The following is a 144,179-nucleotide window of genomic DNA, read 5'->3' on the forward strand; positions in this document are numbered from 1 at the left end:
AGAGTTATGCCGACAGGAAGGTTCATGATGTTGTTCACATGTTTGGGGAGATGGGCAAATCAATCCGGAATAACTTCAAATTTTGCACACAAGTCACATTTCACATTACGAACCTATTCCAATTTCCAGAATCGTATTCTGACCCCGATATCAAAAAGTCAAATCCCCGGTCAAACTTCCCAAAAATTCAACTTTCGGCAATTCAAGCTAAATTCCACTACGGACCTCCAAATAATTTTTCTGACACGCTTCTAAGTCCAAAATCACCATACGGATCTATTGGAATCATCAAAATTCGAATCCGAGGTCGTTTACACATAAGTCCGCATACAGTCACTATTTTAACTTAAGTTATAAACCTTGGAACTAAGTGTTTCAATTCCTTTAAAAACCTCACTGGACCCGAACCAATTACCCCAGCAATTCACACAACAATTGTAAATGAGGAAATGGGGCTGTAATACTCAAAACGACCGGCCGGGTCGTTACATTCTCCCCTACTTAAACATACGTTCGTCCTCGATCGGGCCAAAAGTTGTTTCCAATCCATCAAATCATTGTTCCATCTTACCACACACGTACCCGGAGGTGAACCCAAGTCACCCTATTCCACATAGGCTTGACTACATAATACAACTGAAAATCATTAATTTAACCTTAGCCCATAAAACTTGGAATTTAATTTCCAACCTTTAGAATTTCTTTCAAGACACGAATCTTACATTTACGCCCTGTATGAGTTTGAACAAGTTGTATCAAGCTATAACCATAACCATAACCATGGACATAATCACCTAATATATTACACAACTTGCATGCTCATAGCACCATTCCTGATCACATTGACTACTCCAAAACCAACCAAATACTAGTATTAAACCCATATCGAACCAAACCTTATTCTAAAACCTTCATACACTGTTGATAATAAAATAAACATGCAAAATTTCATGACCACTTACTAGATCAACAAGTCACGGAGCTCTCTTGCTCCAACCAGAATCATAATTAAAAGTATGTCGGGGATCCATCTCACATTTTGGATTTCAGTACAGTACAGTTGGACGGTAATTTGACTTATGATGTGGAGCCGGTGGCTATTTTAGACCGGCAGGTTCGAAAGCTGAGGTCAAAGAACATAGCATCATTGAAGGTGCAGTGGAGAGGCCAGCCAGTCGGAGAAGCTACTTGGGAGATGGAGCAGGAGATGTGGAATAAATATCCACACTTATTTAAGACTCCAGGTATTATTCTAAACTCGTTCGAGGACGAATGTTTGTTTAAGAAGGGGAGAATGTAATGATCCGGCCGGTCGTTTTGAATATTATAACCTCGTTCCCCCATTTACTACTCAATTTATATCTTTCAATTGATTTATGACTTATCGGGTTAGTTGGTTCGGGTCCGGAAGAAATTCGGAATGAAATGAGACACTTAGACTCATAATTAAAAATTTAAGTTAGAAAAGTGGACCGGATATGGACCTATGTGTAAACGATCTCGTATTTAAATTTTGATGATTCCAAAAGCTCCGTATGGTGATTTTGGACTTAGGAGATACGGAAAATATTTTGGAGGTCCGTAGAGTAATTAGACTTGAAATGCCGAAAGTTGAATTTTTGGGAAGTTTGTCCGAGGGGTTGATTTTTTGATATCGGGGTCCAAATCCGATTCTGAAAATTTTAATAGGTATGTTATATCATTTATAACTTGTGTGCAAAATTTGAGGTCAATCGGACGTGATTTGATAGATTTCGGCGTTATTTGTAGAAATTAAAAATTTAAAAGTTCAATAGGCTTGAATTGGGACGTAATTCATGGTTTTAGCATTGTTTGAGGTGATTTGAGGATTCGACTAAATTCGTATGATATTTTAGGACTTGTTGGTATATTTAGTTGAGGTCTCGAGAGCCTTGGGTGAGTTTCGGATGGTTAACAGATCAAAATTTAACTACAACAGCTGCTGTAATTTCCTTCTATTGGAAATTTCTTCTACCAGATTCGAGCCCAGAAATCTCTCAGAATCGAGCCCAAAAATCGAGCCCAGATTTGAAACCAGATCGAGCCCAGGGTCGAGGGCCACGGTCGAAGACATGATCGAAGGCCAGGGTCGAGGGCCACGATCGAAGCCATGATCGAGCCCGGGGTTGAGGGCCACGGTCGAAGGCAGGGTCGAAGACATGATCGAAGGCCAGGGTCGAGGGACATGATCGAGGATCAGGATCGAGGCCTAGGATCGAGGCCTAGGATCGAGGCCCAGGATCGAGGCCTAGGATCAAGGACCTCGATCGAAGGCCAAGATCGAAGCAAGATCGAGGTAGAACCGAGGTTGTCTGGGCAGAATTATAAAAATAGGGACTTCGTCTCATTCGTCATTTTTGATAAATTGGAGCTTGAGGAGAGGCGATTTTTGATATATTTTCAAGGAAAACTTGAGGTAAGTCCCTTGTGATCATTTCTACTCCATAATATTGAATTATCATCGAATAATCCGACTAAATTACATGATTTTGAGGTGTAAATCGGAGATTGGAACTTAGAAATTTGGAAATAAGATTTGTAGACTTGAGGGTCGAGTTGAAGTCAGAATTTGATAAAATTGGTATAGTAGACTCGTGGTTGAATGGGCTTTCAGATTTTATAACTTTTGTCGAGTTCTGATACGTGGGCCCCACGGGCGATTTTTGAGCTAAAATTCGATTTTTTATGAAAAATTAACATTTTCTTATGGAATTAATTCCAATAAATTTTATTGATTGAAACGAATTATTTGTGACTAGATTCGAGGCATTCAGAGGTCGATTTGCGAAGCAAAGGCATAGCAGAGTAAAGAATTTCACGCTCTCAGGTAAGTAACAGTTTTAAATCTGGTCCTGAGGGTATTAAACCCCGAATTGGTATCATGTGATTATTTTGGAGGTGACGCACATGCTAGGTGACTGGCGTGTGGGCATGCACCGAGGGGATTATGACTTGGTCCGTCCCGAAAAACTGTAAAGTTGAATAATTTATTGTTAGCTATATGCTCTCTGCGTGTTGATAAAATTTGACTGTAAATCATGTTAGAAATCATGCGTAGGCTATGTGATAGTACTGTTGGGACCCACAGAGGTCGTGTACTTGTTGAATTGCCTGCTAAATGCTATATGTACTCAGTCTCAATTTTTAGTTGCACATTTTATCTCAGTCTCTGTTATTATTATTGATACATCATATCATTGTTGTTGGGCTGATTTCATGATTAATGAGAGTCGGAGAGACTGGAGAGATTTATGACTGAGAGAGGTCGAGGGCCTGATTGTGAGATATTTATATCATAGCACGTGAGTTGTCCGTGCAGCACGTGAGTTAGCCGTGCAGATCCTTATATTATACTATAGCACGTGAGTTGGTCGTGCAGCACGTGAGTTGGCCGTGCAGCACGTGAGTTGGCCGTGCGGATCCAGATATTTATACTATAGCACGTGAGTTGGCCGTGCGGATCCAGATATTTGTATTATAGCACGTGAGTTATCCGTGCAGATTATAGCGCTTGGGCTGTAGGAGCCCCTCCGGAGTCTGTACACCCCCAGTTAGCGCGGGTACCCATTGAGAGTGAGTGATGAGGGTTGGGAGCCCAGGGAGTAATGAGGGTTGAGAGCCTAGTGAGTGATTGTTGTCCTAAGAGGTTGTACTTGATTTTCATTTGTTGTTGTACTTAGTTGCTATCTGTCATTGTTGTGAAATCTCTAAAAGATTTTGATATACGGATTACATGAACTGTATAAAAATTGATTTGACATTAAACTGCCAGATTTGATAGCATGTCTATTCTTTGCTGGAATTACTGGAAATGAACCATAACTGTGTAGCTCGTTACTATCTTTAGTTCCTTATTTATTTTTGTTACTTGCTGAGTTGGTTGTACTCATACTACACCCTGCACTTCGTGTGCAGATCCAGATATTCCCGGACATAGCGGGTGTTGATTCTTTCACAAAGTTGATTTTTCGGAGATTCTGAGGTAGCTGTCGTGTTTCGCAGACCTTGCCTCTCCTTCCTTCCCTATCTCCTTATTTACTATATTTGGTCTCAGACTGTTACGGACCGTATTTTTCAGACTTGTATTATTAATTAGATGCTCATGTACTCAATGACACCAGGTTTTGGGAGTGGTTATATCGATAATTGTAAGATTTGTGGATGTTATTTAAATATTATATTTTCAGACTTGAAAGAAGTTATGGTTCATTGAGATTTCGGCTTTTCTAGTATTGAGATAGGCGCCATCACGACTGGTTAAAATTTTGGGTCGTGACACGAAATAAGAGTTTAAGTAGTAGTAAAAGAGGCAAGTCATATCCAAAGAGCCATTCATAGTCTCAATATTTGATTGTTTTGCCATAAATATGAGTTATTATTTTGCTTCTTGACTATTTTTAGGATCCAATGACACCGGCGAGAATGGTATCAAAAAAGAAAAATAGAAGAAATGGTTAATTTTTTTTATGTAGTGTTTATTATTAATATCCAATGATTATCTATATTTACTGAGAAAGTTTAAATTTTAAGATTATTTACATATAATCCAAATAACTTAAATATTTGACATGATTAGTGTTCGCGCATCCGCGCGGTACTAATACTAGTTTGTATATAATAGAATAGATTTTTCAATTCGTATATCCATCAAAATCATTAAATGTGAGATTGACATTAGATTAGAATAATAAGATTGTTCGTTGTCACAATTGTCCAGGCAAGAACATAACAGAACTTCTCCTCCCATCTCTGAAATACATAACAAGCTCTCACGACATATGATTTCTTTAGAAACACTATACCAGATTACTTTACTGGAGTTAATTGTAATAGAGCATGAACCATTCTGTCAAATTCCTTTATTGTATGTCTTATCACCAAACTTCTCCTCCCACAATTACTATATATAATATATAATTATATATAATATATTATATACTATATGACAAGAGTGGGTTGCTCTAATGGTGAGTACCCTCCACTTCCAACCAAGAGGGTGTGAGTTCGAGTCACCCCAAGAGCAAAGTGGGAGTTCTTGGAGGGAGGGAGCCGAGGGTCTATCGGAAACAGCCTCTCTACCCCAGGGTAGGGGTAAGGTCTACGTACACACTACCCTCACCAGACCCCACTAATGAGATTATACTGGGTTGTTGTTGTTGTTGTTGTATATTATATACTATATACATGATGTTATATACTTATATATGTGTATATAGTATATTATAAGTTAAAGGTAGATTGGATTTTAGCAAAATGTTAATTAATGTTTGTACATATTGTATATACGTACTATATATATATATATATATATATATATATATATATATATATATATAGCATTGTGAAGATGGTGATGGATATGAGTGTTGGAAAAAGCATCAGCAAGAAGTTGCAAAATGTGAAAAATTATCTATGAACAAACAACAGCAGAAAGCTCTAACGAGGAGATCTACAAAGTGATTTGTGCAAAAATGACATATGATATCTCTTAATAATTGGTTAATTAATATCTAACTAAATGGAGATTTTTTAGGTTTGAATTGATTTGACAATTAGTCAGTTTCCTTAATTGTAGGGATTCTGCCATATTTTGAATACTAATTGTAGATATTTAATTTTATGAAATGAATACAATTATTGTACAAAACGTGATTTCAATTGTAGTTGTATATTATGAAATTTACTCTTATAACATCTCTTTCATATCTTTGGTTTCAAAAAAAAAGGCAAACATGTGAAAGGCGACACGTACTCTCTGAAATAGTTAAGATGCATGCATGCGAGAGTTTGACTTGAACATCATCATTATAAAAAATAACAAATAACAATAGACTAGAAAAATTCGAACCGTGAATTACACCAGTCATCCAAACTTAAGTCTTATTATGCATTCAAGGCTCAAAAACAAATGTTTATTTTAATAATGGTGGATGTGTTCATCTAATCCAAGACACTGAATGAAGATAGAACAGAAATAGCCGACTAGCAAACAAGGGCAGCAACAACATGCCACTAAGGGACCATCTCTTCTTGTTTCACCTGAATGATACACAAAACTATTGATTGCTCATTGTTCGACATGTAAAATATAACGGGTTTAAGTTATATACACCATCAACATAAGGAATTTTTACACCATTAAGGGTGTGTTTAGTACGAAGAAAAATATTTTTCATGGAAAATGAGTCTTGTTTGGTTGATAGGTGAAAAACTTTTTCCGAAAAATATTTTTTTGTGTTTGTTTAGAGAGTAGAAAATAATTTTTTATGCTACTTTACTCCCCCTCCCCCAAAAAAATAAACAAATACCCAATGTTTTGAGGACTCTATTTTCTTTAATAGTTTAATTATTCTTTTAAAAATTCACACAAACCCAAAGTGACTAATGTGATGTTTTACTTTTTCAAGCAAAAATAACGTTGAAATTTGTGCTACGTAACTAAAAAGAAAATACTATTTTTTTGGTTGAAAAAAGGTCTCTTTCTACAACATGAAAAAGTACTCATTTTGTTAAAATTAGAAAAATTCTTTTTCTACATTATAAAAAGAAAATACTCATTTTGTTGAAATGAAGTAAACTTTTTACTACATTTTGTTGAAATGAAAGAAAATACTTTTTTCTACGTCATAAAAAGAAAGTACTTTTTTTGTTGAAATGAAATAAATATTTTTCTATATCATGAAAAGAAAATATTTTTTTTGTTGAAATGAATGAAATTTTTTTTTACATTATGAAAAAAACAATCATTTTGTTGAAATTGAAAAGAAAGTACTCTATCTACAACATGAAAAGAAAATACTCTTAATAATATTTGGGTGGGGTGGGGTGTGGAGGGGGGATTGGTGGGGATGGGGAATAGGGTGGGGAAGGTTGAAAAGAATTTTGGGTGGGGATGGGGAATAGGGTGGGGAAGGTTGAAAAGAAAATACCAAAGTTTATGGGGAAGAATTTTGAAAAATATTTTTCCTTCTTTTGATAGGAAAAACATTTTCCTCCGAAAAAAATATTTTCCAAAATATTTAATCCAACCAAATATGGGAAAATTAGAAAATATTTTCCTACATACCAAACACACCCTAAGTCATTTTTACTTGTTGTAAAATATAACATGTCTTGTTTTCAAGATATCAAACCCCATATTATATAACTTAAATGAGCAAAGATCAAGAAATCAACAAAAGAGCATATAACATACCTTGTTATATGAGCTTCCTCTTTCTTTGTCTAATTCTTTGGAGATCTTACTCTATTTAAAGAAAGCAAAGATTGAGAATTACCTATAAAAGGGGAGAGTGCTTAGCTGGTAGGAGTATTGTTCCTAGTTGAACTGGAAAAGAGTTATATAAAATTTGAGACTTGTTCTGACCTATTTTAACATTTTGCAATATTGGCTAGCCTGGTCTTTTTTTATCCGTTAAAAACAGCTATTCCAATTGGACTAAATAATAAGAATAGCATTCACATGGGTGGTTGAGTTGGAATTGGAAATTAAAAATTGCAATAAACTTTGGTTAGTAGAAGCAGCCATTTATTTTAAGTTGCAATTGACAAAAACAATATGTAGATGTTGACACATTGTTTACACCATTTTCTTCCCCTGTTCTTGGAATTTTTGTAATTAAGGGTGATTAGTATGGACGAATTTTTCTTTTTCTTTTTTTTTTCAATTTTTCCATGTTTGATTGCCAAGATCCATGAATGCCCACCCCCCCCCCCCCCCTCCCAAAAAAAAAAATCCTCCATTACCCCCACCCCCCCCCCCCCCCAACTCCCCCCCCCCCCCCCCCCAAAAAAAAAAAAAACTCCCACACCCAACCCATCTACTATCTTTCCAAAGAATAGGGTAATAAATTACTTTTTTGATTGAGCAAATGTCAATCTTATAAATCCGATTATCTCATATTAAAAGCAACTGGTAATACCAAAGTTCGTATTTCCTGAATATCCAATGAGCACCCCAATTTAAGGTACTTTAACATTTAGTTGATAACTTGATATTGTTCGAGTATTGTTAATACACTCTTGCTGTACGTTGCAACTGATAAAAAATAATACAAAAATTTGCTAATTCAAGTTGAAATCGCATGTAATGACTTCCGTGAACTACAAAGAATTGCAACAATGAATTTGCGCAAAGAATACAGTGTTCAGACTAAGGGAATATAGATACAACTCTCAATTATATTTCAGTTAGAACTTTTACTGACATGATGAGGGGAAAATTTTACAAGACTAGTGAAATCTTATTTCACTGTTGAGCCTAGTTTTGATTTTGTAATCTACATTCCAGATGATGTTCGGTTTATTCTTTGGGCACCCAATTTAGGAACCGTAGGTTTGTTTCCTCGGCCTCTGCCAACTGAAGGTCTGGCTTTAGCAGTTGGTACAGGAGCTGCAATAGCAGCCCAAGGATCATTATCATCAAGTGCTCCGCCTTTTTTCACGTTCAAAGGCTTCGATGAAGAAGCTGGGGCAGCTATGGCACCCCACGGGTCATCATCGTCAACTGGTCTACTTGCTCTAGAGCTTGATGGCTGAGAACTGGTTCTTGGAGCAGGAGCAGAAGCAGGTACAGATCCCCACAGGTCATCGTCTTCATTTTTGGTTACCTTTGGTGTGATGCTTCCTCGCAAACCTGTAACTGAAGCAAATATCGTAAGACTCAGGAAAAGAAAAACAATATAGAAATTAGCCTGATCTAATAGCCACACAAGTAATCTGCTTCCAGTTTTTTCCTGGTTTTCTTTGTCTAAGTTTGTTACTTGTAATGGATTTCCATTTTCCTTTAAGGGGAAAAGAGGATTTCGAGATTTAGTTAAATCTGAGTTTCTGATGGGCAATATCACTGAAGATACAATCAAGAGTTCCAGCAGTGATAGAATCTCCTTGTTCATCACCCTCGTCTAATTTTGATATTTTTTTTTTTGTGTGTGCGCGTGTGTGTGTGTGTCTTTCAGCTATACATGTAACTGAACTGACTTCCCTGCTTACTGTCCAAGAACGTAAGCCTCTACTGGATCACATAGTTTAATAGACATCATCATTACCTTGCAGTTTTGGTTGAGAGACCGGACGTCTTTGAGCAGCTTGGATATTTGCTAGAGCGGGAGATGGTTTTGGCTCTTCGTGGGGCTCGATGTCATCCCAACCATCTTTATCATTGTCATGACCTTCATGAATTCCATTTTCAAGTTCTCCCCATCCATCATTTGATGTTGGGGATACTGGCAAAGGCTGATCTGTCATATCGTTGCTAGAACTTACATGAATTTGTGTTATACCCGAACTATCTGCAAATGTTTATAATTTGGAGAAACCAGTATCAAGTTGGAGATGAATTCATCCTCATAGGCATATGATCAATATTTGAACAAAGCAACACGAAGATAATCTTTCATTATCAACCAACTCCTGAAGCAAAATGCAAAATAAATGAACTTGTAAGATGCATACTTGAGCTAGCATCGGGGACTGCAGAAGTAGGAGGCACAGTTGAACAAGCTGGAGCATTTGGACTCTGCTCAGAGGATTTACCGCCTTTAAGAGTCAATGAGCTCATAGCCCAACTGCAATATGAGATTCAGGCCATATTATTGAAAACTTAAAGGAATTTGAAAAACTGATGAATGAAAAGGGTAAATGATATAGCTCCCATAATCACAACGCATACATACTTCAACAATTCTTCAAAATATTCTTTAGTATTAGTTCAAAGGTGGCAATATTTTAATGCTTTGTTAACACCCTCTAAATTTTCACATCATGACAAGTTAACAGAAGTTCTGAGATAACTATAGTCAAATTCGGATAAAGCTTAGCGGACGAATTTTAAATGGAACTGATGATAAAAATGATTATGTTGCTGCTGTTTGCCGAAATGCAACGTATAGCAATTATTTTACAATAGCAGCAAAATGACCACATAAAAATTGCTCAAATCTTTACATACCCTAGCAAACTCGCATTTCCAGGCATTGAAGAAGTTCCCATGCTTGCAGTGCTGGTATCTCCAGTGCTAGTCTAGAGAGGACAAAACACAAATGAGGGCACAAAATTCACAGGGGAAGGGCAAGAGAGCACAACTGAGAGCACATGTCATACTTACATGACATGCTGAAAACCACAAAATTGTAAGGAAACATTTGGTATGTAAATATATTTTATCTGTTTCAAGAATCTTTCTTTTATATATATATATATATATATATATATATATATATAAGAGGGTGTGCACCCAGTTGTGAACTATGAACAGAAAAAAGTGCATACTCCCTCCGGCATACGTTCCATTTTATATGAAACTTTCATTTTTGGTCTGTTCTGAAAAGATTGACACATTTCCACAATTGGGTACTCTAATTTTTTATGTTTCATTTTACCATTAAAGGCATGCTCTTATAAGAATGACATGGCATGTTGAAAGCCAGAAAATCGTATGGAAACTTTTGAATGTTAAATATTTATGCGACAAAAGCATTTCCTTCATTCTTAATGGCTCCAAATCAGTCCATCACAACATATATACAAACTAAAGCGAAGGACGTAAATGTTCATTTCTAATCCGAAACAAAAATGTGTGTTGAGTATTCCGAAATACGGAAAAATTCATGAGAAGCTACTTAATTTTAAAGTTAATAAGCTGGGAAGGGCACCCAAGAAGTGGCAGAACTCTACTTCCCGCTCATCAGTTTACGGTAACATGAATTAACAAGAAAGAAAGACACAGCTTCTTTTAACAGGACTAGAGTATAGTCATGCCACATATCATCCAAGTTTTATAATGTCAAAGTGGAAAAGAAGCTTTCTTTCCTTCTTTTCAGTTATGCCAAATAATCCCCAAGTTGTATGAAGAGGTGAAAACAATTCTTCTCAAGCTCCGACACAGCTTCAGAAAAAGCAAGCTTTTCAACCCAAGGCTAAAGTTGGGACATCTAATGTGCAAGTGATTTTTTTTTAAAAAAAAATACATTAATACCTTCTCATGGTGCTGCTTGACTAATTGCAAAAACTGATCAACTGCTTGGAATGCGTTTGATTGAACATCACTGTTCATTGAAAAGAAACAAGTGATGATAGAGTATATATGCGCAGAAAATAATCAGAACAACTTTTCCAACTAAGCATAACATCTAATCCGACAAAGCAACTCAAACACAAAAAAGCATTCAGAAACTAAGAACAAAGCCCCGACAAACAAACAAAATGCACTATCTTGGATTCCAGTTTTGGAAGGGAAAAGATTCCAAACAAACGGTACAAATGGCAGATATTTGGATTACCACAGTCTTCAGTCTTCTATCTGTAAATTGAGTTTGACATTTGCACTATGACGAGCAATAGGCTCCACAAAGTAATAAAACCTAAAGTTTCTAACAACTACAAGCATTTCTTACTTTTTGAAAGATTTTAAAATATAGAAATGCACATAAATTATCCAGACAGCAATGGAACTAATCATGTTTGAAACCATTAACATGCAATGCTTGATAGCTGAATCTGTCAGCCTAAGCATCCATCGAACTATCAACCATGAGGATTCCGGCAATCACAGCGGTCCAATAGCCTAAACCGAGGCCTACTATTACCAATCAGAAAAAAATGAGGCCTACTACAAACACGAAAGTTCAATTCACCTAAACCACAGAGGACCAACGCCATGGAGTTCAAGTGCATTGACACTGATCTATTTGCTAATGCAAGCTCCTTAACTGTGATTGTATCAGTAACAGCAAAGGTTAAAAACTTCTTAATTTTTATGAGAGCAAAAGTAATCCCAGAAAGTGGCACTTTCTGAATATTGGAAAGAAACGAGTTCAAACACAACAAAATGGATAGTGATGATTCATATAGCTGACCCCAACTAGAGATTGAGGCATAGCTGTAAAGTAATCCCGGAAAGAAATGTTCTTAAAATTAGCATAAACAGATTCCATGTGAAATCAGATATCTTACGTCCTTATCAAGGACAAGTTTCCACAAAGCAGTAAATGCAACTATTTAAGAAAAGAATACCTGTCGGGATCAATGGTAAGTACAACTATATTAGGTAAAATGCGGGTTGCAATCTCAGTCACGTCATAGTAAGAGCTGGTAGCGCACAAAGCCATGACACCTGCCACCATATTAAAATTTAACATCCATTATTACAGAGAGAGGAACAAGGATAAAAAAGGGAAGAGAAAGCAGCGACAAACAAAGGAATCTGGAAAAGAACAATAAAGAATCTCTGGAAAAATTAAACTCAAGAATATTATCATTAGCTTGTCAAAGAAAAAGGTTGAATGCAAAGCATATATGGTGCTACCTGCTGCTCGGGCAGGTGAAAATGTATCACGCAAGGCACGAACAGTGAATGCATTTATTAGCACCCTTTTCCTTGTCTACAGGCAGAAAATTCCATTAATTATCATGTTAGAAGTAAAACACATCTTGGGAAGGATAGGATCTATTTTAAACTCTTTCATTAGTAAAAAGCCAGCAGGCATTTGAAACGTTATCACGTTTTTTAATTCTGGAGCAGTATGAGAATCAAGACACAGTTCCTTACTCCCTCATTAAGGTAACTGGCAATATTTCCAAGCAATATAGTGGTGTTTGTTCTAATTGCTGGTTCTTCATCAACCTACACACGCCACAAATAGAAGAGCAAAAACTAAGAAGCAAAGAAATAAGCCTAGACAAGAAGGATAAGTTTTGCAGTATGACACATGCCTGTAGCTTCAACAGATATTTCAAACACTATGAAGCAAAGAATTAAAGCATAGAAACGAAGAGTAGTAGTTTTCCCTGTACACTTCACACCTGTAGTTTAGAGAGATATTTCAACAAAGATCCCGATATCGTGCGATGTGAGAGCTGCAATAAATTTTGGAAATACATTAGTTAGCGTGATACTAGGAATTAACAGTAACACTATATGGTACTACTCAACCACTATGAAGCACGATATTCTTCATAGATGTCCAATCTAAGAAACTATAAGCACTATAGCATAACATGCAAATGCTAAGAAATATACCAGTGCATATAAAACATCAGTAATCAGACTTCCATAAGGAAAGTCAAACATAAGTACAGTGGCATGTTCCAGTTCAAGTATAGATTTAAGCGCCGCACAGCTATGTCAACTTACTGGATATTTGTGCTTATATGTTAGAACAAAAGTGCAGGACCAATATGCAGGATGTACGCACCTTAGGAGCCAATACAAGCATAGATTTAAGTGTCAACTCCCGAAGAAAAGCAGACGTGTCAGAGAACCCAGTAGCCACATGAGCATAAACCTGATCAAAAAACTGTGTCAGGCAATTTGACCATCAAAGTGATAAGAAATTCTTACTTATTAAGGGTGTCCCTTCAAGTAAGAACAATTGTGCTCTCGGAAAAAAAAATAGCCACAATTCATCTCATATTTTCACACCTGCTCAACAACTTGTGCAGATAATGACTCCCCATATTGATCAATGTGCTGCAGAAGACCAACTCGGATAGCCCGATCATTGGAGGAAAAAAGTCTTATGATCGTAGGCAGTACCTATTATAGATGCACACAGTTCAAATTATAAGTTAAAACAGAAACTAAACTCCAAAAAGAAGATGTGATCACTGCGCTGGATGTAAAAAGTACGTAATGTTGGGAAAAGGGAAGAGCGAGAAAAAAGTTCAACCTTGACACTGAACTCATCTGTTGAAAGCCAAGAACCCACTTTCAACAGCGCCGTTAAAGCAGGAGCAGCAGCTGAACCAAATTCTAATGCAGAAGCCAGCAGAGGAAGTAACTGCAAAGAGAAGTTTTATATTTGCTCCATTAATTATTTATTTATTATGAGTAAATTTTTCTATTTGCTTTATTTAACACACTCAAATTTTTCATGGAAGAAAAAAGGTTTACCTTCTTCAGCACGATTTCTCGAGGAAGTTGCTCTGCAAGATTTGGAAGCTTACGGAAGAAAGTGTCCTTTTCTACACTGTCCTTAAGATTAAGTATTTCCATGAATTGAATGGTCTCCACCAACTTATTGTGGAAATATTCTGCCAATGGATGATTAGCACCTTTAGTGAGATCCAGCAAGTGAATCATATCTCGGACAGAGTAGAAATACTACTGCTTCAAGTCAGGCAAAAAGAGAAGAAACGAGACTAGATAATCCAGGGTGACAAACTGATAATTAGAAAATCCTAGAAGAAGAGTAAAAGCAAGAATGTGCCATGAAAAATGAGCAACGAAAGCACCATCAGATAATAAGAGGGACTCAAGCATTAGCTCCACATAATGAATTCCACAAAGATGAGCCAAAATGGCTTGATCTGATTCAGATAGATTTAAGTTCATAGAAGACATACAACCCTAAGGAGGGTACAGAAAATTTGGGAACGTAAGATATACACAAGGAAATATATATATATATACACACACACACACACTATATTAAAAGCACGAAGGCCCTTAGCGAAAGGTCGTTCGCCTTTTTTACCCTTTTAAAATAGAGTTCACATTAGACAAAATAGTCATTTAATTATTTTTCGAATATTTAAGACTTTAAAACAAAATCAACTACAAATCTTAATTGTTAAATATTTCCTTATAAAAATAGTTTTCTTGTTTGAAATTTGCAACATATAAAATTTTATAAATTTTACCTTAAAACACCCGTTCCTTGTTTGAAGTTTGAGCCATGTGAGGCTTTGGGGTCTAAAGTAGAGTTGCAATTTCACATGAAATTGGCTACGGTTACTATAAATTTACATGTTTCCATATTGATTATCAATAATCGACAAGAACTAAATTATTTAGAACAGATAATTAAGTCCTTGATTTAGATAATTAGCAAAAAAAATCAATTTAGTTTTTTTTATTCAAATTCATCATATAAGTAAAATTATTTTTTCAAGTTGATAGATTCTTAGGGTTTATAAATTTATTTCCATAAGCACAATGTTGCCGGTAAAGGATATCCAAAATAGAGTAAAATAAGTTATAATATAGTATTACAAGTTAAATTGGTTGAAACGCAACCTTGAAGAGTTAGTATATAATGCAACAGTAGAAGACGACATGTATTTTAAATAATTTGTATATATATATATATATATATATATATATATATAGAGAGAGAGAGAGATGCTTTTGGAATAGATGAATATTAATTAATTTTAGACTTTATATTGTCATTGTCCGCTTTTTTAAAATAAAAAAAAATTAAAAAAAAAAATTTAAAAAAAAAAAATATATATATATATATATATATAGGACAAATCTATTCATTCTCAAATCCTAAATAAAATAGCTATAACTATTAACATCAACACAACATTCTCATAAAATAAAATAGCTATAATTATTAATATAATTAACTTAACTAAATTGTTCGTTGTTGCAAGTTTAAAAGATATTTAATTATTTTAAATTCAATAAACGAGTCAATATAACAACATTATTGTTGTCGTTTTTAAAATACAATAAAATGAATATCGCATCAATTTTAATGCCCATTTTTATTTTACATAATTTATTCTTCTTGTATGTAATTTTTAGTTTATTAGCACGTGCAACACACTTACTCTAAAGCTAGTATATATAAACACGAATGTCTAAGTTGTAATTCAGCTTTCATTTAGTTCTGCCAAGAGGCTACCTGTTTGACTCATCCTGATTCACCAAGCAAGAGGGGCATCAATATAAATTAATAAACTAGCATGCAACCAGGTGTAAGATAAAGTTATAGAAGGCAAAGCCATTGTGAGGGGTAAATATACCAAATTAGACTAAACCAACAATGACAAAAGCAAAATACAGAAAATTGACATGATTATCTTCGATGGAGTAGAGATCAATTGGAGGCTAAGACTGTCATGATTGGCGTGTTACAGAATCCCGCAATCATTCTTTTACTCGAATATGTCACAACAACAAAAACTGGTTCATAAAAGAAACAAGAGAAAATGACCTGTTCTTGTTCATGGGTTGTAGGAAGATAAGGAAGAATAAGAAAATCGTAAAATAGTGCAAAAACCACATTAATAGATCAGCTTTAAAAAGCTGTCTGAATTATCCTAGATGAGTAATGGTTAGCTATATGTGGAGAGTAAAACCAAATCAGCATTGAGTCCTTGGATTGAAACATGGACCACAGGCAGATGGTGATAAATGCATTTTCAAACATACATTGAGCTCATACCTGCTACTAGATGAGTAATGACTTAGAACTTATTGAAATTAATACCCGCAATCACTAAATTCAATGAGAAAACAACAGTTTAACAGTAGAATAGGAGAAAAGTATTAGTCATATGATGTACGGAGCTTGGACAGCTTGAGAACATAAATAAGATACAAAAAATAAAATCGAAGAAAAAATATTACCATTATTTTCGAGAAGCTTTGATGAATTCAACCTGCGAGCAGGCATAGAGCTCAAGAGACGCTGATAATCTGGAAGTAGAGACTGTGAGACAGGAAAATAAGCCAATAGCAAATGAAATGAATTTTTCAAAACGCACTGGACGAAAAGAAGAGTATAACCGGACAGGTTATAAAGAGAAGCAAATCAATCAATGAATTTGCAGTATACCTTTGGAATAGAAGCAGTGTTGCGCAGCTCCTCTGTTTTGCTCAACTTGGTACCAGAAAACAGTTCATAGATAAGACAGCCTAGCAATTCCACAGCATCAAAAGATTAATTTGCAGGTGAAAAAGAACATTTAAGAACTCTAGAGCATTTGATAGATAAGCAAAAAGCTCTCATGTCCATTTTGCATCCAGAAAATGGTGACTCCATAATAAATAGTCAAGCATCATAACAATGACTATATCTAAGAAAGGAGGTACAGCAGAAGCAATCATTTCATTAGCCGAGGAAATGTTGAACGTTAAAGCATTGTAGTTTTTTCTACACTCTTGGTAACATGGTAAGGTCCATAACTGATTAACTGCAACCTATATTCCAATATCAGAAAAGTAAAACCTCAGAAAATAGAGAGCCAAAACTTTTTAGTCTTATCATTCTATTACCATTCAATAATAATGACAATTAATCAGAAAATACTTACCTAAACCCCAAGAATCTGTAGCCCAAGGTGGAGATTTTCTGATTGTCGTCCAGTCAGACTTCAGCAGTTCCTGGGATTTGTATTGTGCACCAATAAGCCAATCATATTGCTGCACACAAATAAACACAAACAATGAACTTGTATTGCTGTGTGACGAAGGAAAAAATGAAAACAACAGTGAAGCATGAGATACTGGAGAATAGCATCAACCAATCAATCAACTGCACTTCTATCCCAAATCTGTTGACTCGACTATATAAATCCTCTGAAGGAAAATACAGTTCTTCTGCTAAAAGAGGAATTAAAAGAAAAACTTTCAAGGATAATTAGTTCATCATGTTGTACGCTCGAAGAAACAGATATTACGTTTCTATTTTTCCTATCTTTTCTTTGAATGCTATCTACAAAGATCAAATAAAAAATCTGTAGCTACCCACCCTGTGATTCAGAGTTAAAGACGAGGTTTGGTATGGCATAAAAAGTGAAAAGAATGTTTAATTCAGAATCATAGTTTACCAGCATTGGTCCAACAGAAGATTCATTTTGTCCATCAAACTCAGAAAGTACATCAAAGGCGTGCAACTTCCAATCCAGAGTTTGCGTAACAACAACACTAGCCAGACAAACATTTCCATGAACCTGCACTAGTAAAAATGCAACTCAAAATAATCCATCAAATATTCGAGTGATCCGGTAAAGTTTGCAAGAAGAAGATTAATTAAATGAGCTCAAAAGCTACCAGTACGAAAAAAGTAACAACTACATCATATATATACAATTAATTACTCCTAATCACTATGTCCAGAGGATCAGATCCAAGTCAACCTCTAGTTTAATTAGATGAAGCTTTCACCACGGATGAAAGAATAATATTTCAGACTTCATGAGGTATGCTTGGCCCAAGCTTGAAGAGCTCTTCAGCATTTGGATGCATCAAGGAATGTATAATGAAGCTAATAATCCAACTTATGAGTCATAACCTCTATGTACAACGTGAATAATCAATATAGCTCAACCATTTAGATATTCATAAGAAGCATCAATAAACAAATCTCTGCTACAAAATTCTATTTTTATCCTAATATCAGAACTTTCACTTCCTCGGGAAGTAGCTCCCATAGATGCACTCCTTCAACAAGGGGAACAAATGAAATTTAATCAAAAGCATACTTACAAGTTTGCAATCGTTATTTAAGAAGCTCACAGCTTTGGCTATTCGATGCAAACCCCAGGCATAATACTCGTCCCTGCCATCATCAAATAAGGTAGAGATTAAAACACAAGTTCTGAAAACTACAGCATAGCTTCAGATACAGGACGCTAATGTAATATCTAGATACACCAAGGAATTGCCAAGTTGAAAAGGAACGTGTGCCCAGTAATTCAATTTGAGATAGAGGGAATGACATTTATTGGAACTTTTAATGAATATTTAATTTGTCATTGCCTCATCGTATCTTGTCTCTTCTACCATATTACTATTATGCCATGCCCAGGCCCAATATCTCCCTTACTCATGCTACATAGTTCACAAAGTGGATAGTAAATAATGGATGGTTTTCTGGGGAAAGGGATAGTTCTTGTGGAGTAAGTCGGTGGAAGGGAGAGGTTAATCATAGAATTCTGGCTCAAAAAACTCTTTCTAGTCCTCGAATTGCAAGGTTCTTCTGAAGCTTTTTTTTAATATATTTTAGCTTGCAATTTTGCATCGGTTTTTTCCTGATGACCAGGTAATGTTAAGCTCAATTTTCTTAGTTGTCTAGTAGCTTCAGCCTTCAAGAGCTGAAATTTTGCAACAATGGTTTAATTATTTGGCAAGATTCTGGTCGTGAAATACTAGAATTATGTTTTTCAAAACCAACATTGTGTACCCACCCTTTCAAAGTGTCCCTTCAAAGGAAAATAAGCAGAACAAGAACAAGATAGATCAACTCATCAACATGATATGACATGGTAAAGAGATGCCCTTTCCTGAAAGAAGCAATTTTGGGGGGAGTGAGGAGAACTAAATAACTACGTCAAATCTCCAATTTTATATTGAAACAATCCTTCTATGCCTGAAAGAGAGTTGATTCCAGGATACACGACTTCTAGCGAACAACCACAATGACAGAAATTAGGCAGACGGGAGTGGAAACATTCTACCAGGTACTCCCTGCGGTCCATAATAAGTGAACCTTTTGTCTCTTTATTTTGGTCCAAAATAAGTATCCTTTTACATAATCAAGAAGGAATTAATTCTATTTTTCCAAAATTTGTCCTTATTTACATATCCCAATGTGTCAAGGTAACAATTAATTAAAGGTAATTTAGTGAATACGTCTTTTTTTCTCTAGGAGTTCGTATTTTCTTAAGGGGTGTGCCAAAGGCTAAAAAGTCACTTATTATGGACCGGAGGGAGTAACAATTTTGCTCTTCTTACCTGATTGTGCTTAAACTTATCAAAAAAAATTACATTGGTGATTTAAAAAAGTCCTCATTTGGGTGCAGTTAATTTTTAAATTTAAGATAAAGAAACTCGGCTGGTAATTAATGCTTGAGTGGCCAAGTGAGGTTTGCGAATTTGTTGGTTAATATGTTGGTCAATTCCCCTTTATGCTTAGCTACATGTTATTTTCTCTAACAGCTTGACTTGAAATCACCAAATGCAAGTACTATGGTTGACAAAAAGTTTGTCATCCTACTGAATTTGATTTTTGATTTATGCAGCCAAGTTGTATTTCAGGTCAAGTGTTAATCATTTGTTTAGTATGTAAGTTGTTAATTTTGGATTTCTAAAGTATACATTACAAAGTCTTTATTTGGAAGAAAGCTCCATATGAGTTCTAGCAAAGGGGGCTTTTATTAAGATGTTGTTGATTCAAGTCAATGAGTTAGCAATGTTGGATTTGCAGGAACTAGTCGTCCTGCACACTATCATTTTTTGGGATAAGAACAATTTGAGTTCTGACAAGATGCAGTGTTTGACAAACAGCATTTATTATACGTGAGGAATCTTAGATCTCAGCTAATGGCCTTTCCAAAAGTTGTTTTCTATTTGTTTTAATCTATGAGAGTTCTTTAGTGATGGTCGGATTTATTGCAGGTCTGCTTGTTGCACCCTAATCCACACATCACGTGATGCGCTCTTACTGCTAAACTGAAGTCTTGGGGCTGTTCTTCAGAAAATAAAATTGATGCCTTATAATGGACTATAGATACCAAATTCTGGAAAATAAATAGGAAAGCACATTAATTCCAGGTTGAACCTCTGGAAGCTTATGAAATATTATAGGCAATAAAAGTTGAAGATTATACATTTTGACACAGCAGCTGCTCAAAAATTACATCATGCTACCATTATTGTAATTCAAGTAAGTCACGTAATCAATCTTCTTAAGAATAGAATGTTAAGAAGTCAATGAGCCTTGGTAAATTCATACCTTTGGGTACCTTTTAATCCTAATTCCTTAAGCTTTTCCGAGAGTGGCATGACAGGTTCAGTAACAATATAGATGATAACCTTAGTAGTAGAACCATCAAAATTTTCAGCTTCAGTGCTGTGAAGAAATGACAAAATATTTGGATGCCTAACCTGAAATATCGAAAGAAGAAAAAGTTAGCATGAAGGACTCCAATAATTAGTTCGAACTATGTCCTTAAGCTAAAAAATGAGAAGCAATACTCTGACTACAACCTCTTGATTTACAAACAATGATTAGCTTACCGTACGAAGTCTCTTTACTCCGTTTCGTCCAGCAGCTAGATGTCCATCATTTGTGTTACTTCCTGAGAGAGCAAATATTGACACAGGAGTCCCATCATCCTGTTTGAAGAGAGAAGCCAAAATGAATTACTTGATGTCAACCAACTAATTTGCATACTGGAAAACTGAAGGGAAAAAAAGGCCAAAATGGCACATAGCTAGTGGTAAGATGTCTACATTAAATAAGTGTATGATACATCTTACAGTTTATCGATTTTAATGTTTAAGATGGAATCCCGCAAATTACAGTCACAATCCCGTTCATATAAGGATTAATTTTGTGGTTCCATGGCAAGGATTCTACTGCATAAACCACATCATTCAATTATTTATGATAGGAAATTTATGAAAATTTAAGTAAGCATGAAATGGGCCATAAGGAAATCAAGGAATTGAGAAATTTTGTATGAAATGTGCAATATTTATATGACATGCCTAGCGACAAGTTTAGCTCAGTCATAGGAAGTGACCTACTGCAATTGAACAGTTGTGCTATGCAGCCTATGCTTAATGTTGTGAGTCTCTCCCACCTGGATAATTTCACACTTATTTAAATTGATCTTTAGTCTGCAAAGTGCAAACTATTTGCAAACGCAGTAGCACTTGTCTCAAATATGTTAATTGAGATTCATTATCAAAAAAACACTAGACTATCATTTGCAAATAGTAAGTGTGAGACTTGAACTTCTTCATCAAAAAAGTGTGAGACTTGAACTATCCTGCCTGCTACTGACTGTAAAGCCCTTCAAATAGTCTTCTACAGTTGTACTACAACTCTATCCATCATCTTGAGCCTCTATCACCAAGACGAATAGTATATGAGAGTAGGGGCTTCTTGAATGGGATGGCTTCTCTGGATGTCCCAAAAAGGCCTCCAACTCTATGTTATAGCCTTCACACCCCGATCCGATGGTCCTCATTCTACCACTTGGCAAACTGCTACTGTGTACAACGAAGTAAAGGATGCTTCAAGAAACCATCTAAGTTCTTCCTACGAGAATTCTTTCTTTCAATCCTATTGAGAGGATGATCCCTTGGTATCCTTATCATAGCTTCCTTTCTCATGAACTTTTTCTATACTTGGACCACTTCATTTCTCGATTCCCTCGATTGGCTGCTTTCTTCACGAAGGGCATTCCTCTTTATGGCAAAGACACAGGAAGTGGGTTTTTTTTTTATTCGACAGAACCATATCTACCTGAAGTGGAAGAAGATCCATGCAAATGGTCCGAGACGAAAGAGCTTTGGATCTGTTAGGAAGAACAAGCACTACAAATGCACGGTAAAGATAGCAACGAAAAAAATTCCCAGCCTAAACTTCGCCAATCTATTTGAATCACGAGGAGCAAGCAAACTCAAGCACTAACGGGTATGGGCAGCCATAATACATGTCAAAGTCCCAAATCGGACTCTCATGGGATGGGAGATATCTTTATATGGCTTGAGCAATCTTCACCTCTTGAGTTAGCTTTTGCGGTTGAGTTAGGCTCGAGGTCCATTTCTTTATTGTATCAAAGCCAGACACATTCCAATTCATCATTATTTTGCCATATGATGGGCCCCCATTTTATATTATCCATGCTACAGATGTGGTGTCAGAGTCTAACGGGATGGGCTTGAGCTAGCTTTTGGGGTTCAGTTACTCCGAAAGTTCATTTATTTATCAGTACACACACCAACAATAAATATAGCATGGCAAAGATCAATCGCACAAGAGACACCAAATTTTTACGTGAAAATCTCTTCAATGTGAAGAGTTAAAAAACATGAGATCAAAACTCCACTACTTAAAAGATCTCTTACAATGTAGTAAAATTGAACTAGTAGTAAGCTTCCATGTACTACTTAAAAGATCTCTTACAATGTAGCAAAATTTAAATCCCAGTGCATTTACGAGTCCTCATCACACGCTCCAATATATAAAGATATTGTCAAACCTCTCTATAACAACCATCTTGACATCAACATTTCACTATAACAACTAAGTTATTTTTGGATCCGATTTTTAATGTTAATGTTTATATTATGTGTTTTCTATAACAACATTTCGCTATAGCAGCCAAAAAATGTCCGGAAAATGATATCATTTTAGACAGGTTTGACTGTACTATCAACAATAAACAACACATATCATCGTAGCAAATTGAAAACATAAAAGCTAAACCATTATTTCAACTTGGAGCAGAAAATAAATCAAAACTACGTCGAAATGATGTCTGTGTATCCGACCTTGGAGGTGCCACGGTAGTGAACCCAAGAGCCCCAAGCAGAGGAATAAGGTTCGCCGATACTATAAGGCAGATCTTTGAGGCCTGTTCCAGATCCGCTGACGACGCCTTTCAGGAAATTAAACATTGTAGAATCTCACCGATCTCCGATCTCCGATCACCGACGAGGAGACGGAACCAGAAAAATAACGACTCTGTTACACACACACACACACACACAATACGCGGCATAAATGGGAACTGTAGTGATAACTTGATATTTTAGTGCTTCGCGGTCTACGACAGCCTTTTGTCCCTTGCCCGTACTGTGAAGAAGGAGACCATTTAACCCGTACTGTGAAAAAAATAACGGAAAAATAATGTGATGCATTTTTAAAAAACAAATCAATAAAAATAATATTTTTATATATTAAAAAATAATTTAACTTAAAAAATTTTATTTTACCATTAATAAGATGATTTATAATCAAACAAATATTTATGACTTGTTTTAAACCATAAGTTTTAAAAAGGGCAAAATACATAGTTTGTCCCCAAAACTTAGTGTCAAATCCATATGACACACTTTCTGATCACGCACAACATTTTACACACCCAACCTATTTGAAGTTTATCTAATACATACCTTCTTGCCGACGTGGCCAGTGCGTGTTTTACCAATAAAATAAGGCGCGTGAACAATAAAAAATTATTTTCTTTCTTTATTTTTTATTTTTTTTCATTTTCCAAAACCAATTCAATGCCTATACTCCGCCAAATCCAACACCCACCTTCCACCGTCGTTTCTCCGCAATTTCTCCACCATCCTAACTAACACCCACCTGCCAAGAAACACCATACATTCACCATTGAAGCCTGTCTTTTTTTTCTTCTCAAATTAACCTAGTTGTTGATAGTAGCCATGAAAGCCTTTACCTTCTCTATACAAAATAGTGTAGTTTGAGTTAAACACAGAACTAAGATCTTCAGGACATGCCATTTATGTCTTCAATCTTTGAGTTTAAACAAATATTACGCAGTTTGATGTTCTTGAGTTATAATAAAGTTTTGTAATTTCTTCATCTGAAAGTATTTGTTGAATTCTTGTTACTAGCTATTGCTCGTGTTTTTAAAGTATACAAGGGGGAGGGCTTAAAGCCTTAGAGGTGGAAATCGATGGAAAGGGGGCTTGGAGAAGAGGGTAGACGGTGGAGGAGGAGGAAGTTGATGGGAGGGGGGCGAAGGTAACATAATCTTTTGTTGGAAAAAGTTTAATCAATTAAGGTTTATTTTAGATATATATTTATTTAAAGTTGAGTGATGACATGTGTCGCAATTTGATTGGCATGTGGATGCAGTCTCCAAATAAAAAATTGTTCAAGAAAAAAATTGGTGTGTGTTAAACACATTTTGAAAAGGTTAGGTGTGTAAAAGATTGCCCGTGCTCAGAAGGTGTGTCGTAGAGATTTGATTCTAAGTTCCGGGGATAAGCTATATATTTTGCCTTTTAAAAAGTATTTATTTCTTAAATTTCGTGGTCGTACATTAGATAAAATAGAAGAAAGAAAACATTTATTTTATAATTCAATATTGATAATTTGTTATTATAGTGAAAATGTATGTAGATATAAGTATTGTTATTTGTTTTTGTTTTTTGGTGAACTGGATACTCCTCTTCGTGTGTGTATATATACACGAAGAGGTTCAAAATGGTTACAACATCGTTTGAGAGTCTAAGGTCTCATTAGTTTCATTGTTATTGTTTGACACTACATTAGGATTACAATCCTTAACATTTCTTGCAAATACAGTTCCTAGGATGTTTGCCCACATTGTCTTGTTTACAAACATCGGAGGAATTGCCAAAAATTATGTTATTCCCAAAACTCCCTTTCTTGCTTCTTCTTTTGCAAGGAGGTCCGCTACCTGGTTTTGCACCCTGAAACTATGTCCTAGTACTGGATTTCTCAGTTGCTCCTTGATGACCTGCAATAAAAAATAATAGAATTATAATGAAGATTTTCCTCTTTTATCATATTAGTAATTTGTACATAATCAATGTTAATCTCTAGGGGGTATGAATTTTTGTTCAAGAGCTATTTTTAGGCCCTACCAACAGGCATGTAGTTCTGCCCCAACACTGGTGGTATGTGAGATGCTCTTCATGTAACCTAATACCCAGTCCCCTCTATTGTTTCTGAAAACTCCCCCAAACCCCATTACTCCTACTTTTGGACATGCAGCTCAGTCAGTGTTGAGTTTGTATGAGCCACTTGGTGGGGGATCCCATTTGATATAGATTGTAGTTGTGTTTTTTCTATCACTGTGATGCACTGCAATATGGTAGTATTATGTAGCTCTAGCAATTATTTTGTCAATAGGGATGTAGTTTCTCTTATTTTTTTTCCCCAAAAAAATGTTGTTCCTAGTGAGCCAGATGCTCCAGAAGAAGAAATTTCCAGTCAATTGAGTCATTGAAAGATATGCTTTTAACCTTATTCCAGGTTTGTTCCCAAGTTTCAACCAGAAAGTTTTGCATTGATGCATTCAAAGAAAATGTGGGACTGACATTTAAGCCAATGTTGCTTAGATATTTTCCAGTTGGCAGCTTGTTGTGTTACACTAGCCATGTAAACATTTTAATTTTATTTGAAACTTTGAGTTTCCAAATCCAACTAAAGTGGTCATCGTGACCATTATTATGGTCCAATTGAGAGTTAATGAGGTAGTAGGCTGATTTTGTGCTGAAAATCCCATTATTAGTGAGGTTCCAGATTTTCATCAGTGTTGATAGTAGTAGGGATGAAGGTCGACTAAATAACATTGGTTATATCCATGGGAATGGGGTATTGTATGGCATTGAGGTTCCATTCCCCATTTGAGTGAATGGATTTAATCTTTAAAGTTAGATCATTGTTATGCCAAGGGCCATGTAGAATGTAGCTTAGTGGTTGCATATTGGGGATCCAATTTATCAACTAGGAAGTTGACTTTGGCCTCATTTATTTGCATTTAATGTAGGTCTGAATCTTAATCATTCAGATCTTAGACATTAAGTGCGTTTCTTTTTAAAGTATGAATCTTAATTTTGTGTTTGTTTTTTTACTTCACAGCCACTTAATGGGTCTGAATAGGTATGTATCATTACGATCTATAACAAATACTTAATTTCATTAAGATGCTATTATCCATATTCATTATTAAGTGTCGTCACTGCCTACCATTATCAACCACCACCATACTCAACCATCACCACCATAATCCTCAAGCATAACCACCACCATTGTCGACTACCACCACCCACCATCCCCACCACTCCCACCACCATCATTCTCAACGACAACCAATACTCATCCACCTCAACTACCACAACTAATCATCCCATCTTCATCAATAACCATAGCTGGCACTGCCCATCATTATAAATTACCACCCCCACCACCATCTTCCTCTATCACAACTACCACCATCACCACCCACCATTATTAACTATCACCACCCACCACCACCATCCTCAATCATAATAGCGACCACTACCAATCACCACTAGCTACTACCCTAAACTATCACCATCAACCAAATATACCACCAAACACCGCTTTTAGTCGGCATTTACAAGCACTACTGTTAGCCATCACTACCAAGAACTATCATATTTTAAAAAGCTATATATTTTAGTGATGGAATATTAGATTAATTAGTATTTTATTTGAATTTTATGTTTATTAATTTTCAAATAAACGTAAATTTTATATATTTAGATGTTAAAAAATAAATAATCTTAATCATTTAGTATTCAGATCTTAATACACATCTTAACTTTAAGATGTGTATTCAGATTTAGATGTCTTAATCTTAATACACATATTATTATTCAGACTTGTATTCAAATTCAAACGTCTTAATCTTTAAAAAAAACAAATGAGGCCTTTATTCCCTTTATGGACTATCCATCTAGAAGCTTTAATGCATACCTTCCATCCCTCTTGAATACACTACCAAGTCCTAGTCTTCTTTTGCCCTACTCTACCTTTCACTGCAGTGCTTCCCCGTTAAGACCCTAGCCCACACTATGTGAGTGTTTTGGTACAACCTCTAAGCCTGGCTAGCGAGGTTGGCTTTATTTTTCATTTGAGCTTGTTGTAAGCCAATCCCCCCTCCTCCCCCCCCCCCCTCCATATTTTTTGGTTTAATGACAATATTCCATTTGATCAGGTGCATTTTCTTTTTTCTGTTGTGGTGCCCTATATAAAGTTACTTTGAATTATGTCAATTTGATTGGTAATGTGTGATGGCAATTTTATGTATTGCATGACATGGTTGGGAATACTTCTTAGGCTTGCCTTTGCCAAGGTTGTACGGCCACACATGTTTAACATCTTTATTTTTCAACCAACCAACTTAGTGTTCATGTTGTTAATGATGAATTGAAAATCCCTGTTGGTAGGCCTGTTATGGAAGACGAAGAAGCCCACGTACTTGCCAAAGTCATTTTTAAAACTAGACACTTAATTCTCTTATATTATTATGAAAAAGTACTAAAAAGCTAATATCTTTATGATCTTCGCTATAAAATATAAGGTATAACCATAATTAAAAGAATGATTGGCCAAGCTGCTAGGAGGCCAAATTTATTTAATTTTTTTTGACAAAAAAGTACTTTTTGGAAATTTGAGGTTTTTAGCAAAGATGGAAAATTACTTTTGATTAGTAGCATAAGTATTTTTTTTTTGGGAAGAAGCTATAAATTCTAGTTTCTTCCAAGAAGCAGAAGCAAAAAATTAATTTGTTCAAGAAATAACCTTACAATAAATTTATATTTTTTAAATTATTCCTCATTAATATAATATTTTTCTATTTCTTTTCCTTTTCATTTTTGTCTACTATACCTTTTTCTCTTGTTTATTTTAATCATATTTTTATTCTCCTTCTCCTATTACTAAGAGTAAATTTTTAATTTATATTGAATAATATATTTTGATATATTTATTTTTTCATGTAAACAATACGTAATAATAGATACTCAATGTTATTGCTTTAGAATAACTATATCCTATATTGATTAGAATTTTTAATTTATATTTTAATTCTATGTTTTATTTTTAAATTAATTCTTTTATAATAAATATTTTTTTAAATAATACTAACCGCAAGCCGAACCTTTATTATCTTTTTTCGTAATTTGATACTTAAAAGTACTTTTTAGAAAGATTGGTCAAACACAATGAGCTTGCAAAAAGCACTACTCAAATGAATTGGCCAAACACAAACTACTATTTTGCAAAATTATTTATTCAAAAAGTACTTTTGAACAAAAACACTTTTCAAAATAAGTAATTTTTGGCAATTTGGCCAAAAGGGCTCTAAGTCACGATACAAGAGATTTTGTGTAACTTTCTCTATAATTGTTGATACCTTATGGTGGAATATTAGTCAATATAACGAAAGGAATTGGAATGAACGAAAGGTAAAAAAAATCATTACGTATTCAATATAGTTAGCTATCGCAAATAAATTTATCTTATATACGGATTCAATCATTAGGTTTCGAATGCTTAGGGCGTGAACAATTGTGACACACGTTTTTATATATTCGAATATATTTTCTTAAGACAACTTACTATGTTTAATCAGTTGAAGACTCAATTAGAAGTGATTATTGAAGGGTAATTTGCATAATTTGCACAAATAGAATCATTCGGTACGGCTGTTTAGATTTTGACCTTGTTAACAAAAATATTAAGAAAATAGACTTCGGCTATAATTTTTGGAACCACTTCTTGCAATTGCAGAAACTTTTCATGCGGTGATCACTAGGATTTATCACAAAAGCTAATCATCGAAATTTTTCATAGATGATCACCAATACTTGCCATAAAACTTGACGGGTTGCTAGGAAAAATTCTAACCATTACTATAACTATAGGTTAAGCAAAATTTTGTGAAAATAGCACGCGCTAGTCAATTTTCGGACTGATAATTGAAAAATAGCCAGCGTTTGCAAAGTCATTGAAAAATAGCCACTATTTTGTTGCAACACAGAAAGTTCCAACATAATATATTGGAGATTGGTACACCTGTGTATGAACTTCTAGCATATTATGCTGGAACTCCAACATACGGAAAGTTTCACCATAATATACTGGAGATTGGAGCATCTGTGTATGAACTTACAGCATATTATGCTGGACAAGTATATTATGCTGGAACTCCAGTATATTATGCTTGAATATTTTTCGAATTTTGAAAAGTATTTTTGTTCAAATTTATCTTTACATGAAAAATAATTAAATTTTGAAACTGTGGGTATCTTTCAATTACCATCTATAAATTTGATTATTTTTTAAATTTCGCCCCAAAATTTTGGCAATCACGAGGAGCCCAAAACTATGATTGGAGGCCATTTTCTTAAGATTTTTCTAGAAAGGTATTGTAAAGAAACACGTATTTTTATTTATTTTAAGAAAAAATAAAGAAATGTTCTATATAACGACCGGAGACGTTAGCTTTCTTCAGTTACAGTGAACGGAGAAATTAACAACGCCGAAGATGACCAGTACCGGACTCTTCAACTTCCTGCGGCCCAAATTGCGTCCTCAGTCCACCGATATACAGGCCGCCGCTACTTGGGGTGTTGCCGCCACTACCACCGCCCTCTGGATCGTCCAGGTCCTTTCCTTTTTCACTTTTTTTTTCAAGAATTTTGGAATCTGACTTATTCGTATGTACTTCAATTTTGATTTTATGTTTTCCTTGTTTTTCCTTATCTAATTCCATGCCATATAGAGTTTTGACAGTCAAATTGTCGGTCACATAATGAATCAGTCGAGTAATTCTCCTTAGATCGTATAAGCAACTAGGTGGGTCAAGGATTTTTAAGTCAGTGGATAAAGAATACCACTGCATCTACTGTAATTTTGATAGAATATCAACTTCTTTTTTTTTTTGAAGAAACTATATTCAAATTCGAATTTTTAATTTAGATCATAGGAGCTTATTCAGTTATCATAAAGATTTAACTGAACCTTTGATTGCCACTTAAAAGCTTCGTTTGAGCAGAGAGCCCGAGCTCAGCTCGATAGCCAGGCCTGATATTATGATTATGGAAGCGGAGCATCTCCTGTCAAGCATCTTATACTGCTATTTTTAGTTGTCATGGTTTGTGATCCTAATAGTAATTAGGAATCATTGTCTGATCACTATCCGCTTGAATTGAAAATTAGATTAGCATTAAGATTACAAACCATTGTAATTAGATAAAAAAAATACTTACAACTTACTAATCTGATGATGATGCCCATTTTTGTTCAACATTTTTCAGCATCCTTTTCTTTTATGATATATTTGAGGCGCTTTGCACTCTTGGGATTTGTTCAACATTTCCACAACTTGATCTATTTTTTTCTTTCTTGGGATTCTAGATCTGGTTTAGGCATGGTCCATTAGAGCCCCCTATGCATTAATAGTTATGGTCCTCAAGGACGTGAACACGGGGTTCTATTTCTTGAACATGTGTTACTCGTAGAAGTTTGAGTTCTGGCATTTGCAGTTTATGGATTGATGTTTATAGCACTAATCTTGTATCTATGTTTCTAAAAGCTATTGCAATTTCTTTCTCGTGTTTTAAAAGTTATACTAACCTCTTTTCCGAAAATTATAAGTCCTTGCATTGTCCTTCCTTGTTGTTTAACTTCCGAAATGAACTGAAACCGTCAAACATAGCTCTTAAGAGTTAATGCCATATAGGGAAAGTTGGTATGTTTGACAGGAAAATGTTGGGATTTGAATCCTTCCCGATTTTTTAAGGATTAGGTATTCTGGATTGGTTCAGTTATCCAAAATGTGCAATTATTGTTTTGATAAATGTTGTGATGTGGTATCCGTCCAGTTATGCAATACAACATTTGGTGAGCAGGTTAGCTTTGCAGTCCAAAATCTTGTGTGACAACTTTAGGAATCAAGAATCTAATTTGACCATAGGTTACATTAGGTGAATTCGTCCCATTTCCCTATGTCTTGGTGGGTAGAGGTAGTGGTACCTCTACTGGCGGAAGCTAATAGGCTAGCAAATACTTGGAGGATCAATTGAAGTGCGCCAAAACTTGTATGTACCCCATTGTTATCCAAAAAAAAAAAAGCATTTGGTATGCCACGGGGTCAACTTTGCTCTCAAGTATACAGTTGACACTAGTTTATCAGACACACACACACACACACACACACATAGTTGTAAATTTCATTGATTCAACTTTTTTTCTTTTGAGCAAACTAAATCATCACCAATGGCAGGACGAGGACAGTCGAAATGGCAAAACAAGGTAGTAAAAGCGGCATATGGATGGTGCTAGAGATCAATTTTCTTCTAATTATTCATCCTCAAATTTATCACTGTATTATCTATGGCCTAGTAGAAGGGTCTTTTCTGGGAAGGCTTAGAGAAGGGGTGGGAGCTTGTTAGGGCGGGTATGGAACAGCAAGTAGGACACAACTATGGGAATGACTGTATTTTAGGTCTTTCCTGTGGGAGTTTCAATTATCGATCTCCTTGCCTCTAACTTAAGACTATAGGAATGGATAAGGAATTAATACAGAGGTGCACCAAATGTGGAAATAGGTGAGAAGAATTTTATCCAGAGTTTTTTGCACTCTGAACAATCCATAACTCTTTTTTGTACCCATTTTCCCTACTTTTGCTATCAGCCAAGAGTCAACTTAGTGACATTGGCCAAAAATAGTCATAATTGCACCCGACCTACTAGTTTAAGAAAATGGGGGATTCATTTTGTTAGTCACTTCGTTTTGTGTTGCAGGTTTTTTGTCCATTTATTTTCCTGTCCATCGGTTTTCCTTCTGGCTTTTATGATGACATTAGTTTCATTTTTTTAACTATGACGTGTTATAAACTTAAAGTTGCATTTTCAGATTATCTTATGTGCAATATATGTGTACTGATGAATGTGGCTGTTTTAAGATATTAGATTGGAGGTTTGTAAAGCACGTAATGAGAAGGAAGGTTCCTAAACTTTTGATGAATTCTATGGAATCTGTTGAAGTAACTTTTTCATTTAAATGTTTTGATGTCCTTTAATTGGATATCTCATGTATAAGCTTTAATTAGAGAGTAGAGAGCGAAGCAAGTGCTAATTTAGTCTTTTGGTGTTCTTTTATTTCTTTGCACTTCTGGACTTCCTTTAGGTTGTGCAAGTCCGTTCTTATTAATGTACTGTTTGGATATGTAAACTTGATTTTGTGATGGCATATGTATCTAATGACACCTCTGACCGTGTTACATTATTTTCATATATAAGCAGCCATGGGACTGGCTGAGGAAGACTTTTGTTGAGAAACCAGAAGAAGTGAAGTGAACAAAAATGCTGAAGAAGCTGGTTGAGCAGGATTAAGTTTAATAATGTATCTCATTTCTCGTGGTTCTTGTTAGTGCAATAAATCATGAAAGTTTAAGTTAGCTAATGGTCTCTCTTCATACATCACATGTTCACATTTTCATTGTTAGTAACAGTGATGCTTGATGTTGTGTACTATGAATATTGAAGAACATTGCATCAATGATTTGGTCAATGCAGACAATAGTTGAACGGGCTTTGTGAGATACAGTTTGTGCTGCCTGATTAACGTAGAAATTAAATGACATGTAGCGGCTGCTATTAGTAATTAGACAATGCGTCCTGAATTTTAGTTTTTCGGTTCAGTTTTTCGGGACAAAAATATCATAATTTGTCCTGAAGTTAAAAATTTTCATTTAAAGTTCATGACAAAGTAAGTACTCGCTAATCTCTAAATGGCTGTCAGTGCACTTGCCCCCTGATTAACTTTTGCTTCAACATTCTTGGCCTTTTTTAAGCTTTAGCCGTCGGAACCTAAGATGTGTCGGTGTTGAAGACTTACCAGCAGAAGAGGTTTTAATGAATTACAAAGTTATACGCCAATTAAGAACTAGTTTAACGGTGTATTTAACACAACAACAACAAACCCCGTGGATTCCCGCGGGTGGAGTATGGGGAGGATGGGGAGGGTAGGCTGTATGCATACCTTACCCTTACCCTGGAGGGGAAAGAGATTATTTCCGTTAGATCCTCGGCTAAGAGAAGATGAATAAAACAGTGACAACAAGCAATAACAATAGCAAGATATTAAGAAAATCGAAGCGAATCAAAAGTAGGAAGTGATAGCATTCTAAGAATAAAAAGATACCATACAACACTCTACTATCTAGTAACTTTTTACTCTGTTTTTTTACCTTCACACCCTTCTATTAATGGTTATGTCTTTGGTAAGCTCCAGTTGTGCCATATCCTACTTAATCACCTCTCCTTAATACTTCTTTGGTCTGCATCTATCTCTCCTCATATCCACCAAAGTCAATCTCTCACTGTCTCACACCTCCTATGGTGCCTATGTGCTTCTTTTCTTCATATGTCCGAACCATCTCAGCCTCGCCTCCTCTTTACAGTGTGTTTAAATGATGTAGAATATTTTTCATGAAAATCTTTTATTTAGAAACTATGTTCAGTATTTGGCTGAGCATTAAGCTGGTTAACTTATTCTGATAATCGAATGTGAGGGAAGAAGGCCTATTGTTGTGTTTTGTTGATAAATAAGCATGAAGGCTAACAATATTGTTTTTATGTTAGTTGACATATGTTGGTGTATTTTTATGTGATATTTAAAGATTAAAATTATATTATGCCTCGAAAAATTATTAATTTTCATTACCTCATGATCTTGAGAAGGGGTCATAACTCCCTTTTAACCCACTACTCCATGATGCAGAAAATGATCATAACTCTTTTGTAACTACTCTTTAATGTTTTACTACTAATTACACACCAATCATTCAATACTTCATATTCTCCATGATCTCAGAATTTATTACCCCATTTTCTTCTAATTTAATCCAACTAAGAATTCTTACACCAATAAATAGGAGTTTTCCTTTAATAATGTGGTGTGTGAAAAAAATATTATAGAGTGCATGGAAAAAGTAAGGTTAAAATAAAAAAGAGAGTTTTACTTTATTAGGAAGGTGTTTCAAGTGGTGGAGCTTTGGACTCAACAACTTATTCGGAATTTGTTTGAGTCATACGACGCGAATAGACAAGTTAAAAAAGACTACCGCTGGATTAGTGAAGTTTTCATTGCAGTGTGCTTGAGTCTCCTTAAAGAAAGCGAGATATCCACGTGATATCCGCATCTCAACCTGAAAATATATTATTTTGTCTTTTTTAAGTGTAATTATTCACCAACAACATAATTGGGAAGATCTAGTGCTTACACGATAAGAGTAACAATTATGAGATTCTAAGTTCGAAGATATTTGAATTTCATTTACTACCTTAGTGTAAGCTTATATTTCCAATCTTAGTTAACAAAATTATTTGATACATATGCTCGTAGCACAAATGATTAGGTAAATTAGTCGAGGATGAGTGTAAGTCTTAAAAAAAATGCTACTACTAAATACTACTACAGTAACTAAAGTGAAAGAGACAACTGTGGTAAATTTAACTACTACGTTTCTTTTTCATTTGTGGCCAAATTGTGCAGACAAATAGCTTGGAGTAGGCCACTGAACGTTTTGTGGAATTTGAAGAATAGGACTTTGAATATACACACACACACACACACTATATATATATATATATATATATATATATATATATATATATATATATATATATATATATATATATTTTTTTTTTTTTTTTTGCAAATCTACTTTTTTCTTTCAACAATGATTTTGATAGAGTTAATCTTACTTCTTCTAATAAATATTGTGAACAATAAAACTTAAACATTCTTGGAAGTTGGTGTTTTTCTAAATTAAAAGTTTTTATCTTGCCTTTTTTTTTTCATTTGGAAAAGGGTTTACCCGACGCACTTTTTTTTGTTGAAGATTAATAAAATGACAATGATGTGCCCCGAACTCCTTTCTCGAGATTGACTTATAAACAACAGAATAAAAATAAATATTTTAAACATAATGTAAAGTACAACCCCCACCCCACCCCTATAATAAACCAATTTATACAATTGTAGATGGCTGGGTGTTGCATATTTTTTAGTCCCTCCGGTCCACTTTAATTGAATTTTTAGTTATTTTTACACATATTAAAAAATCTAATTTTTAGCATTAATTAACAATAAAATTGACTAGATTAACCTTAATTTGTTCATTGAAAATACAATAAATACTCCTAGGCTCTTTACTCCAAAGACAACTGTGAAAAAAAAAATTAATTCCTTCTTGGATTTGAAAAAAATCAAATATTGTGGACCACAAAAAATGGTCAAAAATTAATTAAAGTGAACCGGGGGAATATTAAATAACCGATTATGAATTAAGGACAAGATTGTAATTTTACTTGAAACTACACCTTAAAAAAAGAAGGAAATAGTCACTTTTTCACCTTAGCAGTCTTTTGGTAGGATGCATTAGAGAAAACAATACATGCATTAACTTTTAGTATTATTAATCCATTGTTTGGTACACTTTTTCAACATATGTATAATGTATTACTAATGCAAGTATTAGTTATACAACTTATTTGGCATTAGCAATACCAAAGCTATTAATGCATACATTAGCATGGTTAAAGACAAAATTATCTTTAAATTCCCTTAAAGCTAAAGTGATGGGTTTAAAGTATCTTAGATTTATGTTTTGATGATCTAACAAACTTATTGTTAAGAACCAGACAAATGACTTGATGTACACTTGGTATATATCTCTATCAACGGACTCAAGCTAATGTGTGATATATGACTTCAGACAAGAAAGAATCAACTCACGGACCTGATCCCTTTGAGTTTCCCTGAAAGCAGTACGAAGTCAACTTTACAGTTGGAAAGTGACTGCCTGCATTGTACATGCTACAGTGCAAAAACATTGCAGCAGTCACTTCCCATTGGGAAGGGCTATTTACCAACCAAGTGTTTACATCATCCAAGTGATGTCATCCAAAGGATATTAACAAGAAGCATTACAAAAAAACATCACTTGAACACTTGTGAAATAACTCAAGCACTCAAGATCTGATAATCAAGATTGAAGTCACAAGTGCATCAAGAACAAAGTACAACACTACTGCGGACCAGTTCCTACAACAAGTCTTTTGTATGTCATTAGTTGAGTTGTATCTTTGTATTAGTTTTTCATTGTAATTACTACTTTGCTTATTTAGAAGCTTTAACTAGGAACCTCCAAAACCATAAACTCTTAGAGTTTGTGTAGTGACTAGAGTTAGTCATGAGTTGAAGCCTTTATAATAGGTGTATTGCAAAGTGGCTTGTAATAGGTGTATTACAAGTTAGTGAGGGATTACGAGTTTAATTCCTAGGTTACAATAGGTTGTAATCTAAAGATTGCTCAAGTAGTGAAGTTGAAATCCTACAAGGGTAAGTCGTGGTTTTTTATCTCCTTGAGTAGGGATTTTTCCACGTAAAATCTCCTATGTCATTTACTTACTGGTTTATTAGCTATTTCTGTGGGAACTGGTATAGGACCAGGTCTCTATACAGTTTGGTGAACTTATGCATTCTATCAATTGGTATTAGAGCAGGTTCTTTCTAAAAGGTTAACACCTAGAGAGGATCCTCACCATGGTTGCTCCACCAAACTTCGAGGAAGGACAATCAATCTACAAGCCCCCGAGATTCAACGGCCAATACTATGGCTGGTGGAAAACTCGAATATATGACTTTATAATGGCAGAGGACTCTGAGTTATGGGATGTTATTTATGATGGTCCATACGTCCCAACAAAGAAGGTAGGAGAACCTACTGTAATGGTACCAAAAACCAGAAAAGAGTACAATGATGCTGTCAGGAAAGCTGTAGAAAAGAACTTTCGCGCCAAATTTTTTTTGGTGTGTGGCATAGGACCTGATGAATATAATAGGATCTCAGCCTGTCAATCCTCCAAGGAGATATGGGACGCTCTACAAACGGCACATGAGGGAACCACTCAAGTAAAGCAGTCCAAGATCGACATGCTCACCATTGAGTATGAGCTTTTAAAATGGAGAAATCATTCAGAGGAACAAGCTCGTGAGGAAAGTTCTTAGCGTTTTACCCAGCTCCTGGGAGAGTAAGGTGAACGCTATTACTGAAGCCAAGGATCTGCAAACACTGACTATGGACGAGCTGGTTGAAAATCTGAAGACCTATGAGATGAAGAGAAAGAAGGACAGTGAAAGAAGAGAACCAAATAAGGAGAAGAGCCCGGTACTCAAAGATGAAAACAATGATTCGAGTGAGGAGGATAGCGATATGACATACCTTACCAGAAGGTTTCAGAAAATGGTTCGAAGGAATGGAGGTATACCAAAGAGAGGTAGTTCCAGCAAACCAAAGAATTATGACCTCTATCATAAGTGTGGAAAGCTAGGGCATTTCATCAAGGACTGCCCTCTTCTGAAGCAAGAACATTTCAAGCACAACTCTAATAAAGCAGCCAAGAGGAACCCGGTTCCTGACAAACGCTTCTAAAGAAAAAACACAGCTGACAATGTTGTGAAGCAAGCTCTTGCAACATGGGGAGACTCCTCCAGTGAGTCTGAAGAAGAAAATGATACAGGTGATAGCTTCATGTTGGCAGTTGAAAGTGAAGCAAATGAATATGATTCAATATTCGCCTTGATGGCTCAGTCAGACGATGATGAAGACGATGACGATGATGAGGTAAGTTTTAGGGATGTTCAGAGAAATCTAAAATCCTCTTCTCCTAAAAAACTCATGTCATTCGCTAATGTATTGATTGATACATATCATAGTCTGGTGAGTGATAAGGATGCCTTAACCATAGAGTTAGGAGATGCTGAGCAGACTGGAGATGACTTGGTTATTTGTGTAGTTGACCTGAAGGAAACCATAGAAAATATGAAAAATGAAAATGAGGTTCTAACAAAAAAAAAATTGCTAGTGTAGAACATGAAATAGATGATTTGATGGTAGTTGTAGTTGACTTGAAAGAAACTATTGAGAACATTAGTAAAGAAAATAATGCCTGAGTGGAGAAAGTTTCTATCACTGAGCAAGAAAGAGATGATCTCTTAGTGGTGATTGCAGACCTAGAGGAAACAATTGAGGAACTTAAAGCATACTCTAGGCCTGAAAATTCTGAAAATGGAAAGGAAATTGCTAGTGAGGCACATATTAAACTTGAAAATGAGCTGAATATTATGAAAACTAGTTTATGTGCTGAGCTTGAGAAAAATAGGTAGCTTCAAGCAGAATTGGAAAAAGTAAAAAATAATCTTGAGAAGTCTCTTAAGTGAACCTAGTCCTCAGATGCTATTACTGCCATGCATTTTAACAATGGTGGAAACATGCATGGAATAGGGTTCCAAAGGGAGAAAGTTCCCTATAACCCTCATATCAAGTACGTCACTATACATGATAACTGGCTTTGTACCCATTGTGGGAACAATGGGCATTTCAAGGAAAATTGCCAAGCCAGAGTCCAGTCTGTTCAAAAAAAATAAAGTTTTTTGCTGAAAAAGTAACTACTGGAAGAGGACCAGGTGCCACTCACAAAAAATGCATGTTGCCTGCATGGACTAGAAGAGCTCTCATTCATCCCTTTTCTCATTCCAAGGGACCCAAACTTGTTTAGGTTCCTAAATCTAACCCTTGAATTTCATGTGCAGGGAACAATGGGAGGAAGCAGTCAACAATGGATCATGGACAGTGGATGCTCTAAGCACATGACTGGGAATACCATGGACGTCCTTTCACTGAAAGCCTTGCAATGAGGGAATGTATTCCTTGGAAATGGGAAAAAGGGGTACATTCTTGGTGTTGGAAAAATTGGAAAGTCTCTCTCACACTCAATCAAGAACGTGTATTATGTCAATGGTCTGAAGTACAGTCTCTTGAGTGTTTCTCAAATTTGTGATAAGGGAAACAAAGTCGAGTTTTTGTCAAAGATATGCACAGTTACTAATCTGGTAACTAGTGAAGTGGTACTTGTGGCCAAAAGATACAAGAACATCTACGTTGCTGATTTCGAGTCCCTACAAAGTGGTGACATGAGCTTCCTGAAAGCTGTTGATGATGATGCCGAGATGTGGCACAGAAGGCTGGGACATGCAAACTTCTCTCTTCTGAACAAGCTGATACAGAAGGACCTGGTTCGTGGCTTTCCAAATTCAAAGTTCAAAGAGCACAAAGTATGTGATGCCTGTGCTAGAGGGAAACTTGTGAAATCTTCATTCAAGCCAAAGAAGGATGTTAGCACATCAAATTCACTTGGATTACTTCATATGGATCTATGTGGACCTATGAGAGTGCCAAGCATGGGTGGAAAAAGATACATTTTTGTGATAGTGGATGACTACTCAAGATTCACTTGGACGTTGTTTCTCAGAACAAAGGATGAGACCTTCGAAGTATTTGTAGCCTTTGTGAAGAAAATTCAAGTGAAAATGGAATCAAAAGTGTCTTGCATCAGATCCGATCATGGAACAGAATTTGACAATGCCAAGTTTGATGAATTATGCAGTGAAAATGGCATCACCCACAACTTTTCAGCTCCAAGAACTCCACAACAAAATGGAGTTGTAGAAAGGAAAAACATAACCCTTGAAGATATGGCCAGAACAATGCTTATTGACAATGGGATAGCCAAAAACTTCTAGGCAGAAGCCATAAATATTGCCTGCTACTTGGTGAACAGGTGCATGATCAAATCCTTCTTGAATAAAACTCCCTATGAGCTGCTAAATGGAAGGAAGCCCAAGCTGACTCACTTAAGAGCGTTCGGGTGCAAGTGCTATGTTCTCAATCATGGAAAGGATCAGCTTGGAAAATTTGATGCCAAAAGCGATGAAGGAATTTTTATGGGGTATTCTTCTCAAAGCAAAGCTTACAAAGTTTACAATAAAAGGACTCAGTGTGTGGAAGAAAGTGTTCATGTAATCTTTAATGAATCCCCTTCATCTGGTGAGAAGAGCAATAAGGATGATCGAGACAGTGAGCCACTGCTGGTTCCAGGAGAAATCATTGATATGGCAAATGGAAATGCAGATATGATGAGTCAAGCGAAGGAGACAAATGAAGGCAATGCAACCTCCTCCACTCCAACTCAAGAGGAACCAGGTACACAAATCACAACCACTAAAGATGAAGAAAGAGTGGTTGATGCAGTTCAAAGTACTCCACAGGTAGCAGAAAGAAGAATGCAAGGGAACCAGTTAAGATTACCTAGTTCCTCCACTAATGATATTCAAGTGCCAAACTGGAAACACAAAAGTTCTCACCCTTTCGATAATATAATCACCCCCTTGATTCTGGAGTTTAAACTATATCAAAAGCAAGAAATTCACTTGCCTTCTTAGCCTTCCTCTCCCAAATAGAACCCAAAAATATTAATGAAGCCTTGAAAGGTGCAGATTGGATCACATCTATGCAAGAAGAGCTGCATCAATTTCAAAGAAGAGCTGCATCAATTTCAATTTCAACGGACTCAAACTAATGTGTGTTGTATGACTTCAGACAGAAAAGAATCAACTTAGGGACTTGATCCCTTTGAATTTCCCTGAAAACAGTACGAAGTCAACTCTATAGTTGAAAAGTGACTGCCTGCATTGTACATGCTACAGTGCAGAAACAGTGCAATAACCACTTCCCATTGGGAAGAGCTTTTTACCAACCAAGTGTTTACATCATCCAAATGATGTCATCCAAAGGATATTAACAAGAAACATTACAACAAAACATCACTTGAACACTTGTAAAATAACTTAAGCACTCAAGATCTGATAATCAAGCATTGAAGTCACAAGTGCATCAAGAACAAAGTACAACACTACTACAGACCAGTTCCTACAACAAGTCTTTTGTATGTCCTTAGTTGAGTTGTATCTTTGCATTAGTTTTTTACTGTAATTCCTACTTTGCTTATTTAGAAGCTTTAACTAGGAACCTCCAAAAACCATAAACCCTTAGAGTTTGTGTCGTGACTAGAGTTAGTCATGAGTTGAAGTCTTTGAAATAGGTGTACTGCAAAGTGGCTTGTAATAGGTGTATTACAAGTTAGTAAGGGATTAAGAGTTTAATTCCTAGGTTGCAATAAGTTGTAATCTAAAGATTGCTCAAGTAGTGAAGTTGAAATCGTACAAGTATAAGTCGTGATTTTTTATCCCCTTGAGCAGAAATTTTTCCACGTAAAATCTCCTGTGTTATTTACTTACTGGTTCATTAGCTATTTATGTGGGAACTGGTATAAGACCAGGTCTCTATATAGTTTGGTGGACTCATACATTTTATCATAACGAATATAGATGGTATTTTTGTAAACAACTAACCTTTTTAAAAAACATGCAATGCATTTTGATTTTTAATACACCACACAAAATAATGAATAATAAATAATCTTTACATTATTAATACACCTTAATCCGCGATATTCTCGGTATGCCCCCAAACGACCCCTAAGGAGCATTCACCTTGTATAAAACACATTGGTCGAAATTTTCTGGAAGTCACGTGCCTATTTATTGTTTCTCCCAATTACCTCACAAATCAGAATACACACTGTATTTTACAGGTCTCTATTCTCCATAAAGCCCTACTCGTTTTCCCCAAATTTCAAAACACGCCTATTAATCCTACACCGTCGGATCATACACCGTTCTCCTCATCACTGCCGTCCGATCACTCACACGTGCCGCAAACAACCTCTTTACCTCTTCCCTCTCCTAAAACATAAGACGTAAAACTCAAAACTTCTCCAGCTCCCATATCAAAGCTAGGGTTCTATTCGGCCGTCAAATTTCACAGCGGCAGGTTCAATTTCGTCTTCACATTCGTAGAATTTTATAATAGTTCTCAAAAAGTTGCTTCTGTTTTGCAATTTCTGTGTATATGTATATGTGAAATTTGTAATTTTTGTTGATGAATTTTGATTTGGTTGTACAGTGGAGAAAAAAGTATGGAGAAAGAGCTAATTGAGCTGTTCGAGACGGTAAAACGAGCCGCCGATGCAGCTTCTGTAGACGGCGGTGCAGATTCGTCGCCGGAGGAGAGTAGGTGCATTGACGTCTTGAAGCAGCTTAAGAAGTTCCCTGTCAATTATCAAGTCCTCGTATCTACACAGGTAACAATACATTTTTTTCTTTGCGTTTTTAATTTTAAGTTTTTAATTTATTTAGAAGGTAATTTCAATATGTGTGCTTGATTTTGGATAAACAAGCTTCTGCTTGTCGTGTACATTCAACTTTTCTTGATTGAAAAAGGCTTATGTTGCAAAATTTCAAACCATTGAAATTTCTTTGAAGTGATTTGAAAGAAAAAAAGTTGAATTGATAAATATGTCACACACCTAGTGGTCAATGAAGTTGAAATAGCACACGGGAGATTGCGTTTTTAATTTTAACTTTTTAATAGGTAATTTTCAATATGCGTGCGTGATTTTGGGTACACAAGGTTCTGCTTGTCGTATACATTTAACTGTTCTTGATTGAAAAAGCTTGCAGTAGCAAAGTTTCAAACTTTGAAAAAAATTGAAGTGATTTGAATTTTTTTTTGAAGTGATAATACATATGCAATATGTCACACACTTGGTGGTCAATAAAGTTGGAACAGTCCACAGTAGATTAGTGTTCAAATCCTAGCGGAGGCAAAAAAACTAGTTTCTTCCTATTTTTCTAAGTCTTTGGACAGAGTTATCTACACATCTGGAGTTAGCAGAAATGGCTGGATTAGTTAAGGTGTGTGCAAGTTGGCAGGTTACCATTGTTATTTCTTTTCCTAAAAAAGCAAGATGTCTCCAATTTTGATGTTTGACATCCGGAAATAGCCTCTCTACCTTTTGAAGGTAGGGGTCTGCATATACACTACCCTCCTCAGACCACACTTGTGGGAATACACTGGGTTTTTTGTTGTTGTTGTTGAGGGGGGTTGTTTGGTTTGAAAAATTGCTACTTTCTGAAAGAAGTTAAAATTTCTTCCCCAAAGTAAAATAAATATTCAAAAAACTTCGCAAACAAACAAATTTGAAACACTGAAAGTAAAATTTGCAAACTTTTTACAAACAATTTTCCAGCAAAGCACCATATAATTAAAATAGAGCAGAATAAATCTGATAGAGATAATCCCCTCAGTAATAACCCATATAGGGAGAGAGAAGTCTTATTCGGAAATGTTACAAAGACCAGGTCTTTGGAATCTGTTGTAGATTAATTCCTTCGCTTTTCTGCATGAGTTTCCAAATTTGTGTCTCCTTTTCTCTGTTTCCTCTGGTTTTTGTTTGGCAAGGGAGAAAGGGGGTTGGTGTTGGGGTGGGGTCGATTGGGATAAATCTTTAATGTCAGAACACTGAATCATGCTCGTCCACCTAAAGTGGTTCTGTTCGTTGGAAGGGTTTCTGAACATCTGCCGATAAATATTGCACGATGGTTGCACAATTGCTACGTTTTCTATGCTATGCTTAGTGTTTACTATGACAGCCTATCACTTGATGCTAGTGAGAAGCCGATGATCCCTTTCCTGTATTTGACATAAGGAAATATGTTTCAGGTGGGTAAACGTCTTCGACAATTGACAAAACATCCGAGGGAGAAGATCCAGGCTTTGGCATCTGATGTGGTTCAGAACTGGAAGAATATAATCGTAAGAGAAACTTTGAAAAATAAGAACAGCAATGGAGTAAATGGGGAATCTGTAAAAGATGAATGTCCCGGTGCTACTGCTAATGAAGCCACTAAATCTCAGATAGCCAATTTGGTGAAGGTTGAAAAAGTGTCAAAGGTTGATAATGTAAAAGTTGAGAGGATGACCTCAAAATCTGATAAAGCAGTGAAGTCAGAAAGTTCGTTTACAGTTAATGTTGTGAAGACTGAAAAGAGTACTGCTTCTGATAGTGTAAAAGTTGAGAAGATATCAAAAGATGGGAAATTGAGCTCTAATGTGGCAAGTGTTGCTCCGCCAAAGTTGGGCGCTCTAATTTATTGCAAGGACTCTGTGAGGGACAAAGTTCGGGAACTCCTTGCAGAGGCTTTGTGCAAAGTCTCAGGCGAAGTAGATGACGATTTGAGGGTTGAGGTAAATGCATGTGATCCGAATAGAGTTGCAGTTCAAGTGGAGACTGCAATGTTTGAGAAGTGGGGTAGATCTAATGGTGCCCAGAAGTTCAAGTATAGGTCTATAATGTTCAATATCAAGGATCCAAACAATCCAGATTTCCGGAGAAAAGTCCTTATAGGACAGATTCCTCCTCGTAGTATTACTGAACTGACGCCAGAAGAAATGGCAAGCCAAGAAAGGCAAAAGCAGAATGAGAAAATTAAAGAGAAAGCGTTATTCAATAGTGAACGTGGACTTCCTGCACAAGCTAGTACTGATAAGTTCAAGTGTGGTAGGTGTAGAAAGAATCAGTGCACCTACTATCAGATGCAAACTCGGAGTGCGGATGAACCTATGACCACATATGTTACATGTGTGAACTGCCAAAATCGCTGGAAGTTCTGTTAAATTTGAGCCAGTATCCATTTATCCCTTAATGGCATCACATAGTAAGCTTAGCGCCTTGTCTTAACCTTGATGTAGTTCCTAGTTCATTTTTTCATTTTCTCCTTAGAGGCAATCTCATTATGCCCGCATATGATCGCTGAGGTAGTTTATTGTGCGAGATGTTATGACATTGTATTTTTTTCTCATTTCTAGGCTAAAAAATTACTCTACAGAAAATGCAGCTGTATTGGAAAGAAATAATATAAATAGAAGATGCATTTGTGAGTCAGTTGAATTTCCTGCAAAGTTATTCCAAGTTCATCCAGATTCTTTTGCACCAGTAGGAAAATATTTCACATTCAGACACTTTCCCGGTGAGTCTGCTGGATTTGTAGAGAATGCTCTGTTAGGTATATTGTTGGATTCTCACTCCTAACTTTTTCCTCTTTTACCATTTTGCTCGACAGCCATTAAATCATCTAACTCAATCAATATCAACAAGATGCGTTTATTCACCCTGTCTTCCATGTGGGGTATCTAAAGACATACCATCCCTTTTTTTTATACCGTAGTGCCCCATACCCTTCTTCAAATCAGAGAAAGGCGGGGGAGACTACTCTCGTGCTCCTTCCATCCGCGAAGCTGAGGCGGGAGAAAAAGCATAATCCCCGGTGTCATAGGTGGATCCGGTTGATTAAGTCGTTGTGTTTGTCGATACCACATGCTTGGAGTGCGGGGAAGGGCTCACCTGTTGATTGTTTCGTTGCATGCTTTCTGATAGTGTCAATTGCAGTAAACAACAGTTCTCTAATCTCTTTTGGTGTTGCAGTTCGTGAACTGTGTAATGTACATCAGCTTTTGAAAAGCTGTCTGGGTCATCAAGTTGCATATGGCTCAAATCAATGCATTAGTCAGTAATTGAGGAGATTGCATGTTTGTGGTTGCGGTTAATGAAGGAGGAGGAGGAAGGTAGATGGGGATAATTTAGGGGTTGGGGAGGGATCAGGGATGGAGTAAATGTTAAGAGAGAAGGAAGACTGTCTATCTTTTTCTGTTTATCGACTTTTGAACTGGTGCTACAGAGTACATAAGCAGATTTTATCTTTTCAGGTAATAAATGGAAACTGCACATTAGAAACTCTTGAGCTCCTTCAACATAGTTAAAAGTAAAGATGATTCTTTCTACAAAGACTTTAGGCTTTTTTGTTTATTAAGATAATAAGAAGATAAAGAAAAACAATAGGAAGAAAAACCAAAATAAATTAAATCAGATAAATACTAGGCTTCTTATCAACATGATTAGTTTAGCCATTTCTGATAAGAGAAGGAGAAGGAATTAAGGGAGCTAGATCAAGGAACTAAAGTAACGTTCCTAATGGATGCAAAACGAGGTATGCTCTTATTTTCTTCACATCTCTAGTTTTAATCTATTATTCCTATTTACATATTTAAGATTGTGATGATCAGTCGCGATCCTAGAAAATTCAATAAGGTTGTTTAAATTTTCGGCGAAGGGTGTTCAATACTTCAATTGACTACCCTTGGCCACACATAGCTTTGCACTTGGTGATGGTGTAAGTGAATTCTCTATCTTGAAACTTGTACCCTAGTTTTACATTTTTTCTACGTTAAGACATTAATTTATCACGGTTAAAAAAGTTTAATTCTCCGATGAAGCTCCTCTCACACATTTGCACTGTTCCATGCATTTTTTTTTTGCCTATTTGTTACGTAATATTTGGAAATATTATCTCTACACCTTAGGGCAGAGATAAGGTCTGCATACATACAACCCCGCCCGCCGACCCCCACTTTCGGGACTCTACAGAATTTGTTGTTGTTGTTGCTTATTTGTTAATATTGCTACTACCTTTTTTATTTCCTTTTTTCTCTTTTTAAACGTAACGGTAGGTAAATAGATCCATGCTTATGTTGTGTTTTCTTGTCATAGATCCATGGTCGGCACTTTTGTCGAACAGAGCAAATCATTATTCAAGATGATTAATTGGCGTTCATTACCAAATTCTTTCTTACCAAAAGTCAGACTTGAGGACATTATAGATGGTAGAGACTGCAATGGGGTGTCAAAATCTTTTGTTTTAATGGTTGAACCAGATGACACAATAGCTGCAGTTAAAGCGTACATTCAAGAGGAACATGGGATTCCTCTTAAGAAACAGCAACTCTTGAATGAGGAATGTGGAGTTCTGAAAGATGCTGAGACTCTTTCTTTCTGTGGGGTTATTAGGAAAGGTTCTACTTTAATCCTTTGATATGCACATCTTACTCAAATCACACTGAGAACACTTACTGGACGTCGTATCAAGTTAATGGTGGATCCTTATGACACCATTGCAGATGTTAAGGCTGCTAACCAAGAAAATGAGGGTATTCGATCTCGTAAACAGAGGTTAATCCACTGTGGTTGACGATTGCCCGATGATGAGACTCTTGTCAACCTCAAAATTCAGTTTGACTGTGTTCTGAATCTTATTATAGTCAGACATTTCTATAACATCATTCCTATATAACAGTCATTCACTATAAAAAGTAATCTCTTTCCCGGAATTAACTTTTATGTTATATTATAATATTTGTCCTCTATAACAACACTTTACTATAGTAGCCAAAAAATATTAGAACAAACGAGACTATTATAGAGAGGTACCAACATTTACGGGTAGCTGTATCGAGTTAATTATGGTGGATCCTAATGACACTTCGCCGATGTTAAGTCGCTATGCAAGAGGAGGGTATTTGATTTCATAAACGAAAGGTTATTATAGTGAGGACAAGAATTGCTGGATGATGAGACTCTCGTCAACCTCAAAATTCAGTTCGACAGTGTACTGTGTCTTGATGTCGCCACTTACTTGATCACTAGAGGTTGGTAAGTTAGGACTTATTTGGGACATTTATGTAAGATTTCCAATACATTACTTTTTAGTAGCAGTTGTTTCATTATGTATTTCCTTTAATGGTTCAACATTTCTAGCAAGATGTGTCAGTTTGTTTTAATCTGTCTATTCTCCATGTGGTCAGATCTGCTATATTAATTAAGTACAATAAATTTCATATTATCTAAGGATCCGGCCTCTAGATACTCACCCGTATCGAACACTTGCACCCGAGTCCGAGCAACTTAGCTTATTCCCACTCCAAAATCAGGTCTTGCACTTTGTGCTGCTGTTGCTAAAGATTGCGGTTGTGGAGCAAAGCCAAGCTTCTTTGATCCACATCCACAAGCTTAATCCCTCGTTATCACCTGGTAAACCAAATCTCATTAGCGCAAAAACCCTTTATTCACGGGTACACCACTATGATGTTTTGGTTCAACATGACCCAATTCCATCCAAGTTATGTTATTATCCAAGTTATATTATTTTCTTGGAAGGATTAACAATGACTACAAAAAATAATCAATTGAAAAGCAGAATACTCCAATTTATGACAATTCTTATGTATAAGTTTGCCGAGATGCATACCTGTGCCTGCGTATGAACTGGGTTCTACACTTTATTCCATAATTCTGATCGAGAGAACAATAAATCCCCGAGGTTTGCTCGAGTTCTTTTTCCACAATTGAAAGATCTCCACTACTTCAAAACCTCAGAATTCTTAAGTACTTGTCCAAAAACTCTTTCAAAATCACAGTTGCGGTCCTCAGGAGCTTCTCTCTGAGAAAAAACGGGCTATATACTGTGAAGATCGATAAATCTTGGAGATCTGATTAAGTATCAACAAGCATTTAGAACTTGGTTTTTCCAAAGCTTTCCTCTATGTTGATTCAAAATGTCGAGAGAATTCGCGCCCGCTCAAAGGTTCTTTCCTTAGTGAAAGTGATGATGGGAAAAAATGCAGCTGTGCTGCATCATTGCAAGCTTATCTTAGTTTTATGCTAAATTACTTTAAATTATTTTCAATTTAAGACTAATCCTCGTCAATTTTTCCCTATATTAAGGCTCAAATTTCCATCTCACCTAGATGGGAATGAGAAAAGCAGTCAAAGACTTGCAATATAACAGCGACAAAAGAATGATTTCAGGGTCCACAAAGAAGTGTATTATCTATTCAGTAAAAGCCTGTACTGCAATTACACATCATAGTCCATAGTCCACCTAAGAATAGAGATTTACTGTACAACATGTATTACACCAATCTGAAAATTACCAGATCTAAAATGATTCATCCCTATAAAATAAGTAGTAAGCATCACCTTTCAGCTTTAGTTTTTCCACTTTTCTTCTGTCCAAAACTGACTTGGCACTCTGGGGTTGGGCAAGACAATCTTCACAAATTTGGCTAGTGAAGTAATAAATTACTAACAATACACAGGAAGAGGGAGGGCAAGGACGTTGTTCAAATGAAACTTACTGATATACAACGTGACAATGACAATTGCAATTGTAGTCTGCCGGAAGTTACATGAAGATATTTCAACTCCATTGATCATTACTTGATCATAAAATTAGAGATCACGTTTTAAGGTTCCCTCTTAGTGAAGGAACTAGTAATAGCTTTTTACCTGCATATTTTACCATCTCACCTTCCGAGTCAGCAGAAGCAGACCTAGTATACATCATTGTAGTGGAGGCCAGTATATCATCTCCAAATCCACATGCTGTAAAAAATGGCCTGGGGAAATATATGACCAAAAATTACAAGTGTAGAGGTTTCTCTTTCAAAGTAACAGCAGAGAAGAATTTCTTGACTATACATGAACATACAGGATAATTTATCAAATGAAAAGGTCCAATATGGACAAAGATGAAAAACAATTAAGAATTTTAATCAATTCACTTCCCAACAAAAACTATGCCTCAATCCCAAAAAAGTTGGGATCGGCTATGCGAATCCTACTGACCATGTCAATCCATTTAAACTCGTATCAGTCCATACTACACTATAAAATTAAACAAAAGAATACTAGAAGTTCTCCATATTTTCTATTAGCATACAAATCTCTGAGAAAAATGAAAGACTCCCCGAAAACATAGGACCTAAATTAAACATACATGACTAAAACTAAATCCAAACTTTTCTTTTTCTTTTTTCTGAAAACTCAACCCAACAAATCAATTCACTTCCCAACTGCAATTAAATTTTAGCTTAAAGGTTCAACATCTATTTCACAATGATATCCGCATTGTATGCCAGAATTGCTAGCTTCCATATACATGCAACAATGAACATAAAGCATACCAAAAAATATGGTACCTACACAAATATCTCTTATTCCACCGTAGAGGTCGCTTGGATGAGTCAAAGGCAAAGCCTTTTATGTCAGCATAATAAATTTTAAGGAAAGAAACAAACAAAAACTGCCAAATATTTTGTTGCCTGAAAAGTAATGAACTCACTTCTCTTGATCAGAGCAGAGGGCTGCTATGTCATAAATGTCTCGGTTCGCAAGAATCCTGCAAGCAAATTGAGCTCCATGAACATCAATTAAAAGGGTAAATATAGAACTTATGCAAGCAATATATATCTACAAAGACTAGCTCATGGATAGCCAAAATGATACAATAAGATTCAATTATTGCAGCCTAGGAGGAAGAAGGAAAGAGAGTCGTCCTTATTTGGTTAGAGCGTGTAAGAGAGGGTTAACGTTCCAATATGAAACATCCTATACATGAAAGTGGAAGCAGCATATGTGAAGACATGCGTGTATGTGCACCCACTACTTATAGGTTGTATCAGCCTCCTATATGTGCCAATCAGAATATAAAGGAAAAAACACAAAATGGTAACCTTATCATCCTTTGAACTATCTTCCTGCCAATGCCTCTTCTTCGTAGTGAAGGGATGACCTGCAAATCACTGAAGCAGAATCACATGAATACCCCATGGATTATAAATACTCTGTGGCATTGGATTGTATATACAGGGAAAAAAAAGAAGAAGTCAAAGCTAAACTTTGGTTAGATAAACTTCTACATGAAAAAGATCTCATTTTTTTTTCTCTAAAGGATAGCGTTTTAATTGTAACTCTTTTTTTTCTGAACCTTGATACATTCTCTAAATACCCTTCAAACGGGGAGCCGCAGCTCTCTAGTAAAATTTGCCCCAATAGTTGTCATGGCAGTAGATTGCTTACATGTGTCCTTGAGAATTTTAAAGGTTGAAATTTTGTTTTGGTTTATCTCTATTATGGTTAAATCTATATTAATGGTAAGGCAGGAAAAAAGGGTAAAATCTGGTGGAAGCATGACATACATGTGAGATGCAACCCGCCTTTTGCCTTCGTTTTGATTATATCTCCTCTCCAAAAGACACCATTAGTTACACTCTTCCCAGAAAGAAGAAACCTAGTAAAACAAAAAGTCTACCATTGACTGTTGAAGGATTGTCTTCATTGTTTACTTTGATACAAATTTATCAATTTTTTAATTGAATTAAATATGGGTATTGTTTAATGCCTTTAGAAAATACATTGAAATCTATTGATTTGTTTCTTTTTTAGAAAAAACTTCTAATCACTGGGTGAATATTATTTAGTAAATTTCATGTCTTGATTTTGGTTCTACTGTTCAATGTGTATCTTTTTTATATGTCTATATGAGTTAAATATGTTAGTACTACAAGGTACAAAGCATTAGTCCGTTTTTTCGTTTTCTCGGTTTAACTGATAACTTTGAGAAAACCATGGATGATACTACATCCGAAGAAGTTCTATAAAATAAGTCTCAAGAGTATATGATCTCGTGTCTAAACTTGGCCTTGAATTTGACAGTGATTAGAATGTAATTGACTTTTATAACGAATATGCTAGAAGGATTGGTTTTAGTACTCATAAAGAGTACGTGAACACAAATAAGAAATTATGTTATGTGAAGCCAATAAAGATAATATGTTCCATAGGAGGTTTTTGTGGAGATGATAAACGAAAAATCAAGTTAAGAATCCACGAAAAGAAGCTAGAATTGAATGTCAAGCTTTCAATGTTGTTACACGTCGACCGTTCGAAAAGTATCGTATTACTAAGGTTGAGGTAGAACATAATCATCTTCTTGTTCTTCCATCAATGGTTCACATGTTACCATCTCATTGAAGGATAAATGAAGTACCAGCTCATGAATTTGATTTTGGCAGAAGATACATGATTATTGTCTAAAGCTACTTTTGATTTTACGAGTTTTCAAGCGGTGATCGAGAAAATTTAGGTTATACCAAGTAAAATCAGAAGAATTATCTTGGAACCAAACGACACAAAGCTAGGAAATAAGGAGCGACAAGTAATATGTTGTCTCATAGGTAAGCATATTACCCGTTTCTCCCTATTTCATTACTTCTCTTCGTTTGATTCGAGGATAATCCTTCTAATCGCTTACTATAACCCAAATTTACTCGACCACTTGTTTGAAGACTCACCAAATCTAAAGTAGCATTAAACAAATCCAATATGTTTTGCCAAATCAATTCATAAGCTTGTATTTTATTTATACTTCTATAAAGTAGCAATATGTGAACCAATAAAAGTGGAACAAGAGGATGATTATGTCCAATATCAACTTTAGTATTATGATATTTTTCGAACAGTTGATACAGAATAACAATGTGAGTTTGACATCAAATTCTAGTTTCTTTCATGGATTTTTAACTTCTCCTCTTATCATTTTCACCAAAACCATCTTTGAAACACGTAATCTTTTTTTATGCCAGGTAACCTAATTTCTTATTCATGTTCACGAATATTTCGTGAGTACTAAATCCAACTCTTCTTACATACTCGATATAAAAGTTAATTGCATCATCATCACTATCAAATTCAAGTCCACGTTTAAGCTCAAGATCAATATACCCTTAAGACTTATTTTATAGAACTTATTCTACTGCAATATCAGCTATGTTTTTCTCAAAGTTATTTATTAAACTTCAAAAGAACAAAAAGCATATTAACACTTTCTACTTTATAGTACAAAAATGATAACCAATAAACATATATCGAGATACATACTGAACAACAAAACCAAACTCGAAAACAATAAATAATTACTTGCTAAATAAACTACTATATTCACCCAACTATTAAATATAAAAAATGACAAATTAACATATTGAATATGTTGTCTAAAGACATAAACAATAATCAGGTTTAATCCAAATAAACAATTGTTAAAAATTAAAATAAAAAGAAGAACACAAACCTTTTAACATTCAATGGTAGACTGTTTGTTATTGTAGGATTTTTGCTTCCCTAGAAGAGGATAAATAATGATAGATTTTGGGAAGGAGATGTGTTCAAGTGAAAGGTAAAAAGGCTAGTTGCATTCTACACTTATGTCACTCCTCACTCCTGATAGATTTTACCTTTTTTTCTTTCTCGAGCCTTGCCATTAATAGAAATTTAATCATAATAGAGAATAAACCAAAATAAATCCCAGCCTTTCAAATTACAAGATGCATATCAACAAATTTAAATGGAAATGCACCTCAATCCCAAACTAATTAAGATACACCTATTCTAATTCCATCTAATTACTGCAACCCTCCTCCTTTTACCCGGGCAGATTTTGTTTTCAGTACTAGATAAACGTTGCTTACTTAAACATGCATATTCCAGATAAAGATCTTCTTTTTATTAAATTGCAAGCAAAATATTCAACCAATTCACAAAAAATAAAAAAACACAATTGCATATCAGCTATTAATCTGACCATAACATCATAGATAGCAGCTGTCAATCCAGAATCAGAAACAGCACGTCCAAAACCAACCAATTCTCCATTACCCGGCGTCACAGGCACCACTTTTCCAATCCAATCTCCACCAATACCCGTTAAACTCGGAGCCAATTCGGGTACCAAACCGGGGACAAAGTCGGGTCGGGTAAATACTGAAACGACGACGTAACTATGACGTAACGCTTTTTGAAGCTTGTTCAGATCCACCGGCTCAACTCTACCTTCTGAGTTCAGTTTTGGAAAACGATGACACGAATGGTTGCATAAGGAATAGAGGTTTTTAAGGTGATTCGGGATTACGTCGTTAGGGTTTGTGGAAATGAATAGTGGCGGCGGCGTTGGTTTGCTTTGGGAGACTGTTTTTTGAGAGATGCTGCGGAATTTGGAGGGAAGATAACCGCCGTGTACGGCGGCTGCAACTGCCATGTTTAGGATATTTTTTATTTTTTAAAAAAAAACTCTTTCGCCTTTTTATTTTATCTATTTTGGGTTTTTGGATAAATTCGTTTACCTCCCATGAAATTTCGGTAACTATACTTTTCTCCCCTGTAGTTTCCAACATTGTCCATTCTATGTAGGGAATAACATGGCAATTAAAATGTTACATTGTAGATCAAAGTGTTACGAGTTTGAATTATTATGTGTCTTAACCATCTATATTTATATGTAAATTGTAAGCAACATCCACTTTCAACCAAGAGATTGTGAGTTCGAGTCACCTCAAGAACAAGGTGAGGAGTTCTTGGAGGGAGAGAGCCGAGATTTCTATCGGAAACAGCCTCTCTACCCCAGGGTAAGGTTAAGGTATGCGTACACACTATCCTCCCCAGACCCCACTAGTGAAATTATACTGGGTTATTATTATTATTATTATTATTATTATTATTATTATTATTATTATTATTGTGGGAATGAGAACGTTGATGTGGCATGTCTCAAATGCTAGGAATTAGATTTATCTTTTTCCTCTTTTTTTGAGGTTTTCTCCTATTTTAATCGGGGGCGGACCCACGTGGAGAGGTGAGGGGTCACTGGCACCCTATATATTACTGTATATATGTCGAAGACCCCTATAATAATTTAATTGTGCTCCCAAAACAACAAAATGCCCCTTGGTTGCTTCTACCCATTCTCTCACTCCAGACCCAGGATCGAGACCCAACACTAGCATTACTTCACCATTTCTTTCTTTTTTCCTTTTTTAATTGAATGACAGTTTAGTACTCCATATTTAGTAATCAACTTGGTTTATTTATTTTTTAATTCAAACATCAGTTTAGTATTAGTACATAGAAGTCACTTAGTTTAATTATTTTCTTTTAAAATCTCTTCATCTAAGCTCAAAAACTCAACTTCTCTTCACGATTAGTTCTTTGTATCTTCTACACAAAATACTCAAAAATTCTATTGGAGATACATCTTTCTAGACTTTGAAAAGTTAATAAAGAGACACAAAAATAATGATTAAAGACAGTAGGAAAGGGGGATAAAATATTTCATTAACTAGTTTCATTAGTCAATAATCTTTATCTCTAACCAATTTTTATTATTATTTCATTTAGGAAAAATAAAGACAACTAAAACCCTTCTCCCTTCAACGATTTAGTACTAGTACATAGAAGTCACTTAGTTTAATTTTTTTCTTTTAAAATCTCTCCATCTAAGCTCCAAAACTCAACTTCTCTTCACAATTAGTTTTTTGTATCTTCTACACAAAATACTCAAAACTCTATTGGAGATACGTCTTTCTAGACTTTGGAAAGTTAATAAAGAGACACAAAAATAATGATTAAAGATAGTAGGGAAAAGGGATAAAATATATCATTAACTAGTTTCATTAGTCAGTAATCTTTATCTTTAATCAATTTTTATTATTATTTTATTTAGAAAAAGTAAAGACAACTAAAACCTTCTCCCTTCAATGTTTACTTTGGCAAAGTAGCAAGTATTCGTTCGCTCTGGGACTTCGATTGAGACTTTTTGGACTGCAGACTTTTATTAGTCATGATTTTAAGTTTTTTTATGTTTTTAAATATTCTTTCGGCCACGAACTCGTAATCACCAAGTGTTCAAAGAGTTGCACGCCAAACTTTATTACAACTTATGTTATTTTCATATTTACGTTAAAGATAATGGTGCCCCGCGACGTTCAAATCATGGGTTCGCCTCTGATTTTAGTAGTTAAAAACTCAAAGTCACACCCCTTCATTGAAAATCTTAATTACACTTAACTCTGTACGGTTAAGAAATGAAAAGTCATGCAGTTTTGAAAACAAAATTTAATTGCAGTTTCATAGTAATAATTAGGAAAGAGAAACGCATGGTTTCAAAATTTTATACCCAAATCTTTTGACTTTTCAACTGCCACATTTAAAGGTAAAATTATCCTTTACTATTTAGCTTCCTCCTACACATGTGAAAGAATGGAAATACGCTGCCAATCTTTTCACCCTCTTATATATTTTCTCTAATTCTCTCCAATATTTTTCTAAAATTGTGAGGCTGCTTTGCTTTTTCACCAAAGGTTTTTGGTTAATTATATTTTGTTTAGTGTAATTGTTAAGTTTCGTAGGTGATGGTTTATTTAGATATTTTTTAGAGTGAATTATGATGCATTTGAGATGATGATCAAAAAATTAATATTGTATACATGTTTGATTTATTAATGTTGAATCTATTTCTTTCATATCTGACTCATGGACATAGTCATTTTTTCTTTCTCGGAAGAGAAATGTTGAGGAAGTGTTCTCTACATCCTTGCATATTTTATAGTGTTGGATATACTGGGAATATGATTGGTTATATGTCAGTTCCATAGTGTAAAAATACTATTTATCTTTTATCTCTATCTTTTAACTATTTTCTTACATTTTTTCATTTCTCTTATTTTAAAAAGTCCACATCCAAAAGCTCACGTCTCTTTATTTAGAGGTTATGGCCTTTTAAAAAATAAAATGTTGAGGAAGAATGTGATAGGTCAACCATAAAAATGTAAGCTTATGCAACGATTGTAATTATTTTTAAAATAATGGTAGTAAGTAAAGTAATTTATATTTCATTTCATACCTCATCATATACTTTCTGCAAAAGACAATTAAATGTTTGTTAATTACTTTTTGCTTTTGCTTTATTTTGTCTTCTTGCAGATATTATAGCTTATGGATTTGGCTAACAGGTAACTATGCACTGCAATTATTTAGTTTTGATCTTACAATATGTAGTAATATGAAAGTTGATGTATCGACGGTCGTAACCCTTCCTATCATCCCATGATCTTCTTCGTCTTTTCATCACTGTGTATTTTCTCTATCTCTCATTTATGTAAACGTCGTCTAATCTCAAATTGTCATATGACTTTTACAAAGATCAAATCAATTTCAAGATATTCCTTCGTTCTGACTGATTTTTTTGAGAATATGATTTCTATGAAAATTATTAAATGTGTTGGCGCTGAAACATAGGATATGCATGGAAACGGCAAAAGAAATTAACTTGGTGATTTCTAGGTACTTGCTTGCCATGTTTGGGGTATTATTTAGGGCGAGAGTGAACTTTTAACTTTGTTATTGAAAATCTGAGGAAAAAAATTATATTTGTCTTTTACAGTTATACAAGTTGTTTGAGTATATAATTGTTTCTACGTTTCACTTTGTGTTTGAGGTAAATCATTGGTCAATTCGTTTCTTAATATAAACGAATCTCCAACTTTTCATGCAACCAGTACCAAATATAAACACATGTTAAAAGATTTTTTTTTATAAATAGTATTTTTAAAATTAATGTAATATCATAAAATACAAAACTATATCCCATCTATATATAAAACAAAAAGTTGCGTTTAATTTTTATTTACAGTGAAAAGTTTCTTGGTATTTGATAGGGAGGGTTTTACTAAGGCTTATCCAATACAGATCTCAGTTAATTAGATTAGTAAGGTACAATAATAATGTTGCAGTTGCAGAATATACAAAAGATAAGATTGTTTAATGGGTATTATTTCCCTGATAATTCCTTGAATGCTCTTGAGATACAGATATGATATTATTTGATAAAAATATGAGGATATCGATAAAATTATATGTAGTCAATCTTAAAGACCGTGCGAAGCGCAGGCAAATTAATTAGTTACAATTAAGTTTGGCTTTCTGTGTTCAAGTGACGGTGTAAATATGTTTTACTTAACATACTATAATTAATTATTATAAATTTTAGTCGATTACCAGTTATTTTCATGTGTAAAAAGATTATAGGTGAGTCAAAAGAAAAATAGAGAAAGAACGAAGTAAAATATAAGTAGTGAGGAAATGTATTTTTGAAGACTAGTTGAACGTCTCTTGATAATTTATTTTATGTAATCCTTATACCCTTATATCATCATTAGCGGATTCAGAATTTTATGCAAGCGGGTTCAATCTTAGAAGTATATAACTTTAGTAGTAAAATAGTACCTGTCAAATGGGTTCAAAAAAAATATTTATACAAAATTTATGCAACTTTAATCCTAATTTATATATATACACAGTATTATTTTCTGATGAAGCGGGTTCAGTTAAACCCGCTTGCCATCAGGTGCGTCCCCCAATGTGTATCATACTGCAATCACACTGAAAAGCATAGCAAATTTGAGAAAATTTAGTTACAGTTTTTTTTGTTCCTCATAATGTTTTGCATACCATTATTTAAAAAAGAAGAAAGATGAAATAAATTATTGGTAAAGGAAAAACTTATATGATAGAAGCTTCATTATTTATAATATTGTTTACCCGGAAAATCGGATATAGTTAAATTTATAAGTAGTTCTAAGGATATGTGATGTAGCTTGACATAAATCGTACAGAGAAATGTAAATGTGTAGATTCTTGACTATAGAAACGGGAGATAAATTAGTGAGCAAGAAGAATGAGTATGACAAAGCAAAACAAACTCAAGGGTTTTATCTTTCAATAGAAGAAGTAGTCTTTTGTTACAATGTGTGAATGTCCCTTATGCTTACAATAATCCCCCTTTATAGTAGAGGGATCCTACTTTATATACAATAAATTATATAGTGGAGAGCCCATGATGAATTGTCTTTTCCCTAATTCATGACAGGATTTTCTCCCTTAGTGCGGTTGCAACGACCCTGATCTATTAGCTCGATACCGACTCGAACTCGATATTCGATCGAGCCATCGACCTTGACTCGAGCTCGATCCTGACTCGGAGTCTTGATATTCGGGGTGGGTGTCAGTCGGTCTGTGCATCTCCGACAACCTTCGCGTTGCCTCGTGGTTCGATTTGGTTATGGGCCCGATAATGATACCGAGCTGATCTTTGATCGATTTTGGAGCTCGAATCATGACACCCTTACTTTGGACTTCGACATGACCTTACGCAGATACCTTTCGATCGAAGTATTATTATCTCGACCAGTCCGTATGACTGAATAATAAGTTTCGACCGTATACAAATAGTGCATACAATAAGTAACCCATATTGATATTGCGATGGAACGAGTAATATACATTGGGTAATTACAATAGAATTAGTATTAAGTGTGTTAATTATAATATTAATTCTATGATAATAAAGTTTAGTAGTAAGTCTACACTAAATAATAATAATAATAATATATTATGTATTTTAAATTTGGGAAGAATGAATAACTCAAGAATTTACGAGGATTGAGAATAGATTAAAAATTTACTGGTGTTTACACTAAACGATACTCCTCAATTTACTATAGTTAAGTAATAAATTAAGATTAAAATATTTATTAATTATATTTATCTATATAGAGACGGGTAAATATTTTTAATTTATTATTTAATCGCGATCATGTAATATGATTTAATACAAATACCTCTTGACATAATTTTGTTTTATGTTAATGAGCTTGTTAAACCGTGTAAATATGAGAGGTAATTTTCTACGATAGGGTAGTAGGTGAATGTGAGAAGGGGCAAGAACAGTCCAATATATGAAAACGATAAGGCCGTCCTAGAGTTGAGTTTCCTTAAACCCTTTTACCTTTCACCACTATACTCTGAACGGGTACTCAACCCGCTCAAGTCTGCATATTTTTTCACAGAGTTTATCCAAAGAAAGAACTTTTTCCCCAATTGAATTGGTGAGTTTTCTGTAAAAGCTTCCATTTTTCCCTTCTTTTTTTTCGTATTCTTGTTCTTTTCTCCCCACTTGTGGGTAACTACTGGGTTTGTTGTTGTTGTATTCTTGTTCTTTTTTATTTCGCAGCTGTTTTGCTGAATTACATGTGCACCCAATTAATTGGGTGAGTTTGCTTAAATGGGGTCATGTATTTTCTATAGTATTTGCTTTATTCTTCATCTTCTCGCAGCTTTACTTGTTTTCATGGTTTCCACAAGACCCGAATTTTAGGGTTTATCTAGACACAATTCTTGTTTTTTTTTTTTTTTTTTTTTTTTTTTGTAATATAAAAAAATATGTTTGACTTGTCCATATAGGTGATACCAACTAATCGAGACTAAGGGGAAAATGTGAGTCTTAGAACCATAATTTGTGGTAATATGCAAATTATTTAGTAGTGGAATGAAATGTGTCCCCAACGAGGAGGTGTGTGTCACGACCCTATTGCTAACCAAGTCGTAACCGGCACTCGGTGCCTTACTTGACCGAGCAAACCATCTTGGCTTTTCTATTCTGTTCTATTTATGTTGTGCAATGCATCTCAACACAATTCAATATAATTTAAAGCAAATTCTTTTCTGAATCTTTAATCGAAATAATAGTCTGAAAAGAAATTTCATCATGTTATATGGAATACATTGAAAACCAAATATAATGTAAAGCGGACACCCATGACTCTGTCTATGAAGCCTCTAAGAAACACTGAAATAATAAGACAAAATTCTGGAATCAACGAACTCCACGAACTAAAATGGAGCTCACCAAATCTTCTGGTTATGGGAGGAGAATATCCTAGATCGTAGCCTGCTTACCTGCAAAATCTATGCTTACATTGACATGCGTCAATGTAGGTTCCCATGAAGAGAACGTTAGTACACCACAACGATACTTAGTAAGTAAAGCAATTTTCTCACTGAAGCCGGAACGAGACTCTGAAAGAAGTATGTATGCATGAGAAAAGAAAATTTTAAAAGCTTCTGATAAAGAGTTGAAACGGACAACTCATATATCTATTGTAAAATTCTTCTTGATTTCATTCATGAAAATTCTTTTTCTTCTCTTCTGAAAAAAATAAATAAAACTCAAATATATATACAACCTTTCTCGAAATAATCTTTGTAAATTTTCTAAAGCATTTTCTTGCTTTTTTCTTTTCTGGGGAGTTCCATTGATTCTGACATTCTTTCTGTTTTTGATTCTGAAAATGTCACCATATGATCGGTATGGTGGACGATCCCAGCCCGATCGCCTGGACCCCATTCATGTGGTGCCTCACAGTTCAAGGTTCTAGCATGCTCACGTTCTTGTGCCTTACCAGGGCACTTCTATCATAGTGCCCGAACCAACGGTACACTAATCTCCTACTCTGGCACGAGTAATTTTGGGGTAACATAAACCATTAGAGGCTATGAACCCTTCTCAGAGATCTAAGAAAACTCCCAAAATATTCTTCTGAGTAATTCTTGCATCACAAAATTTAAAACAATAATATATCTTCATAGTTCTCATCAAAACAGTTCCATAATATCTTGTAAAAGAAATTTGCATAGTCTATATATCAAAGAAATATATGCAAGCCATGAATGCATGAGACATGATTTATGGAACATCTATTCTTGAGTTATTAACCATGATAATCATCTAAGATCTTTTCTACAATTCTAATGGATATTGTGAGTTCACTCGTTCCATTCAGAGCCCACATTAACCTTCTATACAGTCTAACAATAACTTATGGCATGATATTTGTGAGAAGACAACTATAGTAAAAACATTGTCCCTACTCACTTTGATTCCTTGCTTTTGGATACCTTAGTTTGTTCCAATCCAATGGGTTCAACTCACCAAACAAATCTATACATAGTTAACTTTAAAATCAATATGAGAAATTCCAAGATTTCAAAAAAATAGAAGCCCTGAGTTTGATTCTTCTCTCCTTCTAGGGTTCATCGTTAATCTAAGTTTCTGTAGTAGTTTATAGGAACAAATATCAACCATAAACCTCTCTCGTGGTTGAAAGCGGTTACGAAACTTACCTTGAATCGCACAACCCTAGGTTAGCGGAGAGACCTTGTTCTTGAGTCCTTGTTGAGAATCTAGCGATTTTGAGATGGAATATTGTTATAATTGATGTTTGGAAGTAGTATTCTAACGTTAATCTCATTGAAAACTCACCTTAGGTAGTATGAGAACCCTTGGATGACTTGAGGATGAGAGGGGAGGTTTAATCTTTAAAGAATGAGGCTATTTTCTCTCTCCCCTTCTCTTTTATTTCAATTTCACACCTTCGGCGTCACGGTCCGCGCCTTACGCCACCCAAAACGCTCCAAAAAAAATCACTTCTGATTTTGGCGTTCTGATTCGCGCCTGGCGCACTCCTGAGCGCCCGAAACGCGGCCTATTTTTTCTGACAGGATAGTCTTCAATAAAACGCCTATAACTTTTTATAGGAATATCGAAATGATGAACGATTTGAAGTGTTAGAAACTAGTCTTCAAGGGCTTTCTTTTGATATATAGCTCAAATCTCAATTTATTATATAATGATTTATATGATCATTGAAACTTAGGTCATGTGCGGCTAAGGTCATGTTCATCTCTTTAACATCTCCAATGTGTTCCAATTTACTCCTCTCCTCTTATAACCATCCATTCAACCTTCTAACCTAAGATTTATGTAGTTTATACCTTTATAACTTTTCAAACACCTTTGTGTCCAACTTAGAGCGTGATAAAAAATATAATACTTAGCGAAGAATCTTCGGGGCTTTACAATGTGAGAGATTGATGATGGTAGGTATAAGTAGAGGTAGAGGTAGGCCAAAAAAGTATTGGAGATGAGTGATTAGGTAGAGGCGTAGAGCATGACGCATCTTCAGCTTACTGGAGGTCGAGAATTATGGCAGAAGGGTAGTAGGCAGTCGAGTGTCTTTCCTTTCATTTAAGTAGTAGTAGCGTTATCCTCGTATTTTCATATTCCTAGATTTCTACTACTACATGGTTACTTTTATCTTGTTGGTGTTACTGTTTCTTTGACTTTTTTAGTGCTCTGTTTGTTTTTCTATTATTTTGTGATTGATTATGCTTACTTTCTTTGAGCCTAGAGTCTATTAGAAATAATCTCTCTACCTGCATAAGGTAGGGGTTAGGTTGAGTGCACACTATCCTTCTCAGACCCTCCTTGTGGGATTACACTGGGTATGTTGTTGTTGTTGGAATGAAATGTGTCTAAATATATGGGGTCTAAAAGTAAAGGTTTCATACAAGGACCCACCTAGTTTAGAATTGAGGCGTAATTGATTAGTTTTGTTTTCAGCTGGAGTTATTTCCCTAAATTTAGATGTTTCTTTGTTTAGTTGACTAGGCAAATTGTTTAGTATTGGAATGAAATTGTCTAAATGGAGCGGCCTAAAAGTGGACGATTCATATGCAGACCCCAACTAGGTTGGGATTGAGGCATAGCTGTTTGGTTTTGTTCTTGTATTGGAATTATTTGCCTAAATGTAGATGTTTCTTTGTTCAATCGACCAAGCAAAGTGTTTTGGATTGAAATAAATTTGTCTAAATAGAGTGGCATAAAAGTAAATGATTTACATGAGTACCCAACTAGTTTAGCATTGAGACATAGTGGATTCGTTTTGTGTTTGCCTAAATTTAGATGCTACTTTGTTCGATCAACTAGACAAAGTGTTTAGTTTTGGAACGAAATGTGTCTATATAGAGCGGCCTAAAAGTAGAGGATTCATATGTGGATCCCAACTAGTTCAGGATTGAGGCAATAGTTGACTCATTTTGTTTTTATCGGAGTTATTTGCCTAAAATTAGATGTTACTTTGTTCGATCAACTAGGCAAAGTGTTCAGTATTGGAATAAAATGTGTCTAAATAGAGCGGCCTAAAAAGAGGATTCATATGAGGATCCAAACTAGTTTGGGAATGAGGCATAGTTGACTGGTTTATTCTCCGTCTGTAGTTGTTTTTTTCCTAATTTAGATGTTTCTTTGTTCGATCGACTAGGCTATTTATTTAGTATTGGATGAAATGTTTTTAAATAGAGTGGCCTTAAGTTAAGGTAGATGATTCATGTGAGGACCCAACTAGTTTGGCATTGAGGCATAGTTGATTGATTTTGTTTTCGGTTGGAGTTATTTCCCTAAATTTAGTTGGTTCTTTGTTCAATCTGACATGTCTTCTTACTGGGCAATTTCTTATTTCATAAGGTTTTAGTTCTGACCTGGAATTATTTTGCATGCTAGCTATCAATGGCATCTCAGGTGATAAGAGAATGGGTCGGAATGCAACAGTTTTCTTCTGCCACTGAATTGAAGTTACTTGAATTGCTAGGAAAAACGAAGCAGGAAGTTCATGTCTCTCTCATTACCTAATATGCTACTTTCAATTTGTTTTTCTGGAGTTACAGTCGAAACGATTGTTATATTTTTTGTATGTCTACCCCAAAATAAGACTTGTGTGCAATTATTTGGCTGATGTATTGATTATGGTCAACTGCTGTAGAGTGTAAGTACATTGACAGTCCTAGTAATGGGCAAAGGAGGTGTTGGAAAATCTTCAACAGTTAACTCAATTTTAGGGGAAAGAGCAGTTGCTGTCAGTGCATTTCAGGTACATATTGCTTTGAATTTAGTTGAAAATTAAAACCTCAGAGGTTTCTTCTTGTGGTTTAGGACATTGAAATATTGTGTCTTTATTTTCAGTCAGAAACTCCAAGACCAGTGATGGTTTCGCGATCATTGGCAGGATCTACATTTAACATTATCGACACCCCAGGGCTGGTTGAAGGAGGATATGTTAATGACCAGGTTCTTGATCTCATAAAGAGGTAAGTATTTAGTATTTACATGCTGAAATAAATCGGTACTTCACTTGCTCGGGTAGGGATACGTAGTCCTTTGTCTGATTAACCAACTTCTCTCACTAATTATCTTTTTTATTTTATTTTTTGGGGTAAATGGATCAAACAGGTTCCTCTTGAACAAGACAATTGATGTTTTGCTCTATGTGGATCGTCTGGATACATATAGAGTGGATAATTTGGACAGGCAAATTGTGAAGGCCATAACAGATAGTTTCGGCAAGGAAATATGGCGTAGAGCACTTGTCGTCCTCACACATGCTCAGGTCTCCCCTCCTGATGGATTGAGTTATGATGAGTTTACTTCAAGAAGATCAGAGGCGCTGTTGAAAATTGTTCGCCTGGGAGCTCGAATTAGAAAACAAGAGATTAAGGTGGGGTCACTACTTTCTTCTATGCTTGAAGTAGATTTTCAGGATTCTTACAATTTTGTTCCACTTCACAGAGCAAATTTTCTTTGGCACAATTTGAATTTGGTATCTTGTGCTCTATTGAGCTAGCATAACTCAATTGAGCACAATTAGGATAGAGGGAGAGAGTGTGGAGTTGCCTATTGATTTCTTAATCTGAACTATCATAAATCAGTTGTTGACTTATTAAGCTGATTAAGGTGTACCTATCAGTTACTGGTTCTGCCAGTTAAGCAACTATGCAGATCATCTAACTCTTATACCATTTTTTCTTCGTGTTTCATCCAATTTTTCTACATGAGATCTTCTGATCTTATTCGCGTCTCCACCTTCGCACACTGTGTTCCTAAGATATGTGTGACATCCTCCTTGCTTTGATCCTAAAAGTAGTTTAAGCACCTACGGTGCACCCCTTTTTTTGTACGTGTCTGCGAGTTTTTTCTTGGGGGGGATACTATTAAGTTTCTTTTTTTTCCGCCAACAATGCACTTTGGTCTCTATTCTGGGATTGTTAGAAACTGCATGGAGGGAGGGCTATAAGTATTGTTTGCCCTCAGCAGTAGCTCTACCATGCAGACCCTGTCGGTGTTGTTAGATATATATTGTGCATTTGCGAAGATAACTTGAACTTCAGTTTCAGAATCCATGAGAGGAAACATGGTAGTGGTGAAAGCTATCTTTCCCCTTATTTTTTTGCATCTGTATGAGTGAGCGAGAGGATGTAGTAGAGCAGTCAGCTGGCAAACATGCCATCTTGCTTAGCACCCTACTTGGAACAGTGATTATAAGTTTGTTTGCTTATATGGTGCTTTTTATAGAAGTATCATCCTTTCATAGAAGTTCGTTTTTACTTATCTTACTCTCCTTGGTGTTAGGCTTCTTCAGTTCCTGTTGTTTTGGTTGAGAACAGTGGGAGATGTAACAAGAATGAAATCGATGAAAAGGTTAGATATACGTGCCATTGTCTTGTTATGTATTGTAATATATTATGTTTGTTGACATGGTCGGCATTGGTTAACAGATCCTTCCAAATGGAACTGCTTGGATACCCAATTTAGTCCAAACTATGATCGACGTTGTCTCAAGTGATAGCAAGGGTATCTTGGTTGACCAAAAATTGATCGAAGGACCGAATCCTAACAATAAGGGCAAAGTGCTCATCCCTTTTATCTTAGCATTCCAGGTGAGCTTTCAATCTGAAGTTGTCTCTGTTGCACTGTTAAAACGTGCGAATACTTGTATTGACCATAGCTAACATTCCCCCTTCCCCCGACTTTGTTTCTCTGGCAGTATTTCTTTGTTGTGAAAAGGATCCAGAAGTGGATCAAGAATGATATTGCAACAGAGAGCAGACCTTCATGGGCATAAGCAACCATCGGCATAGGCCTCGTTTATCCAATTAACTTAATTTTCCCTCTGGTTCTTTGTAGTACTTTGAGCTTCCCTCGTTTATCCAATTAACTTAATCCTGCTTTTTGGTAATATTGTAGCAGTTATAGTCAGCTATATCAGTTGTATGCGGAAAATGAATTTCAATTTCTTTTGCTGAGTCTTGGCTTTATCCCTTACAATTCGCGCTCGTTTAAAAGTTACTGCAATTTCCAGCTCTGTCTTTGTCGTTGAGTGTTGCAGAGTGTTGCGTTTTACCATTTTCCAGTGAAATGCCAGAAGACCACAAGAACAGGTTATCCTTTATTATCCAAGGACCAAGAGAACTCAATACATAAAAGTCTACTAGGAGTATTTAATTCGTTCTAGTATTGTTTTATATAAGTGCACTATTATCTTTTTCAGAAAAGGGTTAAAATTATCCCCCCCTCCATCTATCGGTTAAAAAGTATCCTATCGTTATTTCAATTGTTAAAATTACCCCTCGATTTAGCGAAGAAATTCAAAAATAGTCAGATTTACAAGTGATAATTGAAAAATAACTACAGTTTCAAAGGTAATCGAAATTTAGTCACTTTTCGTGTCAAGATAAATCTGAACGAAAACACTATTCAAAATTCGGAACTCCAGCATATTGTATTGGAGTTTCGGTATAATATACTGGAACTCCAGCATAATATGCTGGAAGTTCATACACAGGTGCTCTAATCTCCAGTATATTATGCTGGAATTTTCGCGTGTTGGAGTCCAGCATAATATGTTGGAAGTTACTATATAGGTGCATCAATCTCCAGTATATTATGCTGGACCGGTTCGTGTTGCAGTGAAATGGTGACTATTTTTCAATTACTTTGCAAACACTGACTATTTTTGAATTTCTTGTCCTAAACTGATTAGCTCGTACTATTTTTACTCGATTTAGTGGTAGCAAATATGGGCTACAATTTAATGTGTTGGCACCTTCTTATTGGGCCACGTGGCTCTTTGGTCATACCAGTCATATATGGGTATAAACCCGCCCATTATCCGAACCGGCCCATCAATTTTTGTTTCTTTTTCTTTGCACTCTAACTTGGCAAATGTGTATTCTAGTGCAACATTGAAAGGTATAGCACACCAATATCTCTTTAATAAGAAATGTAGATGACTTTCAATTAAAATAGAGGTCATGGTAAAAAAAAAAAAAAGTCGGTGCTTTAAGCTCCCGTTATGTGCGAGGTCCGAGGAAGGCCGAACCACAAGTGTCTATTGTACGCAGCCTTATTTTATATTTCTGCGAGAGGCTGTTTCCACGGCTTGAACCCGTGACCTCGTTGTCACATGATAACAACTTTACCAATTACGCCGAGACTCCCTTCTAAATGGAGGTCATTGTAATTGTAATAATTAAATTTGTTAAATATGGTTCTCCGATTATAAGGTAAGATGAAGCCTATGTCGAGCTTCATTACGTAACACGAAACATCAAACAAGAACTAAAAAGTAGCAAAAAGGAAAAATTGGATATAAATAATCAGAAGTAGAAACAGATTGTGTACTTGGGATCGTTTGGTTGGGATACAAGTTATCTTTGGATTAATTATTCTGAAAAATAAGTTATCTTCGGATTAATTATCCCGGACAGTGGCTGAGCCAGAATTTTCACTAAGGGGAGTCAAAATATAAATAAGTAAGCGTGCGAAAAAATATATATATATATATATATATATATATATATATATATATATATATATATATATATATATATATATGTGTGTGTGTGTGTGTGTGTGTGTGTGTGTGTGTGTTAAAAATTTAACCTATCTATGCAACGTAATATTTTGATGAAGGGGTGTCAATTGACTCCCCTTGCTAAGGAGTGGATTCGCCATTGATTCCGAAATTGTTATCCCACCTCCCATATATATAAAAATAACACTTATTCCAACCAAACATAAGATAATTTCATCTTAAATTACGGGATTAATTATCCCTTATTCCTCCATCGTACCAAATGCTGTCAAGCTTGTCGAAGAGGAGGGCATATAATACTACCCTTTTAGGGCTGTTATTAAATAATGTAAATATTTGTTGGAAGCCAACAAAACTATTATCTAGAGGGAGAAAAACAAATGTGCAAACATTTTAGCAAACGAAAATCATATAAAAAGCTAACAATATTATTCTTTCTGATTTAGTTTATGACACTTTTTCTCATTTTGTAAAATTGACTCCAATATATTTTTATACCACTTTTACAACTTTCAACAAATTAAATTCATTAAAGTATTCAACTTTTAAATTTATACATAATATTTTCTCTATTAAATGAAAGTTTCACTCCATTACTCTAATATTTTCCCATTATTACTAAACATTTATATTTAAGTGAAATTAACATTTTAAATACCATATAATTTTTTTATTTTAGTAGAAAATTCCTTTACATTTGGGCCTTGGATAGGATCCAGCAAGTCAGTCATTCCACCAAACCCTCGTTTGCATTTCCAAAACTCCGATCACATTCTGCAAAATCGCCGTCGATCACCGCCCCCTTATCGCCGTAACAATGTTCCGACACGGTTCTCGATTCCTGACCAGAGCCACCACTTCAATGAAGTGGCGCCGCCCATTTTCAACCGATCTACCGGCGGAGTCCGTTGCAGATTCCAACTTCATTGAAGCTTGGAGGAAAGTAGTTCCCAATGTGGAACCACCGAAAACTCCATCTGCATTCATGGCTACTAGGCCCGCTACACCGTCGTCGATTCCGTCTAAGCTTACTGTCAACTTTGTCCTTCCTTACTCTTCTGAACTCTCTGGTAAAGAGGTAATAATATGGATAATTAGCTCTTCCTTTTCGAATTTCCTTATTTATGATATGTCGGATTTCGATTTGATTTCGGAGTTGTAAGATACTAGTTATCCCTAACGAATGATGATAAAGCATCTAATTTTCGATTTGAATTCAGATTTTGATTGATAGAATTTACTGATTTGAAATTTTCGATTTGAATTCAGATTTTGATTGATAGAATTTACTAATTTGAAAATTGTTGCGTAGTGGTAAATGAAGTAGGAGGAGAACTATGAGGTTTCAGGTTTAAATCCCAGTGGAGGCAAAATAATACTAGGTGATTTCTTCCCATTTGCCTAATACATGGAGGGCAGAGTTACCTAGTACATGTGCATAGCTGGTGGAAGGTAGCTGGTAGTCAAAGAAAAAGTTGTTTGGCTTTCCAACAGTGATAGTGTAGTATAAAATAGAAGAAAGGGAGTATTAGACACCTTATCAAAAAAAATAAAAACAAAGATAGGGAGTATTAGACTCTATCTAAATTCAAATGATTTAATGTTCATGAAGTTACACACGAGAATGTTATTTTGCATGCTTAAATTTACATGAATTTCAACTTCCATTGTTGATGTTAAAGCAAGAGAGGTTGAAAAAGAGGTTCAATGCCACCTTCATAGCATTAATCTTGGGCAGATGCATTGAAATGTTATGGTTTCATTAGAATCCAGTAGCTTTGGCTTTGACCCTGTATATGTGTAAATAAATTGGCTAAATAAGTACAAATAATAGATTTCCGAACCCAGGGAATCTAATGGGCAGGGTAGAATTCCAAATTTGAACCCATAAAGTTTAAATTTTGGATCCGTTTTTGGTCTTAATTCCCAAAAAGATTGAAGCTGTGGAGTTTAAAGGTATTTTAGACGTTAAGTTTGATTGGAAGCATCTACAAGATTATCTCAAAGATACTGTCAGAGACTCAAAATGGTGGTGCATAAGATGGTTGATGATGCACATATGGCTTTTATATGGGAAAGGAACATCCTGGATGTTGCACTAATAGCCAATGAGTGCCTAAACACAAGACAAAAAGGGAACTTATTGGGAGTCCAGTGTAAGTTAGACATTGAGAAGGTCTCAGTTCACGTTAATTCGAGTTTCCTTACCAATATGCTTAAGGAGGGATTTGATAGCAAATAGATTAGCTGGATAAATTTTTGTGTGATCACTGTTAAGTGCTCTGTGATCATAAATGGAGTTCTCTTACCAATATGCTAAAGAAATGGGATCTGATGGTAAAAAAATTAGCTGGATAAATTTTTGTGTGAGCACTGATAAGTGCTCCGTGATGATAAATGGAGTTCCTGAAGGATTCTTTTCGATTTAAAGAGGCTTGAGACAGGGAGATCCCACCTCCTCCTCCCTATTCGTTTTAGTGATTGAAATTTCAGCAGTGTGTTGAAAGTGACCAACATAAATGGATGGTTACAGAGATTTAGAGTAACAAACAGCAATTAATGTAATATGGAAGTCTCTCACTTATTGTATGAAATGATATCCTCATCCTTTTTGATGATCTAGAAGTCAATTAAGACATTTGAAGTTCATTCTAGTGGTATTTGAAGCAAACTCTGGTCTTCATATTAATTGGAGGAAAACTCGTTCCCTTCCAATGAGGTGGCAAACAGTGCTAGTGCTAGTTTGGCTAGAATTCTGGGCTGTCTGACAGGGACTTTGCCTACTATTGCGTTTTCCTTTTGGTGCTAGACACAAAGCTGAAGAGATATGGCAGGGAGTGTTGGAAAGGTGTGAAAAGAGGGTTGCAAGCTGTAACAATCAGTGCAATTCCTTTGGGGCAGATTTTTGATTAAGGGTGTGCTGGATTCTCTACCAATTTATGTGAATTCTTGTTTCCTTTGTCAGCCTAGATTGAGAAAATAATTGATGAAGTGAGAAGAGATTTTTTGTGGCAAGGTAATAACGGAAGAAAATTCATTCACCTGTTCAAATGGAGTAAACTATCCAAGAGTAAGAAAGATGGAGGATTGGAAATCAAAGATCTGAGGGTTTATTAATGAAGTGGTATTGAGATTGAGTTATGAAAAAGAGGCCTGAAAGAGAAATGTCATCAATAACAAATATGGGATAGATGGTTAAGTTCTTAGATGAGGTGGTCACATATCAAACCCATGAAGACGTAGATCTCTAATAGTGTAAGTTTTTAAATGAGGTGGTCACATACCTCAATATCACATTAGAGTAGTTAGAGGTTCTGGGTTCAAGTGTCGTTGCCGTAAAAGAATATCATCATGTGCTTGGTTCATGAAAAAGAATCAAACTTGCACGTGAAAGTGTGTTGAAGATAAAATTAAGTAAATAAAAGTGCTCCATCTATAACAGTTTAAGCTTTTAAGCGTGACAGTCACTCACGTTGTAGACATTAAAGCAGGTCAAGTGGGGGCAACATGTGTAGCTAGTGGATAAATTGTTCTTTGAGGGATCAATTGGATCAGAGCAAGTCTTTTATGGTAGTAAAGTGGATCCAATTTTAACTTCATGAAGATTACTAAAGTGAAGCCTTTTTATCTTATTCTTGCTTAGTAGTAATTTCATCCGAAAAATCCTTGTGAAATCTCCGTTTGAGGAATGAATTAGTTAGCAGTCATTGCTTTGGAAAAGGCAACTAATAATTTGTTCGTCATTTTGTATAATTTAAATTTTGTTTTTCTAAGAAGTTAATACTTTTTTGGCAAGGGTGGCCTTCCTAAGGAACATTTATTTGCCTGGTTTAATTGATTAGTTTATGCTACAGGGGCATAATGCAACAAAATAATTAATCTACTGGTGGTACGATTATTTGAAACTTGAAGTGAAGAGATATCAGTGAATCTTCTGGATAACAACACACAATAGTAATATAACCGTTCAGTTGTATTAAATTTCACAAGAATCTGATCAGCATGGAGTCTTGCTGCCTTTGCCAAACTTCGTCCTTACTAAAAATTTGGGCTAACTTTCAAGGGTGCTCCACAAATTGTTGATATATTCCAGGTTCCGACTATAGTTGCATAAGCTTAGCAATACAGACCATTAATAAAGCAGAAACATTTTGTTTCTCATTCAATGTTTCAACAGTTGTCAAATGATGCGCAAAGACTAGTGTGAGGTTTAATAGCATGCTCATGAAGAATGTGCATGATTGGCTCTGGAAAATCTGATACAAACTTTGATCATCCTCCCTTTTGCATTTTATATAGGTTGACATGGTTATAATCCCTGCAACTACGGGACAGATGGGTGTTTTACCTGGACATGTAGCGACGATTGCTGAGCTGAAGCCTGGTGTCTTATCAGTTCACGAAGGCAACGATGTGACCAAGTACTTTGTGAGTGGTGGGTTTGCATTTGTTCATGCAAATTCTTTTGCGGATATAATTGCTGTTGAAGCTGTACCACTTGACCGCATCGATCCCAATTTGGTTCAAAAGGGTCTCACTGACTTTACTCAGAAGCTAAACACTGCCTCAACTGATGTAGAAAAAGCTGAAGCCCAGATTGGAGTTGATGTACACAGTGCCCTTAATGCTGCTCTCACTGGTTAAACAAGCAGTGATACAATCTTTGTCCTAGTTCAACTTTCTTTTTTCCTTTGTGTCTGCTTGACTGACTTCTTCAGCCTTTTGCATAAGCTGATTTTCTGACATATATTATCTTGTTCAAGTATATGTGGAATACCTATTTTAAGTTGTCACTTTGAATAAATGTTGCGTTAAGCTTTCCTTATCTTGTTTGCTGCGACGTCAGCTGTATGCTAAACTGCAGTAATGAGAAACAGATTGTTCGGAATCAATTGTGCAGTAGTCTCATGCTACCCGATTTTCAGCTCGGGTGTATTCTTTGTGTTGGTTTCCAGTTCCCACTGTCTCTTTGTTGCAGTTACAGAGCTTTACGTTACCGTTGCTTTACATAAATTGTTTTCTGTTTTAGATTCTAGCTTTACTTGAATCTTTGTCTTGGGCAAGCTTTCTTTAACAGTATAGCTGTGATGCGGCTTGGAAAATGAAACGCATTTTAGCTTGACTTGATGTAATGTCAAGCAAATAAAACACATGGACGGCGTTGAAAATTAGTAGGATGCGGACGTCCAAAGTGAATTTGAAGGTAAAAAGAGGCCTTTATTTACCAATTTCCCTTTAATTTTTCTATTATATCTAGCACCAATTTCATTCAAGTCTCAGTAAAGCATCAAAATTACGCAGTTCATAAACCTTGGCTAGATTTTACTATTATACTATTACATTATTTCTGCCGTTTCCAGCTGCTAAAGAAACAAAAACAGAACTACAACAACAAATAACCCAATGGAATTATGCAAGTGGGGTTTTGGGAGGGTAATGTGTAAGCAGATATTACCCTTACCTTGGGGAGGTAGAGAGACTGTTTCCGAAAGACCATTGGCTCGAGAGGAAGAATAGAAACAAGCAAATATCAACAACAATGCCAGGAAAACGATACCAACAATATATGAACCGGAAAAAGAAAAGAAAAGAGGAAGGATATATGAGTATCTTTAACATATATCATTCTGCCTCAGAATATGTACTTTCAACATTCATCTCCCTGCATATATTGCAGTACATTCAATTAATACATCTATTTTTGATTCAAGAATCCATTCATTTCCTAAAGAGTCAACACTGTAGGTTATACCAAGACAAGTTAAAATTGTTCTTTAGGAGGGAAAGTAAAAGAAAGGAGGAGGTAAGAAGGTAAGGAAATTTAGCAATACAGAGGTTTAAAAAGCTGCAAACGCAAGGAGATACTCGCTCCGTTTCAATTTAGATGTTAGTAGTTTGATTTGGCATAACGTTTAAGATTTTTTTTTTTTTTGAAACATGTGGTCCTAAAAGCTTCGGGAGCAAAAGTTTTGTGGGGCCATGATATTTTTGTGGCTATAAAATCTTATCATTAAGGGTAAAACAAGTAAAAAGAAAAGTTTAAAATTGTATTGTTTCCAAATATAAAAATGTGTCATTCCTTTTGGAACGGATTAATAAGGAAAACATGTCATTTAAATTGAAATAGAGGGAATACTATTTATACTCCAGTCAGAATCTCTGCACCCTAAGGGGTCGTTTGGTTTGAAAGAAGTTATCCCAGGATTAATTATCCCGGGATTAGTTATTCCACCTTTCCATGGGGATAAAAAAACACTACAATCTCGGGATAACTAATCCCGGGATTAATTATACCGCAATTTTCTACCAACCAAACATGGGATAAACTCTTCTTATATTTAATCTCGGAATTAATTATTCATTATCTCTCGTACCAAACGAGACCTAAGTACATGAAAGCCAGGTGGGTAGTGTTGCTAAAGATTTTATAACAAGAACGGCTTGGTGTACACATCAAATGGCTCTGTAGCAGTCAACTGAGGCTCCTGCAACCAAAAGGTAAAAGTATTTATTTTCTGGCAATCAATCAATTTAATCTTCATCCTTTTACATTTAAAGGACAATTCAATTCCAACAAAATGTATTACAATAAGCTAAATTAAAGTTACCTGTCTCATCCCAATGCCGACGCTTCCTCCATTAATTAGCATTGTGAGAAGAGATGTGACAATTTTGCCTCCTAAATCACTAGCAGAATTGTGAATGGAAGATCTAATTGCATTCAGAATACTCCCATATGTTGTTCCTTGTCCACGTTCAATTGCTTGAATGAAAGAAAAAGTCATTGCACCAGTTGAAGTGACTTTGGACAAACTCTGTTATCAATTAATAAGTCATTCTATTAGCTTGCTTAGGTTGATTCACACTATTTAATTCAAAGAATATCAAAAGTTAAGATGTTAAAAAGATTTTACATTTGTATCTGAAGAATTTTGATGATCGTCGCAACCACTGAAGGATATAACCTCTCCTCCATTTGTTCCTTTCCATGCTCCTGATAGAGGACGATGATCTTCCCATACATATCGTCCAGTTCTGTATCCATATAAAACATAGAAAATAAAAATAATGTTGGTGATGCTAAACCGGGTTGGAAGACATAAATAAAAATATTTCCATTTTCTATTTTCCAGTAAAAGGGAGAGCCTTGACGTAATTGGTAAAATTGCTGTCATGTGACCAGGAGGTCACGGGTTCGAGCCGTGGAAACGACCTCTTGCAAAAATACAGGGTAAGACTAGATATGATAGACTGTTGTGGTCCGACCCTTTTCTAAGCCCCGCGTATAGGGGGTAAGACTAGATATGATAGACTGTTGTGGTCCGACCCTTTTCTAAGCCCCGCGCATAGGGGGAGCTTAGTGTACCGGGCTGCCCTTTTTGCCCCATTTTCTGTCCTAACCTAATACCCCATGTCAATCGCATGTGCCACATCATGGGATTTTTTTGGAGCGGGGAGGATTTTTTTAAATACCTTTTATGTGGTGTCACATGGATATTATGTAAGCTGAACTGCTGAAGTGATAACCTAGTTGTGTTTATGGGACCGGATTCGACATTTTCTGGTGTTATTTAATTCTGTGATATATTTAGACATAGTAGAGTTATTTTTTTGTAACAGAATTCAGTTTTATGAGTTGAATGATTATTTGTGGACTTAGCTTTTCTACTCTAGTATTAGCAACTACATATCCTACTAAATATTAGATCATTAGGAAGAAACAAATATGTAGTTTCACAGACCTGTCCATCCTACAAAGGAAAGGTAAATCAAGCACAGTTCCATTGTGATAAGCATCTATTTTGGCATGAAGCTTTGCTCCAGGAGGAAGTGGCTTGACGAGTATTGCATTTAGTTTTCATCATCGGTTATGAGAAAGTTTTGGCTTTTATAGTGAATGACTGTTATATAGAAATGATATTATAGAGAGGTCTGACTGTATTAGCTACTATCCTACTAAACAAACGCGCATTAGCAGGAAACAAAAATGTAGTGTTGCAAACCTGTCCATCCTACAAAGGAACGGCAAATCAAGCATAGTTCCACTGTGACAAGCATCTATTATGGCATGAAGCTTCGCTCCAGGAGGAAGAGGCTTAACGAGTATTGCATTTAGTTCGTCATCAATAATTGTTCCTTGTGTTTTAAAATCCAAAGGGCAAAGTGTTTCGTCATAACCATCAACTTCATCGCCATTGTAATTCCTTTGCTGTAAACCATGACCAGAAAAATGGAACACCAGAGAATCCCCTGCTTGAACTCCTTGCATAAGCCAGTACATTGCTGTTCTTATATTATGTTTAGTTGGAATCTTGTAGGGATCTCTTTCTTCTTCTGTAAAATACAGATTTGAAATTAGGCCTTCAAATTGAAAAATAATAAAATGCTACTAACTAAAAGTGAAAAAAATGGTTTGTACTAACAAGAGTTTAAACTCTATGCACTACTGGTACAAAGACAAGAGTGAGTTGCTCTATTGGTAAGCAATTTACACTTCCAACCAAAAGGTTGTGAGTTCGATTCACCCCAAGAGTAAGGTGGAGAGTTCTTGGAGGGATGGAGCCGGGGGCCTATCGGAAACAGCCTCTCTACCCCAGGGTAGGGGTAAGGTCTGCGTACACACTACCCTCCCCAGACCACACTAGTGGCATTATACTGGATTGTTGTTGTTGTTGTTGTTGCACTATTGGTACAAAAACTATATACATAATTAGGTCACTTAAAACGTTATTATAAGTAACTTTACTTAATAAACATTAATCTTTAATAAATGATAATTAACAAGCTATAAAGTGCAACCCGATATACAAAGCATCTTGCTTTCACAAAGGATCGGGAAGGGCCACACCTAGAGGCGGAGCTAGGATTTGAAACTTATGAGTTCCGAATTCTAGCACTTTTAAGTTATTGGGTTCTAAGTTAATAATTTATATATATTAAATGGATTTTTTAAGACAAATACAGAGTTGGATGACACCAAAGTTACTGGGTTCGGTTGAATCCGAACCTCGATCTCTAGCTCCGCCCTTGGCCACACCCCAAGGGTGTGATGTCATGTAGACAGTCTACCAAAATGCAAGCATTAGTGACTGATTCCGCGGCTCAAACTCGTGACCTAAGGTCACACGGAGATAATATTACCTTTGTTCTCCCCATCATAATTAACATGCTATAACATACCGATGGTAAAAAGTTCTTTGTGAATGTAACGTAATCCTACTTTCTTGGAGATCAGAAAGCTGTGGTAGTCACATAAAAAGCTCTGAAGAAGAACAAAGTTATGAAATTCTAAAGTAGCTTTACAAATTTTGAAGTGGTACACTTTCTTTTAGAAAGCTGCGATTGAAGAAAGCTATAAGGCATCTTAAATTGATTTTGCAGGGAAAAGTATTGTAAAAAATGTTAATTAAACAATTTAAATGAAATTCTAAAATTAAAGTAGAACTCACATATCATACACTCAATGAATCCGATGCCTAGTTCAAACCAAATAGTGGAACGGGGCACCAAAGAATCAATTAAGCTGGATTAAAAGATAAAACGCTAAAAGGCTATCTTGCATTTACGATTTAATCTACTGACATGTTAAAAAATAATGTGTAAATATTTTTATATACCATCAATACATAGAACGTAAAATACTTTATTTACTACCAATAATCATGAAAATAAAATATGATATTAATCGCTTCAAAATATCATATCTCAAAGAATTTCATTATAGTTACTGGTTTGGTGTAGTTACTGAAGGAACCTTCTTCTAGGATCGGTAATTGTGTGCAAGGACGAAGTTACATTCACTTAGGGGTGGTCAATTGACCATCCTTCGTCGTCGAAAAATTACACTGTATTTAGATAAAATATTAAGTTTTAGAGATATATAACATATATTGAACACCCTTTGTCGGGATTTTTTTTTTACTTCATTAAAATTTGAATATCCTTGGACAAATTCCTGGCTTCGCCGCTAGTTATGAGTTACCATCAACAATGCCTTAACGGTTTCTTACAAAGTCTACAATCAATGCCTATTTTAACCTGCTATAATAAAAACCAGCATTATTTTTCAGGTTACTAATCCTGAGCGGAGGGTCTATTAAAAACAGTGTCCCTATCCTCACAAGGTAGGGGTAAGGTCTGTGTACACACTAACCTCACCATACCCAAAGCGTGTGATAATACTTGTTGTACTAATCCTACTTTTTTACGGTTGGTTGCCTGTAATCATCATATTTGGTCATTTAATAGAGTAATAATTCTTTTATAGATGTTAAACTCAATAAAGACAAAGTATTAAGGAGAAATTAAATTAAAGAGAGATTGTTTTACCAGTGAGCATGAGAACGGAATCTTGAGGAAACTTGAATCGATTGACAAGCAAATATTTCATACATTTAGCATCGTTGAGACAGCCCTTAAGCTCATTCTTGGTTTTTTTATACGTAATACCAATAATCAAAGCTCTCTTTCGACCAAAAGGCGAAGGGAGTTGATTACTAGAAGGTGTACGGCGGCCGTAGGAAGAAAAGGTCTGAGCAATGTTGTGGTTTTTGTAGGCAAGTAGCTGTAGCCGGCCGCCGATGCGAGTGACTGCACGGCGGGCGGCACAGCGCATGCACTGAGCACCATGTGGGAGTTGTAATAACGTTGTATGGCAGTTCGGACAGTCCATTTTTAAACGAAGAAAATAAAACGGAATTGTTTCTGGTGAAGCAGATGTTGGAATGTAGGAATGATTGTGTGTTGGTAGGAAGGAGAGCAGGGGACGATTCCAATTGTGGAGTGAGTAGCTTCTATTTATTACTCACGTCTCTCGTTGAAACTGAGCATGGAGTTTAAGAATTGTTTTTTTATTTTAAATTTGGGGTTTAAAATATTACAAAATATTTCAATAGTTATAAAATTATGTCATTACGGGTTAAATAAAATATTTAAATTAAATTATTCCTCAATATAGAAATGCCCCTTTTTTGGGACACATGAAAAAAAAATGTACTTACATAAGATGAAGTAGAGGAAATATATATGTTCTATTTTTAGGTTTTCCATTCGGTGTTCCGTAGTGGCGAAATCAAGAATTTTTTCAAGGGTATTCAAACTTTAATGAAGTAAAAACAAAATTCGACAAAGGGTGTTCAATATATGTTATATATCTATAAAATTTAATATTTTACCTATATACAGTGTAATTTTTCGACGAATGATGGTCAATTGACCACCCTTAAGTGAATGTAGCTTCGTCCCTGGTGTTCGGTACCCATATTGGGGCTTTAACTAAATCCAAATTTGCACCGAAAAATCTCATATTAGGAGGTAAAATATTCACTAACAAAAGTAATTCTATAGACAGGGTTCGAATTTTAGACGTGTGATTAAGGATTATCACTCTATTACAACTCATGTTGGTGAGAAAATTAAATATGTTCTAAAACAAACGCGTTAAAGACAAAGTGCATGTATCTCTTACTTTTAAGTTTGAGTTGACAACTGCACCCAAAAGGGTTGATTCACTTGTCCCCTTGGAAAGTTACATAACAAGACAGTGAAATCTTGCAAACTAGAAAAACAAAGTGGTAAGGAAAAGAATTCTCAGCCCTCAATCCCTTTTAAAGTACTTCTTTGTTATTGGATTTAGCTGTGAAGCAGTCTTAAAGACAGTTTATTGGAGTTGGCAAAAATATTACTACAACAATAACAATCCAATATAATTTCACTGGTAGGGTCTGGGGAGAGTAGTGCGTATGCAGACCTTACCCCTACCCTGGGATATAGAGGCTGTTTCCGATAGATCCTCGGTTCCCTCCCTCCAAGAACTCTCCACTTTGCTTTTGGGGTGACTCGAACTCACAACCTCTTGGTTGGAAGTGGAGTTCGGCAAAAATACAGTAAGCGCAGAACTTTTTACACGGTCAATAAGCACATTTTACGTACTCTATAAAATTGAATATCTCATCCATCTCAAAAAATGATATTTTTCCGGATTTCGAGAGTCAGACGGTTCAACTTTGATCATGATTCGGTCATAAAATTTGTAAGTTTTTTATATTTCGAAATTACAGAAAATATACTATAAAACATAATAATTATTAATTTAAAATAATAAAAAGGTATATAAAAAATCATGGTAAAAAAAGTAACTTGTTTGACTTTTAAAATCAGAAAAGTATCATCTTTTTTGAACAGAAAAGAAGAAAAATGTAGGCATGTTCTTCGAGTAGTTCTCTATACTGCAATAAAAGTTTTTCATCCCAATTATAAAAATTGTCATATTTTTATTTGATCAGTAAAACCACTTACCACATGTTTTATTTCATGTAGTGAGACACGTTTCCTAATACGATTTAGACAAAATCTTTTTGCACTTCCCATAGTATCAATTTGGGATTCACTCTTTCGAGTGCATAATTCTCTCACATTTTCTCCACGAATTTGTTGTGGGATTCATATTAAAGTATGATACTTTTGTCGACTGAATATATTTTTCGAAGCATACAATTTGTTACTAAGCTTTCAAGCAAGATTTTCTTTTCTTCAATGAACCTCTTATATTGTTCATGCTCCAATTGTCTGGTCCCGAGTGTGCGGGGATATTGAGCCTCCCATCGGCTCAAGATAGGTAACTTCGACTCTTTATATGGTCTTGGATAATCTTCGCCTCATGAACGGTTTTGGGGTTGAGTTAGGCCCAAAGTCTATTTAATATGGTACCAGAACAGACAGAGGTCCTGAATTCAGTCTCACTAACATCCAATATAAAAGAGAATTAAACCCGCAAGTGAGGGAGCGTTGAAGCCATAATTGAATAAATAAAGTGTGTTTTTTATTAGCTTAAACTCTTAGATGAGATGGTCACATAGTTCAATACTATTCTAGTGGTATATATCTTTAAAAGTGTCACTGTTTTCCAATATGAGGAAGAAAATCATTTTATAAATTTGACAAGAAGAGAATAGGAAAACTTGTTCTGAAGTGCGATTTTTGAGTTCCATTTTCACGATGGTAACTACTCTCAATTCCCCCTAGTATCCACCTTGAGAAATAAGATTTTAATAACTAGAACAATATTCAATTTTAGGCACGACCGACAAATATGCTCCCTCTAATACCAATATGAAGAATCCAGCTATGATCAACATTATATGAGTTAAGAAAACTAATTTTTATTCTACATCCTTATTTATGTTATCGTGAATAACACACTTTAATCATTTATAATAATTTCTCCAAACAAGCCCTGGCCTAGCCAAATATATTGTCTCTTCTATTATGTCGATTGCCTGATTGTAAAGCTTATCGACGAGATATTTTTTTTCTTTTATTTTTTGCATTCAGGTCTTTTGAAAGAGTCACTAAATTGAGTTTTGATTTATTCCTTTTGTTTTAATTTGTTTGAATCTTTTCGGAGTACGAGAGTCAGTCTGATTAATTTTCGGTGTGAATTCGGACAGAGATTCTTTAAGTTTTTTGAAATAAAATTTAAATATTTAGAATAATTAATAATTTAAAATACTTAAAAATTATTTGCAAAGAACAAAATAGTAATAAGTTTATTCTTTTTGAAATAGAGATAATAGTTAAAACTCAACTGCTAGATATTTCAGTTTTACCATAGAGTCTAAAGCCAATTCTCTCAAATTTCAGTCGTTCCCATTAATTAAGCGCTTGCTTTACTTTAGAAGTATAGTGAAACCTCTCTAAAGGCATCTTTATATTATAAAGAAAAAGCAACAAAGAAAGATAGGAAAAATAAACATGTGATATACATACAAATATATTCTTGGAAATTCTGAAAATCATATACCTAAAAGTCAGCCAATTAATTATCCGATTGTTTAGATAATAATTATATTATTAATGACTAGTCAAGAAACATGTAATCAGAAAGATATAATTATGCTCATGTTTAAAATAGGTTTGTTCCCTGCAATATTTATATGAATCAGCAGTAAGAATAAGAATTTTCTTTTTCTCTTCTTGTTTTGTTAAAGGCAAGACTGTCGTATTCAAAAGCTATGATTCTGGAAACTTTATTCTCTTAATCCCTGAACGTGGCACCTGTCTTCCCACTTACCACCTTTCGTTTGATTCTAATAGTCTAGCTACGAGTTTGACCAAACCTAGTAATTTTTATTTAAACAGTATGTTTGTATTATAAAATCATTAAATATATGTAAATGTATAATTTAGAACCAAGTCACTAGCACTTAAGTCGGCGTTCTAAAATTCAGAACCCATAAGATTAAATTTCTAGCTCCGCTTTTGTATCAATATAATAATAAATGAATTAGCAATTTAGGAGGAGCCAAGCATTAAAATGCAACTTGGTAGAAGCTTCTATCTAATAGCTTTGACTTTGTTTGATGGTAATTTAATAAACAAATTGCTATATTGCTACAACTTTTTACCGACAATTGGTTGGATGCAAGTTATGCAGATAAAACATGTATTGTAATGTAGAAATTAATAAAGTAAAAATAATAAGTTAATAACTTTCTTTCTTATAAATTCCAAAGGAATAAATTCAAAGCTAGCGATTCAACAGAGAAAAAGAATTTTGAATTCTCCACAAATAATAAATTAACCAATAAGTCATATGAAATTGAACATATATAAGTGAAGGATAGTATTGCTTAACCATAGTTAGTTAAGTTAACTATAGATTGTTATACATAGAGTTAGTTAGAACTAGTTAGTTATGTGTACAACTGTCAGTTAGTTGTATAAGTTAGTGGAATAATACTACATATACATGTAACAGTCTAGCTGATAGTTTAATGAAACAGTGAAACAATTCTCTCGATTGTTTTTCTCCTCTTCTCTTCCTGTCATCGTGATCTATCCAATCCACATATTTAATATGGTATCAGAGCTACCAATTGAGTAATTCTAGGGATTTCTTCGTGCAATTAAAGAGGAAACCGAGAGAATCGATTCTATTTCTGTTGTTTTCTGCAAACCCTAATTGCTTTTGATTGTGCAAATTCCGGTGATTGATGACGAATAGAGCAACACGACTGCTGGAACAGGTGTGACTGGCGGCAAAACAATAATTCTCGATCAAAATCATCCATTATACCTCCATCCGTCTAACGGACCAGGATCGATGATGGTGGGTCTATTGTTAACTGGAATGGAGAATTACACAATTTGAAATCGAGCACTGAAAGTAGCATTTCTAGGGAAGAACAAATTATGTCTAGTTGATGGATCTACTTTCAAAACAGATTTTAGACCAGCATTGGCACATCAATAGGACCGTTGTAATGCGATTGTGACCTCGTGGTTGATGAGCAATGTGAGTCAAAATTTGTTAACATGAGTTCTCTTCTCTGAAAATGCACAAACAGTTTGGACACAACTTGAGGAACATTTTGACTATACTATCTGCACAAAAAAATATTTACTTCTACTCAAGGAATATCATCTGTATCGGTTTATTTTACTATTTGACGGACCTATGGGCTGAATAGAACTCAATTTTGCCACCACCACCTTCTAAAGATTAAGTTGAGCAGTTGCAGTTCCAATGCTTGCTATAATTTTTAATGGGATTAAATGATAGTTTGGAGCAAGCTAGAAGTCAAATACTCATGATGTCCATAGTCCCAACCATTAATCAGGCTTATGCAATGGTACTTCAAGATGAGAGTCGTAGGATGATGCCATGGAATAATTTTGGAATAGCTAATCATAATGAGCCTACTGCAATGTTCACAACTCAAGTTAAACCTAAACAAAAGAGAATTATGAATTAGAGTGTGATTTGTGTAGGATGAAGGGGCACACTAGAGATTTGAAGGAGAATTGTTATAAAATAATTAGTTATCCTACAAACTTTTAAGTCTAAGAGGAAAGTAAATACAGTTAACTACAAAGCAGCAATATACAACATGCCACACCACTACCAATTGGGCACAAAACAACACCACCTCAGATGTTCACTCAAGAGCAATATGCTGAGATTTTGCAAATGCTGAACAAATCCTCCTTTGGGGAGTATACTACTCAGAATGTGGCAATAGTGGCATGTAATCTTTTCTATTGCATTGTCAAAATCCCTAAATGGATTGTGGACAAAACAGGTGCTACAAATTATATGATAGGGGATAAAGACATATTGGATAATGGGATGTCAGTAGGTAATGGATGTCAGGTACAAATGCCTACATGAGACTCGGCTAAAGTCACACATGTTGGGGATTGTCGGCTAACATGAGGTGACACTATTAAGAATGTTCTCTGCGTATCTTCATTCAAGTTCAATCTTTTGTCTGTGTCAAAGGTGACAAAAGACATGAACTGCTTTGCATCTTTCTTTCCCACATTCTTTGTTTTTCAGGATTTCTTTTCTGGGAAGGTGAGGGAGATTGGTAAAGACAAGGATGGGCTATATACTATGCTTTCTGCAAGTTAACAAGAGAAAGGGAGGACTTATCAAGCATTCACAGCAGTAGCAAAGGAAGCCGGAGACATTTGGCATAAAAGGCTGGAGCGCGTGCCTGTGCAAGTCATTAGAAGAATGTCCACTTTTAGTAAATGTGTAGTTTTACATAAGTGTGAGATTTGTCCTTAGCAGCGCAAACTAGAGTTCCTTTTCCAGTCAGCCATAGCAGAAGTTTAGATAGTTTTCAATTGATTCATATAGATATATGGGCCCCTTACAAGACAGCTACTCATAATGGAATGAAGTTTTTTCTTACTTTAGTTGATAACTATACAAGGTCGACTTGGGTATTTCTTATGAGGCTTAAATTTGATATGACTTTAGTGCTTAAGAATTTCATTACCATGATCCAGACTCAATTTGGCAAAACAATTAAAATGTTTAGATCTGACAACAGTAGTGAATTTTTTAACACAACTTGTAAAGACCTGTTTCACCGTTTTTATTTTGACCTCGTTAAAGAAACTTTAGCTTTTTTAGCTTTCCGTTAGAGTTTTCTTCTTCTTTCCCCCTCTTCCTCCTCTTTTTGTATCTTCTTCTTCTCATCATTTCTCCTTCTGCATCTTCTTCTTTTCCTTTCTCCCTTTCCTTCATCTTCCAATAAGATTATAAACACACAATTAAAATTGAAAATAATAAAATATGTGATGCAGAAAATTGAAGATTCATCATTTATCTGTGGTTAGAATTGAGAGGGTAATATTCCATTAAACTTATATTGTTTATCTTTAAAGATTTGAATTGATTTGGTTGAAAAAAAGTTAAAAACACCATGTTGGGTTTTCATTATTGAACTTGAAAAAAAAAGTTATTGAAGAAGACAAAGTAGATATATTAATTTTGAAAGTTTAAGTTGAATCTAACCATTGATAAATGTTGAAATTGATATAAGAAGGTTGTATATCAAATTTGAAGTCATTTAGGCGTTGATTTGGATCAATTTTGAAGCAAAACATAATGGTAAAATTTATACACAAAAGTTATGGCGACCGTCAGAATTTTGTGGTTTAACTATTACGATTTGCCAGCATTTTCGCAAATTAGTTATGGCGACTGGCCGATTATGACGATTTATCAGTAATTTTGCACATCAATTATGGCGACCATCCAAATTTTGGCCAAATATGATGATTTGGAAATTCTGACGAACACCATAAAATTTGCCAAAAAAATTTAACGAGCGTGCTTCAAAATTCTGACGTAGATATAGTTTTCTCAAACTTTTAATTGGGTCAAAATTTAAACGGTGACACCAAATGATCCTATTTGTGCAAGTCAACAAATTCTTAAATCAAATTACTGGGATTTAAATGAAAATTGACTTCTCTCTGGTTAAAATATCTCATTGAGCTTCCCTAAATGAATCCACTTCATTTTCAACCCCAAGGTCCAGTTATTACTTCATTCTAAAACCTTAACACATGCCACGAGACAAGTGATAGTGCGAATGTCCCAACAAAAGCTAATTATAGTCTTCTAAATGTTTAATTGACTCGTTTCAACCAATTATTAAAATTAGGTATTTACAATAATTTAAAGAAAAATTAGCCTTTAAACAACAATTTAAAGGTCTAATATGATTAATCAAATGATTCATATGAGCCAATCAAATCAAATGAACCAAAATTTCTACTACACAGATATTTTTTCTTCAAAATTGTGAGTTGATCACGTAAATTAAATAAAGTTAATTTTCAATAAGTAATAGATGGATCCCATCTCTTTTAACTTCATTCATCAGACCGCACTGTTTGTTTTACGTTATTTGATTAGGTATCCTTTTTTAGAAAAACACACAGGATGTTGTGACAAGAATAAAGGGATTGATGTTGTATCTCTATATGTTACATAGTACATCTCTTGTATTTCAATCGAATACAGAGCTTCCCCTAGAATTTTACTTGGACAGTTTGTTTACCCAAAAAATCGGATAACAATTGAATTTATACGCGGTTATAAGAATACGTGATCTAGTTTGATACAAAGTGAGAAATCATGTTTAATATGAAAGAATAAATAAAAAATAAAAAAATACAAACCATGCAGATTGAATAACTTAAGTCTCGTAGGATTAACTTTCTTTGAATTTAGGAGAGATATTATTGAGGCCGGAATATTATTGAAGTCAAAACAATATGAACAAAGTTGAAAAAGATAGTATGTTGTTCTTTAAAGTATGCTACAATGTCCCTAATGAATTACTCCATTCCTTTTATATATACGGGGAGATGAAACCTTTAAGACATTATTTTATAAGAAATTATGTAGACCGTTGGCTCCCTTTTTGATTTAATCCCGTAATTTCCTCCATAATGATTGGTCAATGGCGAGAATCACAGATACTTTTCGTGTGAGTTGGCAAAGCTTTTCTTCGAGGTCGTTAGAAGTGGGGTTGGCCATTCCCCCAATAAACTCGAGGGCAAATCTGATGGTCTTGTTCGAACTTCGACCCTCGATATCGAGCTTAGTTACATCTGTAACTTCGATATCTTATGTAGGTGCCGAGCCTTGACCTATTGTTCCAGATGTCTCGATCAAACATAGAGCTTGGTTCTACCCGTACACAGATGGACCCCTCGTTTTTGGGAGAGTAAGCGATTAAAAATGATATGAACCCTCGGTCCTTACTTCGATAAATCATGACGACGGGTACATGACGTAGGTGATAAAAATAGTGAAAACGTCCCATCAGTACGGTCTTCGAGGCATTAAATGCATGTCAGTTGACGGTCGGCTACCTCGGAAGATGAACCACCGCTTGAGGAACCTATAAATACCCTTTAATCCGTTTGTTACAACTTTTACACTGAAATTCTTCTTGCGTTCTAAGAATTTCATCTTCTTCATCTTCTTGTTTTCTCATTACCAACCTCAAAGCTTCCCCTTGTCAACAATCTCTTTCCTTCATTTTTTATAAAAATGGCAAAAATTTCAAAGTCTGTTCCTAAAAAAGAAACACCTTCTTCTTCAAAACCTTCTGAAAATGCTCCTCACGCTGTTACTGAAGAACCCCCTCTGAGATCATACATCCCTACTGGGATGCCCTACTGTGGCTGATTTCAAGGTTGAGAATTCGCCCATGGTACCGGGTCGATGCGAACCGGTCTCGAGGTACATATGTACGATCACAGACAACATCCTCGATAAGATTAAAGAGGATTGCAACTGGGTAGGCAAACACGTAGTGGTTCCTACCCTTGAAGAATCAATTACCACCTATGCGGAGGGTTTCTTAAGTGTTTACACTTACGCTTTCACGTTGGGTCATCTAGGCCCGATTATCATAGCCTTTTGCAAAAGGTATGATGTAATGCTCGGGTAGGTACATCCTTCATTTTGGAGGATCATTATTCTGCTTTGATTCTTTGTGAGCAAGGTCGAGGGATGTCCATTCACCATCGACCATCTGTTGGTTCCCCAAGTACACGCAAGTATACATGGTCGTCAAGTAATAAAGTGACTCGAAAGTCGGATGTCGAACCCACAAAGACTTATATTAATCATTAACTAAGTAAACTAAAATCAATTAACTATCCAAGATAATCAAAGGTTTGGTTTTTCTATTACAACTACTATTGTGAAATTTAAACACGTAATTAGCTAAATTAATTAGGAGCAAGCGTTTGTGGTTGGATTTTAATCAAATGAGATGAAGATTCCAGGGTTGTGGTCGGTTTGTCAATCCTATTGGGTTCGTAATTACACATGTTAATCCCCATTATCTATAATTGCTAGTTGACCGGATCGTTTATATAAATAGTATGTTCCCACAATATTATCCTTTTATCCATAATATATCAACCCTATATTCCTATGGTCATGAATCTATCATGAACGAATATAATATTGTATTCAACTAAGCAAGACTGTTAGGTATATTCCTATCCTAACCGCGAAATCTTTCCTTGTGCCACGGGTTCAGAAACAAGCTCTCTCTAATTCTACTCTAATCTAAACACGAATTTCCCAAGCATAACATAAATAGTAAATAGAACTCAACTGCTGGCCAAATAATTAAGCAATTATGCACAGAATTAGGGAAACAACCAAAGACGATAACTTGAATTAACGGTAATATAATTAAAAAACTTCAATATTCATGACAACAACAATCCGAGAATGTGAAGTTTAGCTCCACATAGATATGGTAGCAAAATAACAATTCATCCAAAGAAACATAAAGTTACTAAATTTGATGGAAGAAAGATGGAATTTGATGAATTCCGGCATCCACGGCGGCTCTGTGCTCTCCGTTCGTCCAATCCCATAAAAATTGTATTTTTGAACTATTTATAGGTGTAGTGAAAAAGCCTAGACGAAATAACCAAGTCCAAAACCAAATAGGAGAAAAAATAAGCTTTAAAATTTCGGAACACATTCGCTACGGGCCTCACGACATGAGGCAACACGCGAGCCTCATCTCGCTATATCCCTGGCGGCGCAAGCTTCAACGCGCGACACATCCTCGCAGCAGACCTCGCCTCGCGAAGTATAACGCGAGACTATTGGCTTGCTTCACCTGACTGCTGCTTCGCTTTTGTGCTTAGCTACCAAACGTTGCCATTTCTTTTCTCTTCTTCTTCAATTCTTCTTTTGTCTTTTTTTTTTTGTAATGTTCAACTTTAATACTTGTATGTCCAATAATTAAATAATCATAACCCCATTCTTGTAGTGTATAAAATACACATAAAATCTCTACTTTACTCTCAATTTTGTATTTAATGTACCTACACATAAAATAAACTCAATTAAGCACAAATATAGTATAGCTAAGAATTAAAGCACCTAAAATGTAAGGTAAGTAATGCACTAAAAATATAGAATTATAGCCAAACGTCACTATCCTGCTCTTAAATGTTGCTCGTCCTCGAGCAATGAATAATTCACACTATCCTTGAGCACTTTGTTTTTACACAATTGAGGCACACTACACCAATGTCCATGGTTTATATCAACATTTAAACTTTAGCATGTGAAATCACATACACTTCCCTTTTCTCATGCCATACTTCACTAATATTTACAACAAAGACAACATGCTCCTAACAATCCTAGCCTCAAAAACCAACTCAATGTCACAATGCACTTATGGCTTGAACACCCAACATCATAGAGAGAAGTCTAATAACATTACCTATCCCTTGTGAAACCATGTGCCCTTAGAACAAGAACAACAGAGTAAGTTGAATCCATACATTCAAATCAAATTCTCAAATATATTTTAAGGACTCATATATATCAAAGAAAATCTCTCACTCTCACAAAAGAAGTCACATGCATGCAATTGGCACCATAGGCTTGCCCTTAATGTAAATCTCTACTAATGTAGGCTCACTTAGTCTAAAATCAATTAAGATCTTTTTATGGTTGTAATGTGGGCCAAGGGACGGGAATGGTATATTTAGGAATAGTGGCTAACCCTCCTAAGCACTTTAACACATCACATAATCAACTGTAAGCGCAAATTCTTCAATCGCAATTTTAATTTCACAACTAAAATCATCCCTAACAATGTTCCCTCTTTCTTTAAGCACAACTTTAATTCATTCCCACTAGCAAGAACAAAATATCAATTTATTCATCTAATTTTTTTTCTTTTTTGCAATTTCCACTAGTAGTGTATTCTTTTACAAAACAAGTGCACCTTTCTTCCTTTCACTGGTTCCACTCAAAAGCCACTCCACACTTAGTCCCTTCTTACTCCTTTTAGCTCTCATCTCATAATTAAAGTGCTTTAAGAGGTAAAAGGATCAAAACAATATCAATTTAGAACAAACGGGAATAGGCTTATAATGTGGGTGCCAAATAAAAGTCTATAAGCTTAAAATGGTTAACTAGGGATATATTTTATTTGTGATAAGAATTAAACTCAAAAAGAACAAAAATAGACTAAAATCATTTTTCCAACCGAGTATCACCTAAAATTTTGCTTCGACTCACATACCGGGCAAGTTCTATACACAAGCACAATATCATGGACTATACAAAAATCTCACCACATACGGTACATGACTCACTAAGGAAGGTTTCATTCCGACTCTCAACAAATGCAAGTATTCACGCAGCCACGAGATGTTATTTATTAAGCACAAAGTGAACATAAGTCAAGAAAATGAAACATAGGCATCACAAAACATGCCATCCAAATAACCAAGGCATCATAAGCACTTTTAGCGCCTAGGGAAGATACTACGCATGCCAAAGCCTAAATATGCTACTATCAAACAAGTCAAGGGCGCCTAGGAATCTCATATTTCTTCCTCCATTTATTCCCTAATTTCTAATCTACTCTAAAAATAAAAAAAATAAAAGGAAAAATTACTATCCGGTTTAAACTACATCCCATAGAAAAGGACCGAGGCATAAAGAAAAACCACATGGGATTATTATTACCTAAAGAAAGCTAAAAGACATATTTTTGAATTTTTATTTAGACTTTAATCCCTCAAGAAAACTGTCTAGGAGATCCATCGTCGAGAAAAGTCCAATTTTTCTACATTTTTCGTTTTTTTTCTTCTTATTTTCCACCTTTAAAATAAATAAATTAAGCTACTAAAATACTACACAACTACGAAAACAAAAATAAGAAGCTAAAATCAAAATAAGAGTTAACATTTTCTAACATACTACTACTAATTATCTAGAGAAATTCTCCCACCTCACACTTAAAGGAGTGCAGTGTCCCCAATGCACAAATAAAGCAAAATAATAATGAGGGCGGACAAGAAACTCCCTGAAAGGCCAAAGGCCGAGGCAATAGCGGCTCATGGGTACTCAGACTTCCCTCAGGCATGGTGCTTTGTGTGGTCACCCTACACTTAGTTCTCACCATCTATCTCGCTTTTGCACTCTTCCAATGACTTTGCCTCCTATGCTTATAATCCTAAAAAACAAAAGCAGACACTACAACAATAATAAGATAAAAATAAAAATAAAAGAGAGCAGTAAAGCTGGGTTGCCTCCCAACAAGTGCCTGATTTAACGTCGCGTCACGACTTGTAGTACTTTTTGTCTCCATCTCGAACTTATGAATTGAGCCCCCAATAGGGCATCCAGTATGTGGCTATGCTCGCGGGGTGGTGGGACAAATATAATTGGGCCAAATAATAAAAGTTTCACTCTACACCTCTTGACCTTTATATGAGGAATGTAATTTTTGCTTTTTGGCACAACAAATTCAAGAATATAGGCACCCTGTTCCTCGTCCATTGGCTCCTCCAAAGGCTCAGATGACTCGATTTCCATGTCATCATTTAAACACAATGTTGAAAAATGTATGGAATGAGGACCAATACGCCCTAACTATAGAATTGTATTACTATTTACATCCTCATATGTACACAAACTAGAGTCTTCAAATATAATATTATCTACTTCCTCACATTGCTCTAGAACATTCCTCTTAGCATTGGCCTCCTCAAGAAAAATATGGTCTAATGCTTCGTATTCTCGTTTTAGCTCCTCAATTTGGTCTAGAAGATTTTTTTCAGTTTCACATAACTCATCATTAAATTATTGGGCGTTAAACGCATCAATATTTGCACTCAAATCTGCATCCAAGTTGTGCAAAGCCAAGCCAAACTTGTCAATTTCTTGTGCAAGATCATCTCTCTCCTTCGGCCAGTCATTCACCAACTTTGTTAGAAGATAACGCCGTTCCTCATATTCCCTTAATCATGAATATTCGTCCCAATACCAACCCTTACTCCCATATTCAAATTCAAATCTCCTAGAGTTCAGGTCATGACAAGTCAAAAAAGACGGGCCATAAAAGTCTTTCGTCAACCAAGCGTATTCATCAATAACCTTACATCCGGATATTTCATCCCCAGATGTTATGTTGAGAAAGGCTATGAACACACTAAGAGAAAAATCAAATTGTTATAAAAATAAAAATATTTACAAAAAGAAAAAATAAGCAAAATCTGCAAAGATAAAAGTAAAAGTCTAATCTAGAAAAATAACTAAATAGAAAAATTTAAAACTTGAACAGAAATCAATTAAAAGCTTAACTTAGATAAACAATCAAAAACTAAGTCCTCGAAAACAGCGCCAAAAACTTGTTGGTTCCCCAAGTATACGCAAGTATATGTGACCGTCAAGTAATAAAGAGACTCAAAAGTCGGATGTCAAACCCATAGAGACTTAGATTAATCGTTAACTAAGTAAACTAAAATCAATTAACTGTCCAAGATAATCAAAGATTTGTTTTTTTCTATTAGAACTACTATTGCGAAATTTAAACACGTAATTAGCTAAATTAATTAGGAGCAAGCGATTGTGGTTGGATTTTGATCAAATGAGATGAAGATTCCAAGGTTGTGATCGGTTTGTCAATCCTATTGGGTTCGTTATTACACATGTTAATCCCCATTATCTATGATTCCTAGTTGACCAGATCGTTTATATAAATAGCATGTTTCCACAATACTACATGTCTATCCATAATATATCAACCCTATATTCCTATGGTCATGAATCTATCATGAACGAATATAATAGGGTATCCTAACCGCGAAATATTTTCCCATGCCACGGGTTCAGAAACAAGCTCTCTCTAGTTCCACTCTAATCTAAACACGGCTTTCTCAAGTATAACATAGATAGTAAATAGAACTCAACTGTTGGCCAAACAATTAAGCAATTATGCACAGAATTAGAGAAACAACCAAAGACGATAACTCGAATTAACGGTAATATAATTAATAAACTTCAATATTCATGACAACTACAACCCTAGAACGTGAAGTTTAGATCCACATAGACATGGTAGCAAAACAACAATTCATCCAAAGAAACGTAAAGTTTACTAAGTTTGATGGAAGAAAGATGGAATCTGATGAATTCTAGCCTCCACGACGGCTCTGTGCTCTCCGTTCGTCCAATCCCTTAAATATTGTGTTTTTGAACTATTTATAGGTTTAGTGAAAAGGCCTAAACAAAATAACCAAGTCCAAAACCAAATAAGAGATAAAATAGGATTTAAAATTCCGAAACACCCTCACTACAGGCCTCGCGGCGCGAGGCAACATGCGAGCTTCATCTCGCTATATCCCTGGCGGCGCAAGCTTCAACGCGCGACACATCCTCGAAGCAAACCTCGCCTCGCGAGGTATAACGCGAGACTATTATCTTGCTTCGCCTAACTATTGCTTCACTTTTGTGCTGGGCTACCAAACTTTGCCATTTCTTTTCTATTCTTCTTCAATTCTTCTTTTGTCTTTTTCTTTGTAATGTTCAACTTTAATCCTTGTATATCCAATAATTAAATAATCATAACTTCATTCCTGTAGTGTATAAAATACACATAAAATCTCAACTTTGCTCCCAATTTTATATTCAACGTACCTACACATAAAATAAACTCAATTAAGTACAAATATAGTATAGTTTAACATTAAAGCACCTGAAATGTAAGGTAAGTAATGCACTAAAAATATGGAATTATATCCAAACATCACAATCTCATGCGCCTGTATAGACCTCGACTTTACCGGTGGGAATTTTTAGTTACATTTGGTGCTTGGTGACAGAATAAGATCAAATCAAAATGAACGAGGTAGAGGCGCCCTGCCTTTTCAACGAAGCTCAACAGGCAATAAATTGGGTAATTTCGCATACCCTTTGTTGTGTACTTAGATTCAATAGTGAATAATCTTAATATCTTCCTTCGTGTTTTCAAGCCTCGGTGCTTCATCTTGAGGCCTTTCTCCGATACCTGGAGGATTTCAAGCTTCACGAGGCCGAGATTCGGGAGCTTGCCGAGAAGAAGGATACTTACAAGCTTCTTAGTGGGAAGCTTCAGGCCAAGTTAGAAGCGGCTCGAAAAGAGCATGCCGGTTTTCTCGAGTAGGTAATACGAATATTCAATCTTAGCGATGATGATTCAGATACTTTGGCTAATGACCCGAAACTACTGGCTCAAAAATGACTTGACCAAGTCGGGCAGTTTCAGGCAGAGTTGGACACGGTGAAGACCGAGGTCGAAATATTGAGGAAAAATATGGATCGTCTGGCCTCGAAAAAAGAAACTGCGGGCACAATTGGCTTCTGCTGAGGTTCAACTTCGAGCTGTAAAGGAGAAGAACTTAGCACATGCCAAAACGATTGAGGAACTCCAATCTCAGGTGAGTTTAGATGTTTCTAACCTATAGAATCTGGCCAAAGAGCTCGAGGCTGCCAGGTTAGAAGTTATTACGGCCTGAAACGAAACTGATAAAAGGGTGGCGCGGCTCAAAGTTGATGTCGAGGCTATACAGGAGCACGCAAAAAGTATGATGAAACATGCGTGGTGGGAATACCGAAGCAAGACCCTCGAGGGAGTCCATGCCTAGAATTTTGACATATTGAACGGAATTGAGAATGCTAAGACATGCGAAGCCAATGCTCGAAGGCTAGCTTTTACCGAGGAGGATTCCATTGCGTCTGAAGAGTCGGGCGAGTACGGTGGTGAGGGAGACTCTGAAGGCGATGACCCAGCCCCCGGTGAAGATTAGGCCGTTCAAATTTTGTATTGTTTCTTTTGTTGAGGAAATTTTGGCCTTTGTATATGACATATAACGGGGCTATTCAGCCTTTATAAAAAATATTTTGATATATATATATATATATATATATATATATATATATATATATATATATATATATATATATATATATATATAAAGACCTCTTTCATAGCTTTCAAATTTCTTCTTTGCTTTATTATTTATTTTCACAAAGGTCGCGATGCCTTAGCATGAAATAATTAGGTTGTGTTCGAAGGTTCGAACAAACCTTGCCTTTATCTCCTTTTTGGGTTAAGTCTTTGTAGGGTTTCGGTGTTACCGATAATTTCCCCCCGAAATATTTTAAGTTTATAGCCTTGTCGAGGTTAATCTTTAGAACTGGGCAATGCTAAATAAGTTTCATGTCCTCGAATGTTTTTAACTCGTAATGACCTTATCATTTTAATTCGGGCAATGCCAAATAAGCTTCATGCCCTCGTGTTTTATTAACTCAGACTGGCCTTCGCCTTTAAATTCGGGCAATTCCAAATAGGGTTCATGCCCTCGGGTTTTATTAACTCGGACTGACCTTAACCTTTAAATTCTGGCATGCCAAATAAGATTTATGCCCCCGAGTATCTTTAACTCTAAATGGCCTTATCCTTTAGATTCGGGCATGCCAAATAAGCTTTATGTCCTCGAGTTTTATTAACTTGGAGCGGACTGAGCCGTTAAGTTCGGGCATGCCAAATAAGCTTCATGCCCTCGAGTTTTATTAACTCGGAACGACCTTAACCATTAAGTTAGGGCATGCCAAATAAGCTTTATGCCCTCGAGTATCTTTAACTCGGAATGGCCTTAGCCTTTAACTTCGGGCAATGCCAAATAAGCTTTATGCCCTAGAGTATCTTTAACTCGGAATGGCCTTAACCTTTAGATTTGGGCATGCCATATAAGCTTTATGTCCTCGAGTTTTATTAACTCGGAACGACTTTAACCATTAAGTTCGGGCATGCCAAATAAGCTTTATGCCATCGAGTATCTTTAACTCGGAATGGCCTTAGCCTTTAGATTCGGGCATGCCATATAAGCTTTATGTCCTTGTGTTTTATTAACTCGGAACGGCCTTAACCGTTAAGTTCGGGCATGCCAAATAAGCTTTATGCCCTCGAGTATCTTTAACTCGGAATGGGCTTAGCCGTTAAGTTCGGGCAATACCAAATAAGCTTTATACCCATGAGTATCTGTAACTCGGAATGGACTTAGCCTTTGCCATATAAGGTTTATGCCCTCGAGTTTTATTAACTCGGAACGGCCTTGGCCGTTAAGTTCGGGAATGCCAAATAAGCTTCATGCCCTCGAGTGTTATTAACTCGGAATGGCCTTAGCCTTTTACGTTAGGCAATGCCCACAGTCCCCGAGTGCAGTGAATGTTTGAACTCGGATTAAGGTAGCCCCTGGGCTCAATATATTTAGGGGATCAGGTGTAGGAAATTCCTTGAAAAATGCAAGTGACGTTTTTGAAGACGAGATGTTTATATGCAAATAAGAGTCTCCTTTTTATTCCTATGCATAACAGTTGTACATGTATACACGTTTTGTGCCAGAGCTAGAGTGATTTGAGCGGGCACGGTTCATTTGACCATTTGGCCCTTACAATAGATTCCGTTGATCGAGGCCCTTCAATCACGAAGTCGAAATGCCTTGTAAAATTTGATACCAGAGGATATTGCCCCCAGTGTTCGAGGTTGACCGATGTGAGGTTTCCTATCGGTTCGTAGCCCGCCTTTGATTCTATGTTAGCACGATTACTTGTTGTCTCGTTAAAAACCTTGTCGAAAAACCCATTTGGGGAAAAAATAGTTCAAGAAAAAAAGAGTTCAACACGTGCTTTCAGACCTAGGATCTCGTATCATCTTTGTAAGTTACCTGCAAGTATCAAATTGAAATGTAAAAAGGAAAAATAGAAGAAAGAATTAGGGTCGTACCTAGCAATAATATCGTTTTAAGTGAGATATATCCAGTTGTTTGGTAATTGCTCGTCGTTCATTGTTCCGAGCTTGTAGGATCCTTTACCGGTGATCCCGATAATTTGGCACGGTCCTTCCCAGTTCGACCCCAGTTTCCCTTCGTTCGGGTTTCAGGTGTTCAATGTAACTTTTCTTAATACTAAGTCCCCAATATTGAAATATCGAAGGTTGTCCCTTCGATCATAATATCTCCCGATCTGCTATTTTTGGGCGGCCAAATGGACAAGGGCGGCTTCACGTCTTTCATCTAATAGTTCCAGGCTCGTACTCATAGCCTCGTCATTCGATTCCCTTGTTGCATGTCAGAATCTGATGCTTGGTTCTTCGACCTCGACCGGTATTAAAGCTTCGGTGCCGTAAACCAAAGAAAATAGTGTGGATGCAGTACTAGACTTCGAGGTTGTACGGTACGACCAAAGGACCTCATGTAGCACTTCTTTCCATTTTTCTTTGGCGTCGATCAATCTCTTTCTAAGGTTTTGGATTATGGTTTTTTTGGTGGATTCTGCTTGTCCGTTCCCACTGGGGTGGTAAGGAGTGGATAGGATCCTTTTGATCTTATGGTCTTCAAGAAACTTGCTTATTTTGCTGCCAATAAATTATTTCCCGTTGTCGCACATAATCTCAGCCGGTATCTCGAATCGGCATATGATGTGGTCCCAGATAAATCAATGACTTCTTTCTCCCTGATTTTATCAAATGCCTTTGCTTCCACCCATTTAGAGAAATAGTCAGTCATAAACAAAATAAATTGATCCTTACCGGGTTCCCGAGGGATGGGGCCGACGACGTCCATCCCCCATTTCATGAAAGGCCATGGTGACAAAACTGAATGCAGAGGTTCCCCAGGTCAATGGATCATCGGAGTGTGACTTTGACATTTATCGCACCTTCGAACGAACTCCTTTGCATCTTTTTCCATGTCGATCCAATAATAACCGGCTCTGATTATTTTTGTACCAGTGATTCGGTGCCTGGATGATGTTCATAAGTACCCTCGCAGATTTCCCACAGAACGTACACAATATCCCCTGGCCCTAGACATTTTTCAAGTGGACCATCGAATGTTCTTCTGAATAAGGTTCCGTCTTCGGCCAGGCTAAATCGGGCTGCTTTTATACGCATGACACTCGATTCTTTTGGGTCCGATGGTAAATTTCTGGTCCTTAGATACTCCACATACTTGTTCCTCGAGTCCCAAGTTAGGCTCGTTGAGTTGATCTCGGCGTTGCCTTTTTCCACCACCGATCTCATAAGCTGCATGACTTCTCCTGAATTAAACTCGTCTTCGACCGGCGATCCTAAGTTAGTGAGGTCATTAGCCTCGCTATTTTGATCCCAAGGTACGTATTGAAAAGTACATTCTTTGAACCGATGTAATGTCACCTGCAACTTGACTAATTATCTCTACATCCTCTCTTCTCTAACCTCAAATGTTCCGTTAACTTATTTTACCACAAGGAAGGAGTCACACTTGGCTTCGATCACCTCTGCTCCCAAGTTTTTGGCTAATTCAAGGCGTGTAATCATGGCCTCATATTCAGCCTCGTTGTGAGTTAATTTAACATTTTTAATAGATTGTCTAATTATATTACCTGCTGATGGCTTTAGTACGATACCAACTTCGGACCCTTTGACATTTGAGGCCACATCTGTAAAGAGGGTCCAAATTCCCAAATATGTCCCTGAGTTAACCAATAACTCTCGTTTGACCTCAGGTATCAGGGCCGGTGTTAAGCCGGCCACAAAGTCTGCTAATATTTGGGACTTAATGGCTGCCCTAGGTCGATATTCAATATCGTACCCACTTACTTCCATGTCCATTTGGCCAATCGGCCCGAGATTTCGGGTTTATGCATAACATTCCTTAATGGGTAAGTAATTACGACACATATGGGGTGACATTGGAAGTATGGTTTTAGCTTCCTCGAGGCACTTAGCAAAGCGAGTGCCATTTTTTCTAGGTGGGGGTATCTAGTTTCGGCCTAACCCAAGGTCCGACTAACATAATAAATCAAAAATTGCGTACCTTGTTCTTCCTAGACTAGGACTCCACTTATCGCTATCTCTCATACTGCTAAATACAAGTATAATTGTTTGTCTGTCTTTGGCCTGTGAAGCAGCGGCGGGGCGATAAGTATTTTTTGAGCTCCTCCAGAGATTTTTGACATTCCGGGGTCCATGAGAAGTTATTTTTCTTCTTCAGCAACGAGAAAAATTGATGACTCTTATCGGAGGACCTCGAGATGAATCGCCCCAGGGCGGCAATGCACCCAGTTAGCCTTTGCACGACCTTCACGTTTTCCACTACCGTGATATTGTCAATAGCTTTGATCTTGTCGGGGTTGATCTCGATTCCTCGGTTGGATACCATGAATCAGAGAAATTTACTTGATCCGACTCCGAACGTGCATTTTTTCGGAGTCAGCTTCATGTTGTACTTCTTCAATATACTGAAGGTTTCCTGCAAATGCTTTAAATGGTCCTCTGTTTGTAGGGATTTAACCATCATATCGTCAATGTAAACTTCCATCAATTTTCCTATTTGTTCTTCGAACATCCGATTTACTAGGCGTTGGTATGTGGCACTATCATTTTTTAATCCAAACGGCATTACATTATAACAATATGTGCTGTTTTTAGTGATGGAGGAGGTATTTCCTGATCACCCGGGTCCATCTGTATTTGGCTATACCCGGAATAAGCATCGAGAAAATTGAGGATCTCGTGACCGGTCGTGGCATCGATCATACGATCGATATTTGGAAAATGAAAAGAGTCTTTGGGGCATGCTTTATTCAAATCTTTGTAATCTACACACATTCTTAGTTTATTACCTTTTTTAGGGACTGCCACTATGTTTGCCAACCAATCCAGGTATTTAACCTCTCGAATGAACTCTATTTTTAGGAGTTTAGATACCTCATCCTTGATGAAAACATGTTTGACCTCGGACTGGGGCCTCCTCTTCTGCTTGACTGGATTAATATTTGGGTCCATATTTAGTTTGTGAGTGGTTATTTCTGGTGGGATCCCTGTCATATCAAGACGGGACCAAGCAAAACAATCTATGTTGACTATAAGAAATTAAATAAGTTTTTTCCTTAGCTCGGGAGTTAGTTCCGTGCCCATGTGTACCTTTTGTTCGTGCAAATGCTCGATTAATATAACCTGTTCCAGCTTTTTGACCGTCAATTTGGTCGCGTCAGATTCATCGGGGATTACAAAATATCGGGGAACCCCATAATCATCTTCGTAGGTATTTTGCTTATCTGATTGGGTCGTTACCGGAATCGGCAATTGATATTTGGCCTCGACATCAGAATTCGGTTCCTTCGGTATTGCGAGTGTTGATATCAGAACCACTTCTTCGATGGCAAACATCTCTTTTGCGGCCGGTTATTCCCCGTAGATTGTCTTGATCCCCCCTAGGACTTGAAATTTTAACACTTGGTGAAGAGTTGAGGGTACTGCTCTTATGTGGTGGATCCATGGCCTTCTGAGATGGGCATTGTACCTCATGTCCCCCTCGATTACATAAAACTTAGCCTCTCGTATGATTCCGACAGTGTTGGCCGGTAATGTTATCTCTCCTTTGGTGGTTTCACATGCCATATTGTACCCGTTTAGGACCCGGACTGCTAGAACGATCCTGTATTGTAGACCGAGCTGCTCTACGACCTTCGATCGAATAATGTTGGCCGAACTACCTGGATCAATTAACACACGTTTGATTCTAGTTTTATTTACGAGTACAGATATTACCAGTGTATCATTGTGAGGTTGTATGATCCCTTTCGCATCCTCATCGCTGAATGGTAAGGCTTCTTCAGGTATGTAGTCTCGAGTCCGTTTCTCCACGGTGACAGAGATTCTGGTGCGTTTCAACATTGGACCTTGTGGGATGTTGACTCCAACGATGATCACATTTATGACGTGTTGGGGTTCAATATCTTCTTGTCATGTCTGTTTGTTAGAATCCCTGTTTCTAAAGTGGTTCTTGGCTCGGTCGCTCAAGAATTCTCGAAGGTGCCCATTGTTGAATAAGCGGTCTACTTCTTCTCTCAGCTATCGACAATCTTCCGTTCTATGACCGTGAGTGCCATGATATTTGCACATCTAGTTAGGGTCCTTTTGAGCCGGATCAGATTGTAAAGGCCGAGGCCATTTGGTATCAGTGATGCACCCGATAGCAGATACGATGGCGACAACATCGATATTAAAGTTGTATTCTGATAACCTCAGTGCTTTTTTAGGCTCGATGGACATGTCAAAGCCATTTTTGGTCATGAGCCCCTGGTTTCTTGGACATTGATCACTTCTACTTTCATTTCTTACGGGGTTCCGCCCCGACCCACTGTTCCTTCGATCTCCATTATAGGTCTGATATCGATCCCCGTTTGATCCCAATTCACGATCGATGTCCCTCTTGGTTCTATCGAGAGTTCTGACGGGATATATAGATTTTGAAGGTTCCCCGAGTTGATCATCTTCTGTCACGACCCGAAATTCCCACCTTCGGACCGTGATGGCACCTAACATTTCACTTGCTAGGCAAGCCAATGTTAAAATAATATTAGCCATTTTTAAATAATTTTTAAATTTATTAATAACAAAGAAATAAATGCGGAAGTAAAGTATGAAATGTAGTGAATAATCCATAAAACAACGGTGTCTAAATACCATCCCAGAATTGGTGTCTCAAGTGCACGAGCTTCTAGAATAATACAAATAAGGGTCTGAATAAAATAAAGTTCTCTGGAAATAAACACACAGCTAAAGTAAAGTAGACGGGGACTTTAGATTTGCGGACGTCGTGCAGTTATACCTCAAGTCTCCTCTGGTGGCTGAAATTTGAGCAAGTCTATGGTACGCCGCTAGGACCAACTCCGAAATCTCCACAAGAAGTGCACAGTGTAGTATCAGTACAACCGACCCCATGTACTGGTAAATGCTGAGCCTAACCTCGACGAAGTAGTGACGAGGCTAAGGCGGGTCACTTATATTAACCTGTATGCAATATTAGTAACAACAACAAATAATAAAAATAAATCAGGTAACTCATTTATAATAATTGAAGCCAACTCAGCAGTCATAATCAATTATCATTTCCATCAATTTCTGTTGGAGCGTGCAACCCGCTCTCATAATTGTTTCATATTCAATTCTATTGCGGTGTGCAACCCGCTCCTCCAATATATTCTTTTTAATCAAGTCTGTTGCGGCGTGCAACTCGATCCCCCAATATATATATATCGAGTTTTAAATAAATCTATGGCGGCGTGCACCCCGATCCTCCAATATGAACTTTTAATAAGTCTGTTGCGGCGTGCAACCCGATCCTCCAATATGGACTTTTATTAAGTCTGTTGCGACGTGCAACCCGATCCTCCAATATGTTCTTTTAATAAGTCTCTTGCGCCGTGCAACCCGATCCTCCAATATATGCATTTCAATCAATTTTGTTGCGGCGTGCAACCCGCTCCTCCAATATATTCATTTACCAATTCTTATAGAAGAAATTTCCCCAATAAATGCAATAATTAATATAAAATTATAAGACAACAAGCATACAATAATTATGTTTTAATTATGAAACAAACAATGACAAATAACAAATTATTATGGAAATCAGGGAGAAAATAGGCTGTTTAATATTTAATATACTAAATGTCAAATAACAATTAAGACACATAATTGAAATATCATGCAACAATTAATGCAGAAATTCAAGGATTAATATTTGACGAAGAATAGGAGAGAATTAATTATTATAGTAATTAATTCATGATTTAAAACAATCTATGATTTTTCAAGTAATTATGCAAACAATGAATTTGACGACGTATAGACACTCGTCACCTCGCCTATACGTCGTTCACATGTATTTCACATAACAAATAGTTTAAGGCTTATACTCTCTCAAGTCAAGGTTAACCACGACACTTACCTCGATTTGCAAATTCCAATCAATTAATTCCATATGAATTTACTAATTTTTCTGATAAAAATTCGAAATTTATTTAAATATTCGACAGTGGGACCCACGTCTCAAATCTCGGAAAAAATTACGAAATTCGAACACCCATTCCGATACGAGTCAAACCATAGAAAAATTATCCAATTCCAATATCAAATGGACCTTCAAATCTTAAATTTTCGTTTTTGGAAGGTTTTATAAAAATCTGATTTTCTTCCCTAAATTCACAGATTCATGATGTAAATGAGTATGGAATCATGAAATATAATCAATACGAGATAAGGAACATTTACCCGAATATTTTTTCGTGAAAATCGCCTTACCCGAGCTCAAAAATGGAAAAGCGTTGAAAATGGGACGAATCCCATTTTCCAGAACTTAAGTTCTGTTTCTGGAACTTTTACCCTTCGCGAACGCGGTCAGTGCCCCGCGTTCGCGAAGCACAAATTCCTGCTGACCAATTTTACTCTTCGCGAATGCGAGGGCTACTTCACAAACGCGAAGCTTACCTGACTTGGCCTTCGCGAATTCGAATGCAAGTTTCCTGGCCAGCCCCTTTCCCTTCGCGAACGCGAGGCTTCGATCACGAACGCGAAGCTTCGCACCTCAACCCTTCACGAACACGTTCACTCTGTCGCGAACGCGAAGCCCAAAATGTGCTAGCCCCAATTTTCTCTTCGCGTTCGCGAGAGTGCCTTCGTGAACGCGATGAAGAACACACCAGAAGCCTGAAGTCTGCAGAAAACTAGATTTCCTAAGTTCGAAATCATCCCGTAGCCTATCCGAAACTCACCCGAGCCCTCGGGGCTCCAAACCAAACATGCACCCAAGTCCTAAAACATCGTACGAACTTGCTCGCGTGATTAAATCGCCAAAATAATACCTAGAACTCCGAATCGAATACCAACTTAAAGAAAATTTTCAAGAAAACTTTAAAATTATATTTTCACAACCGTACGTCCGAATCACGTCAAATCAACTCCGTTTCTCACCAAATTCAGCGAAAAAATCATAAATATTATAGTGGACCTATACCAGGCTCCGGAACCAAAATATGGACCCGGTGTCAATAAGTCTAACATCAGTAATTTCTTAAAAATCATTAAGCTTTCAAGCTTTTAATGTTTCATAAAAATTCCATATCTTGGGTTAGGGACCTCAGAATTCGATTCCGGGCATACGCCCAAGTCCCAAATCACGATACGGACCTACCGGAACTGTTAAAATACTGATCCGAGTCTGTTTGCTCAAAATGTTGACCAAAATCTACTCAGTTAAGTTTTAAATCTCTATTTCACATTTTAATCCATTTTTCACATAAAAACTTTCCGAAAAATTGTGCGAACTGCGCATGCAAGTGGAGGAATGATAATTAGTGTTTTTGGAGGTCTTAGAACACATAATTACTTGTTAGATTTAAAGATGACATTTTGGGTCATCACATTCTCCACCTCTAAAACAAACGTTCGTCCTCGAACGGAGTTAGAAAAAAAATACCTGAGCTGGAGAAAAAGGAGCGGATATTTACTCCGCATGTCCAACTCGGACTCCCAGGTAGATGCCTCTACCGGCTGACCTCTTCACTGCACTCAAACTGAAAGATAACTCTTAGACCTCAACTGTCGGACCTGTCGGGCTAGAATAGCCACCGACTCCTCCTCGTAAGTCAAATATTTGTCCAATTAGACTAAGCTAAAATTTAACACATGGGACAAATCACCATGATATTTCCGGAGCATAGACACATGGAACACCGTATGAACCGATGATAAATTAGGTGGTAATGCAAACCTGTAGGCTACTTCACCCACCCTTTCAAGAATTTCAAAGGGTCCAATATATCTAGGGCTCAACTTGCCCTTCTTTCCGAACCTCATTACACATTCTATAGGTGAAACCCGGAGTAATATTCTTTCTCCAACCATGAATGCAATATCAAGAACTTTACGGCCGGCATAACGCTTTTGCCTAGACTGAGCTGCACGAAGTCGATCCTGAATAACTTTGACCTTATCCAAAGCATCCTGTACAAAATCTGTACCCAACAACCGAGCCTCTCCCAGTTCAAACTAGCCAACGAGCGAACGACATCGCCTCTCGTATAATGCCTCATATGGAGCCATCTGATTGCTCGACTGGTAGCTATTATTATAAGAAAATTCCGCAAGTGGCAAGAATTGATACCAAGAACCTCCAAAGTCTATAACACAAATGCGAAGCATATCTTCCAATATCTGAATAGTGCGCTCTGACTGTCTGTCTGTCTGTGGATGAAATGCTGTACTCAACTCAACCCGCGTGCCTAATTCATACTGTACAGCCCTCCAGAAGTGTGAGGTAAATTGCGTACCTTGATCTGAAATAATAGACACGGGCACACCGTGTAGGCGGACAATCTCACGAATGTAAATTTTCCCTAACCTCTCTGAAGAATAGGTAATTGCCACTGGAATAAAATGTGCTAACTTAGTCATCCTGTCTACAATGACCCAAACTGCGTCAAATTTTCTCTGAGTCCGTGGGAGTCCAACAACAAAATCCCTAGTGATACGCTCCCATTTCCACTCAGGAATTTCTAACTTCTGAAGCAAACCACCAGGTCTCTGATGGTCGTACTTAAATTGCTGACAATTCAGACACCGAGCTACATATGAAACTATATCCTTTTTATTCTCCTCCACCAATAATGTTGCCGCAAATCTTGATACATTTTGGCGGTACCTGGATGAATAGAATACCTGGAACTGTGTGCCTCTTCAAGAATTAATTCACGAAGCCCGTCAACATTAGGCACACAAAATCAACCCTGCATTTGTAGAACTCCATCTTCCTCCACATCAACCTGTTTAGCATCACTGTGCCGCACTGTGTCCTTAAGGACAAGTAAATGAGGATCATCATACTGCCTCTCTCTGATACACTCATATAAAGAAGACCGAGCGACTGTGCAAGCCAGAACCCGACTGGGTTCTGAAACATCTAACCTCACGAACTGATTAGCCAAAGTCTGAACATCTAAAGCTAACGGACTCTCACCAACCGGAATATACGCAAGACTGCCCATACTCACAACCTTTCTACTCAAAGCATCGGCCACCACATTGGCCTTTCCGGGGTGATACAAAATAGTGATATCATAGTCTTTCAACAACTCCAACCATCTTCTCTGCCTCAAATTAAGATCCTTTTGTTTGAACAGATACTGAAGGCTACGATGATCAGTAAATACCTCACACGAGACACCGTAGAGGTAATGCCTCCAAATCTTCAGCGCATGAACAATGGCTGCCAATTCTAAGTCATGAACATGATAATTCTTCTCGTGAACTTTCAACTGCCGCAACGCATATGCAATCACCTTTCCATCTTGCGTTAATACTGCACCAAGCCCAATATTAGATGCATCACAATACACAGTATACGATCCTGAACCTGTGGGTAGTACCAACACTGGCGCCGTAGTCAAAGCGGTCTTGAGCTTCTAAAAACTCAACTCACACTCGTCTGACCATCTGAATGGGACACCTTTCTAGATTAGTCTGGTCAATGAACTTGCTATAGATGAAAACCCTTCCACGAACCGACGATAATAACGTGCCAAACCCAGAAAACTCCAAATCTCTGTAACTGAAGTAGGTCTAGGCCAATTCTGAACAACCTCAATCTTCTTAGGATACACCTTTATGCCTTCTGCCGACAACTGAGTCTAACCAAAACTCACATTTTGAAAATTTGGCATATAACTGATTATTCTTCAAAGTATGAATCACACTCCGAAGATATTGCTCATGCTCCTCTCGACTGATGGAGTAAATCAAGATATCATCAATGAATACAACCACAAAAGAATCCAAATAGGGCTTGAACACCCGATTCATCAAATCCATAAATGCTACTGGGGCATTTGTCAACCCAAATAACATCACTAGGAATTCGTAATGCCTATACCGAGTCCGAAAAGCTGTTTTAGGGACATCAGATGCCCTAATCTTCAACTGATGGTAACCAGACCTCAAATTGATCTTTTAAAATACCTTGTCACCCTCGAGTTGATCAAATAAGTCATCAATTCTTTGCAACAAATATTTGTTTTTGATAGTGGCATTATTCAACTGCCGATTAGCTATACACATTCGCATTGAACCATATTTCTTCTTTACAAATAATACTGGTGCACCCCAGGGCGAGACACTGGGTCTAATGAATTCCTGATCAAGCAAGTCCTGTAACTGCTCTTTTAATTATTTCAACCCCAGCGGGGCCATACGGTATAGTGGAATAGAAATGAGCTGAGTGCCCGGAGCCAAATCAATACAGAAGTCAATATCTTTGTCGGGTGGCATCCCCGGCAAATTTGCAGGAAATACTTCTGGAAATTCATGAGCAACTGGTACTGAGTCCATAGAAGGAACATCCGCACTAGGATCGCGAATATAAGCCAAATAGGCTAGACACACTTTCTCTACCATACGCCGAGCTTTCATATAATAAATAAATCTACTGGCAGAGTGACCAGGAGTTCCTTTCCATTCTAAGTGAGGTAACCCCGGCATAGCTTGGGTCACTGTCTTGGCATGCCAATCCAATATATCATGATAAGGGGACAACCAATCCATATCCAAGATGACATCAAAATCTACCATATCAAGAAGTAAAAGATCCACACTAGTCTCAAGATTACCAATAGTAACCACACAACAACGATAGACATGATCTAATATAACAGAATCTCTCACCGGCGTATATACACACACAGAAGTACTCAAAGAATCACAAGGCTCAACCAAATATGAAGAAAAATAGGAGGACACAAGGGAATAAGGATCTCTTGGATTAAATAGAACTGAAGCATCTCTTTGGAAAACTGAAATAATACCTGTGATCACAACACCAGATGACTCCGACTCAGGCCTAGCTGGAAAAACATAAAATTGGGGCTGAGCCCCACCACTCTGAACTGCGTCTCTAGGATGGCCTCTAACTGGCTGGCCTCCACCTTTAACAGTCTGACCTCTACCTCTAATGTCCTGACCTCCACCTCTAATCGCCTGACTCCTACCTCTAGCTGGCTGAGCAGGAGATGAAGCAACCGGTGCAAGTTTGATGGCACATGAATCCTGTCGAGATTTGTTACTCGCCAATGTAGGGCATTACCTCCTGATGTGACCAATGTTCCCACACTCATAACACCCATCCTGATGCCGTGGCTGCTGAAGCTGAAGCTAACCCAAATGGGATGGATAACCGCTGTAGTAACTCTGGAGTGCGGTGCACTGATAGGAGCTGGATGTGCACTGAATGTTGGCTGCCCATAGTAAGGCATAATAGGACCGTGACTCCCTGAAGCACCGTGAGATACATGAAGTGCTGAATGAAACGGTTTGGGAGGATGATCCCTACTAAAATTACCCCTGCCTCCAGACGAGGCACCACTGAAACCACCGAACTAACGAGGCCTCTTATCAGACCTCTGCCCTCTCTCCTGTGCAAGAACCATCTCGATCCTCCTCACGACATTAGCAGCCACCTGAAAAGCAATCTCACTTCCGGTCTCCTTGGCCATCTGAAGCTTGATAGGGTGAGTGAGTCCCTCAATAAACCTCCTCTCTCTCTCCCCCTCTGTAGGTAGTAAAAGGAGAGCATGACGGGCCAAATCCATAAAATGGAACTCATACTGAGTAATAATCTTACTGCCTTGCTGTAGACGCTCAAATTACTTGCGAAATTCCTCTCTTTGTGTGATAGGGAGGAACTTTTCCAGAAATAGTTGAGAGAACTGCTCCCAGGTAAGTGCAGGTGATCCAACTGGTCTGGTCAATTTATAATCTCTCCACCACCTCTTGGCGGAACCCGTCATCTGAAATACAGCAAAATCAACCCCATTGGTCTCAACTATACCCATGTTCCGCAGCACCTCGTGGCAGCGTTCAAGATAATCCTGTGGGTCCTCAGAAGGTGTGCCATTGAAGTGAACTGGAAAGAGCTTAGTAAACTTATCCAGTCTCAATAAAGCCTCGAAAGACATGGTAGGCCTATCACCGTTCTATGCCACAACAACTGGCTGAACTACCCCAACTGGCGGGGCTGCTGGAGCCTGATTCTGGGGAGCTATCTGCTCAAGAGCGGAAGTAGTGGGAGTTTGTGCTCCTCCCCCAGCCTGTGAAACGGATGGTGCCATTAGAAATATACCATTCTGGTCCACACCATCCATAAGACTCACCAAACGGACTAGAGCGTCCTGAAGCACTGGAGTAGCTATGAATCCTTCCTGGACCTGAACTGGTCTAACTGGTACATCCTGAACTAGAACCTCCTCCCGAAGGTCCACCTGAGGTCCTACAACAGGTGCAACTACTCGAGCTATGGATTGAACTCTACCTCGACCTCTGCCTCGACCTCTACCCTTGGCCATAGTTACCACCGGGGGTTCTGGTCCTTGTCCATCGGTAGATGTATTACGTGTTCTCACCATTTGCGAGAGAATAAAAGTAGAATGGTTCAATCATCGATGATAGAATAAATTCGTACGACAAAATAAGAAAGAAGTGATGTTGTTCCTAAACTTCAAAGCCTCTGAGAGATAAGTACAGACGTTTCTGTATCGATCCTTCAGACTCTACTAAGCTTGCTCGTGACTCATGAAACCTATGTAACCTAGTGCTCTGATACCAACTGTCACGACCCGAAATTCCCACCTTCGGGCCGTGATGGCGTCTAACATTTCATTTGCTAGGCAAGCCAACGTTAAAATAATATTAGCCATTTTAAAATAATTTTTAAATTTATTAATAACAAAGAAATAAATGTGGAAGTAAAGTTTGAAATGTAGTGAATAATCCATTAAATAACGGTGTCTAAATACCATCCCAGAATAGGTGTCACAAGTGCACGAGCTTCTAGAATAATACAAATAAGGGTCTGAATAAAATAAATCTGTCTGGAAATAAACACACAACTAAAGTAAAGTAGACGAGGACTTCAGAACTGCGGACGCCGTGCAGTTATACCTCAAGTCTCCTCTGGTGGCTGAAATCTGAGCAAGTCTATGGTACGCCGCTGGGACCAACTCCGAAATCTGCACAAGAAGTGCAGAGTGTAGTATCAGTACAACCATCCCATGTACTGGTAAGTGCTGAGCCTAACCTCGATGAAGTAGTGATGAGGCTAAGGCGGTTCACTTACATTAACCTGTATGCAATAATAGTAACAACAACAAATAATAGAAATAATCAGGTAACTCATTTATAATAATTGAAGTCAACTCAACAGTCATAACCAATTATCATTTCCATCAATTTCCGTTGCAGCGTGCAACCCGCTCTCACAATATTTGCATATTCAATTCTATTGCGGCGCGCAACCCGCTCCTCCAATATATTTATTTTAATCAAGTCTGTTGCGCCGTGCAACCCGATCCCACAATATATATATATATATATATATATATATCGACTTTTAAATAAGTTTGTTGCGGCGTGCACCCCAATCCTCCAATATGGACTTTTAATAAGTCTATTGCGGCATGCAACCCGATCCTCCAATATGGGCTTTTAATAAGTCTATTGCGGCGTGCAACGCGATCCTCCAATATGAACTTTTAATAAGTCTGTTGCGGCGTGCAACCCGATCCGCCAATATGAACTTTTATTAAATCTGTTGCGACGTGCAACCCGATCCTCCAATATGTTCTTTTAATAAGTCTGTTGCGGCGTGCAACCCGATCCTCCAATATATCCATTTCAATCAATTCTGTTGCGGCATGCAACCCGCTCCTCCAATATATTCATTTACCAATTCTTATAGAAGAAATTTCCTTAATAAATGCAACAATTAATATAAAATTATAAGACAACAAGCATACAATAATTATGATTTAATTATGAAACAAACAATGACAAATAGCAAATTATTATGAAAATCAGGGAGAAAATAGGATGTTTAATATTTAATATACTAAATGTCAAATAACAATTAAGACACATAATTCAAATAGCATGTAACAATTAATGCAGAAATTCAAGGATTAGTATTTGACAAAGAATATGAGAGAAATAATTATTATAGTAATTAATTCATGATTTAAAATGATCTATGATTTTTCAAGTAATTATGCAAACAATTAATTTGACGATGTATAGACACTCGTCACCTCTCCTATACGTCGTTCACATGCATTTCACATAATAAATAGTTTAAGGGTTCTATTCCCTCAAGTCAAGGTTAACCACGACACTTACCTCGCTTTGCAAATTCCAATCAATTACTCGACTACAACTTTTACTTTTAAATTTGTCTCCAAAATCTTCAAATCTATTCAGAAACAATTCGATATACTCAATACGAATCATAGGAATTAATTTCATATGAATTTACTAATGTTTCGAATAAAAATCCGAAATTTATTTAAATATTCGACAGTGAGACCCATGTCTCAAATCTCAGAAATACTTACGAAATCCGAACACCCATTCCGATACGAGTCCAACCATACAAAAATTATCCAATTCCGATATCAAACGGACCTTCAAATCTTAAATTTTCGTTTTTGGAAGATTTTATAAACATCTGATTTTTCTTCCCTAAATTCACGGATTCATGATGTAAATGAGTATGGAATCATGAAATATAATCAATACAAGATATAGAACACTTACCCCAATGTTTTCACATAAAAATCGCCCATAAATCGCCTTACCCGAGCTCAAAAATGGAAAAGGGTTGAAAATGGGACGAATCCCATTTTTCAGAACTTAAGTTCTGTTTCTGGAACTTTTACCCTTCCCGAACGCAGTCAATGCCTAGCGTTCGCGAAGCACAAATTCCTGCTGACTAATTTTACTCTTCGCGAATGCAAGGGCTACTTCACGAATGCGAAGCTTGCCTGGCTTGGCCTTCGCGAACGCGAGATGCCCTTCGTGAATGCGAAGGTAATTTTCCTGGCTAGCCCCTTTTCCTTTGCTAACGCGAGGCTTCGTTCGCAAAGCTTCACACCTCAACCCTTCGCGAACGCATTCACTATGTCGCGAACGCGAAGCCTAAAATGTGCCAGCCCCAATTTGCTCTTCGCGTTCGCGAGAGAGCCTTCGCGAACACGATGAAGAACACACCAAAAGCCTGAAGTCTACAGAAAACCAGATTTCCTAAGTCCGAAATCAACCCGTAGTCTATCCGAAACTCACCCGAGCCCTCGTGGCTCCAAACCAAAGATGCACCCAAGTCCTAAAACATCATACGAACTTGCTCGCGCTATCAAATTGCAAAATAACACCTAGAACTACGAATCAAATACCAACTCAAAGGAAATTTACAAGAAAACTTTAAAATTATATTTTCACAATTGGACGTCCGAATCACGTCAAATCAACTCCGTTTCACACCAAATTCAGCATGCAAGTCATAAATATTATATCGGACATATACAGGGCTCCGAAACCAAAATACGGACCTAGTGTCAATAAGTCCAACATCAGTAATTTCTTAAAATTCATTAAGTTTTCAAGCTTTTATTTTTTCATAAAAATTGCATATCTCAAGTTAGGAACCTCGGAATTCGATTCCGGGCATACGCCCAAGTCCCAAATCATGATATGGACGTAGCAGAACTGTCAAAACAATGATACGAGTCCGTTTGCTTAAAATGTTGATCAAAGTCAACTCAGTTGAGTTTTAAAGTTCTATTTTACATTTTAATTTTCCAAAATATTATGCGGACTACGCACGCAAGTCGAGGAATAATAATTAGTGCTTTTAGAGGTCTTAGAATATAGAATTATTTATTAGATTTAAAGATGATATTTTGGATCATCACATCTTCGACTCTGATTTTTGATTGATACCGATTATGTACATCGGTCCAGGTAACGACATGGTATTCTATCAGGCTTTGCTTTAACTGTTGCGAAGCCACCAAGATTCGAATGTTGAGTCCTTGGGTGAAATCCTGAACAACCCAATCATCAGCGACTATCGGCAGATCCATTCGTTCCATTTAAAAACCGGACACTAACTCCCTGAGCATCTCGTTCTCCTTCTGTTTGGCTTTGAAAAGGTCTGATTTCCAGGTTACGACCTTGATGGAACTGTCATGTGCTTTTAGAAAGAGTCTGCAAGCATATAAAATGAGTCAATAAAATTAGCAGGTAAGTTGTGATACCATATTATGGCTCTCTTCGACAGGGTCTCCCCAAACTTTTCAGCAAAATAGACTCGGTTTCGTCGTCTTCCAAGTAGTTCCCTTTGATGGCACATGTATAAGAGGTTACATATTCGTTTGGATCGGTATTTCGGGTATACAAAATTTCTTGGGGATTTGTTTTGGGGCCGAGCTTGGAGGAAAAGATTTTTGCACAAACTTCTTGGAATCCAGTCCCTTCAATATCGGTGGTGCTCCTGGGATTTGATCTACCCTAAAATTATAGGTTTCAACCTTTTTATCGTTCGCTTGATCTTCTTTTCCCCTGACTCTATCCGCTTTGTCAACTCTTTGAGCATTTTTATAATTTCGGGGTTAATCCCCGACTCTTGTTCATTTGACCTTACCACGACCGGTTCTATTCTACGAGTGACTTCTTGGGGGGGGGGGGATCAGGTTCAACCCTACTCGGTGCTTGGGTTTGGCTCTGCAACTGCACTATCACTACCTGTTGAGAGCTTGCAGCATTTCGAAGACCATGCACAGGCTAATCCCGTCTTCTTTAGTGTTTTGTGTGTTTCAAGCTGCAGATCGGGCTCCACCACAGACTTGTTTTCAAGGTCGTTACGCAAGTTCGCTTCGATGGCCACATGTGAAGTTACGTCAATTGGATCCATAGTCTGAATTCCAACGATATTAGCGTGTGGCCCCGCATTAGCGGGCACGTTATTGTTATTCTCGCCTTGATGACCGGTTTCGTTGTCGATATGTAGTGGTGCTAATGGAGAGTTTGTCATGTTTTGGCCTGAAATCAAAGATACTTCAAAGAAAAAGTGTAAAGTAGTGTGTGTTATGAAGATTTGTATCAAATAACCACTGTTATCCTTATCCCCATGGTGGACGTCAAATTATTTACCCAAAAAATCGGATAACAATTGAATTTATACGCGGTTATAAGGATACATGATCTAGTTTGATACAAAGTGAGAAATCAAGTTTAATATGAAATAATAAATAAATAAAAAATACAAACCATGCAGATTGAATAACTTAATTCTCGTAGGATTAACTTCCTTCGAATTTAGGAGAGATATTATTGGGGCCGTAATATTATTGAAGCTAAAACAATATGAACAAAGCTGAAAAAGATAGTATGTTGTTCTTTGAAGTATGTTACAATATCCCTAATGAATTACTCCATTTCCTTTACATATACGGGGAGATGAAACCTTTAAGACATTATTTTATAAGAAATTATGTAGACCGTTGCCTCCCTTTTTGACTTAATCCCGTAATCTCCGCCATAATGATTGGTCAATGGTGAGAATCACAGATACTTGTCGTGTGAGTTGGCAAAGCTTTTCTTCGAGGTCGTTAGAAGCGGGGTCGGTCATGCCCCCGATAAACTCGAGGGCAAATCTGATGGTCTTGTTTGAACTTCGACCCTCGATATCGAGCTCAGTTACATCTGTAACTTCGATCTCTTACGTAGGTGTCGAGACTTGACCTATTGTTCCAGATGTCTCGATCAAGCATAGAGCTCGGTTCTACCCGTACACACTGTTACATAGATAAGCATAAATAAAATCTTTCTAACTAATTTGACTGCTGTAGATATGCCATCATCTTCAGCCTTTTGTATAAACTGATCTGAGACATATATTATCTTGTTTAAGCGTATGTTCAAAGGCAGAGCCATGATTTGAAGTTTGTGAATTCTGAAACTGCCACCGAACTCATAGCTCGTTTGGTTACTGGGTTCACAATAAAATATTTATACATATTTAATTAATTTTTAAAATAAAACAGGGTCTTAGCAAAGTTACCGGGTTCGTCAATATTTTGGCGCTTAACGGAATTTTAATTTTTCCCATAAAAATCCACAGATATTATCTGCCAATAAAATCTCCATGTAAAATTTCCATGTAATTAGCATTTTTCTTGTAGTGGATGATTGTTCTAGAAAGATCTAACGGTAGCTTCTGAATTTATTGTCATCAATGATAATTAAGAACTCAAAATCATCGTATGTAACAAATTAAATCAAATGGAAATCACCTGATAGAAAGCTTTTACAAACTCAATATTGATCGTAACTCGACAATCCTAGGAATGTGGGTATAGATTATACAAGCAATTGAATGCCAATGTGGACCAAGTTATTTTTTCACTCGAAAGTATATTTGAATTATTCAAATACATGAATTACTTGCGTTCTATTCTTTAGTGAAAATTGAGATTACTCGATGATGAGAATTTAAAAAGAAATGTACAAAAAATTTCTTTACTTCATAACAAATTTGAACTACATATTTAAGATGGGGTTAAGGGCTATAGCTCACTTTGTGAGCTCCATGCCTTCTACAGTTGAGACGGGGATTCAAACCCCATTAGAAATGTAGTACTCTTTTTCATTTTCCTTCCCCCTACCCTTGATGTAATAACTTTCTTATAAAAAACTACTATTCAAGATGTGTGAAATTAAATTTTATGTTCTACATAGTGGTAAAAATTAAAATTACTAGGTGATGAGAATTATAAAAAAAAAAATATTACGTTAACCTTGAATATTTCCTAAAATATTACATAAGTTTTTGTGAATGGTAGAGATGCATGCAGGATAGCTTGAATACCATCGTTGTAAACAAGTTCAGGAAAAAAAAAAACATATATTAATTGTATTGTAAAAATTCAAATCATTTATTACATTTTTTACTTTAAGACACTAATTTATCAAGCCGTTAGTTTGTATTTTATAGCTTAATTTTTATATTAAAATTTATTAAATTATTATTATTATTTGTATAATTATATTATATATGTGTATTTGTATGTAATCATATATTTTGCTATGTATTTGATATTTCAGTCCTTTTTTAATATTAAAAAAAAAGTTGCACCAAAAGTGGAAACTTCTTGATCTTGATTCTTGAAATAGTGTTTTTCATATGTAGTAATATTGATAAGAAATAGTGATATTAGATAATTAAAAAACTATATTTTCCCTCGTAATCGGTTTTGATCTCTGAAATTGAAAACTCGTATAGTTAGATAATATGATGTTGATGAACCTATGACGAGCGCAAAACACACACTTAAATATGCTCGCTGGTCGAATATAGTATAGAAAAATATCGTATCCACAAGGATTGGATTTTGTGATGACCCAATATGTCATCTTTAATTTTAAACATTCATTTCTGTGTTCTGAGATCTCGAATAGCATCTTTCAGCATTCCACGACTTGCGTGCGAAGTCCGTAAATTTTTTCGGAGATTTTTTATGTGAAAATTGATTAAAATGTGAAATGGGGCTTCAAAAACTCATTTGAGTTGAATTCGGTCAACGTTTTAAGCAAACGGACCTAGATCAGTATTTTTATGGTTCCAGTAGGTCTGTATCATAATTTGAAATTTGGCCGTATGCCCGAAATTTAATTTGGAGGTCCCTAACTTGAGTTATCGTCATTTATTGAAAATTAGAAGTTTGAAAGCTTAAAGACTTCAAAGTTTGACCACGAATTTGACTTTATCGATATCGGACTCAGAGTGAGATTCCGAGAGTTGGAATAGCTCTGTTACGTTATTTATGACTTGTACGCCAAATTTGAAATCATTCCGGATTTATTTGACACGTTTCGGCGCGAGTTATAGAATTTAAAATTTCATAAACTCATAAGTCTGAATCGAGGTGTGAATTATAATTTCGACGTTATTTGACATGATTTGAGATGCCGAGTAAGTCCGTATTATGTTACGGGACTTGTTGAAATATTCGAACGAGGTCCCGAGAGGCTCGGGTGAGTTTCGGACGAGTTTCAGACGACTTTTCGGACCATTTTTGTTCAAGAATACATGTCTCGTTCTGGTGTCTCGCACCTGTGCAATTTTGGCCGCAGGTGCGTGATTGCTTCTGCGGAGGCAGTGTCGCTTCTGAAACTTTGAGGCCAGGGGAGAAGCTTCGCTTATGCGAAGCTTGCGACGCAGGTGCGATGCCCGCTTCTACGGTGCCATGATCGCAGATGCGATCTTTCGCACTTCTGCGGTTCCCTTCACGCATCTGCGCAGTCGCTTCTGCGACGTGAAGGTCCGGAGATGCGGTCCTCTGCTTTGCTGCCATGTTCCGCAAATGCGAGCCTTGTCTCGCAAATGCAAGTCTGCAGATACGAAACTTGTGTCCGCAGATGCGAAAATGCTGGACAGAATATATAACATTGGGTGTTACCATTTTTGCTCATTTTTAAGTTTTGAATCTCAGATTTGGGCGATTCCAAAGGGAGCTTTCACGATTTTGACTTGGGTAAGTATTATATACCCGAAAGTGATTATATTACATAAATCTATATTTATATTCATCGTTTATTTCGGATTTAGATGGAAGAAGTTGGAATTTTTGTAAAACTTTCCAAAAACGAAAACTTTGGATTTGAAAGGCAATCCGATGTCGGAATTCGATAATTTTAGTATGGTTGAACTCGTATCAGAACGGGTGTCTAGATTCTATGATTTTTCATTCGGTTCTGAAAAGTGGGCCCCATGTTGACTTTTGGTTGACTTTTTCAAAAATGACTTAAATTAAGTCTCTTTCGAATTGTGAATAATTTCTAAAGCTCAAATTGAATTGTTGGTAAAATATATTGCTAGGTTTGATTGGTTTGGAGGATAATTCGAAAGGAAATGCCATGGTCGAGTGATCACTTGAATTGTGAAACAAGGTAAGTGTCGTGGTTAACCTTGACTTGAGGGAATAGAACCCTTGAATTATTTGTTACGTGAATTTCCTGTGTAACGACATATAGGCGAGGTGACGAGTGCCTATACGCTATCAAATTGATTGTTTGCATATTTATCTGAACATCATAAATTATTTTAATTCATGAAATAATTATGATAATAATTATTTCTCTCATATTCCTTGTCCAATATTATGTCTTGAATTCATGGTATAATTACTACATGCTTATTTGACATATGTGTCTTAATTTCTACTTGACATTTAGCATATTAAATATTAAATTACCTATTTTCTCCCTGATTTCTACAATTAATTGCTACTTGTCTTTACTTGTCTCCTAAATAAATCATAATTATTGTATACCTTGCTGCCTAATAATTTATTATTTATTATGGTATTTATTGAAGTAGTTTTACATGAGTGTTGTTAAATTATATTGTTGGAGCGTGTTGCACGCCACAGCGGAATTTATTTGAAAGAGTATATTATTGGATCGAGTTGCACGCTGTAACGAATTATGAGGCTCGTGCTGCAGAGCAAGCAGAGGGTTCTTCTTTATATATTACATAAGCCCTAAAGTTATTTTAAGTTTATATTGTTGGAGCGGATTGCACACCACAACGGAAATTAAATGAAGGATTATATTGGGGGAACGGGTTGCACGTCGCAACATAACGATAAAAGAAATAATTGGTTATGACTGCTGAATTGACTTTAATTGTTAATACGATTTACCTGTCTTACCTCTATTCCAGTTATTATTATTATTATTATTATTATTATTATTATTATTATTATTATTATTATTATTATTATTATTATTATTATTATTATTATTATTATTGTTATTATTATTATTACATACAGGTTAATGTAAGCGACCTACCTTAGCCTCGTCACTACTTCGACGATGTTAGGCTCGGCACTTATAGAGTACATGGGGTCGGATGTACTCATACTACACTCTGTACTTCTTGTGCAGATACCGGAGTTGGTCCCAGCGGCATACTATAGAGTTTGCTCGGATTCAGCTGTTAAAGGAGACTTGAAGTATAGTTGAACGATGTTCGCAGATCTGAAGTCCCCTTTTACTTTATCTTATTTGTGTGATTTCTTTCAGACAACTTTATTTTTATTCAGACCCTTGTTTGTATTATTCTAGAAGCTCGTGCACTTGTGACTCCAATTCTGGGATGGTATCTAGACATTAATATAATTTTGGTTTGTTCACTTAAATTCAGATATTATTCCGGTTGCTGGTTTCTTTACTATTTAATTAAGGTGAATTGTTAAAAATGATTAAAATTATTCTAACGTTGGCATGCCTAGCAAGTGAAATGTTAGGCGCCATCACGGACTTGAAGGTGGGAATTTCTATGATGACCCAAAATGTCATCTTTAAATTTAATAATAAATTATGTATTCTAAGATCTTGAAAAGTACTATTTATCATTACTTGACTTGCGTGTGCATTCCGTAAAAAGTTTCAGAAAAGTTTTCAGGTGAAAAATGGATTAAAATGTGAATTCGATGTTTAAAACACAACTGAGTTGACTTTGGTCAATATTTTGAGCAAAAGGACTCGGATCGGTCTTTTGATAGTTCTGTTAGGTCTGTATCGTGAATTGGGACTTGGGCGTATGCCCGGAATCAAATTCTGAGGTCCCTAGCCCGAGATATGGAATTTTGATAAAAAATTTAAAGTTTAAATTCAAATAGTGACCGGATGTCGAATTATGTGCAAATGACCCCGGAATAGAATTTTGATGATTCCAACAGTTCCGTATGGTGATTTTGGACTAAGGAGCGTGATCGGAATTTTATTTGGAAGTCCGTAGTGGAATTAGGCTTGAAATACCGAAAGTTGAATTTTTGGGAAGTTTGACCAAGGGGTTGACTTTTTGATATCGGGGTCGAAATCCGATTCTGAAAATTTTCATAGCTCAGTTATGTCATTTATGACTTGTGTGCAAAAATTGAAGTCATTCCGAATTGATTTGATGTGTTTCGACACAAGATATAGAATTAAAAATTCAAAGTTCATTGATTTTGATTTGAGGTGCGATTTGCCGTTTTGATGTTGTTTGATGTAGTTTGAAGCCTCGACTAAGTTCGTATGGTATTTTGGGACATGTTGGAATAATTGGTTAAGGTCCCGAGGGTCTCGGGTGGATTTCGAAAGGTAAACGGAATGGATTTCGGACAAAGAGTGCTGGAAATTTCTGTTGCAGAAATTTCGTGCGGGGAGCCAACTTTGGAAGCCTATCTCTCGCAATTCATAAGGAATCAGAAAAGTTGCAAAATAGGAAAAACGTAGTCGTTGGATTCTAGTGTTTAGAAAGTTAAACCATTCATTATTTGGACATTTGTACAGAAAGTTATGACGGATTGAATGAAGGCTAGTAGAGCAGTTTCGCCAGAAATTTTGTCAGAAATTCTGATGCATGGAGCCGATTTTGGAAGCTTATATCTCGCAATTCATAAGGAATCAGAAATATTGCAAAACATGAAAGTTGTAGTCGTTGGATTCTTGTTTCCAGAAAGTTAAACCATTCATTATTTGGACATTTGTACAGAAGGTTATGATGGATTGAATGAAGGCTAGTAGGGCAGTTTCGCCAGAAATTCTGATGCATGGCGCCGACTTTAGGAGCTTATATCTCGCAATTCATAAGGAATCAGAAAAGTTGCAAAACATTAAAGTTGTAGTCGTTGGATTCTAGCTTCCATAAAGTTAAACCATGCATCATTTGGACATTTGTGTTACGACGTATTGAAGGAAGGCTGGTAGAGCAGTTTCTGGTGGACTTTTAGTGACGAAAAATGGACTTTTAGTGACGGATTGGCAGAAACTTAAGGACCAAAAATGGTCATTTCATTCATTTTGTTTTGGATTTTTGGAGCATGGTTCTTGGGCGATTTTTGGGCGATTTTCACGGGAAAACATTAGGGTAAGTGTTCCTTATCCTATATTGATTATATTTCATGATTCCATAGTCATTTACATCATGAATCCGTAAATTTATGGAAGAAAAATCAAGATTTTTGCAAAATCTTCCAAAAACAAAAATTTAAGATTTGGAGGTCGAGTTGTTATCGGATTTTGGTAAAATTGGTATGGGTGGACTCGTAATTAAATGGGTTGTCAGATTTTATAAGTTTCGCCGGATTCCGAGATATGGGCCCCACGGGCAAATTTTGAGCTAATTTCGGATTTTAATGAAAATGTAATATTTTCTTATGAAATTGATTACTATAATTTTTGTTGACTGTATCGAATTAATTATGACTAGATACGAGTTGATCGGAGTCGGAAAATCGAGAAAAACGCATAATACTTGGTTAAATTGGAGCAAGTCGAGGTAAGTGACTTGTCTAACCTTGTGTGGGGGAAATTTCCCCTAGGATTGGTATTAATGTGATTATTAAAATGTGTTGAAAGTCGTGTGCACGAGGTGACGAGTGTGTACACGAGCTAAATTGCGAAAGATTATATTTTTAAATTGTGTAGATCATTGTTGCGCATTTATTAAATTATTTTATCTTATTATATTGTTCATCATTGATTTGAGATATATACTTCAAATTTGTTTGATCTTTTCTTACTAATTGTTTTACCTATTTAGTTGAAACTTGGTTTTTTTTATTCTGTGCATTATTTGAAGGTTGATTTTCTTTAAATTAAATATTATTAATATGAAGTATTTGACATTTTTAAACTTGATATTTAAGCAACGTAGTAAAGATTTTGAAATATTATTTTCCTAAATTATTTACTCCTGAATATTTTTATACTCATTGTGAGGGAGCCGTGAGCTCTTTATTGTGGAAAAATATTATTGTTGAATTATTTTGACATGAGCCGTGAGCTCTTTATTGTGGAAAAATATTATTGATGAATTATTTTGACATGAGCCGTGAGCTCTTTATTGTGGAAAACTATTATTGATGATTTATTTTGGCATGAGCCGTGAGCTCTTTATTGTGAAAAAATATTGTTGTTGAATTATTTTGGCAAGTTAAATTATTTGAGCACTTGAGATACAAATTGTGATATATTGTGATATTGATACGCATACGGTGGTATAAGGTCTGGTGTTGAAACGCATGCAGTGAGATAAGGGTGGCTTGATACGCGTGGCTAGTAGGGGTGACTACTAGAAGTCATGCGGTGTGATAAGGGTGGCTAAAACGTGGGATGCTATTTTGGGAAAAAATGTTTTCTTTAAATAAATTACGAAGACTCCCGCGGTGATATAAGGAAATGAGATATTGTGAATTTATTTATGATTTGGGACTACAAGGCGGTACCTCGGGAGTTCCCTTGTTGATATTGATTTATGGCCGTAGTTGCCTTTGATTATTGTTGTGCTTTTCTTAAAGTTGAAAAGAATTCTGTTTTGTTTCAACGAGGTATTTATTTGCCATTATTTGATGTAATTAAATGTGACATACTACTTGATTCATTTTCATTGTCATTTTATCTTATAATATTGTTTAAACATTTTACCATGCCATTATTTATTCTCCAGCAGGGCCTGACCTGACCTCGTCACTACTCTACCGAGGTTAGGCTTGGCACTTACTGGGTACCGCTGTGGTGTACTCATACTACGCTTCTGCACATCTTTTTGTGAAAATCAGGTACATCTTATCAGACCACGCATCAGTAAACTAGCTATACGAGGAGACTTCGAGGTATATCTGCCAGCGTCCGCAGACTCCGGAGTCCCCTTCTATCTTACTATGTTGTCTTCTTTATTTGCTTTAGACTCTGATGTATAGAGACATAAAGAATAAATTCTTAGAAGCTTGGGACTTATTTCTACCGGGTTTTGGGAGTTAAAATTGTTTGAATTGTAGTTTATTGATTTAAGATATTTATTATTATTCCGCATTGATAGGCCTACCTAGTCTTAGAGACTAAGTGCCATCACGACATCCTACGGAGGGAATTTGGGGTCATGACAATTTCGGGTCGTGACAGTTGGTATCAGAGCACTCGGTTACCTAGGTCTCACGAGTCACGAGCAAGCTTAGTAGAGTCTAAAGGATCGGTTCGGAGATGTCTGTACTTATCTTCTAGAGGCTATGAAGTTTAGGAACAATATCACTTCTTTCTTATTCTGTCGTGCGATTTTATTCTATCATTGATGATTTAACCATTCTATTTTTGTTATCTCGCAGATGGCGAGAACGCATACTACATATACCGCCGGACAGGAGCCAGAGCCCCCGGTGGCAACTATGACCAGGTATAGAGGCCGAGGCCGAGGTCGCGCCAGAGGCCGAGGTAGAGGCATAGGTAGAGCTCAGTCTAGAGCTCGAGCAGCAGCACCAGTTGTAGAACCTCAGGTGGCTTTGGAAGCAGAGGTTACAGCTCAGACAGTACCTGTTGGACCAGTATAGGTCCCAGAAGAATTTGTAGCTACTCCAATACTATAGGACGCTCTAGTCCTTTTTGGTGAGCCTAATGGAGGGTGTAGCTCAGAATGGTACATTTCCAGTGGCACCAACCATCTCACAGGCTGGGGGAGGAGCACAAACTCCTACTACTCCTGCTCCGGAGAAGATAGCTCCCCAGTATCAGGCTCTAGCAGTCCCGCCAGTTGGGGTAGTTCAGCTAGTTTTTGAGGCACAGGCCGGTGATAGGCTTGCCATGTCTATTGAGGCCTTATTGATATTCGACAAGTTTACTAAGCTCTTTCCAGTTCACTTCAGTGGTACACCTTCTGAGGACCCAAAGGATTATCTTGACAGCTGCCATGAGGTACTGCGGAACATAGGAATAGTTGAAAGAAACAGAGTCAATTTTATCGTATTCCAGATGACTGGTTCCGCCAAGAGGTGGTGGAGAGATTATGTATTTACTAGACCAGCTAATTCGCCTGCACTTACCTGGGAGCAGTTCTCATAGCTATTTCTGGAGAAGTTTGTTCCTATCACATTGAGAGAGGATTACCGCAAGCAGTTTGAGCATCTCTAGAAGGGTAGTATGACTGTTACCCAGTATGAGACCCGATTTGTGGACTTAGACCGTCATGCCATCGTCTTACTTCCTACTGAAAAGGAAAGAGTGAGGAGATTCATTGATGGACACACTTTTATTATCATCTTCAGATGGCCAAGGAGACAGTGAGTGATATTTCTTTCCAGACAGTTGTGAATATTGCTAGGCGGATCGAGTTAGTTCGTGCTCAAGAGAGAGGGCCAGTGTCAGATAAGAGGCCCCGTCATGCCGGTAATTTCAGAGGCGCCTCTTCTGGAGGCAGGCGTACTTATGGTAGGGGTCATCCTCCTAGGCCAATTTATTCAGCACTTCAAGCATCTCACGGTGCTTCAGGGAGTCATGATCCTATTACGCCTTACTCTGGGCAGCCAGCATTTAGTGCACATTCAGCTCCTATCAGTGCACCACTACTCCAGAGTCACTACAGCAGTTATCCGGTCCGTTCGGGTCAGCTTCAGCTTTAGCAGCCACGGCAGCAGGACGGGTGTTATGAGTGTGGGAACATTGGTCACATTAGGAGATATTGCCCTAGGTTGTCGAGCAACATATCTCAGCAGGATTCTCGTGCCATCATACCGCCACTGGTTGCTCCACCTCCTGCCCAGCCAGCTAGGGGCAGGGGTCAGACAGCTAGAGGTGGAGGTCAGGTCGTTAGAGATGGAGGCCAGCCAGTTAGAGGCCGCCCAGAGATATAACTCTGAGTGGTGGGCCCCAGCCTCAATTTTATGCTTTTCCAGCTAGGCCTGAGGCCGAGTCATCCGATGTCGTGATCACAGGTATTGTTCCAATTTTCCATAAAGATGTTTCAGTTCTATTTGATCCAGGATCTAATTATTCTTATGTGTCCTCCTACTTAGCTTTATATTTGGTTGTTCCTCGTGATTCTCTGAGTGCTTCTGTGTGTGTGTCCACGCTAGTGAGGGATTCTATCGATGTAGATCATGTCTATCCTTCGTGTGTGGTTACTATTAGGAGTCTTGAGACCACCGTGGAACTTCTACTTCTTGATATGGTAGATTTTGATGTCATCTTGGGTATGGATTGGTTGTCACCTTATCATGCTATATTAGATTATCACGCCAAAATGGTGACCCTAACCATGCCGGGGTTACCTCGAATAGAGTGGAAAGGGACTCCTTGCCATTCCACCAGTAGGGTTATCTCTTAAGTGAAAGCTATGCATATGGCCGAGAAGGGGTGTTTAGATTATTTGGCTTATATTCACGATCCCAGTACAAATGTCCCTTCTATCGATTCAGTCCCAGTTATTCTGTGAGTTTCTAGATGTATTTCCTGTAGATTTGCTGGGTTTGCCATCTGACAGAGATATTGACTTCTGTATTGATTTGGCTCCGGGCACCCAGCCCATTTCTATTCCCCCATACCGTATTCCCTCACGGGAGCTAAAGGAATTGAAGGAACAGTTATAAGACTTGCTTGACAAGGGATTCATTAGACCTAGCGTCTTGCCCTAGGGTGCACCAGTGTTACAGGGTCGTATATGTGTTCCTAATGTGGATGGGCTTCGTGAATTAATTCTTGAAAAGGCCCACAGTTCCCGGTATTCTATTCATCAGGGTACCACCAAAATGTATCGAGATTTGCGGCAACATTATTGGTGGAGGAGAATAAAAAGGATATAGTTGCATATGTAGCTCGGTGTCTGCATTGTCAGCAAGTTAAGTACGAGCATCAGAGACCTGGTGGTTTGCTTCAGAAGTTAGAAGTTCCTGAGTGGAAGTGGGAGCGTATCACTATGGTTTTTGTTGTTAGACTCCCACAGACTCAAAGAAAGTTCGATGCAGTATGGGTCATTATGGATAGTTTGACCAAGTCAGCACATATCACACCAGTGGCAGTTACCTATTCTTCAGAGCGGTTAGCTGAGATTTACATCCGCGAGATTGCCCGCCTTCACGGTGTGCCCGTGTCTATTATTTCAGATCGAGGTACGCAGTTCACCTCGCATTTCTGGAGGGATGTACAGCATGAGTTAGGCACGCGGGTTGAGTTGAGTATAGCATTTCATCCACAGACAGATGGACAGTCAGAGTGCACTATTCTTCGCGCTTGTGTTATAGAATTTGGAGGTTATTGGGATCAGTTCTTGCCACTTGCGGAATTTGCCTATAATAACAGCTACTAGTCGAGCATTCATATGGCTCCGTATGAAGCAGTATACGGGAGGCGATGTCGTTCGCCAGTTGGCTGGTTTGAACCGGGAGAGGCTCGATTGTTGGGTACCGATTTGGTACAGGATGCCTTGGATAAGGTTAAGGTTATTTAGGATCGACTTCACATAGCTCAGTCTAGGCAAAAGAGTTATGCCGACCGTAAAGTTCGTGACGTTGCATTCATGGCAGGAGAAAGAGTATTGCTCTGAGTTTCACCTATGAAAGGTGTAATGAGATTCGGAAAGAATGGCAAGTTGAGCCCTAGGTATATCGGACCCTTTAAAATTCTTGAAAGGGTGGTTGAAGTAGCCTACAAGCTTGCACTACTACCTACTTTATCAGCAGTTCATCTGGTGTTCCATGTATCCATGCTCTGAAAATACCATGGTAATCTATCCCATGTATTAGATTTCAGCTCAGTCCAATTGGACAAAGATTTGACTTATGAAGAGGAGCCTGTAGCTATTCTAGCCCGGCAGGTCCGACAGTTGAGGTCTAAGAGTTATCCTACAGTTCGGGTGCAATGGAGAGGTTAGTCGATTGAGGCAGCTACCTGGGTGTCTGAGTCGGACATGTGGAGTAGATATCCACACCTTTTCACCGGCTCAAGTACTTTTTCTAATTCCATTCAAGGACGAACGTTTGCCTTAGAGGTGGAGAATGTGATGACCCAATATGTCATCTTTAATTTTAAACATTCATTTATGTGTTCTAAGACCTCGAATAGCATCTTTCAACATTCCTCGACTTACGTGCACAGTCCGTAAATTTTTTTCGAAAAGTTTTTATGTGAAACATTGATTAAAATGTGAAATGGAGCTTCAAAAACTCATATGAGTTAACTTCGGTCAACATTTTGAGTAAACGGACCCGGATCAGTATTTTTATGTTTTCAGTAGGTCCGTATCGTAATTTGGGACTTGGTTGTATGCCCGGAATTTAATTTGGAGGTCCCTGGCTTGAGTTATCACCATTTATTGAAAATTAGAAGTTTGAAAGCTTAAAGACTTCAAAGTTTGACCATGAATTTGACTTTATTGATATCGAACTCGGATTGAGATTCCAAGAGTTGGAATAGCTCTGTTACGTCATTTAAGACTTGTGCGCCAAATTTAAAATCATTCCGGATTGATTTGACACGTTTCGGCACGAGTTATAGAATTTAAAATTTCATAAGCTCATATGTCTGAATCGAGGTGTGAATTGTAATTTCGACATTATTTGACATGATTTGAGACCCCAAGTAAGTTTGTATTATGTTACGGGACTTGTTGGAATATTCGGACGAGGTCCCGAGAGGCTCGTGTGAGTTTCGGACGAGTTTCAGACCATTTTTGTTCAAGAACACAGGTCTGGTTCTGGTGTGTTGCACCTGTGCAATTTTGGCCGCAGGTGCGTAATCGCTTCTGCGGAGGCAGTGTCGCTTCTGCAACTTTGAGGCCAGGGGAGAAACTTCACTTCTGCGAAGCTTGGGATGCAGGTGTGATGCCCGCTTCCGCGATGCCATGATCGCAGATGCGATCTTTCGCGCTTCTGCAGTTCCCTTCACGCATCTGTGCAGTCGCTTCTGCGACGTGAAGGTCCGCAGATGCGGTCCTCTGCTTGGCTGCCCTGTTCCACAAATGCGAGCCTTATCTCGCAAATGCGAGTCCGCAGATGCGGAACTTGTGTCCTCATATGCAAAAATGCTGGACGGAATACATAAAATCGGGTGTTAGCCATTTTTGCTTATTTTTGAGTTTTGAGTCTCAGATTTGGGCGATTCAAAAGGGGGTTTTCACGACTTCGACTTGGGTAAGTGATCTATACCCTAAATTGATTAAATTTCATAAATTCATGTTTATATTCATCATTTATTTCGGATTTAGATGGAAGAAATTGGAATTTTTGTAAAACTTTTCAAAAACAAAAATTTAGGATGTAACGACCCGACCGGTCATTTTACTTTCTTGAACCTTGTTTCCCTAAATAAAACTTCCCGTATGTACTTTTACTGTTTTATGACTTGCAGGATGGTTAGTTCGGGATTTGGAAGGGTTCGGGTTGAAATCGGAACACTTGATTCCTTAAGGTTGGCTAAAAAGGCCAAGTTTGACTTCGGTCAACATTTGGAGTAAATAACCTCAGAATCGGGATTTGACGGTTCCTATAGGTTCGTATGATAATTTCGGACTTGGGCGTATGTTCGGATCGGGTTTTGGATGAATCGGGAGCGTTTTGACGCCTAATAGTGAAAGTTGGTTCTTTGAAGGTTTTAGAGGTTCTTTAAGTTTGGTTTGGAGCAGGTTTTGGTGATATCGAGGTCCTAACGAAATTCCGAGGCCGGGAATAGTTCCATAATATCATTTAAGACTTGCACGCAAAATTTGGTGTCATTCCGCGTAGCCTAAGTATGATTCGGCGCATTCGGAGCAATTTGGAAAACTTGAAGTTCATATTTTGATTCAATTTGGTTTCCGGGTACGATTCTTAGTTCCGTTGTTGATTTTCAGATTTTGAGAGTTCAAGAAGGTCCGTATCATATTTTCAGACTTGTTTGTGCCATTGGACCGGGTCCCGAGTGGCTCGGGTGAGTTTCGGACCCCTAGAAGCAAAGTTAGAATAAACAAATAATTCCAGTTCTGGTTTCCTTCTTCGCGAACGCGGAAGGCCTCTCGCGTTCGCTTAAAAGGAATTAGGGCTGGGGGACTTTGAGCTACGCGTTCGCGATAGCTAGTCCGCATTCGCGAAGGTCTAGGACCGGTGACCTTCGCGTTCCCGTGAGGCGACTCGCGTTTGCGTAGAGGAGTCTGGGTTGGGCTTGGGCCGCTGATTGTTCTTCGAGTTAGCGGAGCAGCCCTCGCGTTCGCGAAGGGTAGGTCAAGCCAGCCTTTGCTTCGTGATGTGTTTTCTCCGGGCGCCAGAGCCGTTTTCCTTCGCCAATGCGAGGACCCTTCCGCATTCGCGAAGAAGGAGGCAGCTCGGCAGTGAAGTTTTAAAACGGGACTTAGGCATTTTGGGGGGGTCATTTATTACACTCTTGGGCGATTTGAGAGCTTTTAAGGAGGGGATTTCGACCTAGCTTTGTAAGTTAAGTAATTCCTACCTAATGTGAGTTTAATATATAGATTATGGGTGCATTTTAACATGAAACAACAACAACAACCCAGTAAAATCCCACAAGTGGGGTCTGGGGAGGGTAGAGTGTACGCAGGCCTTACCCCTACCCCAAGGGGTAGAGAGGTTATTTCTGATAGACCCTCCGCTCAAGCAGACGAAAAAGACAATATATCAGTACCAACAGCAGAAGGCATAAAAATAATAACATAATCAAAAGTACCAGAAAAATAGATGAAAAATAATAACAATAGCACGTAAGAAAGGCCTGGTACTATGAAAAGTGAAACAGAAGTGTGGACACAACAATAACTACTAGCACTCTAGGACACAACCCTGTCATACAAGCCTCTCACCCGGTGCGGATTAGCAAAGAACTCCGCTACCCCCTATCCTACAACCCCCTATTTTCATTTTAACATGAAAATTTGTAGAAATCATAGGTTTAGATGAAAAACCTAGGTTTTGATATAAATGAGATTTTATCATGAAAATGGTTATGGAACTTAGTGAAAATCATATGTTTATGTTCCTAAGAGTATGGGTAACGAATTGTTTTGAAAATTTCTGGAATCCGGGCACGTGGGCCCGGGGGTAAATTTTAGGAATCTTGCATTTAGAGTTGGGTAATCACTTTAATAGTTGGGATATGAACTTTTGAGAATAAATTGATTAATTTATATAATATTTGACTAGTTTCGAGTCGTTTGGCACTGAATTTGGAGGTTTGAGCACAACCTTGGAGCGGAAAGTAAGCCTTGAGACGAGGTAAGTCTCTTTTCTAACCTTGTAAGAGGGAATTTACCCCATAGATAAATTATAACTAATATGTGCTCCTACGTGTGGGGGCTACGTATGTACGAGGTGACGAGAGTCCGTACGTAGATAATAATTATGCTATTGTCCAGGTAGTCTAGGACTCATACCATGCTATACTTGAAATGTTTGCACTCCTACTTGTTGATTTAATTGCTTAAGTCATATTGGAAGTTGATAAACGAATTGTAAAAGGTTAAATTCACTTACTCAAAGTTGCGAATGGAACACTTGAATATAAATGAGAATTTGTGTGTTATTTGAAATATTTTCTATTTGTGGAGCGGGCCGAACGCCTCGGTAGCAGATAGATGCATCTATAGTTCGTGCCGTTCTACTATCGGCAGTGCACAGTTTAAATATTATGTTGGATCGGGTCATACGACCTCGGCATAATATGCGCATGAAAATTTTTGGAACTATTCATGATTTATTTTGCTTAAAATGCCTTGAAATACAAGCTGTTAAAGAATGAAATTAAACTTGGGATTTAATATTTGCGAAGGAAGAATTTACTATTTCCCGATATTGAGCCTTCAGTATTGTTCATGAAATCCATGCTTAGTATAAAATTTGATATAACATTGTTGGCCCATAGTGAGTGTCAAAGTCGACCCCTCGTCACTACTTCGAGGTTAGACTGGATACTTACTGGGTACATGTTGTTTATGTACTCACGCCACACTTCTGCACTTGGTTGTGCAGGATCTGAGGCAGGTACATCTGGTTACCAGTTCGGTGCGCATATTTGATCCCCTCTACGAGACTACACGGTGAGCTGCCCTTCCGAACTGTTCTACAGCAGCCAGAGTCTTTCTTTTGATTATTTGTTCTGTCAATTCCATTTCAGACAGTAGATTAGAATTCTTTTGTATATTCTACTAGTAGCCCATATACTTGTGACACCGGGTCTTGGCACACACTAGTAGACTTATGATTTTGGGTTGTATTTCTACTATTATGATTTCATTTAGCTGTTTTTGCTCACTTTAAAATCTGTTCTTTGGTAAATTCTTTAAATTTAAGGAAAGTTAGCTTTTTGAAAAAAAAACTTATTAAAAAATGGAAATCACTAGATTGTTCATTGTCGGCTTGCCTAGCAATGGTGTTGGGCGCCATCACGGCCTAAACCAGAATTGGGTCGTGACATAGGATTTGAAAAACAATCCGATGTCGGAATTCAATAATTTTAGTATGGTTGAACTCGTTGTATCGGAAGGGGTGTCCAGATTCCGTGATATTTCATCGGGTTCCAAAAAGTGGGCCCCATATTGACTTTTGGTTGACTTTTTCGAAAATGACTTAAATTAAGTCTCTTTCGAATTGTGAATAATTTCTAAAGCTCAAATTGAATTGTTGGTAAATATATTGCTAGATTTGATTGGTTTGGAGGATAATTCGAAAGGAAAAGCCGTGGTCGAGTGATCATTTGAATTGCGAAACAAGGTAAGTTTCATGGTTAACCTTGACTTGAGGGAATAGAACCCTTGAATTATTTTTTACGTGAATTTCATGTGTTACGACGAATAGGCAAGGTGACGAGTGCCTATACGTTTTCAAATTGATTGTTTGCATATTTATCTGAACATCATAAATTATTTTAAATCATGAATTAATTATGATAATAATTATTTCTCTCATATTCCTTGTCCAATATTATGTCTTGAATTCATGATATAATTGCTACATGCTTATTTGACGTACGTGTCTTAAATTCTACTTGACATTTAGCATATTAAATATTAAATTACCTATTTTCTCCCTGATTTCTATAATTAATTGCTACTTGTCTTTATTTGTCTCCTAAATAAATCATAAGTATTGTATACCTTGTTGCCTAATAATTTTTTATTAATTGTGGTATTTATTGAAGTAGTGTTACATGAGTGTTGTTAAATTATATTGTTGGAGTGGGTTGCACGCCGCAAACTGAATTTATTTGAAAGAGTATATTATTGGATAGGGTTGTACTCCGCAACGGATTATATTTTAAGTTTATATTGTTGGAGCGGGTTGTACGCCGCAACGGAAATTAAATGAAGGATTATATTGAGGGGAACGGGTTGCACGCCGCAACAGAACGATAAAAGAAATAATTGGTTATGACTGCTGAATTGACTTCAATTATTGATACGATTTACATGTCTTACCTCTATTCCTTTTATTATTATTATTATTTTGTACAAGTTAATCTAAGTGACCTTCCTTAGACTCGTCACTACTTCGTCGAGTTTAGGCTCGGCACTTACAGAGTACATGGAGTCGGTTGTACTCATACTACACTCTGCACTTCTTGTGCAGATATCGGAGTTGGTCCCAGCAGCGTACTGTAGATTTTGCTCGGATTCAGCTATCAAAGGAGACTTGCGGTATAGCTGCATGACGTTCGCAGCTCTGAAGTCCCCTTCTACTTTATCTTAGCTGTGTGATTTCTTTCAGACAATTTTATTTTTATTCAGACCCTTGTTTGTATTATTCTAGAAGCTCGTGCACTTGTGACTCTAGTTCTGGGATGGTATCTAGACATCGTTATTATTTTGGTTTGTTTATTTAAATTCAGATATTATTCCGGTTGTTGGTTTATTTACTATTTAATTAAGGTGAATTGTTAAAAATGATTAAATTTATTCTAACGTTGGCTTGCCTAGCAAGTGAAATGTTAGGCGCCATCACGGTCCCAAAGGTGGAAATTTCGGGTCGTGACAGATTTAAACAGTGTTTTCATAGCTTCTAATTTAATTGCTATCCAAGATGATCGACAATGAGATTTGTGTGATTAAAACTAAAATTAACTAAAAGTCTAAGCTATTGACTAATGACAATCGCAGCAATGAATAAGGAAGATATCAATGGGATAAAATAGGGGTTGATTGGATAGGTGCAAGATATTTGTCTGGGATTTAACTTTAGCTAATTCACTCCGAAGGTTCAAGTGAGTCTCTCGAATGCACTCAATTATTAGTTCAAACGTTCAGTAGAAACACCTCTTTCGATTACGTCTCAACCTCACAATATGAACCAATTTATGCTCGGTGAAGACATGAAAGAATTCGTAGTGGATTTGTCTTTAGGAGAACCTCTTTCGATTATCCTCCTAACTAGGTCTAAACAATAATTCAACTAGCCTCTTTCGATTACTAAGAAGAATCAATGAATTCAAACAATAAAATAATGCAAAAACATCACAAGTTATGCCTCTTTCGATTACATGAACATGTGAAAATAGATGCAACAATTAAAATACCCAAAACGATTCAATACATACAAACTAGAGTTAATAATCCATAAGCAAATATCAATACACCAAATCCATCAATCCCTAAAGAGAACTACACCATGGATATGGAGTAATTCATCACAAATAACTTTAAGTTAAAGGAAAGCATATACGATCCAAACTCTTGTCTTGAGTGAGGATTGAATGATGAAATCCTTGTGCTCTTGCTTCTCCCGCTTCTTCTTTGCCTCTTTAGGTCTTAGATGTGTCAAAAGTCCCAAAAATACCATTTTTCTATGTATATATACCAAGTAAGGTCGGACCCAAACGAACACACCTTCACCTACGCAAAATAGGACTCTTTCCGGAATAGGGTGTGCGCGGCCGCACACCTAGGAGTGTGCTTGCGCATATGGCCGCGCACTTTGGAAGGTATTCTGCCTCACATGCACGCCCAGTGCGCGCTCGCGCACCTGGGTGGCGTCCTGCTCGATTCTCCGTTTGTTTCGTTATGTGCATGATTGTCCGTTGATCCCCGAACACGATCCCAACTTAATCCTTGAGCTTTTACTCAGACTTCAAAGCTCCGGAATAGCTTGAATTCATGACATAACATCTACATAGCTCGGGATCACTCGTAGAAGGCATAAAACACACAATTAGTGCAAAACATGCAATTATCGCCTAGCATCAACACCTCACGCTTAAACCATTGCTCGTCCTCAAGCAATCAAACTACACTTTATAATGACACGACCTTTTTTAAACAACTCACATATCTCCTCACACCAAGAATATTTAAAATCGATTATGCTCAATAGTGTAACATCCTAGACTCAAGATTTGACACAAAAGCACCATGCATTATTTATAAGCTGTTCACTTACTCCAACATAGAGGTCAAGCATTACCGTTCTTTCATGAATCAAGTGCCCTCACAACAAAAGAGAGTAGTTCCACACATAATTAACATTAAGAACAACTCGGAACTCAAGATAGACAGAATTCACTAACTCTTAGAAATAATATTCATATGCCACAAACGATGAACCATAGGCTTGCCCGTGGTGTACTGCTCTACTAATTGAGCTCATTCAGTCAAGGATCAAGTTGGACTTTAATTGGTTGTAATGTAAGTTGCGGGACGAGTAGGATACATTTAGATATAAGAGTGACTACACCTCCCTAGGCACTTTAATACATACAACTCATCGTTAAAACCCCACACTTATGTCAAACCAATACTCCACCTTCACATTAATTTACATTAACTCCCAACTTCTTTAAGCACAAACACATAAAGATTTACCATTTATCAATGAATAATTTTCACAACAATACACTATGTATATTTGTTTTCTTTTTCAATTTAAGTGGCTCTTACTTTTTCAAAACAGTGCACCTTTCTCCTTATTTAATTAGCTCCACTCAAAAAACCAACCCAATCACCCAACACTTCAACATTTACAAAGTTCATACAATTTCAAGTGCTCACGGGAGGTAAATAGTTCAACTCGATGGTTAATTCAAACAAATGGGTAAGGCTGGTAATGTGGTTACCAAAGAAACATGATGACAGGATCAACGAGGTTAACTACGATATATAAAAATTTAGTGGGTAAGCGCATAACATTGGCTCAACAAAGAAATGCCTATATCACTTCCAAGACTGAATAAAACTACTATTTCGCTTCGTAAACACACGGGGAAAGTTCTAGATATCAAATGCAATGCACAGAATAACACAAAACCTCACACACACATGGCATATAACTAACTCAAGATTGGATTATCAAGACACTTTAGTCAAAGAAGTTAAGCAAAGTTAAGATCATACAGTTTAAGGTACTTATACAAGAGTCACAAACTAAGCCTAAACGTCACAACTAAAGTACCCACTATTCTCCAGGCATAAAAAAGTCAATAGATGTTGCCTTCCATTCAAATCAGAGCTCAAGGTACCTACTCCTAACAAAAAAAAAACTAACTACATCCGGTTTAACTTCCCAGTGGTATTAGCATGTTACCATGCTCATTTTGGGGGTTGTACAACAACTTACAACAGCACTTCAACAAGGCAGCTTCAGGAATACAACAGTTGCAAAACGTTGAGACATATCCTTTCACTGGAACTTCCCAGATTATTGGAAAGGAACTGCGTGGCATGTTCAGGGATCTAATCAAAATAACCTCATACTCTTGTACTATCCACAAACATTAAAGCTGGAATTTCAGTTCTTCGTCCCCAAAGTGAAGATGTCCGAACTTTGTTTTACAACTAGTGAATTTATAAATACCTACTCCTTTGGATTGCAACAAATGGCGCATGGTCAGAGCTTTGTAGGTGCTACAACAAACTGTTTGCAATTGGTGTATGAATTCATTGTCGTCAGCAACAATTGGACGTTTCAAATTTCTAGTTTTGTACTTCTCATCTTTCATTTTACTGCTGCTACTTTGTATTTGGTAGCATTAGCCTTTGAATTTCTTTGTCGTATTGTTTGTGTTTCAATTGAACGGTGTGTAACTTTGACCCAATTTGGGATTAATAACAAATAACACCTACTAGGTGAATAACCTAGTAGTATATTTGCTAAAAAAACAAAGAATCACAGCACAAAGAAAAAACAAGGGGGAATTAATACACTACCTAACAAGAGAAAATCTTTTTGTCTTTTTCTTTCGACTTTAATCCCTCAAGAAACCCATCGAATGATATATATCGTCGGGAAAAATCGAAAATTTTAAAATTTTTATGGTTTTCCACAAATATTTCTATCAAACTATTACAACTAACCAAAAGAAACTAACCAAATTAATATACATACAACTAACCAAAAGAAACCAACCAAATTAATATACATACAATATACATATAAGTATATCCCCCACCCCACACTTTAAGTTGTGGCATGTCCCCATGACACACAATTAAAAAGCATAAGGTAGAAGAACTTACCTGAATCTCTAGTTGGGGTCTGAATCAAAGTCGGGCTCCATTCTTCGTGCCCGAACTAGTGCACACATCCACGCGGACAGCTTCTTCTCAGCCTTCTTGGGGTGCACCTCACACTAATCTTTCTCAATCACTAGGACCTTCTCTTTCGATATTTTCACTCTCCACTCTACACTTGCAGCTGGCTTCTCCTTTCTCACCCCCATCTCCAGATTCATCTCGAAAGTCACCGTCTCCTCACCCACTCTAAGCATGAGCTTTCTATCATGTATGTCTAATATTGCTCTGCTCGTTGCTAAGAATGTTCTTCCTAAGATAAGGGGGACCTCTTTGTTCTCCTCCATCTTCACCACAATAAAATCTATAGGAAATACAAACTTATCTACCCGAACTAAGACATCTTCCACTATCCCCTTGGGTATTATAGTTTTTTGGTCTACCAACTGCAAAAATATTAGCGCAGACCTTATCTCTCCAAGCTTATTCTCCAATTTCCTATAAATAGACAAAGGCATTAAATTAATTGAGGCACCAGAATCACATAAAGACTTATCAAAATTAAGAGTGCCTAACGAGTAAGGTATAGTAAAACCCCCTGGATCTCCACACTTTTGTGGGAGTTTGTTTTGCAAGATTGTGCTGTAATGCTCTATGATCTTGATCACTAAGGTCTCTTCTATCTTCCTCTTCTTTGTAAGGATCTCCTTTAAGAATTTGGCATAAGCTGGCATTTGTGAGAGAACTTTTGTGAATGGCAAATTTACATTAACCTGTCTCAGCATATCTAGAAATCTCTCAAACTGCTTGTCCAGCTTTTCTCTATATAACTTTTGGGAAAGGGTAAAGCAGGCATATGCTCGCTCTCATTAGATTCTTCCCTTCTTGAAGTTTCCTCCTTCTTCTTTTTCTCAGCTCCTTTTTCACCTTTCTTCTTTTTATCAACTTCATTTTTCAGCTACTCCTCAACTTCTTTTTCAGGTACACTCTCTTGTTGGACAGGGGCGGGATCTTTCAACACTTGCCCGATTCTCAAGGTCAGAGCATTCACCGTTTCATTAGGATTTCTCTCGGTGTCAACTAGTAAAGTACCTGGGATTCTCTCAGACAATACAGTTGCAATTTGTCCCAGTTGCTTCTCTAAGTTTCGCAAACCAGTGCCAAGTTCTTTGATAGCTGAACCATGAGCATCTAATCTCTAATCTATCTTGACAATGAAGGACTTCATTATATCTACTAGCCTAGGCTGAGTGGAATATTGAGGCTGGAACTGCGGCCTCAGCTGATTCGCAAAACCAGGAGCTCCTTGTCCTTGAAATCTAGGATTGTTTTGTTGCCATGCATTTGAAGTACCCCCAGGTGAACTCCATGAAATACCGGGGTGCTTCTGACCCATTGCATTGAAGTTATAATTCCCGACAGCATAAACGTCCTCGATTGAGGCTTGACACTCATGAGTAGGGTGCCCTCTTCCACATATATCACATGCTGCATATGGCTCATTGTGTATCGAGGCTAAGGTCATCTTCCTTATTTCCTTGTCCATAGCATCCAGTTGTACCTGCACAGATGTGTTAGCGTCAACTTGGTGAACACCAGTTGATCTTCTTCTTTCAGCAATTTCAGAGAGCCAATGATTTCCATCCTCAGATAACTCATCTAAATTGTGACTATCTCCTCTAGAGTCTTTTTCATCAATGGGCCTCCAGCTGCATTGCTCAATGTTCTGCGAGCGGGGGGTGTCAATCCATCCCAAAAGTCCTGGAGTTGCATCCAGAGTTCAATTCCGCTATGTTGACACTTTCACACTATCTCCTTAAACCTCTCCCAAGCTTCAAACACAGTTTCAATCTTGTTCTGGCAGAAGTTATGGATTTCTCTTCTAAACTTGCCCATCTTAGCTGATGAGAAATATTTGTCAAGAAATTTTCTGGTCATCTCATCCCATGTTCTATTCGATCTATTAGGCAAGCTTCGAAGATAGTGCTTTGCATCATCTTTGAGTGTGAAGGGGAATACCCTTAAGTAGACTGCCTCTTGTGACACACCGTTGTATTAAAAAGGGTTCATAATATCCTCGAAGTCCATTAGATGGTTATTTTCATCCTCATTCATCTTTCCTTTGAAGACACAGCTGTTTTGAAGAGTTTGGAGCAACCCCTGCTTCACCTCAAAATTGTTAGCCGCAACTGGAGGCGGTCTCACACTTGATAAGCCTTGGTTGTACATCGGTCTAGCATAATTGCCAAATGGTCTCTGTAACGATCCGGCCGGTCATTTTGAAAGTTGTAGCCTCGTTACCCTTTTCTGCTCATTTAGGAGCGTGTCTGGATTATAATTTGGAGGTCGGAAGTAGAATTAGGCTTGAAATGGCAAAAGTCGAATTTTCGGGAAGTTGGACTGAGGGGTTGACTTTTTAATATCGGGGTCGGATTCCAATTTCAGAAGTTGCACTAGGTTCGTGGGGTCATTTTTGACTTGTGTGCAAAATTTGAGGTCAATCAGACGTGATTTGATAGGTTTCGGTGTCGTTTGTAGAATTTGGAAATTTCAAAGTTCATTAGGCTTGAATCCGCGTGTAATACGTGTTTTTGATGTTGTTTGAGGTGAATTGAGGATTCGACTAAGTTCGTATCGTGATTTAGGACTTGTTAGTATGTTTGGTTGAGGTCCCGAGGGCCTCGGGTTGATTTCGGGTGGTCAACGGACTTGGCTTCGAGTTGGTGAAGCAGTTGAAGTATTGCTGCAACTGGTGTAACCGCACCTGCAGAGTGGGCACCACAGGTGCGAGCCCGCAGAAGCGGGAAGAGTGACACAGAAGCAGGCCAGGTGGAGAAGGTAGTGGTCGCAGAAGCAGGAACATCGCACCTGCGAGGACGCAGATGCGGCGAGAAGGGCGCAGTTGCGAAGCTTGAAGGTTTAGTTGTTTCCGCAAAAGCGGACAAAGGGCCACAGAAGTGCTTCCGCAGGTGCGAAACCTGTAGCGCAGGTGCGAGCCCAGTGACTTAAGTGGTTTCCGCAAAATCGGAGTAATAACCGTAGAAGCGATCCCGCAGGGGATAAGTGGCAGCAGGTGCGAAAAGCCTGGGCAGAATGTTTGGAAACAAGGATTCACAATTTTAGTCTAATTTCAACATTTTGAACTCGGACTTGAGCGATTTTGGAGAGGATTTTCAAGGGGGGTTTTGAGGTAAGCTTCTTGTACTCGTTTTTTTATCAATAATCTTGTTCCCCATTGTTGTTCCCACTTAGATTGTGTGGTGTTGAGGTGAAATTGGGGGTTTGAGACTAGGGATTTAGAGAGTTAATTTTGGAGAATTGAATGGCTATTTGATGTCGGATTTTGATAAATTTGGTATGGTTAAACTCGTGAGTGAAGGGTCGTTCGGGTTTTGTGACTTTTGTTGGATTTTGAAACGTGGGCCCAGGGCCGACTTTTGACCAATTTCGGATTTTCGCTTATAATTTCATATTTTTCTTATGGAGTTAATTCCTTTAGTCCGTATTGATTATATTGTACTGCGTGTGGCTAGATTCGAGACATTTGGAGGCCGATTCGCGAGGCAAAGGCACTTTGGAGTACAGATTTGCACGGTTTGAGGTAAGTAACAGTTTTAAATTTGGTCCTGAGGGTATGAAACTCTGGATTATTGTATTATGTGAGTATTTTGGAGGTGACACATATGCTAGGTGACGGGCGTGTGGGCGTGCACCGTGGGAATTGGGACTTGGTCCATTCCATGAAACTAGAAAGTTGAATAAGCTTGTTGTTAGCTATGTCCCCTTTCTGTGCTATGGAAAATTGATAGTGAATTATGCTAGAAATCATGCTTAGGCTATGTGTCGGTGCTGTAAAGACCCCAGAGGTCGCTCTTGTTGAACCTTCCTACTTATTGTTACTTGTACTCAGTCGTAGTATTGCTTGCATATTATACCTCAGTATCTGGTATCCCCTGTTGATACATTATATCATTTTATTTTGGGCAGATTCCCCTTTATTACTGAGGGTCGTGAGACTAGAGAGGTTGATGACTGAGTGAGGCTGAGGGCCTTTTTGTGAGGTATTGATACTGTAGCACGTGAGTTGTTCGTGCGGATCCACAAATTGATACTATAGCACGTGAGTTATTCGTGCAACATGTGAGTTGTCCATGCGGATTATAGTGCTTGGGCTGTAGGAGCCCCTCCGGAGTCTGTACACCCCCAGTGAGCGCAGGTACCTATTGAGTGTGAGTATTGAGGGTTGTGAGCAGAGTGTTGAGCTATTGAGAGAGCTTGGGGGACTGTTGCCCTAAGAGGTTGCACTTGTTCATTCGTTGCTGCACTTAAATGATTTATGTCATTGTTCTGAAACTTCTGGAAAATATTGTATCCGATTTTACCTAAACTTAGTAATGTGTAACTGACTTGACTTAAATTGCCGGAATTGAAACAGGTCTACTTTCATTGCTGAAATTACTGAAATGAACTGTATTTGTATAGCTCGTCACTACCTTTCAGTTCCTTAATTATTATTGCTAATTACTGAGTTGGTTGTACTCACGCTACACCTTGCACTTCGTATGCAGATCCAGGTATTTGTGGTCACGGAGGATGTTGATCTCGTATGTGGTTGAGTATCGGAGATTCACGAGGTAGTTGCCGGCGTTCGCAGTACTTGTGTCTCCTTCCTTGTTATCTTTTCTTTTCTGCATTGGTATTTTGACACATACTCTTGTAGACATTGTTTCTTAGGCTGGTTGTTTAGATGCTCATGACTTGGTGACACCCGATGTTTGGGGCTATTTTTCCACATTGTATTTTGAGTTTAACTCCTGTTATTACGAAAACTCTGTCATGTAAAAGCTTTTGACTTATCTTTTGTTAAACATTAGAAGTCTTTTTGAGAATCGGCTTGCCTAGTACCATCGATAGGCGCCATCACGACAAGTTAGGATTTTGGGTCGTGACAAGTTTGTATCAGAGCCTAGGTTACATAGGTCTCATGAGTCATGAGCAGGTTTCGTAGAGTCTTGCGGATCGGTACGGAGACGTCTGTACTTATCTTCAAGTGGCTGTCAAACCCTTAGGAAACTTCACATTCTTGAATTCTTGTCGTGCGAATCTTTTGATTCTGGTAACTAAATTTCTGCTGTTCTAATTCTCTCAAAGATGGTGAGGACGCATACTACGGGGCAGGATGAACAACCACCAGTACCAACAGTCAGGTCCGCGAGAGGCCGAGTTCGCGGTAGTGGTCGCGGTAGGGGCATAGGTGCAGCTCGCACAGCAGCTAGGGCAGCACCTGCGGATCCACCAGTTGCCCCGGTTCAGGAGCAGGTTCCAGTTGTGGATGAGCCTATGGGACCAGCCCAGGCACCACCCGTGCCCATTGTAATTCCAGGCCTTCAGGAGGCCTTAGCTCAGATTCTGACAGCGTGCACCAGTCTTGCTCAGGCGGTCTCTGTTCTGGCCGCAGCAGCCACTTCTTAGGCCGGGGGAGATAATCAGACTCCCACCGCCCGCACACCAGATCAGGTGGTACAGGGACTCCAGACACCGGGGGTACCACCAGCCCATCATGTTGCAGCCGCTCAGGACTATGTGGTTCCTATCATACCTGATGATGAGCAGCGTAGATTGGTGAGGTTTGGGAGACTCCAGCCTCCATCTTTCAGTGGTACAGAGGGAGAGGATGCACAGGGCTTCTTGGATAAGTGCCAGAGGATACTCCATACAGCAGGTATTCTAGAGACCAGTAGGGTCTCGTTCATTACCTTTCAGTTCTCTGGGACTGCCTTCAGTTGGTGGGAGGCTTACGAGAGGCGTAGGCCGGTCGGCGCAGCACCCCTTACCTGGCAGCAGTTCTCCGTTCTCTTTCTGGAGAAGTTTGTGCCACAGTCCCGCAGAAAGAAGCTTCGTCTAGGTGATATGTCTGTGATGCAGTATGAGATAAGATTTTCGGAGTTGGCCCGTCATGCTATCTGATTGGTTCTCATAGACAGGGAGAGGATCAGGAGGTTCATAGATGGCCTCACTTTTCAGATGCGATTGCTTATGACTAGAGAGAGAGTGTTTGGTGCTACTTTTGATGAGGATGTCGACATTTCTTGTCAGATTGAGATGGTTCGCAGCCAGGAGTGGGTTGAGAACGAGGCCAAGAGGCCTCGTGGACAGGGTGGATTCTGTGGTGTTCCTTCTGGGGGTCAGTTCCACCATGGTAGGGGTCGTCCTTTCAGACATGCTCAGATGGCTTGCCCAGTTCACTTGGTGCATCATTTGCCCATGGTCCACACAGCTATCAGCAGGGCCAGTCTTGATTCAGTGCACTACCAGTGCAGAGTTCTCACCCTTCCTCGTCAGCTCAGGTGTCTACGGGAAGTTCCTCGGGGTATCAGGAGCAACAGTTCCATCAGAGGAGGGGTTGTTTCGAGTGCGGAGATTTTGGTCATATTAAGAGAGATTGCCCTAGGTTGTTGGGTGGGAATCCACATCAGAGTTCTCGGTCGATGGCACCAGAACCAATAGCTTCACCACCCGCCCAGCCAGCTCGGTGTGGGGCTCAGTCAGCTAGGGGTCGCCCTAGAGGGGGAGCCCGATTAGGGGGTGCCAGGCCAATTTCTATGCTCTCCCGGCCAGACGAGATGCCATTGCTTCGGATGTTGTGATCACAGGTATTGTCTTAGTTTCCACAAAGATGCCTCTGTATTATTTGACCCTGGTTCCACTTATTCATATGTGTCCTCATAGTTTTCTCATTATCTGGATATACCCCGTGAGTCTCTAGTTTCACCTGTCCATGTGTCTACGCCAGTGGACAATACTGTTATTGTGGACTGTGTATATCGGTCATGTGTGGTAACTATTGGGAGTCTGGAGACTAGAGTGAATCTCTTGTTACTTAGTATGGTCGATTTAGACGTGATTTTGGGTATGGATTGGTTGTCTCCATGTCGTGCAATTCTAGATTGTCACGCGAAGACCGTGACGTTGGCGATGACGGAGTTGTAGAGGGTTGAGTGGAGCGGCTCTATAGACTATGTTCCTAGTAAAGTGATTTCATACTTGAAGGCTCAGCAGATGGTTGAGAAGGGTTGTCTATCTTATCTGGCCTTGGTGAGGGATGTTAGTGCAGAGACCCCTGTTATTGATTCTATTCCGGTGGTGCGAGATTTTCCGGATGTGTTTCTTGTAGACCTGCCGGATATGCCACCTGACATCGATATTGGCTTCGATATTGATTTGGTGCTGAGCACTCAGCCCATTTCTATTCCACCGTATCGTATGGCACCGGTAGAATTGAAGGAGCAGCTTCAGGAACTTTTTAATAAGGGGTTTATTCAGCCTAGCGTGTCACTTTGGGGTGCACCAGTTCTATTTGTGAAGAAGAATGATGGTACTATGAGGATGTGCATTGATTATAGGCAGTTGAACAAAGTCACAATCAAGAACAAGTATCATTTGCTGCATATTTATGATCTATTTGACCAGCTTCAGGGAGCGAGGGTGTTCTCTAAGATTGACTTGAGGTCAGGATATCACCAGTTGAAGATTCGGGACTCAGATATTCTTAAGACAGCTTTCAGGACCCGTTATGGTCATTATGAGTTCCTTGTGATGTCTTTTGATCTGACCAACTCCCCAGCAGCATTCATGCATCTGATGAACAGTGTGTTTCAGCCTTATCTTGACTCGTTCATTATTGTATTTATTGATGATATCCTGGTATACTCTCGTAGCCAGGAAGAGCAAGCCCAGCATTTGCAGATCGTATTGCAGCAATTGAGGGAGGAGAAGCTTTATGCAAAGATCTCCAAGTGTGAGTTTTGGCTTAGTTCAGTGGTGTTCTTGGGGCACGTGGTGTCCAGTCAGGGTATTTAGGTAGATTCGAAGAAGATAGAGGCAGTTCGGAGTTGGCCCAGACCGTCCTCAGCCACGGAGATTCAGAGTTTTCTTGGTTTGGCTGGTTATTACCGTTATTTTGTAGAGGGTTTCTCATATATTGCATCACCCTTGACCAAATTGACCCAAGAGGGTGCTCCCTTCAGGTGGTCGGATGAGTGCGAGGAGAGCTTTCAGAAGCTCAAGACTGCATTGACCACGGCTCCAGTTCTAGTTCTACCATCAGCTTTTGGTTCTTACACAATGTATTGTGATGCTTCTCAGATCGGTATTGGGTGTGTTCTGATGTAGGAGGGCAGAGTGATTGCTTATGCTTCGCGCTAGTTGAAGCCCCATGAAAAGAACTATCATGTCCACGACCTTGAGTTAGCAACTATTGTTCATGCCTTGAAGATCTGGCATCACTATTTGTACGGTATCTATTGTGAGATTTACACAGATCACCGGAGTTTGCAGCATCTGTTCAAATAGAAAGATCTTAAATTGCGTCAGCGGAGGT

General features: G+C 37.2%; 9 protein-coding genes and 3 long non-coding RNA genes across 14 annotated transcripts; 7 read left to right on the forward strand and 5 right to left on the reverse strand.

The window, feature by feature from the left end:
- Window positions 1-8,081: 8,081 nt before the first annotated feature.
- Window positions 8,082-23,346, reverse strand: LOC104087467 (uncharacterized). 2 transcript variants are annotated; one of them, XM_009591944.4, is made up of 21 exons: window positions 23,045-23,346; window positions 20,777-20,875; window positions 20,493-20,644; window positions 18,245-18,317; window positions 17,587-17,709; window positions 17,071-17,179; window positions 16,593-16,672; window positions 16,385-16,466; window positions 13,913-14,052; window positions 13,689-13,799; window positions 13,442-13,555; window positions 13,215-13,304; window positions 12,823-12,876; window positions 12,569-12,643; window positions 12,326-12,401; window positions 12,034-12,133; window positions 10,997-11,066; window positions 9,971-10,041; window positions 9,475-9,587; window positions 9,069-9,311; window positions 8,082-8,656 (listed from the first exon to the last, which is right to left on the reverse strand). In XM_009591944.4, exons 1-21 carry the CDS (start codon window positions 23,168-23,170, stop codon window positions 8,301-8,303), a joined length of 2,457 nt encoding a protein of 818 aa, XP_009590239.1. In that variant the 5' UTR covers window positions 23,171-23,346; the 3' UTR covers window positions 8,082-8,300. The 2 variants fall into 2 exon arrangements, with proteins under 2 accessions (XP_009590239.1, XP_009590238.1); XM_009591943.4 differs by having other exon boundaries at window positions 8,082-8,662.
- A 6,086-nt stretch (window positions 23,347-29,432) lies between these two features.
- On the forward strand, window positions 29,433-32,632 carry LOC104112525 (uncharacterized). The gene is made up of 2 exons (XR_689997.4): window positions 29,433-29,691; window positions 32,334-32,632. It is a non-coding gene; the product is annotated as an uncharacterized lncRNA (long non-coding RNA).
- Window positions 32,633-36,642: 4,010 nt separating this feature from the next.
- On the forward strand, window positions 36,643-37,107 carry LOC138891933 (uncharacterized). Its single transcript, XM_070175621.1, has one exon. It carries the CDS (start codon window positions 36,643-36,645, stop codon window positions 37,105-37,107), a length of 465 nt encoding a protein of 154 aa, XP_070031722.1.
- Window positions 37,108-37,177: 70 nt separating this feature from the next.
- Window positions 37,178-39,681, forward strand: LOC138891934 (uncharacterized). The gene is made up of 5 exons (XM_070175622.1): window positions 37,178-37,361; window positions 37,545-37,939; window positions 38,059-38,261; window positions 38,692-38,731; window positions 38,827-39,681. The coding sequence occupies exons 1-5, from the start codon at window positions 37,178-37,180 to the stop codon at window positions 39,679-39,681; spliced, it is 1,677 nt and encodes a 558-aa protein (XP_070031723.1).
- Window positions 39,682-41,593: 1,912 nt separating this feature from the next.
- On the forward strand, window positions 41,594-44,783 carry LOC104112516 (transcription elongation factor TFIIS-like). The gene is made up of 3 exons (XM_018776346.3): window positions 41,594-41,830; window positions 41,963-42,140; window positions 43,562-44,783. The coding sequence occupies exons 2-3, from the start codon at window positions 41,976-41,978 to the stop codon at window positions 44,513-44,515; spliced, it is 1,119 nt and encodes a 372-aa protein (XP_018631862.1). The 5' UTR covers window positions 41,594-41,830; window positions 41,963-41,975; the 3' UTR covers window positions 44,516-44,783.
- Window positions 44,784-45,513: 730 nt separating this feature from the next.
- On the forward strand, window positions 45,514-47,058 carry LOC138910783 (uncharacterized). Its single transcript, XR_011415926.1, has 2 exons — window positions 45,514-45,604; window positions 46,446-47,058. It is a non-coding gene; the product is annotated as an uncharacterized lncRNA (long non-coding RNA).
- A 1,475-nt stretch (window positions 47,059-48,533) lies between these two features.
- Window positions 48,534-53,638, reverse strand: LOC104112499 (GCN5-related N-acetyltransferase 3, chloroplastic). The gene is made up of 4 exons (XM_018776350.3): window positions 53,152-53,638; window positions 50,246-50,304; window positions 49,855-49,911; window positions 48,534-49,129 (listed from the first exon to the last, which is right to left on the reverse strand). Exons 1-4 carry the CDS (start codon window positions 53,602-53,604, stop codon window positions 48,970-48,972), a joined length of 729 nt encoding a protein of 242 aa, XP_018631866.3. The 5' UTR covers window positions 53,605-53,638; the 3' UTR covers window positions 48,534-48,969.
- Window positions 53,639-59,147: 5,509 nt separating this feature from the next.
- Window positions 59,148-66,155, forward strand: LOC108947891 (translocase of chloroplast 34-like). 2 transcript variants are annotated; one of them, XM_018776341.3, is made up of 9 exons: window positions 59,173-59,287; window positions 59,413-59,449; window positions 63,580-63,690; window positions 63,839-63,946; window positions 64,039-64,163; window positions 64,306-64,570; window positions 65,482-65,550; window positions 65,628-65,789; window positions 65,897-66,155. In XM_018776341.3, the coding sequence occupies exons 3-9, from the start codon at window positions 63,586-63,588 to the stop codon at window positions 65,972-65,974; spliced, it is 912 nt and encodes a 303-aa protein (XP_018631857.1). In that variant the 5' UTR covers window positions 59,173-59,287; window positions 59,413-59,449; window positions 63,580-63,585; the 3' UTR covers window positions 65,975-66,155. The 2 variants fall into 2 exon arrangements, with proteins under 2 accessions (XP_018631852.1, XP_018631857.1); XM_018776336.3 differs by lacking the exon at window positions 59,413-59,449 and having other exon boundaries at window positions 59,148-59,287.
- Window positions 66,156-68,265: 2,110 nt separating this feature from the next.
- On the forward strand, window positions 68,266-72,618 carry LOC104112475 (ATP synthase subunit delta', mitochondrial). Its single transcript, XM_009622411.4, has 2 exons — window positions 68,266-68,804; window positions 72,026-72,618. The coding sequence occupies exons 1-2, from the start codon at window positions 68,544-68,546 to the stop codon at window positions 72,368-72,370; spliced, it is 606 nt and encodes a 201-aa protein (XP_009620706.1). The 5' UTR covers window positions 68,266-68,543; the 3' UTR covers window positions 72,371-72,618.
- A 1,153-nt stretch (window positions 72,619-73,771) lies between these two features.
- Window positions 73,772-78,477, reverse strand: LOC104112467 (metacaspase-1-like). The gene is made up of 5 exons (XM_009622404.4): window positions 78,056-78,477; window positions 75,730-76,060; window positions 74,641-74,761; window positions 74,335-74,541; window positions 73,772-74,211 (listed from the first exon to the last, which is right to left on the reverse strand). Exons 1-5 carry the CDS (start codon window positions 78,396-78,398, stop codon window positions 74,152-74,154), a joined length of 1,062 nt encoding a protein of 353 aa, XP_009620699.3. The 5' UTR covers window positions 78,399-78,477; the 3' UTR covers window positions 73,772-74,151.
- A 3,845-nt stretch (window positions 78,478-82,322) lies between these two features.
- LOC117280637 (uncharacterized) lies at window positions 82,323-85,137 on the reverse strand. Its single transcript, XR_011415927.1, has 2 exons — window positions 85,035-85,137; window positions 82,323-84,764 (listed from the first exon to the last, which is right to left on the reverse strand). It is a non-coding gene; the product is annotated as an uncharacterized lncRNA (long non-coding RNA).
- Window positions 85,138-135,918: 50,781 nt separating this feature from the next.
- LOC138891935 (uncharacterized) lies at window positions 135,919-136,533 on the reverse strand. Its single transcript, XM_070175623.1, has one exon. The coding sequence runs from the start codon at window positions 136,531-136,533 to the stop codon at window positions 135,919-135,921; it is 615 nt and encodes a 204-aa protein (XP_070031724.1).
- Between the last annotated feature and the right edge of the window lie 7,646 nt (window positions 136,534-144,179).

This window comes from Nicotiana tomentosiformis, chromosome 5 (assembly GCF_000390325.3).
Source record: "Nicotiana tomentosiformis chromosome 5, ASM39032v3, whole genome shotgun sequence".
Lineage (NCBI taxonomy): Eukaryota > Viridiplantae > Streptophyta > Magnoliopsida > Solanales > Solanaceae > Nicotiana > Nicotiana tomentosiformis.

What these genes read in the sequence shown, in the direction of transcription:
- LOC104087467 (XM_009591943.4), bottom strand. Translation starts at nt 23,170, where the DNA reads ATGTTTAATTTCCTGAAAGGCGTCGTCAGCGGATCTGGAACAGGCCTC. An exon ending in ACACTGCTTCTATTCCAAAG is followed by an intron (nt 16,467 to 16,592) that starts GTATACTGCAAA and finishes CCTGTCTCACAG; the next exon opens with TCTCTACTTCCAGATTATCA. An exon ending in CCAGTTACCTTAATGAGGGA is followed by an intron (nt 12,402 to 12,568) that starts GTAAGGAACTGT and finishes TTCTGCCTGTAG; the next exon opens with ACAAGGAAAAGGGTGCTAAT.
- LOC138891933 (XM_070175621.1), top strand. Translation starts at nt 36,643, where the DNA reads ATGGTTGCTCCACCAAACTTCGAGGAAGGACAATCAATCTACAAGCCC.
- LOC138891934 (XM_070175622.1), top strand. Translation starts at nt 37,178, where the DNA reads ATGGACGAGCTGGTTGAAAATCTGAAGACCTATGAGATGAAGAGAAAG. An exon ending in AATGGTTCGAAGGAATGGAG is followed by an intron (nt 37,362 to 37,544) that starts GTATACCAAAGA and finishes GAAAAAACACAG; the next exon opens with CTGACAATGTTGTGAAGCAA. An exon ending in TCAACAATGGATCATGGACA is followed by an intron (nt 38,732 to 38,826) that starts GTGGATGCTCTA and finishes AATGGGAAAAAG; the next exon opens with GGGTACATTCTTGGTGTTGG.
- LOC104112516 (XM_018776346.3), top strand. Translation starts at nt 41,976, where the DNA reads ATGGAGAAAGAGCTAATTGAGCTGTTCGAGACGGTAAAACGAGCCGCC. An exon ending in AAGTCCTCGTATCTACACAG is followed by an intron (nt 42,141 to 43,561) that starts GTAACAATACAT and finishes AATATGTTTCAG; the next exon opens with GTGGGTAAACGTCTTCGACA.
- LOC104112499 (XM_018776350.3), bottom strand. Translation starts at nt 53,604, where the DNA reads ATGGCAGTTGCAGCCGCCGTACACGGCGGTTATCTTCCCTCCAAATTC. An exon ending in ATAGTTCAAAGGATGATAAG is followed by an intron (nt 49,912 to 50,245) that starts GTTACCATTTTG and finishes ATTTGCTTGCAG; the next exon opens with GATTCTTGCGAACCGAGACA. An exon ending in CTCTGCTCTGATCAAGAGAA is followed by an intron (nt 49,130 to 49,854) that starts GTGAGTTCATTA and finishes ATATTTCCCCAG; the next exon opens with GCCATTTTTTACAGCATGTG.
- LOC108947891 (XM_018776336.3), top strand. Translation starts at nt 63,586, where the DNA reads ATGGCATCTCAGGTGATAAGAGAATGGGTCGGAATGCAACAGTTTTCT. An exon ending in TTGCTGTCAGTGCATTTCAG is followed by an intron (nt 63,947 to 64,038) that starts GTACATATTGCT and finishes CTTTATTTTCAG; the next exon opens with TCAGAAACTCCAAGACCAGT. An exon ending in TTAGAAAACAAGAGATTAAG is followed by an intron (nt 64,571 to 65,481) that starts GTGGGGTCACTA and finishes CCTTGGTGTTAG; the next exon opens with GCTTCTTCAGTTCCTGTTGT.
- LOC104112475 (XM_009622411.4), top strand. Translation starts at nt 68,544, where the DNA reads ATGTTCCGACACGGTTCTCGATTCCTGACCAGAGCCACCACTTCAATG. An exon ending in CTGAACTCTCTGGTAAAGAG is followed by an intron (nt 68,805 to 72,025) that starts GTAATAATATGG and finishes CATTTTATATAG; the next exon opens with GTTGACATGGTTATAATCCC.
- LOC104112467 (XM_009622404.4), bottom strand. Translation starts at nt 78,398, where the DNA reads ATGGACTGTCCGAACTGCCATACAACGTTATTACAACTCCCACATGGT. An exon ending in AAAATTCTTCAGATACAAAT is followed by an intron (nt 74,542 to 74,640) that starts GTAAAATCTTTT and finishes AATTGATAACAG; the next exon opens with AGTTTGTCCAAAGTCACTTC. An exon ending in TCGGCATTGGGATGAGACAG is followed by an intron (nt 74,212 to 74,334) that starts GTAACTTTAATT and finishes TTTTGGTTGCAG; the next exon opens with GAGCCTCAGTTGACTGCTAC.
- LOC138891935 (XM_070175623.1), bottom strand. Translation starts at nt 136,533, where the DNA reads ATGCCAGCTTATGCCAAATTCTTAAAGGAGATCCTTACAAAGAAGAGG.